Source organism: Taudactylus pleione, unplaced genomic scaffold (assembly GCF_031769625.1).
Source record: "Taudactylus pleione unplaced genomic scaffold, aTauple2 ptg000051l, whole genome shotgun sequence".
Lineage (NCBI taxonomy): Eukaryota > Metazoa > Chordata > Amphibia > Anura > Myobatrachidae > Taudactylus > Taudactylus pleione.
In genome coordinates, this window is record NW_028284453.1 from 2,894,545 (window position 1) to 3,013,952 (window position 119,408).

Genomic DNA, 119,408 nt, shown 5'->3' on the forward strand with positions numbered 1-119,408 from the left:
CTATTACTCATGCTGTATTAAAGAGGTTGGAAACCCCTGACTACATTGTAGTAGTAGGGACTCTTCAGCAGAGGGGTTTACTTGGTCTCAGGTGGGAAGTTTGACTGGGGAGATACACCTGTCCAACAGTAACAAAGGTGCCATAAGGCAAGCTCAGGGAGGACAGAAACCTCCCATGGAGCAGAAGAGCAGATAAATGGCATCTTGTCCTGTGTTGACCTCCTTGGACAAGTCCTCCAGCTAATTGTGATAAATATTGTGATGGGGCCTAGGAATTCCATTCTATATTCTCTTACTGAGTGGCTTAAAAAGGCAACCTGCTGCTTATTTCTATAGTGCTGTTAGTAGGCCTGCAGAAAATGTTGTCCACATTCTTATGGAAGGAAATGTACTCTCCAGCGCTGATAGGAACACTTATAAAATGTACAGTAGAAATCCACTACAGACAGTGTTTTTGAAACCGTAATTCTATTTGGGGTAATACCACTGGTTCCATCAATGGGAGCCATCTATGAGAATTGTTTCTGTGATACTATGATGGTCAAAAAGATAAATAAATTAAGCTGGATACACACTTGGTCGACCGGACGATCCGCCAACCTACTGCATCTGACGATTGGTAAGTGTATACACACTTACCAAGTTATCTGCCCGATGTCCTGGGCTTGACATCTCTAATGGACGGGCTTTTAATCACCCGCCCAGTTGAGCTGTCAGTCGCTGCCTTCCCCCGCAGCATATGTATGGGCGATCAATGTGTATATCAACATTATATTTTTCTGATAAATTAGCCACCTGCTGTGGTGCACAGATCGGATATGTCTGTGAAAGCCGTCATTGACAGACATATCTGCTGTACACCCCCGGCGATGCACTAAAGATATATTGCCCATTCAAAAGAATGGCCGATATATCTATTAGTGTGTACCCATCTTAACTCATATAAAGGGAGCTATATAAACAAAAAAATGTCCATACAGCGGGTAAAAGTTTAACCCACTATTTATATTTACAGACAAGCAATTATACCTGACAATTTTAAAATAGTTAGCAAATTGTCATGGAGATTGCAATATATATATTTCTCGATATTTCAGACAATACATCATATTTTAAGAGTTATAAAAGAAATATTGAACAATAAAATGGAAATGAGATTGCAGTATCAGATAGTAAAAAAAATAAAGCATAAAACAGTATCGCAAAAAAAGTCTCGCTAAAATTTGCTATGCGTTTCATGGGGTCAGTCCAATTCTTCTGACAGTCCAAGAACCCGACGCTTAGTAAATAAATCCCTTAAAAATCCATCAAGCTGGTTTGGGATGAACTGGACAGAAGGGCGAAAGACAATAGTAGGAAAAAGTTATGTCAAAAGAGGGTGAGCAACACCTGCAGCCTTCCTATGATGCAGAATCTGAGTGACACCCCACTCAAAATACAATATAAAACAAAAACAAACTGCACACGGGATGGCACTGGATATCAAACTAACAGCAGAGTAGTGCCTCAAAAATAAAAAAGGACTACATAATTATCTCTCTTTCTTCCTTTTCGGTTCAATGTTTGAAAATCGTCCTTGCCAATAATTAGAATATTCTTGACTCCTCCATATAGTTTGTACCGAAAAAACACAAGAAAGACAAATACAGAAAATCTTGTTTAGGTGTGGTTCTGATTCCAATAGTTTTCAATACACTTTAGGACCAACCCTGTATTTATATAAACACGTACCCCAACTCACGTACAGTATAAGCAAGTTGGGAGAATCCTATCAGGGTATCTTTATCTTCCTATCTTGTTATGTTCCCCAATGTGTGAGCCTCATCAACTGAGGATGGTAGACAGAAATAAATGAATAACGCATACCCTATTTACAGGCAGGGAACGTTCATGAAGCACATCAAGATATCTTTTTTTCACAAATCTTCATTTGTCTCTATACTTCACTTCAAACAGCTTAAATTTCCCCTCATAAGATGACAAATGAAACGGGAGGATCCAAATAGTTGTATCCATATAAAATCCAATTTAATAAAAAAATCATAAAAGATAAAAACTGGAGATTACAACCTGATTAGCAGATGTAAAAGATTGGAATCTGGAATTCCAAAGTTTTCTCCACAAGAATGTATGCAGGCTGATAAAAACCCAGAATAGCAATAGTAAAACTAAAAAAAACAGTCCCATAAACCGATGCATTTTGATCTAGCAAAGATCTTTGTCAAGGTGTGTGGGACATGGTCATGAAGGGTGCTTTATATCCCCTGAACAATCGTGTGAACATAAACATCCAATTACCAGACCTTCTATGTGGATGGGCCATTCATTTCCCATTGAGCTGTGTTGGCTAGGGATGAACCATACATGTTTCCGGTGAATACACTCACCTTATCCATGTGGCGCTGCATCACTTCCTGTGCATGCCACGTGTCTCCATTGTGTAACTTTCAGCGCATCCCACATCTCGTTTATGGATGCGTCTGCCCTCCTGCTCCACGTGTCTATAAGTAACGATAATATAGTCAGACATGCGGTGGACTTACCCGGAAATGACGCATGTGGTCTCTAGAATGGTGGCCATATTGAAAATCCACATACCAGATCTAGTGACTTTACAACTTCTGCCGATATATATTAATCAATGTTACAATTAAAAAGTATACATAATAGACAAAAAATATAAATATATAAAAATGTATATACCAGAAACCACAAGTATTGAACATTTCCTCATTGTTAAAACCACCTCAGAAAAACCACTTGACTTCGAAATCTTGGTTTAGACTACCAAGAATCAAAGTATTGTGTTAAAAATTAATTTAATTTCCTCTTTTGCAATAGTGGCTATATTATCTTTGCAAAGTAGTGATTCTTTAACAATTTTTATTCCATACAAATTCTTTGTTTCAATTGTTGAGCAATTATGGACCGCTTTAAAATGTGCTGATAGGACATGAGAGTCTAGACCATTTCTAATGTTCTGGAGATGCTCTCCGATGCGGGTCTTTAGACTCCTTGTAGTGCGGCCGATATAAAATTTGCCGCAACTACATTCTATTGTATAAATCAAATTCTTTGAGTTACATGTGATAAAGTCTGATATCACATGTGTTTTGCCAGTTTTTTTTACGTGTCTGCACCCTAAGCATAATCCACATCTGTAGAATCCTATGGAATTATTGGTTGTGGATTTCTTTACACCTAAATGGGCGCTCCTCACTAATTTAATTTTGAGTTTGGCGGCCCTCCTATATATATGTATCGGGTTATTTGGGACCTTACTCCCTAAAATTGGTTCCCTTTTTAATATGGACCAATGGTTTATAATAGTCTTCTCTATTTCTTTATATTGTGAATTAAAATCTGAGACAAATGCCCACTGGAACTTTCGTCTTTCATTATTTTTGGGTTACTCTTCAGTAATTTTTTCCTATCTAATGTTTCTGCTAATTTCAAATATCTTTCAACTTTATCTTCTCCATAGCCTCTAGTTAAAAATTCTTATTTCATCATATTAGCTTGATCTCCAGAATCCTCCACTTTTTTACTATTCTCCTGACTCTTTTGAACTGTCCGCCCGGTATGGAGGTCAGCCATTGGTTATGGTGACAACTATTGGCATGGATATAAGAAAGGAAATCTGTTTTTTTTATATGTTTTAGTGCATACTTCCCCCTCTTCCATATATATGGTCACATCCAAAAAATGTATACTTTCCTTTTGAATATCAAAACTCAGGATAATGTTTCTAGTGTTTTTTTTAATGCCTCACAGAACAACTTCAAATCCATTTCTTCTCCTTTCCAGGTAAAAAAGATATTGTCTATGTATCTGCACCAGAGAATTAGGTTAGCCCCACGGGGGTTGTTATGCCATATGGTCTCATTCTACCATGCCCCCCAAAAAATATTGGCATAATTCGGGGTAAACCTAGTGCCCATCGTGGTACCAACTAGTTGTACATAAAAATCATCCTTGAAAATGAAGTAGTTATGCCTCAAAATATATTTGATTCCTTATAATAGGAAACTTTGTAAGTTTGTAAGTTGACATCGATGTCTGATGTTTGTGAATAAAGATACCTTGATGTGCTTCATGAACATTCCCTGTCTGTAAGTAGGGTACGCATTATTCATTTATTTCTGTCTACCATCCTCAATTGATGTGGCTCACACATTGGGGAACATAACGAGATAGGAAAATAAATATACCCTGATAGGATTCTCCCAAGTTGCTTATACATGAGTTGGGGGTATGTGTTTATATAAATACAGGGTTGGTCCTAAAGTTTATTGAAAACTATTGGAATCAGAACCACACCAAAATATTTATTCACTTTAAGTGCTGCAGCTTCTGCTGCAGACTGTTGATTAATAATATCTGAGAGAGAGGATGCATAGCGCTCACCTTGCACAAAGCTCTAAAGCAGCAGTACACTGTTACTGTGTCCTCCTGCCACATCTGGCTCCACCTGCTGTGACATTGTAGTGAATCCATCCCAGCAGGCAGGGCCAGATTAAGGCCCACATGGGCCTAGAGCTGAAAAAGTTCAAAGGCCTATACTGAGAAGGGGAAGAGCTGTGATCGGTGCTGCGTGAGTGTGTTCACCCCCTACACTATTAACACTATAACTCTCTAACTACATAGAAATGGAAAATTGCATAATTTATTTTTTGGGCGGGGGACTAAAAAAACTATTTAAATACTTCAAATTTATGGCTAGCTAGGCAGCTGGTAATCATGCTGTCATGTTGATGGGCCTATTTTTATCTGGAGGCCTGGAGCTGTAACTCCATCTTCCCCATTGTTAATCTGGCCCTGCCAGCAGGGCGGAGAGCTAGGATCAATTTTGCAGTGTGACTAGGTGAGGGAAGGTGTTCAGATGAGGCCAGGTGCTGAGCAAGCTGGGGACACCTCTTGGCACTTTCCTGTCTGCAAACCTCCCCTGTCATACTCCCTGTCATGCTCCACAATTTTGATATAAAAACTGTGTTTTTATACATGTGTGCCTCCCCAGCCTTTGACCTCACCGCACATCACTGATGCAAGCCAGAGAGTGCCTTGAGGGAAGTACTGTAGGATGGTGGGCAGCAGAGGACACTGTGTGATTGGTTGCAGTGGGGGAGGCGTCCACAAAGCCATTGCCAGCCCCATAGCACCACACACCCTGGACCAATGGTAGCTACGCCCTTGAATAAGTCACTTCCTCACACTAACATGTGTTGTTGCTTGTCTGCTTATATTTACTTTCTCCTCGCAACTGGATACAAAAATAACATAAGAAGCCCAGTCGTATCAATAATCGGGATCGGTATGATTAACAGCCGGCAGTTCAAATCCAGACAGCGGGAGCCCGGCAGAGGTAAAGATCCTGACTGCGCTAAAAGTAAGTATAAACTAACCTAATTCCCCCTAACCTTAACCCTAACCTCTCCCACGAATTGCCTAAACCTAACCACCCCTTCCCTGCTGCCTAAATCTAACTTCCTCCCGGAGCTGCCTAACCCTAAGTCCCCCCGGGAGCCCCTAACCAAACCCTACCCCCCGCAGCTGTCTGCGCCTGACTTACCTTCGATCGGGATGCCAGGCTCCCGGCATAGGTAAAATGACAAGTGTCAGGATTTCGACGCCTGTCATTAGACCCTTGCCTGGATTAGACAGTCGGGATTTAGACCGTCGGTATCCCGACTGCATACCCTATAATGGGTACAGGATGTTTGATACATATGGATCCTGGGGACCATGCAATGCACACAGAGCATACTTAACTGGTGCTGACAAGTGGGGCCCCCTCCTACACGCTGCCACCTTACTAGTGATCACATTGGAAATATGATGACGTGCAGTAAAAGCAAAGCTTTAGGAACTGTGCCAGAGCTGTTACTCTCTTGTGTGCATGAGCCATCCTCCCAAATATCGGTATGCAGTCGGGAAGCCGAGTGCCTAAATACCGGCAGCCGGCTTCCCGACTGTCATATCCCGGTAAGGGTGAAATGCCGGGCGTCTAGATGTAGACGCCCGCATTTCCCCGATGCCGGGAGACCGGCGCCCGGCATCCCGATCGTAGTGATGCTGGGCGCCGCGAGCGGACAGCCGCGGGGGGGAGGGTTAGGTTTAGGGCTCCCGGGGGGGACTTAGGGTTAGGCACCCCCCCGGGAGGGTTAGGGTTAGGCTAGAGGGAGGGAGGGTTAGGGTTAGGCACCCCCGGGGGGGACTTAGGGTTAGGCACCCCCCCGGGGGACTTAGGTTTAGGCAGCAGGGAAGGGGGTGGTTAGGGTTAGGTACTTAGAGGGGGGATTAGGGTTAGGCACTTGGGGGGGAAGTTAGGGTTAGGCACCTCTAAGGAGGGTTAGGGTTAGGGGGGTTAGGTTAGATTAGTAAATACTCACCTATCCACGATCGGGATTTCCAGCGCTGTCGGGCTTCCGCTGCTCCGAACTCTGCTCTTGTCGGGCTGCCGCTGACGGGAATCGGCGGTATTTCATACCCAATCCCAAATATCACTGGGAATCTGGAGATGGTGAGGTGTGGGGGGTCTGCTGCACACAGGCCCCCTTGGGCATCGATAACCCCCTGACAGGCAATGCCGATTTTTCTACATATATACATTTTTGTTTTTGTCTACAAAGAAAAAATTATACCTCTTGTAAAGGGAAGATGCGATCATATGCATTCTGGTGCTGCTAACATCTAGCTGCCAATAACAAGCCCGAGCTTGCCTTGGATCCTATCCAAATAAAACTTGTGTCTATGAAGTCACACAGTGCTTCTGCATGTACTGCATACTTGCCGACATTCAGCTCCTGAGGGAGGGAGGGAACTGAATGTCTGCTTACAGCAGGGGGCGTGGCTAGGCAATGAGGAAGCATTGGGGGCATGGGCGTGACCGTGCAATCGTGTCATTATGATCCCACCCCTTTTCACAATGCTGAAAATAATGGCATTGTGAAGCGGGGTGGGGCCATGATGACGTGATTCAGCGTGAAATGCATCACAGGCCTCCTCGCTGCGGGGGTTCCTAGTTTATTCTGGGGGGGCGGTAGGGTCGCAAGCCGCCGGGAGGCTTACCTGCCTTTCTGGGGGGTTGGGAGTGGCACCTGATATTCGGGAGGCTCCAGGCCAAATCAGGAGGGTAGGCAAGCCTAATGTACTTTTATAATGAAACTTGTAAGTTAGTGACATCTTACTGTACAGTATATTAACACCTGTTATTTTGGCAATATCTTTACATAACAGTTCTGCAAATATTATTACAAAGAAGTATATAGTGAGACAACCCCCTTGCCTATGGAGTTGAGAGTAAATGGGGCAATCCCAATTGATCACGTATGTTACCCAGTAAGGGTGTGTTCCTCTGCACCTGTTGTTTTCCCCTTTTTCTTTCTGGTTCCAACAGAGAGGTAAGGAGTATGGTCCTTAGCACAATAATCAACACTTTTTTAAAGAAGGATTTTCTTTATTCAAGAATAAGTTAGTTCTCTGGTGGAGAAATAAATAAATTCAACATAGATTGTTTTTTTTTTTAACAATACAACAGTATTTTAAGGCAAACTTTTCACACTTACATATCACACAGTTGCAAATAGGAACAAAATTGTACTGGGACTGTCTTCGGGGCTTGTACTGCGGAAGCAAATAGGATTATCAATACACATTAAATGTAGACCATGCATTTATGACGTATATCATGCAGTCCCGATTTGTATCAATCTATTTGCACATTTACTACTAACATACTATAATAGTCTTATTATGAGTTTTACTCATTCTGGCCAGACACTGGGCCTGATTCAGAGCCGGACGCTCTGACCAGAGCGCTCGCTCTGAATCATGGCCCTCCTACCTAAACTTGGAGCTGCCTTTTGGACGCTCACATAGCTGTGAGTTACCACCCACAGCTTATGCGAGCGTCCATGATGATGGTCATGATGGTCAAGACCATCGCGACCATCGGGCTTGCGACGAGACCCTTGCGGTAGGGTCTCGCTGCCGCAAGCCCTGGAGTGATTTTGGCTCTATCAGGGCCAAAAGCACTCCTACTGACATCACTAGTGATGTCAGTGGGGCCGGACCCAGACGGTAGGCGTTCCCATGGGAACACCTCCGTCTGGCAGCCACGCCCCCATCACGCCCACCAAAGGGGGCGAGCTGTCAATCAACATCGACAGCACTCCCTCTTTGGTGCGAGACCCGAAGTGACGGCTACCCCGTCGCTAGCCGGGTCTCGCGCATGCGCACAACAGAGCAGCCTCTGTTGTGCGCATGCGCACTAGGGCACCATCGACCCGCTTGCGAGTGCTCAGCGTTTGCGAGCGGGTCAGAATCAGGCCCACTGTTTTATGTTGGTGCACATAAGTAGATGGAAGACGTAGTGCATTTAATATGCACGGAGTTAAATTAAACACCCGAATCTGGGAGTGACCTCTTTTTCTGATAGGAAAGGTTTAGTTGTGGTGAGCTGAGATTGTGGGTGGGGTTAGAGGGTAGCTTTAGTATATGGGGGTGGCGTTTAGGTGCCATTTTAGCGTGTGCTGGTGGAAGGCATTTTAGACAGCCTTCCTAGAGTTGTTGGTGCAGGGAAGTACTGTTTGGCTCTTTTTATCTGTAAGCTTTTTTCCTTGTTTCTCATTGCTATTCACTTTCTCTTTGTTTCACTAATTCTATCCTCTGTTTCATTCTCTTATCTGCTTTGGAGTTGATTCTCTCCTCTTCTTTTAGTTTTGTTTTTTTTCCTTCTTCCCTATATTCGGACTATGATATATTATCAAACAAAATATTACGTGGAATACCCTTGCAAGAACCTGGATATATATAACATAAATGTGATTCTTATGGATTGGTAACTACCTGTAATAAAATATAAAGTGAAACAATGAAAGTACACTTATGCCAGGGCCGTAACTAGGGTAGTGCGACCAGTGCCATGGCATAGGGCACCACAGGGCAATGGGCGCTGTTTGGGCCTGTCAATTTTCTTGTTTATTATCATTCTCACTTGTAGCTTCCTCTTATTTTATCCCCAGCATCTCCTGGCCTCCCCTAGCTCTTCCCTGCCCCTTCCCCATGAGGCCATGGCCCTTTTTCAGGTGCACTATCTTATATCCCTTTCTAAAAAATGGGGCAGGGGGCGCCAATGCTCTCTCTGGCACAGGGCACCAAAAAGTCTAGTTATGGCTTTTATGCATTACTTTCTATGAAATTTTGTGTCATTTAATAAACTTGGACTTCTTATGCGAGATAGTCCTACACATATTCTTGCTCTGTGTATGTACCTGGACATTTCCACCTCCCCGATTGTACAAATAAAACCTACAGCCATACCATACTGGATATGCCCAATCTCGTCTGATCCTGGAAGCTATACAGCATTGGGCCTGGTTAGTACTGGGATGGGAGACCACCTGAGAATATCAGGTACACAGCATTGCATTCATTAATAAATATTAAGGGTTACTAGGGTAATAATCCTCATGCTTAATCAGTATAACATCTGAATTATTGTGCAATTGTAGGAGGTATGTTACCCTAACTAAATATTTTCACCATACATTACATTACACGGTTGTTCTAAAAAATTCTGTACACCTGATATATTCAATAATTATACAATTGTATTCAGCTAGAATAACTTTTTGTTGAATAATGTGCAGTATGTGTGCCCTTTAATTTTAAAGGTATTAATAAAAGTTAGATTTTATGTGAATCTCTAATACGAATTCACACTTAAGAGTGCCCCAGCAACAAGCCCTCTCCTCCTCCCTTATTGGCACAATTACAGTAGACTTGTAGTTACCAGAATGTCCTCCTGCAGAATGACACACTCCTTGGTCCAGCACATATGTAATGGTGGTCATGTAACTTAGTGATGTAAATGTCGCTATGAATGAACGTGGCATTCACATGCATGGTGCTCCTGCACCAATAGCTATCTTCAGCACCTGATACAGAGTGAAAAGTGATAAGGTACCAGCCAATCAGCTCCCAACTGTCATCTCACAGGCTGTGTTTGAAAAATGACAGTTGGGAGCTGATTGACTGGCACCTTATCACTTTCTTATCATTTTTCACTCTGTCTCCTAACACTGCTTAGTAAATAGAGCCCTCAGAGTTGTACGGTATTGCGCAGAAGCATGGAAGTGCCTGTATAATACCATACAGCTAATATGCTAATAACGCAGGTGTCATTTCTTTCAGGAGACAATACTCAATCTGAGTAACCCTGAGCAGTGTTCATTCGCTCTCTGCTCTGGTGCTTCTAGCACACTCATGCAACAAACGTCTAAGATATAGACCAGAGTGTTCTATAAGTACCAGAGCAGAGAGCGACACCCCAAGCAGAAAAGAGGAACTGCACAGGTGGTGGAAGGTGCAGGATGCTAGAATGAACACTACCTGAGTTTACTCAGATTTTCCCTCGCAGCTCCGTAGCCGAGTAAGTCAGCATTGGAAGATGCAGACCCTGGCCTCAGCACTCCCAGAAAATGGGGGCATCCAGCGGCTGCAGTCTGTCAACCAGGCTACGGTTTGGAGGAACAGCAAGCAAAATTGCGAAGGGAGACCTGCACATGTGCGGCACAGATCTTCTAGCATCGGAGTAAAACGCAAAACATCGGGTTTACATACTACTCTGAATCAGGCCCTTAGGCAGCAATGTAGATTACACAGACGTATAAATAAAAGGTTCCAGTATGGGTAGTTTTTCACGAACACTACTCCAATTGCCCTTTAACCACTAGCCTGGCATTTGACCACACCAGGCAGTTCTTTATCTGCTCTTGTCGCAAAATTTCGACCAGTCAGATAAACATGAGGGTGGCTGCAGGAAGTGAATCTTCCCGCAGCAACTGCTCTCAGAGGGACCTTCCAGTCCCTGTGCTTGCCTGCACCCTCTCTCCCTGTGTCTGCTGTGCTGCCGATCACTGCTGATTGGTCAGCAAAGCAGGACACCCCCACCCAGCATCTGCAAAGATAAGCAGCCGCTGGGAAAAGGTAAAGTAAACTCCCCCCTCACCTCATTAGTGTACCTGGTGCCTGAAACTAGTCTCAAATCAAACATCGCGATGGTCGTGCTGTTTCCGAGGTTTGAAAAAACAATTTATTTATTTTTTACAAAACGTTAATTATATATATATATATATATATATATATATATATAATTTTTTATGAAATCATTTTGGATAAGTTATGGATAAATTTATGTGATACAAAAATAATGTGAAAAGAGAGTGTGAGTATTTCCAGACCAAAAAGGTGGAATGTTTGGTCTGGGCATGACCGTGATGGGCTTTTTCATCCCACAGACAACAACTGTCTCCCCCGGTGCCTGATTTAAACAAACCACCTCACCATCAGAATCCTCATCGTCAACTTGCTCCTCAGCACTAGTTACACCAGTATCCTCATCCTGTTGTACTTCAACAGTGACATCTTCAATTTGCATATCAGCAAGTGGACTGTAGGTGCTTCTTCCAGCACTTGCAGGGGGCGTGCAAATGGTGGAAAGAGCCACCTCTTCCCGTCCAGTGCTGGGAAGGTCAGGCATCGCAACCGTCGCCACACTTGGACTCTCCATGGGGATTTGTGATATCTTCCTAGGATTAGAATGCACAGTTCTTTGCTGTGCTTTTGCCATCTTAACTCAATTAATTTAACTAGCGGGAGCAGGGCTTCCATCGTCATGTGAAGATGAACCACTAGTAATGAACATAGGGAAAGACCTTAGCCGTTCCTTGCCACTCCGTGTCGTAAATGGCATATTAGCAAGTTTACGTTTCTCCTCAAATGATTTAAATTTATTTTTTAAGGTCATTTTCCTGAACTTCGTCATTTGGGATTTTATATGCCCTCTACTATGACATTGGGCATCAGCCTTGGCAGACGACGTTGATGGCATTTTATTGTCTATGTCATGACTAGTGGCAGCAGCTTCAGCACTAGGAGGAAGTGGTTCTTGATCTTTCTCTGTTTTATTTTTATCAGAATTTTTGTCCTCCATTTATGTGATATTGATATACGTGCAGCTAAGGCGCACACAAACACAGAAAAATATTTTTTTTACATTTTTTGGAGCACTTTGGGGGGTTACACCGCCCTTCAACAGATGAGCCAGCTGCCCCTTGACTTATGAAACAGGTTCACGCTTGGCGCTGCTACTTTATTGATGCACGTGCGGCTACAGCGCACACAAACAGAAAAAAAATAATTGATATTTTTGCATTTCTGGGGAGTATCCCTGATGGACAGAGCACCCCCTGGACAACACTACAGCACCCCTTTAGGACTACAGCCGTTATGGGACACTGCACAACACAGCCCAGCCAGCCCCTATGGACTTTGGAGTTTGGAGACAGTCTGTATGGACAACAGCAGCACCAGCACAGCAAACCCCCACCCTCCCTCTTCACTGTCCACAGCCAGAGTGAAAAATTGCGCCGACGTGGAGACCTTTTATAGAATCCAAAACCCACGAGAATCCGACAGCGGGATGATGACATTTTGCCTCGATTTCAGATCCGAGCCAGGCGGGAAAACTCGAACCTGGCTTGGATCGGGGAGCTTTGGATCTCAGAAAGCCAAACCCGCTCATCCCTAATATATATATATATATATATAAATAAATTCCTCATGTGTCCACACTCACTTAGGAATAGCAATCTTGCTGGGGTGCTACACAGACCATTGGTGTAGGAGATAATCCGTATTTTAAATAATGTATTATAAACGTAGGGGTGCACTCACCAGACTATTCAGAGAAGTAAAAACGTTCTTTATTCCATCATAACATAAGTATTCACCCTTTTCAACCTATTCGTATTCTGGTGAGTGCACCCTTACATTTACGATATATATATATATACACACACACACACACATTTTTAATAATGATGCACACATCGATGTATATAATAGGACTCTGATGGAGCAGGTAAACTGATTTCTAAATACTCATACAATTTGCTGTACACAAGAATAAATACAACAGTCCTAATGAACAACTAGAGACCATTTAGTCCAATATTCAGACACCAACAGCAGCTGTGCCTATAATACTCAGTTTTATCTCAAATAGTGTAACAGGAAAGATGGACAGCGCTAAAATAAAGTGTCTCTGTATTGGGCACACAATCCGTGTCAGTCAAATGAAAAGTTTAAAATTGTAAATACTCAAAATATTTTAATAGATCAATATGCAACATGTATACAAACATATAGAAAAAAATACACCTAAATGTTATAATAATCAAAGCCTTACAGTCAAAATATACTTGTAAATAAGTAGGAAACAATCTATATGCAGGAAGCTCAGTGGCCAGAGGAGTGAATGATAGGTCCCAGCATAAAAATAATCATAAAACAGCCACACTGCAAGTTTATGTATATCAGCTGCCCGGCCAGATTATAACAAGCAGCCACACAGCAGAGTCCAACATCATCTATATCAGACTGCTCACTGATTGCTGCTGGAAGGTTGGATTTATATCCTACGTCCATTCTACAGTCACTGCCACTCACTATTACTGCAGCTTCTTTCTGGGCAGCCTTTCAAGCATGGAGTTTTCCTCCTAAACCAAGACTGTTCATCATCCAGGTATAGTAATTTTATGCTGCTGCACTGAGTGGTTATCAGAGCTTGTGTTTTATATTTATGCTGGGAGGACCTGTCATTCACTCCTCTGGTCACTGAGCTTCCTGCATATAGACTGTTTCCTACTTATTTACGAGTATATTTTGACTGAAAAGTTTTGATTAGTGTAACACTTAGTTGTATTTTATCTATATATTTAAATACATTTTGCATATTGATCGATTAAAAAAAATTGTAATATTTACAATGTATTACTTTTCATTTGGCTGACTTGGATTGTGTGCACAATAGAAACACTTTTTTTAGCAATGTCCATCTCTACCCCCCTTGTCTAGTTTTGTAACTATACCCATTTGCCTCTTAGGGGTCAATCCTATTAGCCGTGATGATCTTGCGGGTGTGAGTCATAACGGCAGTGGCCGCACTTAATGGCCGCCCAGATCTGCTTAAAATTGCTCGCAGCCCCATAGGGCTCTGAGCAAGATTAAACGAATTCGGGCTCGGAGCGATACACAAAGGGTGCGAGGTGCCGGTCCGTTACCGACATTTTAACGCCATGGAATAGGATTGACCCCATAATATTGGGACTGTAGCAAATTAACAGTTCTGAGATCTTCCAAAAACCTTTCAATGCTGCCAGAACCCTCTTCCTGACATCTTATTTGCACCTCAGTTATTTTCATTCTTACTTTTACTAACACATGGTTCAACTATACACACATGTAATTCATCCTCCAATCTCTCCCTTGCAAACAAACGATCACCTAGTGCTGTTGATCTTCTCAGCAGATCACCATCATCTGATTCTATCCTACAATTACTGTACACATAAATGTGAAGTGGGATAAATGTGGTTTTACCATATGCATCCTGCCCTATTTACTGTACATCACCGAATCTAATTAATTTCATCCTATGAAGGATATTATCTCTGCCAGTTGGGCAGGCCTGTATTAATAATGGAGTGGGTGGAGCTGCAGTTCCAGGCCTCCCATGAAAATAGGCCTTTAGGATCTGGTGGAGATTGGCAGTGTGTACAGGAAAAAAGTTTATTTCCTGCCATCTGAGGGCCCACCAAATCCAACCCCGTCGGCACCCCTGCCCGGTTAGTAATTACTATTGTATGTGATTCTGACTTACAAGTTGGTTATCATAGTGATGGTCAGGGAAGGCCCCCTTTCTCAAGGAAGGCTATCCAGGGTGCAACCATGCCACCATGGCACATACATGGGAAGGGCATGGACGCTGGATTGATTGCCTCTAACATTTTTGGCTTCTCCCCTTCACACAGGCTTCAGCGAGTCCCGCTTGGGCTGTGGGGGCATTCTTCAAGCAGCTGCATGCTGTAGTACAGTACATAGCCAGAACAAGACCCTGATCAGCTACAGGTGAGAGGGAGAGCATTGAGGGTGGGGTTGGGACCCGAACTCAAAAAAACTATCCAATCTGGAAAATCTAAAATAAATTGGCTCTGTATACTCAATATAAAAAAGGTATTGCAAATACTACTACAACAAGGTATAGATGTGTGAATGGAACAGACTAGATTCAATTGTGAGCAATGTAACAAATTGCTTCCTATTTTATTGTTGGTGGTGCTCCCCTGAGTCAGAAATCAAAGGTTCAGAAAAGAGAGAAAGAAGACTCTTTGTTAGGGGCACTCTTATATGTATATGAATAAATTAAAATGTAACTCTTACTATATAAAGTTAGAATATATAGGGAAAATTATCAACATCAATATTTGACAATGTGTTCCTTTTTACGTGACACCTGATGGATCAACAGAATGGGATTGAAGTATTCCAGCTCAAATCCCGACAGTGGAAGGCAGACAGTAGGAGATCCCAATGCCCGGTGCTAAGTATCCTAACCCCCCTAACCCTTCCTTAGGGGTGCCTTACCATAACCTCCCACCCTAGTGCCTAACCATAACCTCCCACACTAGTGCCTAACCCTAACCTCCCCCAGGGGTTGTCAAAACATAAGCCCCCCTCCCAGCACCCTAAACCTAATCCTTCCTGGGGGGGTCTAAACCTAACCTCCCCCTTGTGGTGCCTGACCCTAACCCCCCTTCCCCTAGCCTAACCTTCCCCATGGGGGTGCCTAACCCAAAGTGCCCCTGGGGGTGCCTAAACCTAACTCCCCCCCCATCCCCAGGCTAAGTGTTAAACATGCCCAGCACATGACGATCGGGATGGCGGGGGGCGGTTTTCCGGCATCGGGATTAAGATAGGCGTTGGTATTTCAACACCTATTTTAAATCCTGTGTCGGACAGGTAGTGTCGGTATTTTGTCCGCCGGTCTGGTAACTACATCCCGGATCAACTTTATGTCTCGTATAACACTGGTCAATATTTAAAAAACTGACGTACAAAAAGAAGTAGAAAAATGCTGCGGGAATAAAAATTCACACCATGTTTGTCAAACAAGCAAAGGCGATTATTGTTAATAGCTTATAGTACATATATGTAACAATCCCTAACTGGGTTTACGTAAGAATGGGGTTTCTAGGTTCTCTCTCAGGTACAGAGAGGTAAAGAGGTAAGTATACAACAGTTTGAAGGAAAGGTATTATATATTTTATTGCAATAAAGAAATTGTATTTTGTTAGATTGCACTTTAGCAGTGAGAACGACCAGTACAATTATATCAACAATTCCAGTTACAATTTACACAAACAAATCAAGTTTTATTATTCTGGAACACCGCTGCCTTGCACTTGACAAGGATTTCACTCCTACTGTTGGTTCTAAAAGATTACTGCATGCAATACGTTCCCTACCACAGATTAACTTAAATGCTATAGCCATACTATAATGACAATGAATAAGTCTTTTAATTAGACTCTCAGTATGCTATTTCCTAAGCTTTTCTGGCCAGAAACTACTAGTTCGTGAATGAATTTAATATTAAGTCTACCTGAGTGTACACTGCGTTGCCCGTGTTATCAACTGAAAGGTTTGACTTTAGCCTGTCTTTGGTAGAAATAGCTCCACTGCGTGTAGATGTAAAAGCTGAATTGATCCTTTAATGCAATTGTCTCTCTCCTTAAGCCTGGCTGACAGACTCTGCAACTATGTTATTATATTCACAGTATAACAGCTATCCAGGGGGGGTTTTGTAATGTCAATTAAGTTGCAAGTTTGTTGCTATAACCGGTCTACTGTAACAGTTTATTAGTTGTCTCTGCTTCTACTACTACATACAGATTTGAGTTTTTTCCCTGGAGACTGACAAAGTGGGCTGCTTTTGCAGGGTTTATTATGCTCAGCTCCTGCAGCTCCCTAAGGGGACTCTCCTGCCCACTAGTCTAATAGAACAAGTCTAAGGCTCTGTGTGGCAGTTTGCGGTCAGTAAAGTCTCAGGCTATAGATGCTTAATAATTGCAACTCCCTTCCTGCACTGGTGACGGGGGAGGTTATGGCTGGACACTGTGCTGTGGGGCTGCTGCTGCCAACTAGCTGAGGGCCACTGTTAGTCGGTAGCCATGGAGAAGTGTGTGCAGCCAAGCCTCTTACCACCTCGATAACCACGACTCCTCTCCTTGCTTGCAGTGTCCGATACAGCCTCCAGAGGGCCCGGGCTAACCTCGCCTTCCCTCAGACGTCAAACACCAAGCTCCGCCTCAGCCGCGTATACTCCCGACAGTCTTCTGCTTCCTGCACCGCACACTCAGATGCCTCCCGGCCAAAGGAAGAGTCTCTCCATGACACCAATCGTCCACCCTGCTTTCCTTCTCCACAGGTAAGCAGCGCATCGGAGTCTCCTTCAGCCACCGTTACCTCAGGGAACTGCTGCGCAGTTAGCACACATACAGGGTCTTTTATCCCAATCTCTTTCTCCTTGTGAGCACTCCAAACGGCCTGCGCCTGAATTCACGCGCTGACCCTCACCACTCCACAACATCCAACGGGGGCATTTCTCCCCTATTAGTGGTCCTTGGTACAGTCTTACCCTCGAGAACCCAATATGTATCAGACTCATTATTCATTTTGCCTGAACAAAACCATATTGTCCCCACCGTGGGGGTAGTTCACAAGGACATTTTTAGATAAAATTATGTGGTACACAAATAGTCTTTCTACAATAAAACATATAGAAATGTGTCTACATATCAATATTTCTTAGGAACATTCAGTTAAATTATCAGCACAGCTTTTCCCCCAAAGTGGAATTCCCACATTTCTGGGGTACCACATATATCTACTGTTGAAAGTTTACACCTAGTTTATTGAGGGTAATTCAATTTGCGTGCAGAAAATTCTGTATCACTAATCAGTGATTATATCAAAAAGTTTGACACATATGCAGAATACTGGTAAGAGATATTGTCATATGGATGTCAAATTATTCATTTACAACATGTTAAGTTGGTAACAGCCAAATTTTTAAGAATCAGCAGAAAGTTAATCTTTGCTCTCCAATAGTAAACCCGGCATATTTTTGTTACAAATGTAACCAGAGTTTCCCAAACAGAATAGAACTTAAGATGCAGCTCAGATATATGGATGTTACATTTAGGCCCATATTCAATTAGTTTCGCACCAGCGATACTTTTTCTCATGACGGACTTTTCGCCAACATCACGTGTTTTGGGCGCGAAAATGTATCGTGCGCACCCCTGCTATTCGTCGTATTCAATTCCAAAGGACGCAAAAACGCAACCCGGCAAAACTCGAACAGTGATTTCAAAAACTGGGAAATCAGCCAGACACTCCCCAAAAGATGCACTAACACTGAGGAACAATGTACATGCCCCCGAATAGCCCTAATAAAGGTATTTGGGGTAGTGTCATTGTCTTGTAATTAGTGTCCTTGCACAAGTGGTGGTGAATATAATAAAGCAGTGTTTATTGGAGAAAAGATGTAGTCTGGTCAAATTTGGGATACTTGAAAATGGGGGCAAGCATGGTTTAAGTCGCTAAAGGAAAGTTTAAAAAAAAATTTAAAAAATGCACCTGAAGCATGCACCTGCAATCAAAAAAACACCTCCCCATACTTGCAGACCCCCAAAAGGCTATTTTGCTAATTCTTTAAGTTTGTACCCAGACTTTGCACTTTTTTGCCCCCATTTTCAAAGTAATTTTTTGGGATGTTCCTTTTTTTTAGGGCTTTTTTGATATAATTTGGGGGGTACATAATATGTTTACAGTATATTGCTCATGGCAGACCATAATTCTACTTGACATTTAGTAACAAATGAGGTTAGAGAGACAACTCATTTGTGTTCATTCATTTAGCTCTCTGATAGTAATAGTTTACAATAAATACGTCATAGATGTGGCTAGTTAAACCCAGACATAATTTGAATAAACATTCTTGCCCTTAATATATTGGCTGCAAAACATGCACTGAGGATCAATTGAGCTTTTCAATTGAGAAAAGTTATCAAACCTTTAGTAGGTTGAAAGAATCCAGGCAAGCATTACCCCTTTTACTTCTGCTTTCTTACCACCATACATAGGGTAGTGGGTGATAGATGAGAGAGTAAACTGGCACTGCCTGGGGTGAAAGATAGACGGAGATGCACTTCTACTGTTGTGACAGTGACCAGCCCGCATGTGCTACACTATCAGCTGATACCTGCACAAGACGGGGGAAGTCACGATGAGAGAGCACGAAAGTGTGATATCAAAGAGCATGTACAATATTCTGCACGTAGGTAATACAGCACTGTCCCAATTAACAAAGGTAAGGAGAAGCCGCTAGCACACAGGTTCTCAAACTGTGTCCTCAGGACCCCAAACAGTGCATGTTTTCCAGGTTTCTTCACAGAATCGTGAGTGAAATAATTAGCTCCACTTGTGTTAAAATGTGTCTGTAAGTAATTAATACACCTGTGCACCTGCTGGGTGACCTGGAAAACGTGAACTGTGTGGGGTCCTGAGGACAGAGTTTGAGAACCACTTCGCTAGCAGATTACATAACAGTCTACCTGCATATTGTTGCTCTGCGGTCAGATTCCTGAGCCGGCAGCGTCTGTTTGAGGATAAAGATGATTATAGTTTCGCCCGGCAGGCTTGTTCACATATTGAAAAGTGAGAGGGAGAGCATGTAAGTATGGGGTCTATTTACTAACCCTTGGATGAAGATAAAGTACCAGCCAATCAGCTCCTATCTGCCATGTCACAGGCTGTGTTTAAAAAATGACAATTAGGAGCTGATTGGCTGGGACTTTTTTTCCGTTCATTTTATCTCCATCCAAGGCTTAGTGTGATACCCGGAATTAGGGGGTCATAATTGTTAAACAGTCTGTGCCAAGTAAAGGGAAGTCATGAATGTTCCCCAAAAATGGAAATAAATGTATTTTATTAAAGAAGATTGTTCTCAGATAAAGTAGTCAATGGGTACGTGTGCCTGTGCTGCCCCTATAGAAGGAAGAAGATGGTGCCATCCATACAGTAAGGTCCTGCAGTATTAGGGGGAGCATGAGCACATGACTCTACCAAGGAGTCTGAGACAGGGGAGAGGTAACCCCGTTAGTCCCCCGGTGATAGGTTGATAAGTCAGTGCGCAAGGACAGGTGGAGCATTCGCATGGCCTCGTGGGAGAGAGCAGGGAAAAAGTCCAGGATGTGGGAAGACTGACAGTTGATCCCAGGAGCAACGGCCGCAAACTGTCCCCCCCCCCCTGTTGCGCTGTGGGGACTGGAGAGAGAAGAACGGTCGGCAGGTCCCTGAGGCAGTGGTAGCTGAAGAGAGCTCCGGTGCGCCGTTTACCTGATATAACCGGAGGACAGGAGCGGAAATCCAGAGACGAGGAAAGTCATGGCTGCGATCCAGAGACATTGCGGCGGCAGAAGGGACCTGATGGCAGGAAGCGGAAGCCTGTCGGGGAGAAGGCGCGGCTGAGGCGGAGTCAGTGGGATCAGCATATAGACGGAGGCGAGTCTATCCTGGGTCCTCTGGAGGCTGTGTCGGGCACTGCAGGGAACCAGGAGGTCACGGTGGTAAGAGACTTATTACACACCACCGCCCCAGCAGATAACCATTAGCAATGGCCCACTGTTAGGCAGCCACAATGGCCCCATCAGAGCAGTGCACAGCAGAGATCTTCCCCATCAGTAGCAAAGAGACACTCCTAACAAGCGACTATTAACAGCACCAAGTAATCTGTTGTCACATTGTCCCCCAAAGCAGCGGACTTATACTGATAAGTTGGATAAGCAGGGAAGTCAGTGTAAAGAAAAGGGCAGGACTCATACAGATTGAGCCATATAAAACCCGTTTAGACTCCAAGGAATGCCTCAGCAGTGTTCACACTTGTAATAAAGAGAACAGACAATCAGCCATTCATGTGGCTGGGTAAAAAGGAACAAGTTGCAACATCAGTAACAGTAATACAACACCCTGGATAGTTGCCAAATTGTTGATGCATTAATCTAGTTACAGAGACTGTTAGCCAGGATAAACAAGGAGGGACAATTGCAACAGGAATAAATTCAGCTTCAGCAATTTAACCTACTCAAAGTGGAGAGAGAGGGATTAGTGACAGTTTAAAGTCGGTGCTAGCATCTAATAACCCGAGCAACACAGTGTACACCAACAAGACTTTAGGGATATATGAGCTCATGAACTATTAGGTGTTCTGGCCAGAAAAATATTAGAAAAATAGTTAGCATACAGGCTACAAAGATAGAAACTGCTATTTTTGTCTTTACTGTTTGATAAATACACTGAGGTTATTGATAAGTATTTTTGTTAAAATGTTGCTTAAAGAGTATTGCATGCATTAATCCTTTGACATCAGTAGGAGGAGAGGTTTATTTGGTGATAGCAAGGAGGCAGTGTTCCTGAATAATAAACTTGATTTGATGTTTTGTTCGTGTGAATTGTAACTGTAATTGTTATTGGAATTCAACTTGTAATTCTTACTGCAAAAGTGCAATTTAACATGATATAATTTCTGTTACTGCAATAAAATACATAATACGTTTCCTTCAAACTATTGTATACTTACCTCTTTATCTCTCTGTACAAAAGAAAGAACCTAGAACCCCATTCTTACGTACACCCAGTGTCAGGTGGTGTTACATTAGTAAGACCCCTATATTTGAGGGAAGGTAATGTTGGGATAATTGGTATTGATTACGAGGATGAAGGAGTTAATGAGGGAGATAATTATGGATTTATGGATATAAATATAATACTGTGAGGGGGTAATTATTAATGGGGTCACTGATAGTGAATGGGGTTGTTACAATGATGCTTTGCTGACAGTCACAGTTTGATGACAGCACATTTCTGTGGGAGCACGCCCAGCATCTGAAGCACACAGTGTAGTAACATATTAAATAAGCAGTGGACATGTTGTTTTTCTCTTTCTCTTTCTCTCTCCACTCCCCCCCCCTCTCACCCCCCATGGCTGACTGAGGAAGCCCTGTCCCTTTGATTACATAATACTGCGATTTGTGGGTGAGTAGGGGCGTGGCCTAATGCCGTAATGTGCCTTCCCCCTTTAGAAAAGCTGGAACCTGAGGTAAGTGTGCTACTGTGAGAGCGTGCACACACTCCTTTCCTCCCTCTCAATCTCTCTCTCTCTTCCTGACTCCCTCTTTCCCTCCACTTTTCTCTGTCCCCCTCTCTTCCCCCTCCCTCTCTCTTCCTTTATCTCACTCTGTCTCTCTCCATCTCTCTCACTTTCTCCCCCCTCTCTCCCTCCCTGTCTCTCTCTCCCTCCCACCTTTCCCTCTCTATCCCTCTCTTAGGGGTCTATTTGATGTTAATTATCGGGGTCCGAATAATTTTATGCGAGAGCTGGAGCAATTCATCATTGCTCCAGCATGGAGCGAGCTGATCCGAAAAGCAGCTGTCACTGTTCCTTTCAGAGGAGACAAATGCGCATTTGTGATCTACGGGTCACACATGCACACAGGAGCGTATGGGGACAGCGGGCCTTTCCGTGAGAGGAAGGTAAGCAGGAAATATCTGTGATATCTCCTGCTTTACTCTCTTGATGAATGACCCGCAAACCTAATTTCTATAATTGCAGATGAAAATGTTCATTTTCCTCTGTTTTTGTAAAAATTAAGTGACAATGAATAGGCCGCTATATATTTCATTCCCTCCCTCCACTTCTCTCTCTACCTTTCCCCTTTCTTCCCCCTGGCAATTTTATTGATGCGGCCCCCACAACATAGTTGCCCTAGGGCCCTCACAAGTCTTAATCCAGCCCTGGGCCACGTCATTACTTAGTGACATGGCCGGGTATGAGATGCGCGGCGGGGGCCGGGCCCGGGAGTGATCTGGGAGGAATGGCTTGATGGTATTTTGATAGCTTCTGTGGGCTGCCTGCAGGACGGCCCAGTGGTACCATGCTGAGGACATGGTGGAGTCACTGGAGTGTCACGTGCGGTGCAGTGATGTCATGATGCGGCCGGCCCATGGATGAATAGCGCAGCAAGGGCGGACAAGAAGCTGACTGGATGCCATCCTCGGACACCTGGATGCCATCTTTGACACCATGATCTGCTGACAGATGCTATCTGCAGATGCCAGGGTATTACTGTGAGTGGCATAATGTATAAGGGGCATTACTCTGTAGCATATTGTATAAGGGGCACTACTATTTCATGGCATAATGTATAAGGTGCACTACTACTGCATGGCATAATGTATAAGGGGCACTATACTGTGTGGCATAATGTGATTGGGCTCTACTGTGTGGTGTAATATGAATAAGGGACACTACTGTGTGATGAAACATGAATAAGGGACACTACTGTGTAGTGTGACAAAAGGGACACTACCGTGAGGTGTAATGTGACTAAGTGATACTACTGTGTGACTTAACGTCACTATGGGGCACTACTATGTGAAGTAAAGTGAAAAAAGGACCCTACTGTGTGATGTAATGTGAATAAGGGACACTACTGTGCAGTGTAGTGTGACAAAGGGACACTACTGTGTGGTGTAATATGACGAAGGGACACTACTGTGTGATTTAACGTGACTATGGGACACTACTGTGTGACGTAACATGAAAAAGGGGCACTACTGTATGACCTAATGTGAATAAGGGTCACTACTGTGCAATCTAATTTCATTAGATTGTAAGCTCTCACAAGCAGGGCCCTCTTCCCTCATGTGCTTCTCCTTATACTTTCTTCTACTCCTTACTCGTCTTAAGGGCATCTAACAATTGCTTGATGACTCCCTGCTGCTTATTTTGAGCGTTATGATCGCTAATGCAGTATATTCTTGTACTGTATTGTATTGTACTGTAAGTCACTGGTTTCTTGTTAACTTATTTCTTTATTTGTAAGGTGCTGCGGAACACTTATGCGCCCTTATAAAGAGAGGATGATAATAATGTGACTAAGAGGCACCACTGTGTGGCATAATTTGAATTGGGGGTACTATGTGGCTACGCCCCTTCCCAGCGAGACCACACCTGGATTTTTCCCTACTTCACCTGTGGATGGCGGCACAAACGCTCTTTTGTCTAAATGTGTAGTTACAGCTCGGCTTTGGTGTGCACAGATGTGTCCTCTTCGTTCAGAACCCCCTGTTCTAAAAAAATCCTACAGTGAACACTATCTAATCTTCTACAACTGCTAAACTAGCGATTGGTCATTTGGGAAAATGCCTTCCCTTTTCTTTGTGTGTGTGACCTACACCAGTAATGTTTGGCTAAGGCACATGATTGAATCCCCCTGCAGGATGAGCTGTGATGTAGGTATTACTTTTTGTGTACTTGTATGTCGATATAATATTAATTATATTTGTAAGAGCATAAACTTAACCTGGGTATACACGTAAATATTTTCTGTCCAACCATCCAACTAGTTGATTGGTTGGAATGAAAATCTGGTAACGTATGGGAGTAAATGATGATCAGCAATTTGCTCCTAAATGCCAGAAAACACAGGAAAATGGTCGTCAGACAAGTTTGTTAAATGTTTGATGTAATCAATTTGTTCAAACAACAGTTTTTGTCCATTTTGGGAGCAAATTGCTGATTGTAATTTGCTTTCATACCTTACCAGATTTTCATTCCAACCAATCAACTAGTTGGATGGTTGGACAGAAAATCTTTACGTGTGGACCCAGCCTAAGTCAAAGTATACTTTGGAAAGCACTATATATAGTGCCCTCAGTGAATTAATACTAGAGATGAGCGGGTTCGGATTTCGGAGATCCAAACCCACCCGAATTTAGCAGATCTGAGTTGGATCCAAGCAGGCTCTGATGTTCCTGACTTACTCAGATCTCTCAAATCAAGGCAAAACCATAGAGACTTGGCTGTCTGTGCTGTCTGCTGTGTCCTGGCCTGGTGCTGCTTATCCATTCTGGGCTGGTGCTTTGCTGCCTGCTGTGTCCATTTGGGCTTGTGCAGAACTGCAGATACATCTGGGCTGGTGCTGTGTCCATCTGGGCCCAAGCTCTGGACTAAAATAAATAAATAAATAAAACAAAGTGTCTTTTATATGTTTTCTGTGTGCATGCGTGTTAGGCTGTACCGCACAAGATTCAGCCAGCAACGCAAGTTGCAACTTAGTGCTGCCCGACTCCAGTCGTGAGCAATCTGTGCTCTGGGCCCAAGTTCTGGAGCTGAAAAAAAATAAAAATCAATTTTTTTTTCTCATAATTGTCTGTGCGTGTTAAGGTGCATACACACGTAATGATTTTTTTTGAACGATTTAACTATAACAACGTCGTTATCGTTCAATCGTTGGAAAAAAACGTTCAGTTTCTGAGATATAACGATGAGCGTTCATGCGCGTTCCCGTTTGTAGTTTATTCTGACTGACCAACTGAACGATTTTCATTAAAGGAAGTTACAAAAATCGCAACCTAATGCTGCCCGACTCTAGTCGTCATCAGTCTGTGCTCTGGGCCCAAGTTCTGGACCCGAAAAAAAAAAAAAAAGTGTCTTTCGTATATATTTTTATCTATGTGCGCACGGCTGCACATGTGTGAATTTTGTAACCACACCTTAGCTAAACTATTGGTGCTTGTGACACTGCTTCAAGACCGCAGAAAATATGGAGGGCTTTCACATGACAGGAGAGCAAGGCAAAGAACCACATGTTGTAGCTGCCGCCAGCAGTCATCATGATAATGCAAGGCCGTCAACTTCCTTGTCCTCTGTTAAATTGTTTAAGTTTTATTTCTTAGGAAGCATAAAAATATAATTAGTATATATGTCACTACTGTGTATAACATATTCTGTATAATTTGATTTGCCTGTAAATAAAATATCAGGTAATCAGAGCTTGAACTTAATGTTTGAACTCACTTTTCGGAATTCTAATTCATACATAGGCATTTATTTGCAAAATTGTGTGTATATATATATATATATATATATATATATATATATAATTTCCAAAAATCCGGCACTCGGTAGTGCTAGTGCAGCTGAGTGTGCTCGTGTGATTGCTAACATATAGTTATAAGGGTCCTGAACAAAACAAGTCCCAACACGGCACTACTAGTACAAAGTTTTCTATTAATGGTAGTTAATACATGTCAATACTTGCATCAAATCTTCAACATGATAAATGGTACATCCACAGCATAATGTGCAACGTGACGTTTCGGGATCAAAAGACCCCGTCCTCAAGCTGCTGTGGTCTGTGAGTTGCAAATAGCTAATGAACAAGAAGAAAATGTGTCTACAACACTTACCTATATCCTCTTCTGGCTGCGTATGTGCCAAACCCGGAGACCGGCCACGCTGCTTCGTCCGTCGGGTGAGCGTGATGCGTCAAGTAGTTGCTAAGCAACCTGGACGCTGTCTCCGGCTCCGGGATATGGCTACTAAATAACAACAATGATGGAATGGCAGAGTGTATGGATACGCTAATGACCCCTAATGCCTTATTTTTTGGTACTATATATAAAGAGAATAACGGCTTAATGCCGGAAAAAGGGCAGAAGGAAAGGGAAATATATTTTGTAAATGCCGAATTAGAACCAGATAGAGGCTGCCACAATACATGGGTCATAGTAAATCAATGTGCTAATCGAGCAAGGATATGAAACTGGAAAAAGCGGCATGAATGAATGGTAATAATTCGTATGTGTCCTTCTGCTTCAGTTGTCTTTCTATTTCAGCCTTGTAGTCAGACATGTTTTGGATCACTATACTTCCCCCCTTGTCGGCGGGACGTATGGTGATGGTGTTGTCATTTTTTAATGTGGTTAATGCCGCAAATTCCTGTTTGTTGAGATTCGGATATACCTTAGCTGGTGTCGCTGTATATCTGCGAACAGTCATTAAGAAGACGCGTGTATGTTTTTATGGAGGAATTAGTGGACAAGGGGTCGAATTTAGATTTCAAATGTTTTCTGATGGCAGGATGGATTGTTTCCTGATTTGTCTGCATATTTTCTGAGTTCTGATAGTGTTCTCGTAATCTCAATTTTCTGGACATCTTATGTAAGTCGGTTTGCCATTCATAGGAGTTATGTTTGTTAGTAGGGACGAACGAGAGTCCTTTATTCAACAAATTTTCTTCAGTACTAGTTAATGGTCTGGTGGATAAATTAAACACTAATTTTTCTTTTTGGATTTTGGCTTTATGGATCCTCTCTGTTTGTCTCCCTCTTCGGGTAGGTTTGTACTTATTTCGGCTCACGCTCTTGTTCGTGCCCCTAAAGGGGGTCTCTGTGAAGTGTTCGGCTCGTCAGAGTCCGCAACCACAAAGTCGCTGTCGCTGTTGCTGGTGTTCTGTTCTTTATTAGATCTATCACGTCATTGGCGCCAAGTAGGTCGATGAGGAAATTTGCCAAAATTGCCTTGTGGTTCTGCTCCTATTATCCATCTGTACACGCGATGCTCCTCATAGTAGGCTTATACTGTCGTTAATTTGGATCTTTTGAATTTTAATAGATCTTTTCTATAATTTTCTATTTGCTGGTTCAACTTGAGCCACCATGAGGTGTTGTTAGGTTCCTGTAATGTGGTCTCATATTTAATTCTGAGGTCCTCTATTTTTGTTCGTACTGTTTTTAGCTCTTTCCCTGCTTCCTCAATGACGAGTAACATCAAGTCGAAACTGCATTTGTTAAATACTGAAATCCAGCGTCTGCAAAATTCTGGATTCATCCGTCCGATTGTGGGAATGTTCTTGACTCTAAATCCCCTTGGAATCAACTTTTGATGGAAATAATCTGATAGCGTGGATCCGTGTAATAAATAGTCGATTTCCCTCTTGCGCATCTTTAACAGTTGATGATATACTTCCTCCACTGTATCGTCTGCTTGTGATGTTATGTTTTCCTCAAAAAGGATTTTGTTAGCTTCTGCTTCTGTGAAGCTGAGTGTATCTCCTTGTTGCAATGAAAAACCCATGAAGTTGGATACTTATCTTGGTAATGATTCAGCCTGGTCCATACTGCCTGTATGTTACTGTAGAGCAGCTGATGTAGGATATCGGTAAAAATATTAATGCAGTTAAGTGCAATTGGTGCCTGGATACTGGGAGTATACTAAAAGGTGCTCCGATTACACAATTTCCAAAAATTCAGCACTCGGTAGTGCTAGTGCAGCTGAGTGTGCTCGTGTGATATCCACCAGACCATTAACTAGTACTGAAGAAAATTTGTTGAACAAAGGACTCTTGCTCGTCCCTACTAACAAACATAACTCCTTTGGATGGCAAACCGACTTACATAAGATGTCCAGAAAATTGAGATTACGAGAACACTATCAGAACTCAGAAAATATGCAGACAAATCAGGAAACAATCCATCCTGCCATCAGAAAACATTTGAAATCTAAATTCGACCCCTTGTCCACTAATTCCTCCATAAAAATATACACGCGTCTTCTTAATGACTCTGTTCGCAGATATACAGCGACACCAGCTAAGGTATATCCGAATCTCAACAAACAGGAATTTGCGGCATTAACCACATTAAAAAATGACAACACCATCACCATACGTCCCGCCGACAAGGGGGGAAGTATAGTGATCCAAAACATGTCTGACTACAAGGCTGAAATAGAAAGACAACTGAAGCAGAAGGACACATACGAATTATTACCATTCATTCATGCCGCTTTTTCCAGTTTCATATCCTTGCTCGATTAGCACATTGATTTACTATGACCCATGTATTGTGGCAGCCTCTATCTGGTTCTAATTCGGCATTTACAAAATATATTTCCCTTTCCTTCTGCCCTTTTTCCGGCATTAAGCCGTTATTCTCTTTATATATAGTACCAAAAAATAAGGCATTAGGGGTCATTAGCGTATCCATACACTCTGCCATTCCATCATTGTTGTTATTTAGTAGCCATATCCCGGAGCCGGAGACAGCGTCCAGGTTGCTTAGCAACTACTTGACACATCACGCTCACGTCATCGGTGTGAGACCCGACGGACGAAGCAGCGTGGCCGGTCTCCGGGTTTGGCACATACGCAGCCAGAAGAGGATACATTTTCTTCTTGTTCATTAGCTATTTGCAACTCACAGACCACAGCAGCTTGAGGACGGGGTCTTTTGATCCCGAAACGTCACGATGCACATTATGCTGTGGATGTACCATTTATCATGTTGAAGATTTGATGCAAGTATTGACATGTATTAACTACCATTAATAGAAAACTTTGTACTAGCAGTGCCGTGTTGGGACTAGTTTTGTTCGGGACCCTTATAACTATATATATATATAGTCTATTGTCCAGCACTCCTATTAGCAAAGTAGATCCAGGGTGCACTTTCTGACAGCCATAGGGCTGTATACATATCCCGTGTAATGTTTGAAAGGCACTCCGACGATAAAGAAATAAATTCACACCACCCGGTGTCTATAGTCAACGTTTCAGAGGACTTTAACCTCTTTTTATCAAGACATCATCAGTGCAAGGGGCCAAAAGTAATTATTGATCAGGTGCCTTTGCCAAGGAGAGGTGGAGATCGGGCAAAACTATTGCTGCTAAAAGAAGCAATGTGGACACACAAGCTGGATACGATCTATCCTCGTGGCCTTAATGAAGCCATGCATTTGGGTATGTTTCTGGATTAATAGATTGCGGATATATATTGGGGGTACACTACCTGGACTCAATATACCATTCAGCATACTTTTTTTTTTTTTGATGATGATGATGATATTATTTTTTCTGCGGCTGGCTTTTTCCTGTGGAGTCTGTGGCTTTGAATTCAAATGTTTATATGTGTTTATATTTTGTGTTGATCAGCTTGTGAGGCATTTAAGCTTTTGATGTTAGATCTGGATATGGCAATTGTATTTTGTCAACATAATGCCTATAAATATCTTGGGGGTTAAGGGGATGTCAATAGAGTCGAATTTGCTGGCAGTGAATAATGTATTATTATATATTGTACGGTGAGTCATTTAAGATTTTAATGTTAGATCTTAATATTATGTTTGTAAACATATTGGGGTTAATGAAATCTCAATAGAGTTAAATTTGCTGGCAGTGAATTTGAACACAGCTGATATAGCTAATGCATAACAGGAATTTGTATACTGGTTGCCATGACTACCTGACAGTGCAGCTGTGACCAAGACATTTACTGGGTCACATGGGCGCTGTGTATCAGTTCCTTATTTGTTTCATGTTAGTGCTGATTCTTTTGCAACACATGACTGAGATCAGACACTGTTGTAGTTGCTTATCATGATGTTAAGTTCCCTGGTAAGGATAGTGTCTCTGTCACTGATTCAGAGGGCTGGTGCAGGGGAAGTTGTGTTCTGGTTACCTTGACAACCAGATGCAGTGTGTTTCAAACCACAGGAAGTGGAAGGAATGTGAGATGCATGCCAGCATGGCTACACATTATTGTTGAAATGTATGAGGTAAGTAGATTTTTTACTTTATTGACCTCACATGATGCTTATTTATATTGACAACAGGTGAAATATTTCTAGTGATTGGGGGAGGAGTTCTTTGATTAGCTACATGGGTATATGGCCCTGATTCAGAGCTGAACGCTCTGAGCAGAACGCTCGCTCTGAATCAGGGCCATCCTATTTAAATGTGGAGCGGCCTTATGGCCGCTCGCATAGCTGTGGGTTACCACCCACAGCTTATGCGAGCGTCCATGATGATGGTCGCGATGGTCAAGACCATCGCGACCATCGGGCTTGCGACGAGACCCTTGCAGTAGGGTCTTGCTGCCGCAAGCCCAGGAGTGATTTTGGCTCTATCAGAGCCAAAGTCACTCCCACTGACATCATTACTGATGTCAGTGGGGCCGGACTCAGACGGTAGGCGTTCCCATGGCAACGCCTCCGTCTGGCAGCCACGCCCCCGGCACGCCCACCAAAGGGGGCGTGCTGTCAGTCACCATCGACAGCACACCCCCATTGGTGCGAGACCTCGAGCGACGAGAAATAGCTCGTCGCTCGCTGGGTCTCGTGCATGCGCACGACGGAGCTCCCTCCGTCGTGCACATTCTCACAACATCGACCCGCTTGCGAGCGAACTTTGCTCGCAAGCGGGTCTGAATGACCCCCTATATGTGCTGTACTTCACTTGATTTTTAACCTTGACAGAGGTCCAAGCACAGGACCGAAACGCCGGATTTTGAAATGGTGTAACATTTTTACTGAGATGCAATAAAGAGATGTTTTTAAGAAGACTGGCGAGTGCTACCCCCCCCCCTTTTTTTCTACTTTTTTATATATATATATATATTTATATATATATACACACACACACACAGTCAGGTCCATAAATATTGGGACATTGACAGAATTTTCATATTTTGTCCTCTATTCACCACCACAATGGCTTTGAAATGAAACAAACAAGATGTGATTTAACTGCAGACAGGGCTGCCATCAAAAATTGTGGGGCCCGGGACTGATAAAATAGGCAGGGCCCCCCTAGCCTCCCCCCTTGACGTCACGTTGTGCCGGCTCACAAGAAAAACTTTATTGCGGCGTATGTAGGAGGTGGAGCTGGAGGGCGGCCTTAGGGCCTGATTCAGACCCACTCGCAAGCGGCTGTCCGCTCGCAAGTGGGTCGATGTTGTGCACTGCGCATGCGCATGACGGCGGGAGCTCCGTCGTGCGCATGCGCCAGTCGCGATGAGCAAAGGACTTTCCTTCGCTCATTGTGTCTGATCAAAGGGGGGGTGCCGTCGATGTTGATTGACAGCCCGCCCCCTTTGGTGGGCGTGCCGGGGGCGTGCCTTCCTGACGGGGGCGTTCCCAAGGGAATGCCTACCGTCAGAAGCCGGCCCAGTGACATCACTAGTGATGTCAGTGGGAGTGATTTTGGCTCTGATAGAGCCAAAATCACTCCGGGCCTTGCGGTTGAGAAACTCAACCGCAGGCTCCGGCTCGCAGTGGCGATGGTCGCGATGGTCAAGACCATCGTGGCCATCAAACTGCACGCTCGTATAGGCTGTGGGTGGTGACCCACAGCTATATGAGCATCCATGAGGACGCTCCATATTTATGGAGGGCGGCCCTCATTCAGAGCGTGCGCTCTGCTCAGAGTGTACGGCTCTGAATGAGGGCCTTAGGCGGCTGGGTGAGAAGTGACTTAACTCCTTCTATGGTGCTGCATAAGGTGTGGGGGGGGGATAGTGAGGGACTAGCTGGCAACTTTCAGTTTGGGAGGCAAACACAAGCAAGTGTCCCTGGTTTTACTATGTGCCTCTGCATGCCCCAGGGAAAAAGGCCCGACACCCTGAAGGTCTAGGGTGGTAATGAGGAAGGGTTGTCCCACTGGGACCTTACCTGCTCTGATGACCTTGACGGGCACAGAGGGGTACCCTCAGCTTGCCAAGCGCTGCATCCTCACTTGCCTCTGGGCAGTAGCTTGACTTTGGCATCTACTTGACTCCCGGCAGTCTTAACTTGAACAGCAAAGAAGCCGTTATAAAATATATTGTCTTGTCCTTTCTTATACAGTATCTGTATGTACAGTATGTGCTTCCCCCTATATGTTCTGTCTCCCCTTCTCTGTATCTCACTGTGCTCCACATCCCGCATTGCGCTTCCATTTCCCAATCCTGCACTGTGCTCCCCCTTCCTTTATCTCACCCACACTGTGCCCCCTAATGTCACCCCCAACATGCTCCCCGTCCCTTATCTCACCCACACTGTGCCCCCTAATGTCACCCACACTGTGCTCCCCTTCCCTCATCTCACCCACACTGTGCCCCCTAATGTCACCCACACTGTGCTCCCCTTCCCTTATCTCACCCACACTGTGCCCCCTAATGTCACCCACACTGTACTCCCCGTCCCTTATCTCACCCACACTGTGCTCCCCTTCCCTCATCTCACCCACACTGTGGCCCCCTAATGTCACCCACACTGTGCTCCCCGTCCCTTATCTCACCCACACTGTGCCCGCTAAGGTCACCCACACTGTGCTCCCCGTCCCTTATCTCACCCACACTGTGCCCCCTAATATCACCCACACTGTGCTCCCCGTCCCTTATCTCACCCACACTGTGCCCCCTAATGTCACCCACACTGTGCTCCCCTTCCCTCATCTCACCCACACTGTGCCCCCTAATGTCACCCACACTGTGCTCCCCTTCCCTTATCTCACCCACACTGTGCCCCCTAATGTCACCCACACTGTGCTCCCCTTCCCTTATCTCACCCACACTGTGCTCCCCTTCCCTCATCTCACCCACACTGTGGCCCCCTAATGTCACCCACACTGTGCTCCCCGTCCCTTATCTCACCCACACTGTGCCCGCTAAGGTCACCCACACTGTGCTCCCCGTCCCTTATCTCACCCACACCGTGCTCCCCCTTCCCTCATCTCACCCACACTGTGCCCCCTCATGTCAACCACACTGTGCTCCCCTTCCCTTATCTCACCCACACCGTGCTCCCCCTTCCCTCATCTCACCCACACTGTGCCCCCTCATGTCAACCACACTGTGCTCCCCCTTCTCTCATATCACCCAGACTATGCCTCCTCATCTCGCCCACACTGTGCTCCCTCCTCTCACCCATACTGTGCCCCCTCCTCTCACCCACACTGTGCCCCACCTCCAACACTTACCTATTACAACACTGGACAGTCCTGCTCCCTGGCAGCTCCTCTGCTGTGCTGCTTTCATCATGCCTGAGTCCTGATGCTGGTCGGGGTCCCTGGAGAAGCTGAACACACTGCACTGACTGGGGAGGGGGCGGAGCTTCCTGATGACTCATCGGACCTCAGCCAGTGATCAGGGGAGACTGAAGCAGACAACTCAGCTCACTTCAGACTTTTCAGATCACTGGCTTAATTATCTGAGGAGTCAACAGGCAGCCGGGCCCCGCCCCCACCCCAGTGCTGCTCACAGTGCTCAGCCTCTGCTCTGACAGCTTCTCTGCTAATGCCGGCCCAAGGCCAGGTCCTGCGCATGTGTGCAGCATCTGGCTGCAGATTGCTGCCAGCACTTTGTCCTCCTGCCCAGCCAGACAGCCTCAGTGGTGGGCGGCCGCAGTGTGTTGTGAGGAGCAACTGCAGACAGGGCTGCCATCAAAAATTGTGGGGCCCGGGACTGATAAAATAGGCAGGGCCCCCCTAGCCTCCCCCCTTGACGTCACGTTGTGCCGGCTCACAAGAAAAACTTTATTGCGGCGTATGTAGGAGGTGGAGCTGGAGGGCGGCATTAGGCGGCCGGAACTGTGACACTTTTTTTCAAAGGGATGTGTGTGCCGGCCACAGCGTGAATAAGCGGAGCAGGAGGGCGGCCAGCACACACTTTTACAGTACAGTAGCAGGGAGGTAGGAGTGGGCCCCCTGTGTGTCCGGGCCCGGGACTCCAGTCCCAGCAGTCCCCCCCTGATGGCGGCCCTGACTGCAGACTTTCAGATTTAATTTGAGGGTAATTATATCCAAATCAGGTGAACAGTGTATGAAATTACAGTGGTTTCTATATGTGCCTCCCACTTTTTAAGGGGCCAAAAGTAATGGGACAAACTAAACAATCCTAAATCTAACTTTCACTTTTTAATACTTTATAGCAAATCCTTTGCAGGCAATTACAGCCTGAAGTCTGGAACGCATAGACATCACCAGACGCTGGGTTTCATCCCTGGTGATGCTCTGCCAGGCCTCTACTGCAAATGTCTTCAGTTCCTGCTTGTTCTTGGGGCATTTTCCCTTCAGTTTTGTCTTCATCCAGTGAAATGCATGCTCAATCGGATTCAGGTCAGGGGATTGACTTGGCCATTGCATAACATTCTACTTTTTAGCCTTAAAAAACTCTTTGGTTGCTTTTGCAGTATGCTTCGGGTCATTGTCCATCTCCACTGTGAAGCGCCGTCCAATGAGTTCTGAAGCATTTGACTGAATATGAGCATATAATATTGCCCGACACACTTCAGAATTCATTCTGCTGCTTTTGTCAGCAGTCACATCATCAATAAAAACAAGGGAACCAGTTCCATTGGCAGCCATACATGCCCACGCCATGACACTACCACCACCATGCTTCACTGATGAGGTGGTATGTTTTGGATCATGAGCAGTTCCTTTCCTTCTCCATACTCTTTTCTTCCCATCACTCTGGTACAAGTTGATCTTTGTCTCATCTGTCCATAGGATGTTGTTCCAGAACTGTAATGGCTTTTTTAGATGTTGTTTGGCAAACTCTAATCTGGTCTTCCAGTTTTGGTGGCTCACCAATGGTTTACATCTTGTGGTGAACCATCTATATTCACTCTTGTGAAGTCATCTCTTGATTGTTGACTCTGACACATATACACCTACCTCCTGGAGAGTGTTCTTGATTTGGCCAACTGTTGTAAAGGGGTTTTTCTTCATCATGGAAATAATTCTTCTGTCATCCACCACAGTTGTTTTCCGTGCTCTTCCAGGTCTTTTGGTATTGCTGAGCTCTCCGGTGCATTCTTTCTTTTTAAGAATGTTCCAAACAGTTGATTTGGCCACACCTAATGTTTTTGCTATCTCTCTGATGGGTTTGTTTTGATTTTTCAGCCTAATGATGGCTTGCTTCACTGATAATGACAGCTCTTTGGATCTCATATTGAGATTCGACAGTAACTGATTCCAAATGCAAATGTCACACCTAGAATCAACTCCAGACCTTTTACCTGCTTAATTGATAATGAAATAACGAGGGAATAGCCCACACCTGTCCATGAAATAGCTTTTGAGTTGATAGTCCCATTTCTTTTGGCCCCTTAAAAAGTGGGAGGCACATATAGAAACCATTGTAATTCCTACACTGTTCACCTGATTTGGATGTAATTACCCTCAAATTAAACCTGAAAGACTGCACTTAAAGCATATCTTGTTTGTTTAATTTCAAAGCCATTGTGGTGGTGAATAGAGGCCAAAATATGAAAATTCTGTCAATGTCCCAATATTTATGCACCTGACTGTATGTGTGTATATATATATATATATATATATATATATATATTTATTTATTTTAAAACTAGGGATGTGCGCAGACCCCCGTGTCTTGGTTTTGGATCTCCCCTGGTTTTGAATCTGGATTGGTTTTGCCAAAACCTCACCTCCGTGTTTTGGTTTCGGATCTGGAGTTTATTCTTAAAAAATAAAAAAAACAGCTAAAATCAGATAAAATGGGCCTTTCTTTGTTCCTACAGTATTAATAACCTCAATAACATTTATTTCCAGAGATTTCCAATCAATTTTGACTACCTCAAAATATTATTTTTTTCATCTCGTTAAGGCCAAAACGTTGCATCCAGCTAGCTGGCTAACTAAGCTAAGTGAAACAGTGGGTGACACTAACATGTGGCAGTTCAGCTTCCAATTTCCAACACAGACACAGTTTGTTATACAGTGTGGGTTGGATACACCAATAGTGCAATTACTGTGACAGCAGTGTCGGCAGAACGGGATTGCTGACTGTGTCCTCAGTACATGGAATGACGGTGCTGGCAGTGTCCTCAGTGCAGGTTATTGGTGGTGTCAGCAGAGCAGGGGGTGCCAGCGGTGTCTTCAGTGCAGGTTTGCTGGCTGTGTCGGCAGTGCAGGGGTTGGTGACGGGGTCCTCAGTACATGGAATGGCAGTGCTGCAGTGCTGGCAGTGTCCTCAGTGAAGGGTACCGGCGATGTCGACAGTGCCAGTGTTGGCAATGTGGGGGTCGCTGACTGTGTCCTCAGCATGTGGGGCAGCGGGGGATGCTGCCAGTGGGGGTGCAGGCGATGTTGGCAGCAGGGGGTGCCGGGTGCCCTCTTCTTTTGCTTCCTGACTGTGTGCATATTAAATAGGCTTAATGCTGATTGGCTGAGAGCCGTGACAGATGGCTCTCTCAGCCAATCAGCGTTAAGCCCGCTCAATACAAAACCTTGCGACCCAACAGCGGGATCGCAAAGTTTTGCCTCGGGTGAGGGATCCGGGGCAGGCAGGGAGATCCGAGCTTGGCTCGGATCGCCCCCGGATCCCCGAAATTCGGGTGGGTTTGCTTCTCTGAGAACCGAACCCGATCATCACTAGATAAAACGTATGTTAATTGAACTTTATCTAAAGAAAGTTTATAGTAAAGTTTTTGTATTTTAAAGAATTGAATTTGTGCTTTCTGTATGTTTTTTGTTTTACATGGTAAATGTGAGTTTCGTATCAATTTATAACTGTCCAGACACTATTCTATTATATGCGTATGACATTTCCTAGTATGAAATTGTTTGCAAGTTGGGTAATGTGAGCTTTCTACTGATACGGTCAGGCGGCATCTCTGTACATGTAATACAGTACTTCTGGCATAAACTAGGTGCATAGGCTACTGCTGAAAGATAACATATATTATATAGAGTTGTGTATTCTTTTGGAAGTATTTTACGCTTGCTTTATTTACGTAATATGCGTCCAAATCCCCATGAGCCAAAATGTTTGTTATATTTCATGCATTGAGGGACACTCATGACATTGTCACCACATTATTATTATTATTATTATTATTATTATTATAATTATTATTAATAAAGAAGCCTTCAGAAGAATTATATTCTTGTGTAAATTATGCAATTCACACCTGACCTCCATTTTGTCTCTAGGGCTTCCATTTGCAAGAAGTGATCTGGCTGGGAAATGAACACGCAATTCGCAAAAGCATTTTTCCTTTTCTTGACATTCTTCATTATCTTCATTGCTTTATACTGGTATGCCAAAGGGCCGAGAGGAGTTGTACCAATATTCTGCAAAAATAGCAATGCACAGGACATCCACAGTGACTATATTGTTATAAACAGGACAGCAACAAGCAAAGTCAGGCCAGATACAGTGATGTGGACAGCCCATCCTAGCTCACGTCTAGGAAACAAAATGGGGGAGTATGCAGCACTCTATGCTCTGGCAAAGCTTAATGGACAACAAGCCTATGTTTTACCCATCATGCACAGTGAGCTGGGAAAGATATTTAAGATCAAGTTGCCCGTACTTCACCAAGAAGCAGCAGATCGTATTTTATGGAAGGACTATAAGCTACGTGATTGGATGTCTCCAGAATATTTAAACATCTCTGGGCAATACGTGAAGCTTTTTGGTACACCCTGTTCATGGACCTTCTACCATCACATACGGGAAGAGATTCTACGAGAATTCACTTTCCATGATTATATTAAGGAAGAGGCAAATTCATTTCTTACAAGACTGAAAGGGGACCGGGAAAATGTGACCTACATTGGGGTTCATGTCCGCAGGGGAGATTATGTACAAATTATGCCCAAGCACAGAAAAGGTCTAGTAGCTGGCAAAGAGTACATGGACAAAGCCATGGGCTATTTCAGAAACAAATATAAGAACCCTCTCTTTGTGGTGACCAGTAATGGTATGAATTGGTGCAAGGAGAACATTAATAATTCACTGGGGGATGTTCACTTTGCTGGTGATGGCCAGGAAGGATCGCCTGCCCGGGACTTTGCCCTCCTGGCACATTGTAACCACACCATTATGACAATAGGGACATTTGGGTACTGGGCTGCATATTTGGTTGGAGGTGAGACCATCTACCTTACAAATTTTACTTTGCCAGATTCTCCTTATCTTCAAATTTTCAAGTATGAAGCTGCTTTTCTGCCAGAATGGATTGGGATTCCTGCAGATCTCTCCCCACTTTTGGAAAAGTAAATACTCCATAGTGAGTTTTCATGAGAGGTTTTAAATACGGTGTACTAGAGCAGCTTACAGGGCATATTGTGTGTCTGATGTTATGTGAAGACAATGTTTCCTCATTTAATTATTTGGGAAGAAAACTATTTTCAACACTATATTGTGCACATATGTTCAATAAATAAATGTAAAGATTCATTAGATTTAATTTACTCACCAAGCAACATACCTAAAACAGCTCCTTCTTTGGTGGGTGGGTTTGAACTATTGTTGGGCAAAATGAAGCAGGGTCAATGCAAATATTTTTTTGTTGCTGTTAATATGGTCAGAGGTTTTGATCAGGTGGAAATGAAACCTGCGTGGAATAGGTACAAGTCTTTTCTGAGTCTAAACCATAAATATGTCAAACTGGAAGATTAAATGAATCAAATGATCTTTATCTGACAATAAGGTTTATATTTGTTAATGCATACAGCCCCAACTTGATTCTGTCATCACTTTATCTAAAAATAAGATAATATAAAAACATATTCAATTACATCAACAACTCTTACTCAACTGAATTAAAGATACATTTGACACTATTGAAGAACTTTACAGCATCTCTCTCCAAAGTTTAGTATAGTACAAACCAATCCACTCCTAACTGTCATTTTTCAAACACAACCTGTAAAGTGGCAGTTAGGAGCTGATAGGTTGGTAATTTATCTCTCTCAGCTTGTCTTTTTCTGTATCTTGTGCACCAATATTTAAAATTCACCAACTCCATGGTACTATTGCTCATGCTGTATGAAAGAGGTTGGAAACCCCTGACTACATTGTAGTAGTAGGGACTCTTCAGCAGAGGGGTTTACCTGGTCTCAGGTGGGAAGTTTGACTGCGGAGATACACCTGTCCAACAGTAACAAAGGTGCCATAAAGGCAAGTTCAGGGAGGACAGAAACCTCCCATGGAGCAGAAGAGCAGATAAATGGCATCTTGTCCTGTGTGGACCTCCTTGGACAAGTCCTCCAGCTAGTTGTGATAAATATTGTGATGGGGCCTGGGAATTCCATTCTATCTAATTACTTACTGACTGGTTTCAAAATGCAACCTGCTGCTTATTTCTATAGTGCTGTTAGTAGGCCTGCAGAAAATGTTGTCCACATCCTTATAGAAGGAAATTTACTCTCCAGCACTGATAGGAACACTTATAAAATGTACAATAGAAATCCACTACAGATAGTGTCTTTGACACCGTAATTCTATTTGGGGTAATACCCCTGGTTGCCATCAATGGGAGTCATATATGAGAATTGTGTCTGTGATACAATGATGCTCAAAAAGATAAATACATTAAGCTGGGTACACACTTGGTCAACCGGACGACCCGCCAACCTACTGTATCTGATGATTGGTAAGTGTATACACACTTACCAATTTATCTGCCCGATGTCCTGGGCTTAACAGCTCTAATGGACGGGCTTTTAAAATTGCCCACCCAGTTGAGCTGTCAATAACCGCCGTGTCCCCGCAGCATGGCTATGGGTGATCAATGTGTATATCAACATTATATTTTTCTGATAAATTGGCCATCTGCTGTGGTGCACAGCAAATCGAATATCTCTGTGAAAGCCGTCATTGACAGACCTATCCGCTGTACACACCCGCTGATGCACCCATTCAAAGAACGGGTGATATATCTATAAGTGTGTACCCATCTTTACTCATATAAAGGGAGCAATATAAACAAAAAATGTCCAAACAGCGGGTAAAGGTTGGAACCACTATTTATAATTACAGACAAGCAATTATACCTGACAATTTTAAAATAGTTAGCATATTGTCATGGAGATTGCAATATATGCTTTCCTCTCTATTTCAGACAATACATCGCATTTAAAGAGTTCTAAAATAAATATTAAACAATAAAATGAAAATGAGATTGCAGTATCAGATAGTAAAAAAAATAAAGCATAAAATAGTATCGCAAAAATAAAAGTCTCACTAAAATTTGCTATGCGTTTCATGGGGCCAGTCCAATTCTTCAGGCAGTCCCAGAACCCGACGCTTAGTAAATAGACCCCTTAAAAATCCATCAAGCTGGTTGTGATGAACTAGACAGAAAGGTGAAATACAATAGTAGGAAAAAGTTATGTGAAAAGAGGGTGCGCAACACCTGCAGCCATCCTATGATGCAGAATCCGAGTGACAGCCCTCTCAAAATACAATATAAAACAAAAACAAACTGCATACGGGATGGCACTGGATATTACCCTAACAGCAGAGTAGTGCCTCAAAAATAAAAAAAAGTCTACATAATCCTCTCTCTTCCTTTTTGGTTCAATGTTGTAAAATCGTCCTTGCCAATAATTAGAATATTCTTGACTCCTCCATATAGTTTGTACCGAAAAAACACAAGAAAGACAAATACAGATTCTGATTCCAATAGTTTTCAATAAACTTTAGGACCAACCCTGTATTTATATAAACACGAACCCCAACTCACATACAGTATAAGGAAGTTGGGAGCATCCTATCATGGTATCTTTATCTTCCTATCTCGTTATGTTCCAAAATGTGTGAGCCTCAACAATTGAGGATGGTAGACAGAAATAAATGAATAATGCATACCCTACTTACAGGAAGGGAATGCTCATGAAGCACATCAAGATATCTTTTTTTCACAAATCTTCATTTGTCTCTTTCCTTCGCTTCAAACAGCTTAAATTTCCCCTCATAAGATGACAAATGAAATGGGGGGGTCCAAATAGTTGTATCCAAATAAAATCCAATTTAATAAAAAATTCATAAAATCTAAAAACTGGAGATTACAACCTGATTAGCAGATGTAAAAGATTGGAGTCTGGAATTCCAAAGTTTTCTCCACAAGAATGTATGCAGGCTGATAAAAATCCAGAATAGCAATAGTAAAACTAAGAAAACAGTCCCATAAACCGACGCGTTTCGATCTATCAAAGATCTTTGTCAAGGTGTATGGGACATGTTCATGAAGGGTGCTTTATATCCCCTGAACAATTGTGTGAGCATAAATATAAAAATACCAGACCTTCTATGTGGATGGGCCATTCATTTCCCATTGAGCTGTGTTTGCTAGGGATGAACCATACATGTTCCCAGTGAATACACTCACCTTATCCATGTGGTGCTGCGTAACTTCCGGTGCGTGCCATGTGTCTCCATTGCATAACTTTCGGCGCGTCCCACATCTTGTTTATGGACACGTCTGCCCTCCTGCTCCACGTGTCTGAAAGTAATGATAATATAGTCAGATATGCGGTGGGCTTCCCCAGAAATGACGCATGCGGTCTCTAGAATGGTGGCCATATTGAAAATCCACATACCAGGGCTAGTAACTTTACAACTTCTGACAATATATATTAATCAATGTTACAATTAAAAAGTATACATAAAACCAAAAATATGAATATATAAAAATATATATACCAGAAACCACAAGTATTGAACATTTCCTCATTGTAAAAACCACCTCAGAAAAACCACTTGACTTTGAAATCTTGGTTTAGACCACCAGGAATCAAAGTATTGTGTTTAAAAATTCATTTAATTTCCTCTTTTGCAATAGTGACTATATTGTCTTTGCAAAGTAGTGATTGTTTAACAATTTGTATTCCATAAAAATTCTTTATTTCATTTGTTGAGCAATTATGGACCGCTTTAAAATGTGCTGATATGGCATGAGAGTCTAGACCCTTTCTAATGTTCCAGAGATGCTCTCCGATGCGGGTTTTTAGACTCCTTGTAGTGCGGCCGATATAAAATTTGCTGCGACTACATTCTATTGTATAAATCAAATTATTTGATTTACATGTGATAAAGTCTGATATCACATGTGTTTTGCCATTCAAAAGAAGTTGAGTTATTTTTTTCTCATCGCCCAGTTTTTTTTACGTATCTGCACCCTAAACATAATCCACATCTGTAGAATCCTATGGAATTATTGGTTGTGGATTTCTTTACGCCTAAATGGGCGCTCCTCACTAATTTCATTTTGAGTTTGGCGGCCCTCCTATATATATGTATCGGTTTATTTGTGATCTTACTCCCTAAAATTGGTTCCCTTTTTAATATGGACCAATGTTTTATAAAAGTCTTCTCTCTTTATATCTCTTTATAATTTCAAATGTCTTTCAACTTTATCTTCTCCATAGCCACTAGTTAAAAATGCTTATTTCATCATATTAGCTTGATCTCTAAAATCCTCCACTTTTTTTACTTATTCTCCTGACTCTTTTGAACTGTCCGCCCGGTATGGAGGTCAGCCATTGGTTATGGTGACAACTATTGGCATGGATATAAGAAAGGGAATCTGTTTTATTTTTTTTATGTTTTAGTTCATACTTCCCCCTCTTCCATATATACGGTCACATCCAAAAAATTTATACTTTCCTTTTGAATATCAAAACTCTCGATGATGTTTCTAGTGTTCTTATTTAATGCCTCACAGAACAACTTCAAATCCACTTCTTCTCCTTTCCAGATAAAAAATTATATTGTCTATGTATCTGCACCAGAACACTAGGTTTGCGCCGTGGAGGTTGTTATGCCATATGGTCTCATTCTCCCTTGCCCCCCAAAATATATTGGCATAACTCGGGATAAACCTAGTGCCCATCCTGGTACCAACTTGCTGTACATAGAAATCATCCTTGAAAATGAAGTAGCTATGCCTCAAAATATATTCGATTCCTTGTAATAGGAAACTTTGTAAGTTTGTAAGTTGACATCGATGTCTGATGTTTGTGAAAAAAGATACCTTGATGTGCTTCATGAACGTTCCCTACCAGTAAGTAGGGTACGTATTATTGATTTATATCTGTCTACCATCCTCAATTGATGTGGCTCACGCATTGGGGAACATAACGAGATAGGAAGATAAAGATACCCTAATAGGATTCTCCCAACTTGCTTATACATGAGTTGGGGTATGTGTTTATATAAATACAGGATTGGTCCTAAAGTGTATTGAAAACTATTGGAATCAGAACCACTATTTTAATTATTGGCAAGGACAATTTTCCAACATTGAATCCAAAAGTAAGAAAAACAGAAGATTAAGTAGTCCTGTTTTATTTTTGAGGCACTACTCTGCTGTTAGTCTGATATGCAGTGCCATCCTGTGTGCAGAAGGGTAAAGGACAATCCACCTACTGTAGAAGTGCAACACACATGTGGGAACTTAACCAAGTGTAGGGTAAAATTTTCTTGAACAATATTTGATTTCAATTGTGGCAAGAATGCCACGCGTGAGTTCGGTGGATCTACAAAAAGTGACTACTTTGACTCAATGTTAAAATTTTGCTTAACAAAGTGATTCTACGATTTCTATTTTAATCTCCAATCATTTATTTGATATATGCTTTAATGTCAGAGTACATTGAGACAACTGTACAAATGTCTATAAGAAACAAATTGAAAAGTTGGGGTGTTCTAAAACTTTTGACCAGTAGCCTATATAAGCAAACAAGTACAGTAACAATGGCCCTCTGGAAGAAATAGCAATAAACGATTTATTTGAAACAAATGTAGCATTTTGGATTAATGTGACGAGGGGCATAGCTAAAAGTTATATGGCCCCACAGCAAGATTGTCAAAGCCCCCCCTCATGTCTATATTCATAGCACTTCTCTCCAATCCTGGGCTCACCTACCATATTTATTCACTTTAAGTGCTGCAGCTTCTGCTGGAGACTGTTGAAAAATAATATCTGAGAGAGAGCGCGCACCTTGCACAAATATCCAAAGCAGCAGTACACTGTTACTGTGTCCTCCTGCCACATCTGGCTCCACCTGCCGTGACATTGTAGTCAGTCCATCCCAGCAGGGTAGAGAGCTGGGATGGATTCTGCAGCGTGACTGGGTGAGGGGAAGTGTTCAGATGAGGCCAGGTGCTGAGCATGCTGGGAACGCCTCTTGGCACTTTCCTGTCTGCAAGCCTCCCCCATCATACTCCCTGTCATGCTCCAGAATTTTTATATAAAAACTGTGTTTTTATACATATGTGCCTCCCCAGCCATTGACCTCACTGCACGTCACTGATGCAAGCCAGAGAGTTTCTTGGTTGAAGCACTGTAGGATGGTGGGCAGCAGAGGACACTGTGTGATTGGTTGCAGTGGGGGAGGTGTCCACGAAGCCATTTCCAGCCTCGTAGCAACAGCACACCCTGCACCAATGGTAGCTATGCCCTTGAATAAGTCCCTTGCTCACACTAACATGTGTTGTTGCTTGTCTGCTTATATTTCTTTTCTCCTCACAACTGGATACAAAAATAACATAAGAAGCGCAGTCGTATCAATAATGGGGATCGGTATGATTAACCGCTGGCAGTTCAAATCCAGACAGCGGAAGCTCGGCAGAGGTAAAGATTCCGACTGTGCTAAAGGTAAGTATAAACTGCTGGAGGCTGAAGTGGTATGTGAGTGCCGTCCACAACCCCTATGATGTGTGGGAAGTCTGCAATTTCGAAAAATTTCTGCTTCACCACATTAAGGGAACCCATATCCAATGGCATATTAATAAAATGATGGAGGTGCTTAAACAGTGTATCCATTACCGCCCTCAGGATCCTTGAAAAGGAGGATTGGGAAATGCCTGCAACGATCCCAACTGTGGTCTGGAAGGATCCTGAGGCGCAAAAATGTAACACCGACATTAACTGCGTAAGTGGTGGTATTGCTGTTGGATTGGTAATTTGCCTTTCAAGATCACTCTCTATTAATGAAAGAGTGTCTAGGATGATTTGGGGTGGTAGGCGATACCGCCGTAAAACCACATCATCAGGCATTCCAAAAAGGGTGACATGTGTTCTAAATATCTGGGGCCTTGCACGCCTACAATGCCTACGCCTAGGAGGATGTTCAGGTTGGTCGGGGTCGTGGACCATCGCCACTATAATTCGCCCAACATCAATCTGAAGTGTTAGACAATGTAGTTATTTTTCCAACATTTAAAAATAAAAAAATACTTATCTTTTTGACACATTAAGAAGAATCTTACAGGGTTAGGCAGTGACACCTTGAAGTAAACCTACGAATGAGATTTAACTTAAATAAAAACTTTAAAAAATTCCCATAAAATAAATACAGCCTAAGGCAAAAATATAAAGAATGCATGCACTACACAGATGTTGTTAGTGTCTGATTTATTCTAATAATCCATTGTACGCTAATGCCACAGACAGGAGATGTGCAAAATATACGCAATAGAGGATACAAAATACCGCTAAATGGTACGCTAACGCCACATACAGGAGATGTGCAAAATATATGCAATAGAGGATACAAAATACCGCTAAATGGTATGCTAGTGCCACAGACAGGAGATGTGCAATATATACGCAATAGAGGAAATATATACAAAATATGTGCAAAATATACACCAGACATTTCGCATTTTTGATGGCCAAATAATCATTTGGGAAAAAAAAAAAAAATGCATAATGAGATCCCTTGAAAAAACATGATAAATGTTAACAATAAACATGGTCTAATGTATCTCAATAAACACTTACCATACAAAGACGATCCGGAAACTCGAAATGCAGTCCACAAGACGAAAGGAGAAAACTAAAAAAAAAAAAAAACATTTTAAAAATAAATAAAAAAAAAAACTAACAACCAAAAAAGCGAACCACCAAACTTACCTAAAAAAAAAAAAAAAAAAGGCTTATTACAAAAACGCAAAAAAAAAAAACAATCGACAACTCGCACCAAATCCAAGCAACTTCACAAACCACAACTCCGCACCTCTAACAACATCCAACAACTTCTATCAACCCACCCCGAAACAAGGCCACAAAAAAGCCTTAAATAGACCTAACTTTCCCGCTCAAATCAATGACGCTCAATAGATGCGCCTGTATAATTCACACGCATCTATAAAAACGTCACGAGAGGCCACAATGGGTCTGCTGAATTCAAGGGTTTAATCATGTCCACTGAACAGTAGCAAATCTAAATTCCAGGACCAAACAGTAAGTAGCTCCAAATGTAAAGTTAACACACCAAAAAAAAATAAAAAAAAATAATGTTTTATTTTTTGTAAGGTGTTGAGACTGACAATAAGGAGGCTGCAGGGCCTAGTACCCAGGCCAGGGCCAAACGAAAAAGGCAGCCACAATTCACAAGAAAGGAGATGGAGGATTTGGTGCAACAGTGCATGGATAACCTGGCACAGGCACCCCAAAATATGGGTGCAAGCCAGAGATGGAAACTGTGGGAAGAAATAGCCAGTGCTGTCAATGGTGTTGGTGATTTTGTCCGTTCAACCAAAGAAGTCAAACGCCAGTAAGTAAATGATATAACCTATTTCCACAATTCTAAAAACTTAGTTAAAAAACTAAACATACATTTTTAAACAACAGATGGAGCGACTTCAAATATCGGCTCAAACAAAAACTGGCTGATAGGGCTAGGCATGCAGGGGGGACAGGTGGTGGGCCAACCCCTGTGTCATTGGAGTTAACCGATTTGGAGGAAATGGCACAGGGGTGTGTGCAGGAAGAGGAGGTGTTTGGCGTGTCCAACATGGACACAGACATGCCAGACTTTGCGGCTCCACATGTTGCTGCAGGTAATTTATTTAAAAATGTTTGAACAACTTGTTTAAATACAAAGACTAATGTACTAATATTTTTATGATCTCTCTTTTTCATACAGGCACAGAAGAGGACGAGTCTGCTCCAGAACTGAGTTTTGGTCGCAGTAGATCTGCTGGCTCCGCAGGGGAGGAAGCAGTATTTCCGGCTGGGGACCCTGTGGCGGACAGTCCAGGGCCTTCCCCCTCGCAGGCAGTGGCCCTTCTCACAGATCTCAATGAGAAAACGGATAAAAACACAGAGATTCTGCTGAGGATGGACGCCAATCTGCTATGGGTGGCGGACGCCCTGGAGGCAAACGCCGCGGCCAATGTCAGAATAGCTAATGCCCTGGAGCTGCTCATCCACCTGCGCATGTTGGAGCCGGCCTCTTTTCCTGCCGGAACATCAGGGCCCTCCACCTCTGGCGCAACATCGGCCATCCCTCCAAATGTGCCTAGCCCTATGCCTAGCCCTGAGGAAACACCAGCTACCTCTGCCCAGGCATACCGTACAACCAGACAGACAAAATCATGCTCCCTCCAACATCAAGCCAAGCGGTGGAGAAGGCGTTGACAGCACTGGCTAATTTCCCCAAATTCCATCTCTGTGTTTGCCCCATATTTTGCCTACAACAAACCTCCCTCTCCTTTCTTGTGAATTGTTTTTTTTTTACATTCATTTATTTTTTTGCTGTCAAATAAAATAACAAATTGGCTGTAAAAAAAGCCACATTTGTAAAAAAATGTCAACATTTAATTTTTGAAAAATAAAAATCCATCCTTAAAAAAAATGTGTGTCCAATTCATTAGCAAATGGCTAAAAGGGACTGGAACCAACATACTTAAATACATAACAAAGGTCATATACTTTAAAAAAATTTAAAACCAAAAAACATAAGGTAACAGGTAGGAAAAAATAACACAAGCAAAGCAATTAGTAGCTGATTGTTTTTCTGTATTGTAACCAAAATGTACAAAAAAATTATACATAAAAAAAAAATGTGTTGGGCTTTTTAAAAACAAAATAAATCTGACAACAACATGCGTACGGAATATAGCAAAAAAATCAAGCATTTTAAAGTTTATTTAAACATTTATTTTGTGATTGCTGTGATTACAAAACACAAACAAATAGGAACACAACATGCGTTCCAAATTTAGCTAATAAATCATGGCCATTGAAAATCACCTTCTCGCAAGTGATCCAATTATTAGGTGATTGATCTTGTGCCTTGTAAAGGAGAATAGCAAAACATCGATTCGCTAAGGGAGCTACGAAGAGACCATCATCTTTGCGAGATCCAATACCCTACCACAAGCTGAACGAGCAGTCATAATGGAAACTGGATCACACAGTGATGTCTCCAAAATAGCGTCCAAATTGGACGTTCACACAAGATAATACATGTACACCCAAAAAACGCCTTGCCACGCCTGCGTTTTCTCATCTCCACCCCCGTTACCACCCATAAACGGAACATTCTGTCAATCAAATGACATAGGTCATTTCCTGTTCGCTGTGTATACGAGCGAACAAAAAATGACCGCAATGATCCGGCTGCACATGCGCAATGAGAATCGGATGCATGCGTGGTTTAAAACAATCGAATGCGTACGAGCGAACGGCTGATTCTGTCCGGCTCTGAATCAGGCCCACTGTCTTATGTTGGTGCACATAAGTAGAAGGGAGACGTAGTACATTTAATGTGCGCTGAGGTAAACACCCGAATCTGGGGGTGACCTCTTTTTCTGATAGGAAAGGTTTAGTTGTGGTGAGCTGAGATTGTTGGTGGGGTTAGAGGGTAGCTTTAGTATATGGGGGTGGAGTTTAGGTGCCATTTTAGCGTGTTCTGGTGGAAGGCATTTTAGACAGCCTTCCTAGAGTTGTTGGTGCAGGGAAGTACTGTTTGGCTCTTTTTATTTGTAAGCTTTTTTCCTTGTTTCTCATTGCTTTTCACTTTCTCTTTGTTTCACTAAATCTATCCTCTGTTTCATTCTCTCATCTGCTTTGGAGTTGATTCTCTCCTCTTTTAGTTTTGTTTTTTTTCCTTCTTCCCCATATTCGGACTATGGCCATGATTCAGAGCCGGACGCTCTGATCAGAGCGCTCGCTCTGAATCAGGGCCCACCTCCATTAAAATGGAGCATCCTCCTGGACGCTCGTATAGCTGTGGGTCACACCAACAGCATATACGAGTGTCCAACAAGATGGTCGCGATGGTCTTGACCATCGCGACCACCGGACTTGCGAGTGAAAACCTGTGGTCGGGTTTCTCAACCGCAAACCCTGGAGTGATTTTGGCTCCCTCCGTCGTGCGCATGTGCAGTGCACACCATCGACCCACTTGCGAGCGGACAGCCGCTCGCGAGTGGGTCTGAATCAGGCCCAGAGTGTTCTACAAGTACCAGAGCAGAGAGCGACACCCCAGGCAGAAAAGAGGAACTGCACAGGTGGTGGCAGGTGCAGGATGCTAGAATGAACACTACCTGAGGTTACTCAGATTTCCCCTCACAGCTCCGTAGCGGAGGCCAGGAAGTCTGCATTGGCAGATGCAGGCCCTGGCCTCCGCATTCCAAGAAAATGGGGGCGACACACCCCAGTTTTCCAGAAAGGATACCGGATCCGCCCACTCCCCACCCCCACCCCACGGCTGCAGCCTGTCAACCAGGCTACGGTTTGGGGGAACAGCGAGCAAAATTGCGAAAAGAGACCTGCACATGTGCAGCACAGATCTACTAACATTGGAGTAAAACGCAAAACATCAGGTTTACATACTACTCTCAATCAGGCCCTCAGGCAGCAATGTAGATTACACACAGGTATAAATAAGAGACTCCAGTATGGGTAGTTTTTCACGAACACTACTCCAATTGCCCTTTAACCACTTGTCTGGCATGGTCGTAATTTGACCACACCAGGCAGTTCTTTATCTGCTGTGGTCGCAAAATTTAGACCAGTCAGATAAACATGAGGGTGGCTACAGGAAGAGAATCTTCCCGCAGCAGCTGCTCTCAGAGGGACCTTCCGGTCCCTGTGCTTGCCTGCACCCTCTCTCCTTGTGTCTGCTGTGCTGCCGATCACTGCTGATCGGTCAGCAAAGCATGACCCCCCCCCACCCAGCATCTGCAAAGATCAGCAGCCGCTGGAAAAAGGTAAAGTAATCTCCCCCCTCACCCCCTTAGTGTACCTGGTGCCTGAAACTAGTCTCAAATCGAGCATCGCGATGGTCGTGCTGTTTCCGATGTATGAAAAAACAATTTATTTTTTACAAAACGTTAAATATATTATACATAATTTTTTATGAAATCATTTTGGATAAGTTAAAATTGATGTTCCTCACCTAATTCACTCATAATAAATTTATGTGATGCAAAAATAATGTGAAAAGAGAGTGTGAAAACACCCATTTTCATATTATTTTAGTAAAAATAATGTTAATAATTATGCCCCATTATTACTCCTGCACTGTCTCCTTCCCCTCTGCAATACACTCCGGGCAGTAAGACCCATAGTTAGCCAGAGGTCCTACCGCACACAGGGCCGGCAACAGAAATCTCAGGGCCCGGTACACTGATGTCTCTGGGGGCCACACCTTCTCACCACCACCCCCGATCCTGCACATTCCATCCCTGCATGTGTGATATGTGAAGCATGATATTGTTAACTCCCTCAGCCCCATTACCTTCCTCTGCCCCTTCATCTTCCTCCATCCCCAGCCCACATTACCTTCCTCTGCCCCAAGCCAGGGTCACCTTCTGCCCCCCAGCCCCCCATCACCTTCCTCTGTCCCCAGCCCTTATCACCTTCTGTCCCCAGCCCCCATCAGCTTCCTCTGCCCCAGCCCCCATCAGCAGCCACTATTCCTCTAAAATCTCCCATCCCCAGTAGCAACCATCCCCTCTACAGCACAGCACAGCTTACCTGATGCTTGGTGCATGAATGACATGCGGCGACGTGACCTATGACATCGCATTGCGCACTTAAAGGTCAGGCCCGGCAGCCGCGGTGCAGCAGGAACAAGGCGGCCTTGTGTTGTACCCATCCGGTTCTCCGGGTCTGGTACGGTTGTACCCGTAGTCTCCCCCTGTCACCGGGCCTGACTGCACATGCTCGGCCCGGTACATGCCACTGTGTAAGAGTGTCACAGTGATGTACACATGTGCAGTTCTTAGCTCCTCAGGTCATACTTGTCGACTCTCCCTGATGGTCAGGGAGTCTCCCTTAAATAGTAGCAAACTCCCTGTCTCCCTTTTTTTTCCCCCTACATTTGGATGCAAGTCAATTTTATGGCACGCCTCTCAGATATAGCAGCAAGCACACCAAGAGCCACGCCTGGCTCGGGTAAAAGGGGGTGTGGCCTATTTTTTTAATAGCCATGGCCACGCCCCTTCAGGTAAAAAAAAAATACATCGTTGATCAGCGCCGCAAAGTGGCAAGGGGGTCGCAGTGATCCCCCTCAACCCGGTGCAGAACCAGTGGGGGGGCGCGATCAGCTTGATTGCTCCCTTCACTGGCATAGAAGACTGCTGTGGCTGCTTCTTGGCAGCCGCGAGCAGTCTCCCAGTTCAGCTCAGCACACAGCACAGTGTGTGCTGGGCTGCTGTGATGGAAGAGGGGTGGGTGCGGTGCCAGACCCGGGCCCCCGCCGGGTCACTCCAGCAAGCCCGGGCAATTAGTACCCGCCCCCCCCTCATGGTGCCCCTGTGTAGCCATACACGCCCACTGTAATGTGCACTCATATGTGTTGCTTTCACAATCTCCCTGAAATGCTTTTTCAAAAGTAGGCAGGTACGCCTCAGGTGAGAGCACTATAACCTGCATTACCACTGCTGTGACTACCACCAGAGACCATACTTTCCTACTCTCCCAGAATGGATGGGAGGCTCCCAAAAATAGGGTGGTGCTCCCGGCCACCCAGAAAAGTGGGCAAGTCTCCCGCGCCCCCTCTAGCCATCTGCATACACCCTTTACATGTTCACAGCCCACCCCCACATGCATCCACCCACTTACAGAGCACAAATGGGTGTCGAGGGGCGGGGGGGTTACAATGATACAATTCCAACAGAATCGTGTCATCATAGTCCTGCCCCCGTAATACCATGCCTGGTTTCTCTGCACTGTATAGAGGGGGCGGGACCATGATGACGCAATCATGAAACCATGCCCCCTGCAAAGCTCACCTTTCTTGCCCCCATACCGACCCCTGTGCTAACCTAGCTGCCCTCTCCCAGAGAAGGGGGCAGCAAAGTTGGCAAGTATGCCAGAGACCACTGCTGGGTACTGCTGTTATCACTGCTGTTACCAATAAACCTGCAAGCCTGGTTCAAGTCTCCTTGAGGGAAATATATTAAGCCTTGAAATGTGATACAGTGGAGACTGATAAAGTACCAACCAAACAGCTCCTGTTACTTTACAGGCTGTGTTTGAAAATTGGCAATTAGGAGCCCTTTGGTTGGTACTTTATCACTCTCCATTTTATCACTTTTCAAGGCTTAGTACATCTCCCCCTTTGTGTAGGCTAATCACCATTTCACATTCCGCTGGTAACTATTGAAACCACCCAGGTTCCACCAATAGGTCAGATCAATAGATTTACTAAATCTTCTAAAACAGGCAAGTGGTGATGTTACTCATAGCAACCAATCAGATTATATCTATCATTTCTCTATGGCATTATAGAAACTGATAGACATAATCTGGATTGATATGAGCAACATTACCACTGGTCTGTTTTAGAAGCTTTACGGGCCCATTTATCAAAGTGCATTTGAGGTAAATTCCCCGAAAACACCTGTTTTCGGGGGTTTACCTCAAATACTTAGTATCCCCCGGATGTATGAAGGAGGGATACATCCGGGAGATACTATGCTGCGATACCTGCTGCGATCCCTCCATTGCCGCCGGCTGCCACCTCCCCCATAGATTTCTATGGGGAATGCAATGCTGCCATATGTATCAATATCGGGAATGCTTCGCATTCCCGATATTGACCCCAGCAGCTAACCTCATCTGAAGATAGCGTTAGCAGCTGTGTCCTATGGGCACTTACCCGCATTTCAGCCGGCGGAGGGATCTCCCAGATCCCTCCACCGGCAATGGGCGCCGCTCATGTGCAGTCCGCGGGACTGCGCATGCACAGCAGCCCGGAATGCACTCTGGCCACATCGCAGGGACGGGCTCTTTTCGGAGCCCGTCTCCCTGCATATGCAGGGTCATACATTCAGCCGGTATGATCGCATTGTGTAATGCGATCATGGGCGGTACTGCATGCCCTGATCGCATTGCAAAATGCGATCCTTAATTAATGGGCCCCCAAGTCAATCTATCCCTTGAACCAGGCCTGGCCAATCTGTGGCTCTCCAGCTGTTGTGAAACTACAATTTCCAGCACGCTTTATCAGCTGATCGCTGGGAGGGGATGCTGGGACTTGTAGTTTCACAACAGCTGAACAGGTTGGCCAGGCCTGCCTTGGACTTTTATACCAGCAATGCCAAGCTCTTATACAGTATATTCCCTTGATCATTTTGAACAAGTAAACTATTCATTGAGTATATCTGTTTTTTGTTATGTCTATCAAGTTATATCAATCCACAAATACCAGAGAATCTGAAAAATCAGTGTCATTTTGTAACTAGAAACAGAGGAAGGAAAAAAAATTAAAAATGCGTCTAATTTCAAATAAGTATAAGCGTACCGTTTATCCCAATTATATATGCATTGGTTTTAGGTATCTTTTCCTGATGATTCGATAGCGATCCCTTGCTCACTCCACTATAGGGTGTTAGACTCCAATTGTGCAGCCACAAAAAAAAAAAAGAGAGGAGAGAAGCACTCTCATAGTGTAGTAATTCAACGTATTTAATTGCAATACAACAAATAACAAACACACATCAAGATGGAAAATTACATTACAGATAATTTCAATAGGCTTATCTGCTCAAACATATAGAGGGTTGAGTTCCACCGCGTCACAACCTCTTGCTTCATGTGATGGTGGGGCAGGTTCAAGAGTGTTTGCTGGCACTCCAGTCTTCGGCACGCAGTCGCTGAATGGCGAAAGTGGCCAGAAATTTTTCGGGCCCTCCAAAGAGTCTCCTGCACACCCTTGTTGTTCAGAAAATTCTGCACTACCAAATTTATTGTGTGAGCAAAACATGGGATGTGCTGGAATTTGCCCAGATGTAATGCCTGCACAATATTGGTGGAGTTGTCAGATATCACAAATCCCCAGGAGAGTCTAAGTGGTGTAAGCCATTGGGTGATGATTTCCCTCAGTTTCTCTAAGAGGTTGTCGGCGGTGTGCCTCTTACTGAAACTTGTGATACTTATCGTAGCCTGCCTTGGAACGAGCTGGCATTTCTGAGATGCTGCTACTGGTGACGCTGCTGTTGTTGCTGCGTAAGGTGATACATTTACCCAGTGGGCTATCACAGTCATATAGTCCTTAGTCTGCCCTGTTCCACTTGTCCACATGTCCATGGTTAAGTGGACCTTGGGTACAACTGCATTTTTTAGGACACTGAGGACACTTTTTCTGATGTCACTGTACAGTCTCAGTATCGCCTGCCTAGTGAAGTGAAATCTAGACAGGATTTGGTACCGGGGACACACTACCTACCATCAATTGTCTAAAACCCTCTGCACCAATGGCGGATACCGGACACACGTCTAACACCAACATAGCTGTCAAGGCCTCAGTTATCCGCTTTGCAAGAGGATGACTGCTGTCGTACTTCATCCTCCTCATTAAGGACTGTTGGAGGTCAATTGCTTAGTAAAAGAAGTAGTGGTGTTCCTACTTCCTCTCTGGGATGATGAACGACTCCCAGCATCGACAGCAGCAGCGGCAGCAGTAGGCGTAGTAATGCAGGATCCTCCGTAGGAATCCCGGATAGGAGAGTCAGTCATGCCAGTGACATGGCCTGCAGGACTACTTCCGATCCTGACGGAGGAGGAAATTGACGGTGTGGTTTGCAGGCTCTTGGATACAACAGGATAAAGGGATTTAGGTGTCCCTGCACTGCATATGGTCATAGCTACAGTTTCTGAACTTAACAGTAACTTTTTATGAACGCACTGCAAGGTGACGTATAAGGGAGGATGTGCCGAGGTGGTTAACATCCCTACCCCTACTTATTCCACCTTTACATACAGTACATATGGCAAGACAGTTGTTGTCCGGATTTGGATAGAAATATTACCAGACCAAAGAGGTGGAATGTTTGGTCTTCTGCCCAGGCATGACCGTTATGGGATTTTTAATCCCACGGGCAACAACTGTCTCCCCTGGTGCCTGATTTAAACAAACCACCTCACCATCAGAATCCTCCTCGTCAACTTCCTCCTCAGCGCCAGTTACGCCAATATCCTCATCCTGTTGTACTTCAATAGTGACATCTTCAATTTGAATATCAGCAAGTGAACTGTGGGTGCTCCTTCCAGCACTTGCAGAGGGCATGCAAATGGTGGAAGGAGCCACCTCTTCCCGTCCAATGTTGGGAAGGTCAGGCATCGCAACCGTCGCCACACTTGGACTCTCCATGGGGACTTGTGATATCTTCTTAGGATAAGAATGCACGGTTCTTTGCTGTGCTTTTGCCAGCTTAACTTATTTCATTTACAGTCAGGTGCTTAAATATTGGGACATTGTCAGAATTTTCATATTTTGGCCTCTATTCACCACCACAATGGCTTTGAAATGAAACAAACAAGATGTGCTTTAACTGCTGACTTTCAGATTTAATTTGAGGGTAATTACATCCAAATCAGGTGAACTGTGTAGGAATTACAACGGTTTCTATATGTGCCTCCCCCTTTTTAAAGGGCCAAAAGTAATGGGACTATCAACTTAAAAGCTATTTCATGGACAGGTGTGGGCTATTCCCTCGTTATTTCATTATCAATTAAGCAGGTAAAAGGTCTGGAGTTGATTCTAGGTGTGACATTTGCATTTGGAATCAGTTGCTGTTGACTCTCAATATGAGATCCAAAGAGCTGTCACTATCAGTGAAGCAAGCCATCATTAGGCTGAGAAATCAAAACAAACCCAAACAGAGATAACAAAAACATTAGGTGTGGCCAAATCAACTGTTTGGAACATTCTTATAAAGAAAGAAGGCACCGGAGAGCTCAGCAACACCAAAAGATCCGGAAGACCACGGAAAACAACTGTGGTGGATGACAGAAGAATTATTTCCCTGGTGAAGGAAAACCCCTTCACAACAGTTGGCCAAATCAAGAACACTCTCCAGGAGGTAGGTGTATATGTGTGAAAGTCAACAGTCAAGAGAAGACTTCACAAGAGTGAATATAGAGGGTTCACCACAAGATGTAAACCATTGGTGAGCCTCAAAAACAGGGAGACCAGATTAGAGTTTGCCGAACAACATCTAAAAAAGCCATTAAAGGTCTGGAACAACATCCTATAGACAGATGAGACAAAGATCAACTTGTACCAGAGTGATGGGAAGAGAAGAGTATGGAGAAGGAAAGGAACTGCTCATGCCCAAAACATACCACCTCATCAGTGAAGCATGATGGTGGTAGTGTCATGGCATGGGCATGTATGGCTGCCAATGGAATTGGTTCCCTTGTATTTATTGATGACGTGACTGCAGACGAAAGCAGCAGAATGAATTCTGAAGTGTGTCGGGCAATATTATATGCTCATATTCAGTCATATGCTTCAGAACTCATTGGACGGCGCTTCACAGTGCAGATGGACAATGGCCCTCATTCAGAGCCACTCGCAAGCGGGCGCACGTACGTTAGGCGTACGTACAAAAATATTTAAATTCAAGGGCTCGCTCGTATTTTCGATCGCATCTAAAAATCCTCTCCAAACTCAGACGACCCCTCCTCTAACTAACGAGCGTGCGAAATAGCGAGCGTACATCCCCGAAATGGCTTGAAGGGAACGCACGCACAAGTATAAACCGGAAGAGGCCATGTCAGATGTCGATTACCTGCTCCTTTATTCTGCCTACCTCCATCAATCGTATCATGCCAATCAATGTATCAATTAGCTTAATGTTTTTTTTTTTTCAACACAATGCAAGAAACTTTACTCTTGTCCGTGTTTGTGTTTACCCGCAGAATACGTACGGCTTAAACATTCGCTTTTATTGCTCAAAAAACATGTTAGCCACAATGAGACAATTGTTCTATTGCTGTGGATCCCCGCATATTTTCCGGGGTTCATTTCTTTATTTAAATTTGCTTACGCATGTCACTGCATCAAGCCTATCATAACTCTCCAGAGATTTCTGGCCCTGTCGAACACATGACTCATACACTAACCAATCAAATTGCTCCTGTTAATTTCCAAGCTACATTAGCCAATCAGAAATTTTTGCCACACTTTATCAAAAATGAATTTTAAGAAAAACACCATTGCCATCATGAGAGCCTCCGCATTCACCAGGCGCGAGCTGCTGGTGCTAACGGAGGTGCTGGATCGGCGAATCACCAGCCAGCCTCCACCCATCACCAACCGGCAGAAGCGTTCCGCGTATGCGGAGGCACGGGCCCGCCTGCGCTCCTTCGGCTCACGCCGCAACATCGGCCAGCTGGAGCGCAGGTGGTCTGACCTGCAACGGCGAACGCCCCGCTTGCTGGCATGCTTTCGCATGCAGATATTGGAAAGTACGTGTTATGTATTGTGGTTTTCACGTTTGTCTTTGTGGGGCAAACTGCGTGTGCATGTTTTCATGTCTGTCCTATTTTTTCATTCTCATCATATCTGCGTGTGCATGTTTTTATGTCTGTCCTATTTATTCATTCTCCTCATATCTGCATGACCATGTTTTCCCTCTATTTCTGATATATTCATTCTACTCATATTTGCATGTTTTTTGTTGGTGGTGGGTGATTTTAAAATGTTATTTGGGCAGGATTTGGCCATAAACTAACCACAATTTGTTTGACATCTTTTAGGGGGACAGGCAAGACTACGCCGTCACCGTCCGGCCAGACGGCGGTCCCGCCCACTCTCACCCACCCCCAGCCAACACTCCACCCCAAATAATTCCCCTATTCCCCCCTCCTCCCAAGCCTTCCAAGAGCCTCTCCTGGAATTGTCGGGCCTCCTTCCCCTCCGTCCCCCTTCCCCCTCTCCTCCAACCACCCCTCTTCCAATTACCCCCTCCCCGGAGTCCGTGATAACCCCGCCCCGTTCTTTGGGGAATGAAGGCTCCTCCGAGGATGAAGATGGAGGGACTTCGGGATCTGCCGTTTTGGCTACCGGTATGTTGTTATTTTGCGTATTTTTTAACCACAAACTGTTTGTATGTAATCATGTGTCGTTCCTTTATTCGTGATTTTTGGGTTCTTTTTTGGTGATTTAGCAGTTTGCCTTTACCTATTCCTGCTGATTTCAACATACACATATCACACCTGTGGGTATTTCTACATAGGCCTTGTAATTTTTGCAGCACCCCTTTTTTTTTAATTTTGGTTTTGGAGTGATTTCGTTGTGTTTTTGTTTTTTTAATGTGGATTCCCTATTGTTTGATTAATCCACACACTTTTCTCACCCACAGAGGAACAGAGGCGTCGGCAAGAGGTCGAACATTGTGTGGCACACATGCGCTAAAATGTAATTGGGGTGCTTGTGGCCCTTGACCGGCTGTCTGGCATCCTTCGCCAGTAGTTTTTTTTTGTTTTTATATTTTTCAAAATAAATTGTTTATTTCTAATATACGTTCTGCCTCATTCGTTTTTTCAAAACCAAAGATAGTTAACCCTGACATAAGTAGACTGTTCCTGCAAGGTTTTGCATTTTTTAAAAATTAGAGTGGGTTTTGTATTTGTATGTAAAACACCCTCAAGAAACACATAACAGTAACAATGTCATTTCCCTTTTTGTGTGTAGTGGCAATTAGATATTTCTACATTTTACAGGTTCCTAGTTGGTGGGCAAGCTGCTTAGGCGAATCTTACAAAGCCAAATGATTGGACAGGCTTCCTTTTGGTGTGGGTTGGGAACCTGAAACCATATTTCATTTTTGCTCAACTGGCGTCAGTACTGGATTACCCCTTAGTCAAATGTAAGGTGTGTTAACCTGGTTAAACTTGCTGGTAACGTCCAAAAAAAGGAAGAACATTTAACTCTCCAAACATTTATTCACAACATAACTGAGAAATCAAAGTGGTCACTCACAAAAAAAACACACAGTGAGAATCTCAAATACAACACATACCCAATAAAAAAAAAAAAAAAATCAAGAACTGGTTGAGGAAGGACCATGCCAAAATGATTCCACAAACATGGTGTTGCGATATGGGTTCCAGAATATATTCCCAAAATGAGCAGATCCAGGTTTGGTAAGGGTAGCATGAAGTAGTGAGCGTTGTAGGGCCAAAGATTATGTGAACAAACCGAAGATGTTGAAAAAAAGAAAACAAAATTAGATGTTCGCAAACAAACACATACACATTAGGTTAAAACACTGTTTTGTTCAAACTTACCTAAAAAATCTGCCCACCACATCATCGCGTATGGCCCCCCCACATACTGACCTCCGACCAACCTCGGGGGGGCCATCCTCAGGTAAGGCATCCTCTGGCTGCATTGGGACACCACTCCTTATGGCGATGTTGTGAAATATCCCACACAGGACCACAATTTTCGACACCATATCCGGCAAATACATGAGCTCGCCACCAGAGCGGTGGAGGCATCTGAATCGGCCTTTTAAAAGGCCAATACAGCACTGCACCACTTGCCTGGTGGTTGTAAGTGCGGAATTATACTCACTTTGTGGCCCTGGTGTGGGAGCCAAATAAGGAGTGAGCAGCCAGGACATGCAAGGATATCCACTGTCTCCTATGGAAAAGAATTGACAACATCAGGAACACTGTGTATCAAGCTTAACATTGTTATGTACTAAAGGTCTCCACTTACCCAGAAGCCATGCATCACCAGCTTGTAGGTTGGTTAATTTGTGCCATATCCCTGATTGCCGGATGACGAAGGAGTCATGTGCACTTCCGGGTAATTTAGCATTCAGGGACAGGATCTGGAGGGAGGCATCACATACCACCATTACATTCAGGGAGTGATAGTGTTTCCTGTTTCTAAATATGGCCTCCAGCCAGGCTGGAGGCTGAAGTGGTATGTGAGTACCATCCACAACCCCTATGATGTGTGGGAAGGCAGCTATTTGGTAAAAATTGGCCTTGGCCACACTAAGGGCACCCATATCCAAAGGCATTTGAATAAAATGATGGAGGTGCTTGAAAAGTGCCTCCATCACTGCCCTCAGGATCCGGGAAAAGGAGGATTGTGAGATGCCCGCCACTATTCCCACCGTTGTTTGAAACGATCCTGAGGCACAGAAATGTAACACCGCCATAAATTGCGTAAGTGGTGGTATTGCTGTTGGACTGTCAATTTGCCGCTCAAGATCACTTTCTATTAATGAGAGAGTGTCTATGATGATTTTGGGAGGTAGACGGTAGCGTCTTAAAACCTCATCATCGGGCATTCCAAAAAGGGTGACACGTGTTCGAAATATCTGGGGCCTTGCATGCCTACGATGCCTACGCCTGGGACGAGATTGAGGTTGGTCGGCTTCCGGGAGCATGGCCAGAACAATCCGCCCCAGATCAACCTGAAATTCAAAGATTTTAAAGTAAGGCTTTTGACCCACCCCAAAACTATATAAAAACAACTTAGCTTGATGATACCATCCATTGCTGCTTACATGCCGGGGTATTGTCATGATACGTCCAAACTGAAATTAAACACCAAAATTACTTGACACATTTCACTCTGTGCATTTTTGTTTACAAATTTTGTGCTAGACCAAAGTTAAAATATGCCAAACACCCATTTAGCAAAACAGCAAAGCGACATTTAACACAGTACATCAAAATGGGTCGAAATGTTGGCCCAAAAAGCGAAAGAGAAACCACCAAAAAGTTAGAATGATTATTAAGCTGTTAAAAATGCGCTAATTAGTTCGCTAATACAAGTCACAAGAGTAACTACTAAAAATGCGCTAATTAGTTCGCTAATACAAGTCACAAGAGTAACTACTAAAAATGCGCTAATTAGTTTGCAAATACAAGATAAAAAATGGACTTACCAAGAGCAAATATATAAGAGTCAAAATCAAAAGGTCTTTTGGGTCGAAAATAAACAAAATCTAAAATAGAAGAAATTAGGGATCCAAAATTTACAAAAAATAAGAAACACAATGAAACAACAATTGAACAAAAGTTAGACTTCACAAAACTTACCAAATCAAGAAACGAGGTCCCAAAAATATAAACCAACAAAGATAACGGAAAAAAAAAACGCAAATCTAACCAACAAACGAATCTCCAACCGCCAACTCCTTTCTACGCAATCAATAAACTCCAGCCAAGATAACCTCCAACAATCCAAAAACGCCACCTCGACTTGAGACACACCAAGCCATAAATAGTGTTTCGTTTCCCGCACAAATTAAGGAGGGATCATAGGGCCGCACAATCAATGATGCGGCCGCAAAATAAGGACGCATGTATAAATACGTCACGAAAACACATTCAAATTCTGGTGTATTTCTTGTTTGGACCTCAGACATGGCGACAGACCAGGGAAAAAATGCCCAAGAGTCAGGCGGTAAATCTTTCATGCATTTTGTATCAATGATTAATTTGAAACATAAGATTAGGCAAGTTGTGATTTTGTGAATTCTGTAAATTTACACAAATAGGTGAGGAGAATGACATGGAAGAGGCTGCTGGGCCCAGTATTCTGGCCAAAGTGGCCAAAAAAAAAAGGCAGCCACATTTCACAAGAAAGGAGATGGAGGTTTTGATCCAGAAGTGTGTGGACATCCTGCCACAGGCAGACAGGAATATGAGTCTAAGCCAGAAGTGGAGAATGTGGGAAGAGGTAGCCGTTGCTGTCAATAGGGTGGGTGATTATGTCCGTCTAGCCCGGGATGTCAAACGGCGGTAAGTAAACCCTTGCCCCCCCTAAAAACAAACCCCATTTTAAACCAAAGGATAATGGCTTCCATTTTTTCCCACAGATGGGGCGACTTCAAATATCGCTTAAAACAAAAACTCGCGGACAGGGCTAGGCATGCAAGGGGGACAGGAGGGGGTCCCACCCCTGTGTCATTGGAGTTGACGGATTTAGAAGAGCTGGCACAGGGGTGTGTGCAGCCTGTGGAGGTGTTTGGCGTGTCCAACATGGATACGGACATGCCAGACTTTGCGGCTCCTCATGTTGTCCCAGGTAAATCTTTGGATGTCATCAACTCTGAAATGTTATTGTGGCAATATGTAGATTGTAATGTGAGGCTTTTCTCTTTTTTCCTAACAGAGACACAGGCGGATGAGTCTGCTCCAGAGGGGAGCCTTGGCCGCCGAATTTCTGCTGGCTCTGCAGGGGAGGAACCAGTACATCCGGCTGAGGACCCTGCAGAAGCCAGTCCAGGACAATCCCCCTCGCAGGCAGTGGCCCTCCTCACAGAACTCAATTTCAAATCGGATTCCCATACGGAGATTCTGCAGAGGATGGACGCCAGTCTGCTACGGGTGGCTGAGGCCCTGGAGCAAAATGCTGCGGCCAACGAGACCATTGGTCAGGCCCTGGCGGAAAATACCAGGGCCAACATCCGCATCGCCAATGCCCTGGAGCAGCTCATTCGCCAGCACATGGTGGAGCCGACCTCCCTTCCTGCCGGAACATCAGGATCCTCCACCTCTGGCACAACATCAACCAATCCTCCAAATGTGCCTAGCCCTGTGCCTAGTCCAGAGGCCACAACATCTGCCTCTGGACAGGCCAGCCCGATGACATCCCGGACCCGGTCTGGCGCCCTCCCTCCCCCATCCAAACGGGTGAAAAAACGGTGACAGCAATGGTGACTTTTCCCACAATCCTTCTGTGCTTGGCTCATATTCCTTTTGGGTCAAAACTTCCCTCTCCTTTCTTGTGAAATGTTTTTATTTTTTTGATGTATGTTTATGTCAACAGTTATGTTGGGCCAATTTGTTTGATTTGGGAACATATCTTTGGGCAAAAAAGATGTCCCCAAAATTTTAAAAATAACTTTTTTTGTTTGAGCAATAAATTGGAAATTAAACAATGACATTGGATTGTGAAATTATTGTACAAATGGGTTACATTTAATCCTGGGCCAAAAGGCAAAAACTCGGCCAAAAAAAAAAAAAAAAAAAAAAAAGGCCTCTTTAAGGAACGTTTAAAAATTCATATAATTCGGCAAATTCAAGAGGCACAAATAAAATGGTGCGAAACTGAAAACATGATGAAATTATTGTTACAATAGGCCCTAACCACCATATTGCTGCCCAAATAAACCCCCCCAAATGTACGCAAATTGACTGTGTCATCCTGACATTAGCAGCTCTGAGTTCCACCTGCGTACGTTTTGTGCTATCCCAAAAAACTGATTTCAAAACACATACCAAGCCGGTTCTCAATCTAACACTAATTGCTTTTCTGCCCGCCCGCGATTAATCGCAACAACATCGTGGAGTCCAGGGACGGAGGAGAAGGCCATCGCCAATGTGGTCGAGTAATCCAGACCCTAAGCTGTGCGAGCATTTGGAAGGGAAAGAGGATCATCCAGTGACGTAGGAGTTGGTCCGTACACATTATACGCTCGCATCTGCTAATGTATGTACGCCCCAAAAACGCCTCGCCACGCCTGCGTTTTTCCATCTCCACCCTCGTCAACACCCTAAAACGCCCTGTTCTGTCAATCACATTTGACATGTCACTTCCTGTACGCTATTTTAGGAACGAGTCCCAAAAAACTCGCAATCTGCAGTACGCACATGCGCAGTGTTACTCCGACGCATGCGCGGTTATTGAACATCGGAACGCAACGAGCGTACTGCTGTTAACGAGTGGCTCTGAATGAGGGCCAATGTCCCGAAGCATACTGCAAAAGCAACCAAGGAGTTTTTTAAGCCTAAAAAGTGGAATGTTATGCAATGGCCAAGTCAATCCCCTGACCTGAATCCGATTGAGCATGCATTTCACTTGATGAAGACAAAACTGAAGGGAAAATGCCCCAAGAACAAGCAGGAACTGAAGACATTTGCAGTAGAGGCCTGGCAGAGCATCACCAGGGATGAAACCCAGCGTCTGGTGATGTCTATGCGTCCGAGACTTCAGGCCGTAATTGCCTGCAAAGGATTTCAACAAAGTATTAAAAAGTGAAAGTTAGATTTAGGATTGTTTAGTGTATCGCATTACTTTTGGCCCCTTAAAAAGTGGGAGGTAATTCCTACACCGTTCACCTGAATTGGATGTAATTACCCTCAAATTAAATCTTAAAGTCTGCAGTTAAAGCACATCTTGTTTGTTTAATTTCAAAGCCATTGTTATGGTGAATAGTGGCCAAAATATGAAAATTCTGACAATGTCCCAATATTTATGGACCTAACTAGCGGGAGCAGGGCTTTCATAGTCATGTGAAGATCAATCACTAGTAATGAACATAGGGAAGGACCTTAGCCGTTCCTTGCCACTTCGTGTCGTAAATTGCATATTGGCAAGTTTACGTTTCTCCTCAGACGATTTAAATTTATTTTTTAAGGTCATTTTCCTGAACTTTGTCATTTGGAATTTTATATGGCCTCTACTATGACATTGGGCATCGGCCTTGGCAGACGATGTTGATAGCATTTTAACGTCTATGTCATGACTAGTGGCTGCAGCTTCAGCACTAGGAGGAAGTTCTTGATCTTTCTCTATTTTATTTTTGTCCTCCATTTATGTGATATTGATATATGTGCAGCTAAGGCGCACACAAACACAGAAAAAGGTTATTTATTTATTTTTTGGAGCACTTTGGGGGTTACACCACCCTTCAACAGATGAGCCAGCCGGCCCTTGACTTATGACACAGGCGCACACTTGGTGCTGTTACTTTGTTAATGTCACAAACACAGAAAAAAACAACAGCAGCACCAGCACAGCAAACTCCCACCCTCCCTCTTCACTGCCCACAGCCGGATTGAAAAATTGTACCGACGTGGAGACCTTTTATAGAATCCAAACCCGCAAGAATCCGACAGTGGGATGATGACGTTTTGCCTCGATTCCACATCTGAGCCAGTTGGGAAAACTCGAACTTGACTTGGATCGAGGAGTTTCGGATCTCAGAAATCCAAACCCGCTCATCCATCCATATATATATATATATATATATATATATATATATATATAAAAATTCCTCATGTATCCACACTCACTTAGGAATAGCAATCTTGCTGGGGTGCTACACAGACCATTGGTGTAGGAGATAATCCATATTCCAAATAATGTATAATAAACGTAGTGGTGCACTCAGACTATTCAGAGAAGTAAAAAAGTTCTTTATTCAATCATAACAAAAGTTTTCACCCTTTTTAACCTAGTCTGGTGAGTGCACCCCTACGTTTATGAGAATATATATATATTTATATATATACACACACACAACTTTTAAAAATGAGGCACTCAGCGATGTAGACTCTGATGGAGCAGGTAAACCGATTTCTTCTAAATACTCATACAACATGCTGTACACAAGAATAAATACAACAGTCCTAATGAACAACTAGAGACCAATTAGTCCTATATTCAGACACCAACAGCAGCTGTGCCTATAATACTCAGTTTTATCTGAAATAGTGTAAAAGGAAAGATGGACAGCGCTAAAGTAAAGTGTCTCTGTATTGGGCACACAATCCATGTCAGCCAAATAAAAAAGTTTAAAATTGTAAATACTCAAAATGTTTTAATAGATCAATATGCAACATGTATACAAACATATAGAAAAAAATACACCTAAGTGTTATAATAATCAAAGCCTAAAGGTGCATACACACACGATTTTTTGAACGATTATCGGTAAACAATATCGTTTAACGATAATCGTTTAAGAAAATAGTTCACTTTCTGAGTCAAATGATGAACGATTATTGTTCATGCGCATTCATATTTGTAGTTCAGTCAGACTTGTCAACTGAACGATTTTCATTAAGTTAATATGCAAAAATCATTTGTAATTCATAAAAATCATTCATTACATTTAAATGAACAACTTTAATAAAAGATTTTAGTTCATTTTTTCAAGGTAGAAAATAGTTTACTAAAATCATTCATTAACTAAATTGTTGTGTGTGTATGCACCTTTACAGTCAAAATATACTCGTAAATAAGTAGGAAACAATCTATATGCAGGAACCTCAGTGGCCAGAGGAGTGAATGATAGGTCCCAGCGTAAATATAAAAAAACAATCAATCATTGATATCAACCACCAGTGCAGCAGCATAGAATTACATTTGTGGGCTACATGCAAAAGATGCCAGTATTTACCCTGCATGCAACAAAATTTATGTATTTGCACTCCTTACATTGCAGCATGGATTGTCTAGGTTCACAGTTATACCCCTTTTCCACCTAAATTCCGGGTCTGACCCGGAGTTGGAACAAAGTTCCTATGCGGATCAGACCCGGAATTTTGCTGGCGCCGACTCGGGATATTCCCGAGTCAGCGCCGCTCACACCGCAGTCGGGTCTGCATAGACCCGGCTTTTGCGGAGTGAAAGTGGTCGCTTGGAGATGACGTCATCTCCAAGCGCCACTGAAGCCGGACCAATCGGCCGGCTAGCAGCTCACTCCAGGTCATCGTGACCCGGAGTGCGCTGTTCTCACAGCAGGGTTTCACGGGCTACGCCCGTGTTAAAACTTACTAGTTGCCTGGCTTGGTTTGCCGGGTCACTCGACCCAGCGATCCAACTCTCTGCCCTTTTACACCAGGGAGCTGCCCGGGTTAACTCTTCAAAAACCTGTGTTTTAGCTGCGGTGTAAAAGGGGTATTACTTGCTCTTGTGACAGGGGTATGACTCATTCACTAGGCTTCATGTAGCCACTAATCATCCAGGGGATACATCAGCAATCTGAACACCACAATTGAACAATTTGAAGATTTGTTTCTCTATCTTTGCATTTCCCAATCTAGCAATCTGCGCCCATACATTACAGATCTTTTTCAGTGATTTGCAGATCATTTTCAGCAAACACAGATCAGCCAATCTTGAAAGGCCCATTACTTTACTAGTAATGGTCTGCAAATCTGCTGATCATCTCCATACACTAGCAATCCATCTGTGACATCCAACATGTTGGACAATATGATTGAACAATTCCAATCACTTTTTGGTTGCAATCTGATCTGTGAAGCCCATACAATCCAATTTTTTTATACAATCATCTGCAAATTGCCACAATCGATTGCTGATGTATGGGGGCCTTTCCCAAATCTGAATCAGGCCATCTTCAGTGAGCTCACTACCTGGTGTTCATATTGTTTACAAGAACTGCTGAGCCCGTTTAGACCCCACCAGGTGTGTACAGCAGATCATCCATTTAATTTTGGAGCTTGGTTGCTTTTACCACCTACTCAGTCACTAGGCTTCATGTAGCCACTGATCCAACAGCTGCATTGCCTGACCAGTCTATAACAAGCAGCCACACAGCAGAGTCCAACATCATCTATATCAGACTGCTCACTGATTGCTGCTGGAAGGTTGGATTTAATCCTACGACTATTCTACAGTCACTGCCGCTCACTATTACTGCAGCTTCTTTCTGGGCAGCCTTTCAAGCATGGAGTTTTCCTCCTAAACCAAGACTGTTCATCATCCAGGTATAGTAATTTTATTCTGCTGCACTGAGTGGTTATCAGAGCTTTTTTTATATATTTATGCTGGGAGGACCTGTAATTCACTCCTCTGGTCACTGAGCTTCCTGCATATAGATTGTTTCCTACTTATTTACGAGTATATTTTGACTGAAAAGTTTTGATTAGTATAATACTGAGGTGTATTTTCATCTATATATTTAAATACATTTTGCATATTTACTTTTCATTTGGCTGACTTGGATTGTGTGTGCAATAGACACTTTCTTTTAGCACAGTCTATCTCCCCCCCCTGTCTAGTTTTGTAACTAAACCAATTTGCCTCTGAGGGGTCAATCCTATTAACCGTGATGATCTCGTTGGTGCAAGTCATAACGGCAGTGGCCGCACTTTACGGCCGCCCAGATCTGCTTAAAATTGCTAGCAGCCCCATAGAGCTCAGAGCAAAATTAAACGAATTCGGGCTCGGAGCGATACACAAAGGGTGCGAGGTGCCGGTCCGTTGCCGGCATTTTAACGCCATTGCAACGGCAACTCGCACCCTTCGCCTGGAATATGATTGACCCCATAATATTGGGACAGTAGCAAATTAACAGTTCTGAGATCTTCCAAAAACCTTTTAATGCTGCCAGAACCATCTTCCTGACATCTTGTTTGCACCTCAGTTATTTTCATTCTTCTTTTTACTAACACATGGTTCAACTATACACACAAGTAATTCATCCTCCAATCTCTCCCTTGCAAACAAACGATCACCTAGTGCTGTTGATCTTCTCAGCAGATCGCCATGGTCTGATTCTATCCTACAATTACTTTACACATAAATGTGAAGTGGGATAAATGTGGTTTTACCATATAATTTGCACCCTGCCCTATTTACCGTACATCACTGAATCTAATTTCATCCTATGAAGGATATTATCTCTGCCAGTTGGGCAGGCCTGTATTAACAATGGAGTGGGTGGAGCTGCAGTTCCAGGCCTCCCATGAAAATAGGCCCTCAGGATCTGGTAGAGATTGGCAGTGTGTACAGTGAAAAAAGTTTATTTCCTGCCATCTGAGGGCCCACCAAATCCAACCCTGCCGGCACCCCTGCCCGGTTAGTAATTACTATTGTTGTGTGCGATTCTGACTTACAAGTTGGTTATCACAGTGATGGGCAGGGAAGCCCCCCCCTTTCTCAAGGAAGCCTATCCAGTGTGAAACCATGGCACATAGTACATGGGAAGGGCATGGACGCTGAAGTGATTGCCTCTAACACTGTTGGCTTCCCCCCTTCACACAGGCTCAGCGAGTCTCGCTTGGGCTGTAGGGGCATGCTCAACGCAGCTGCATGCTGTAGTATAGTACAAAGCCAGAACAAGACCCTGATCAGCTACAGGTGAGAGGGAGAGCATTGAGGGTGGGGTTGGGACCCGCCCTCAAAAAAACTATCCAATCTGGAAAATCTAAAATGAATTGGCTCCGTATACCCAATATACAAAGTATTGCAAATACTACTACAACAAGGTATAGATGTGTGAATGGAACCAACTAGAGTAGACTGTGAGCAATGTAACAGATTGCTTTCTATTTTATTGTTGGTGGTGCTCCCCTGAGTCAGAAATCAAGGGTTCAGAAAAGAGAGAAAGAAAACTCTTTGTTAGGGGCACTCTTATATGTATATGAATAAATTAAAACATAACTTTTACTATATAAAGTTAGAATATATAGGGCAAATGATCAACATAAATTTTTGACAATGTGTTCCTTTGTACGTGACACCTGATGGATCAGCTGAATGGGATTGAAATACTGACAGCTGAAATCCTGTCAGTGGAAGGCCAAAAGTAGGAGATCCCAATGCCCGGTGGTAAGTATCCTAACCCCCCCCCCCCACTAACCCTTCCTTAGGGGTGCCTTACCATAACCTCCACCCTAGTCAGTGGCATCACTAGGTGGGGTGTGGCCCGCACCCGGGTGTCACCCTTTAAGGGGTGACACCAAAAAGAGCTGCACTTACACCCGCACCCCCACCCATAGATGCATCTGTACCCCCTTCACAATCCCCGGCCCAGTACCAAACGCCGCGATCAATCACAACCGCACCCCAGATGACTCCATGAGCTGAAGGTCACGCTGGACAAACTCACTGACAAGCCCACAGTGACACTGGTGGTCAACTTTGCACTCCATCGCCAGATCGGAAATACTGTGTCCCTGGACGCCGGGCACGGTGACTTCACACCACGATTACGTCATCTCACAAGCGGCACGCTGGCTCCGCACTGGTCATTCTGGAAGGGAGAAGTAGGGGCAGAGGAGACTGAGCCCTGCGGCTGTGCCAGGAGGAGGAGGACCTGACCTGCATTCAAGTGTGCACCAACCCAGTGCAGGTTCAGCCACAACTTCCCTGGCTGGCTCAGCTGTCTCAGTCCATTGAAATTATTAATAGTATGTATTTTACAGACTTGGTTATTTGCCAATCGCTATAATATAATATATATATATATTATTAAGAGATGTACTGTCTCAAATAGAGGCAGAACACAGAGCGTCACTCCAGTATTTTAAATGTGAATACATTTTACTTCAGTTCAACGTTTGAGGGCCCTTACAGCCCAGTCGTCAGGAAATTTATACATGATATGTATATATTTCCAGACGACTGGGCCATAGGGGCCTTGAAATGTTGAACTGAAGTAAAATTTATTCACATTTAAAATCCTGGAGTGACGCTCTGTGTTCTGCCTCGATTTGAGACAGTACATCTCTTGAGCTTTATACAATTGTATGTGTGAGCACCCAGTTATTTCACTATTGTGAGAGGAGTATTGAGTTCTGGACCAAGTGATTGTGTATGTATATATATATATATATATATATACACACACACACACAGTCAGGTCCATAAATATTGGGACATTGACAGAATTTTCATATTTTGGCCTCTATTCACCACCACAATGACTTTGAAATGAAACAAACGAGATGTGATTTAACTGCAGACTTTCAGATTTAATTTGAGAGTAATTACATCCAAATCAGGTGAACGGTGTAGAAATTACAATGGTTTCTATATGTGCCTCCCACTTTTTAAGGGGTCAAAACTAATGGGACAAACTAAACAATCCTAAATCTAACTTTCACCTTTTAATACTTTGTTGCAAATTACAGCCTGAAGCCTGGAACGCATAGACATCACCAGACGCTGGGTTTCATCCCTGGTGATGCTCTGCCAGGCCTCTACTGCAAATGTCTTCAGTTCCTGCTTGTTCCTGGGGCATTTTCCTTTCAGTTTTGTCTTCATCAAGTGAAATGCATGCTCAATCAGATTCAGGTAAGGGGATTGACTTGGCCATTGCATAACATTCCACTTTTTAGCCTTAAAAAACTCCTTGGTTGCTTATGCAGTATGCTTCGGGTCATTGTCCACCTGCACTGTGAAGCGCTGTCCAATGAGTTCTGAAGTATTTGACTGAATATGAGCATATAATATTGGCCGAAACACTTCAGAATTCATTCTGCTGCTTTTGTCAGCAGTCACATCATCAATAAATACAAGGTAACCAGTTCCATTGGCAGCTATACATGCCCATGCCATGACACTACCACCAGCATGCTTCACTGATGAGGTGGTATGTTTTGGATCATGAGCAGTTCCTTTCCTTCTCTTTTCCCATCACTCTGGTACAAGTTGATCTTTGTCTCATCTGTCCATAGGATGTTGTTCCAGAACTGAAATGGCTTTTTTAGATGTTGTTTGGCAAACTCTAATCTGGTCTTCCTGTTTTTGAGGCTCACCAATGGTTTGCATCTTGTGGTGAACCCTCTATATTCACTCTTGTGAAGTCTTCTCTTGATTGTTGACTTTGACACATATACATCTACCTCCTGGAGAGTGTTCTTGATTTGGCCAACTGTTGTGAAGGGGTTTTTCTTCACCAGGGAAATAATTCTTTTGTCATCCACCACAGTTGTTTTCCATGGTCTTCCGGGTCTTTTGGTGTTGCTGAGCTCTCCGGTGCGTTCTTTCTTTTTAAGAATGTTCCAAACAGTTGATTTGGCCACACCTAATGTTTTTGCGATCTCTCTGATGGGTCTGTTTTGATTTTTCAGCGTAATGATGGCTTGCTTCACTGATAGTGACAGCTCTTTGGATCTCATATTGAGAGTTGATAGCAACTGATTCCAAATGCAAATGTCACACCTAGAATCAACTCCAGACCTTTTACCTGCTTAATTGATAATGAAATAACGAGGGAATAGCTCACACCTGTCCATGAAATAGCTTTTGAGTTGATAGTCCCATTACTTTTGGTCCCTTAAAAAGTGGGAGGAACATATTGAAACTGTTGTAATTCCTACACCGTTCACCCGATTTGGATGTAATTACCCTCAAATTAAATCTTAAAGTCTGCAGTTAAAGCACATCTTGTTTGTTTCATTTCAAAACAATTGTGGTGGTGAATAGAGGCCAAAATTAGAAAATTCTGTCAATGTCCCAATATTTATGGACCTGACTGTATATATATATTTGTTTTCCCTGAAAAGTGGATTGTATTGAAATTACCATTTGTTTGTAACAAACAGTTAATTTCAATGTTTACCAATATTATTTCAGAAAAAATATATATTTGACAAAAGCTATATAATTGACCCAAGCTGTGTACACAGAATCAGTATGTAATACAGACAGTATGGATCCAGGCAGTCAGGATCCCGACAGGGTTAAAATACAGACACGACATGCTAATCCTCCCCCTGTACCTGCCCTAACCCTCACTCTGTGGTGCCTGACCCTAACCTCCCCCCTAGTGCCTAAACCTATCCCTCCCCCCTTAGTGCCTAACCCAAACCCTCCCCCTAGTGCCTAACCCTAAACCTATCCCTTCCCCAAACCCTGCTACTTACCTTTGGCAACCTGGCGGTCGGGATGCTGGTGCTGATTTTCTGCCCAGTGTCTGTATTATTATGCCTGATTCAGCACGGATCGCTAATGCGGTAACAATCGCTCACGCAGTTCTGCTGCAAAATTATGCAAATGTAAGCGATCGCAATGCCGCCGCAGCACAATATAAAGACGCTCACTATCCTTTACTCACATCCATAATACCGTGCAAGGGTGCAAAAATAATTTAGGTGTTTAATTTGCATAACTCTAATGGAAATGTTTTTTCATTTTACCTGTGCATATGATATTGTAATTTAAAGGTATAATGGTAATTCTGTTAGCTGTTTACCTAACTACTATTTCCAACACATTTAGTGATCTACAGGAATTATGATTTACATGTGAAACTAGTACAACACATTACTAAGGATTCCGTGTGTTTAGGAATTCCATGGGGGGAGGGGGTGGGTTGACACCATGAACTACCACACCAGGTGACACCAACCCTAGTGCCATCTCTGCCCCTAGTGCCTAACCGTAACCTCCCACACTAGTGCCTAACTCTCACCTGCCCCCGCAGAGGTGTCTAAACCTAGCCCCCCCCCCAGCACCCTAAACCTAATCCTCCCGGGGGGGTCTAACCCTAACCTCCCCCTTGTGGTGCCTGACCCTAACCCTTCTTCCCCTAGCCTATCCCTAACCCTCCCCGGGGGGTGCCTAACCCCCCCAAAAGATACACTAACACTGGCGAAGAATGTATATGCCCCCGAATAGCTCTAATAAAGGTATTTGGGGTAGCTAAGGTGTGTAATTGTCTTGTAATTAACGTCTTTGCACAAGTGGTGGTCAATAGCATAAAGCAGTGTTTATTGGAGAAAATAAGTAGTCCGGTCAAATTTGGGATACTTGAAAATGGGGACAAGCATGGTTTTAAGTCGCTAAAGTAAAGTTTAAAAATAAAATGCAAAAAATGCACCTGAAGCATGCACCTGCAATCAAAAAGACACCTCCCCCCCATACCTGCAGACCCCCAAAAATTTGCACTTTTTTGCCCCCATTTTCAAAGTCATTTTTTGGGGTGTTCCTTTTTTTAGGGCTTTTTTGATGCAGATATCCTTTGGGGGGCACATTATTATAACATGTTTTACAGTATATTGCTCATGGCAGAGCATAATTCAACTTGACATTTAGTAACAAATGAGATTAGAGAGACGACTCATTTGTGTTCATTCATTTAGCTCTCTGATAGTAATAGTCTCCAATAAATATGTCATAGATGTAGTTAGTTAAACCCAGACATAATTTGAATAAACATTCTTGCCCTTAATATATTGGCTGTAAAAAATGAACTGAGGATCAATTGAGCTTTTCAATTGAGAAAACTTACCTTGCAGTGATTAAAGTTATCAAACCTTTAGTAGGTTGAAAGAATCCAGGCAAGCATTACCCCTTTTACTTCTGCTTTCTTACCACCATACACAGGGTAGAGGGTGATAGATGAGAGTAAACAGGCACTGCCTGGGGTGAAAGATAGATGGAGATGCACTTCTGCTGTCGTGGCAGTGACCAGCCCACATGTGCTACACTATCAGCTGATACCAGCACAAGACGGGGGAAGTCACGACGAGAGAGCACGAAAGTGTGATATCAAAGAGCATGTACAATATTCTGCACGCAGGTAATACAGCACTGTCCCAATTAATGCAGGTAAGGCAAAGCCTCTAGCACACAGGTTCTCAAACTGTGTCCTCAGGACCCCAAACAGTGCATTTTTTTCCAGGTCTCTTAACAGAATCACTAGTGAAATAATTAGCTCCACCTGTGGATCTTTTGAAATGTGTCTGAGTAATTAATATACATGTGCACCTGCTGGGTGACCTGGAAACTGTGAACTGTGTGGGGTCTTGAGGACACAGTTTGAGAACCACTTCACTAGCAGATTACATCACCATCTACCTGCATATTGTTGCTCTGCGGTCAGATTCCTGAGCCGGCAGCGTCTGTTTGAGGATAGCGATGATGATAGTTTCGCCCGGCAGGCTTGTTCACATATTGAAAAGTGAGAGGGAGAGCATGTAAGTATGGGGTCTATTTACTAAGCCTTGGATGAAGATAAAGTACCAGCCAATTAGCTCCTACCTGCCATGTCACAGGCGGTGTTTAAAAAATGACAATTAAGAGCTGATTGGCTGGTACTTTATTTCCGTTCATTTTATCTCCATCCAAGGCATAGTAAGACCCCTATATTTGAGGCAAGGTAATGTTTAACATGGTGGGATAATTTGGATTGATTACGAGGATGAAGGGGTTAATGAGGGAGATAATTAGGGATTTGTGGATAAAACTATAATTGATACTGTGGGGGGTAATTATTAATGGGGTCACTTATATTGAATGGGGTTGTTACGATGAAACTTTGCTGACAGTCACAGTTTGATTTCTGTGGGAGCACGCTCAGCATCTGAAGCACACAGGGTAGAAACATATTAAGCAGGCATTGGGGAGATATATATATCTAACAAAAGAACCAATAAAGGGTCTGAAAATTAGTTTTATGATTTGTCTCTTATCTTGTTTTTCAAGTTTCACCATCTGCCCTCCGTTTGTTACTAAGGGGCCTATTCTTCATCACTTAATTTTCACCTGCTTTTGTAAAAAATAACATTTGCACATGCTTTGTAAAAAATAAGTGTCATGGCCATTCATCAAGTTCCGAAAAAGCATTTATTTCTGAACTTGATGGTGTTACACTCCATTTCTCTCACTTTCTCCCCCCCTCTCCCTCCCTGTCTCTTCCTCCCTGTCTCTCTCTCTCTCTTCCCCCCCCCCCTTTCACTTTCTATCCCTCTCTTAGGGGTCTATTTGATGTTAATTATCGGGGTCCGAACGGACCCCGATAATTAACATTCTAACTTTATATGAGCGCCGGAGCAATTCATCATTGATCCAGCACGGAGCCAGCTGATCCGAAAATCAGCTGTCTCCCCAATCACTGTTCCTTTCAGAGGAGACAAATGCGCATTTGTGACCAACGTGTCACACATGCGCACAAGAGCGTATGGGGACAGCGGGCCTTTCCACAAGAGGAAGGTAAGCAGGAGATATCTTTACTCTCTTGATGAATGGCCCGCAAACCTATTTTCTACCATTGCAGGTGAAAATGTTCAATTTCCTCTGCTTTTGTAAAACTTAATTGACGATGAATAGGCCGATATATCTCTATCTCTATCTCTCTCTCTCCCATGGGAACGCCTACCGTCTGGGGTAGGCCCCACTGACATCACAAGTGATGTCAGTGGGAGTGCTTTCGGCTCTGTTAGAGCCAAAAGCACTCCAGGGCTTGCGGCAACGAGACCGTACCACAAGGGTCTCATCACAAGCCCGATGGCCGTGATGGTCTTGACCATCGCGACCATCATCATGGCCGCTCGCTATAGCTGTGGGTGGTCACCCACAGCTATACGAGCGGCCAGGAGGCCGCTCTAAAAAAACAGAGGGATGGCCCTGATTCAGAGGGGGGCTCTGTCAGAGTGTCCGGCTCTGAATCAGGGCCTCTGTCCAACCATCCTACTAGGTGATTGGTGAGAATGAAAATCTGGTAATGTATGGGAGTAAATGATGATCAGCAATTTGCTCCTAAATGCCAGAAAACAGATTAAAATGGTCGTTAGACAAGTTTGTTAAATGTTGCTCTAATCAATTTGTTCAAACAGTTTTGTCCGTTTTCTGGCGTTTGGGAGCAAATTGCTGATTGTCATTTGCTTTCATACCTTACCAGATTTTCATTCCAACCAATCAACTAGTTGGATGGTTGGACTGAAAATCTTTACGTGTGTATGCGCCGTAAGTGGGAGGGGCCTGGAATAGTAAGGGGAGGTGTCTATGCCAGGAGCCATATGCTGACACGAGGTGGGCCTGTGTGTTCTTGTGTAAATGCCAGGGCCTATTTTTAGTCTCAGTCCAGCCCTGGCCTGATGCCTTAGGATGAGGAGGTGAGACACAGCGGGGAATACTTTTCCCCATACAGGTGAGGTATAAATATCACTTTTCCAAAAAGCTGACTGCAAGAAGAGCAGTGATACTTTTGTTAGTGAGGTATGATGATGAATGCCTCAAAACATTTTTTAAACTCTCAGGGGTCTATTTACAAAGTAGTGTTAGGAGACAGAGTGAAAAGTGATAAGGTGCCAGCCAAACAGCTCCCAACTGTCATCTCACAGGCTGTGTTTGAAAAATGACAGTTGGGAGCTGATTGGCTGGCGCCTTATCACTTTCTTATAGAGATGAGCGGGTTTGGTTTCCCGAGATCCGAACCCACCCGAATTTAGCAGAACCGAGTCGGATCCAAGCAGGCTCGGAGGTTCCCGCCTGACCCGGATCTCGAAACTGAGGCAAAACGATAGTCTGAAATCTCGCAGTTCGCGAGCCTACATCTCTCTGATCAATGTAGTATATAAGGGACCATGCAACGGATGCCATTTCACTCCAGCTGTGGAGACTGAACAGGGAGGATGGGTAGTGTAGGGCTGGGAGAGGTGCTGGTGCTGTCTGCTGTGTCCTGGGCTGGTGACTGTTGATCCATTCTGGGGTGGTGCTGTCTGCGGGGTCCATTTGGGCTGTTGCTGATCCATTTAGGCTGTCTGCTGTGTCCTGGGCTGGTGTTTTTCATGTCTGCTGTGTTCATCTGGGCTGGTGCAGAACTGCACATACATCTTCGCTGATGCTGTGTCCATCTGGGCCCAAGTTCTGGACTCAAAATAAATAAATATATAGTGAAATAAAAAAATCAAAGTGTTTTTTATAGTTTTGTGTGTGTGCGCGTTAGGCTTAGCCGCAGTACCGCACAAGATCCAGCCAGCAACGCAAGTTGCAACATAGTGCTGCCTGACTCCAGTCATGATCAATCTGTGCTATGGGCCCAAGTTCTGGAGCATAAAAAAAATAAAAATCAATTGTCTTTTTTTTTTGTCTAATAATTTTGTGTGTGTGCACAACTGCACGTGTGTGACTTTTGGAACCGTACCTTGGCTACACTATTGGTGCTTGTGACACTGCTTCAAGACCGCAGAAAATATGGAGGGCTGTCACATGACAGGAGAGCAAGGCCAAGAACCACATGTTGTAGCTGCCGCCAGCAGTGCAAGGCCGTCAACTTCCTCGTCCTCTATGAAGGCCCATGCCCCAGGGTTTGTCACGCCATCGATATGGTAAAGCTACTTTTACCGAAGTAAAGAAAAAAAAAATTGGAAGGAAATTTGCCTTTAGATAAACAAAAAATTGCCAATATGCCATTCACTACACAAAGTGGCAAGGAAAGGATAAGGCATTGGCCTTTCTTTAGGAATACTGCTGGTTCTGATTCTGATAGCCCTTCGGAAAAAAGAACTGTGTACCCTGAGAAATCGAAATCACAAATCCCTGAGGAGAGTGCAAGTGTGTCCGCGGTTGCTATGTGTGAGCCAGACCTAAATACTAGTGTACTGGAGGATCCTCCAAGTTCCAAAATTTGTGTTCCCTCTGTAAATGTGGGGAAGGGCAGTCAACATCTTGCAGACGTAGTTATCGAGAATGCTTCTGTGGAATTGCACATGGAGGAGGATATTTTGGTAGTTGAAGGTGCTAAGGATGATGATGATGTTGATGATGATGATGATGTTGGTGATGAGGATGTTTATGCCGAGGATGTCCTTTGTGTAAGTAAGGCAACAGCTGTTGCCCATGGATTGAAAAAGACAAGGCCCATTGTTGTCATGTCGGGACAAAAGTCAAAAAGATCCACCTCTCACGTGTGGAATTATTTCCACCCCGATCCGGACAACAGTTGTCAAGCCATATGAGCCCATTGCCATGCAAGAGTAGAGGGAGGGACCTAAACCACTTAGGAACCTCCTCCTTGTTACGTCACTGGAGCGCATTCATCAAATATCAAAGTGTTTGGCACCAAGTTCCAAAACTCAAAAAGTAACAAGTCCTGTATTACCTACCTGCTTGCTCTCTAGGAGATCCAAACCCCTTTGATCTCCAACACCTGCATCATCAACATCCTCATTCGTCATGGAGAGTAGCCCTGCTGCATCCAATGTTGGTATTCAAAGTATGATTGACTCCTCTCCTATCCGTGATTCCTCAGAAGGATCCTTATTGACTACGCATGTTGCTGCTGCTGTTGCTGTGACTGGATCTTCATCCCAGAAGGGGACCAGGAGGAAGACTACTTGTAGCGTTTCCTCCATAAAACAATTAACTGTCAAACAATCGTTTGCAAGGTCAAATAAGTTTGACAGCAACCACTTAGTTGCACAGCAGATTACTGACTCCATAACAACTATGCTGGTATTAGATGTGTTTCCAGTATCCGCCATTACTGCAGTGGGTTTTCACCAGTTAATTCAGGTCCTGTGTCCTCGCTACCAGATCCCTTCTAGATTCCACTTCGCTAGAACAGCAATTCCAAGTCTGTACAAGGACATTAAAAAGAACCTTACTAATGTCCTCAGAAATGCCGTTGTACCCACTGTCCAATTGACCACTGATATGTGGACAAGTGGGACAAGGATAACTATGGATTACATGACTGTGACAGCCCACTGGGTAGGTGTATTGCCTACAACAGCAGCAGCAACATCTACCAAAAGACAGCTGATACAGAGACAGGCTACTCTGTGCATCACCGGTTTCACTACGAGGCATACCACTGAGAACCTCTAAGAAAAACTCAGGGAAATCATTGCTAAATGGCCTACCCCACTTGGACTCTCCCCGGGATTTATGACTTTGGACAATGCCAGCAATATTGTGAGAGCATTACATGTGGGCCAATTCGAACACGTCCCATGTTTTGCTCACACAATTAATTTGGTGGTGCAACGTTTTTTAAAATCTGACACGCTCGTGCTGAAGATGATCTCGGTGGCCCGTAAAATATCCGGACATTTTAGACTTTCGGTAAACGCTTGTCAAAGATTGCATGACCAGTAGGTACTGTTAAATTTGCCCTGCCATCAGCTAAAGCAAGATGTAGTAACTCGGTGGAATTCTACCCTCTATATGCTTCAGCGGATGGAGGAACAGCAAAAGGCCATCCTGGGCTATACAACGGACTATGACATAGGCCGTGGAGGGGGAATGCACCTTACTCAAGTGCAGTGGAGAATAATTTCTGTGTTGTACAAGGTTCTCAAACCCTTTGAACTTGCCACACGTGAAGTTAGTTCAGACACTGCCAGCTTGAGTCAGGTCATTCCCCTCATCAAACTTTTGCAAAAACAGCTGGAGAAACTGAAGGAGGAGGTGAAACAGAGCAATTGCACAAAGTATGTCGGACTGGTGGATCAAGCCCTTGATTCACTTAACCAGGATCCATGGGTCGCCAATCTATTGAAATCTGAAACCTATATTTTGGCGACCATTCTGGATCCTAGGTTTAACTCCTACCTTGTTAGTTTTTTTCCAACAGACCGAAATCTAAAACGGCAAAGAGCTGTTGGTAAAAAAATTGGTATCTGCAGCCGCATGTGAAACGCCATCAACTCCTCCTTCAGTTTCTGCAGCTGCCAGGAAAAAACAAAATTTTCTTCACAGCATGCCTGCTGGTCATGCAGATCGTTCACCAAAAAATGACATCTGGTCCAGCCTGAGAGAATGGCCTACTAGTGACAAGTCTTCTACCATGACTATGTGTGATACGGTCTCCATTCACAGAATGGTGGAGGACTATTTCAGAGATAACATCTTAATAGGCATGTCAGACAGTCCCCTTTCAGTAGTGGCAGGAAAAAGAGGCAATTTGGAGTCCCATACACAAACTGGCTTTGCTTTACTTAAGTTGCCCACTCTCCAGTGTGTATTCCAAAAGAGTTTTCAGTGCAGCTGGCAACCTTGTCAGTGATCTGCGTAGGAGTTGACTTCCTCAAAATGTGGAAAAGATGATGTTCATTAAAATGAATTACAAATTCCACGAGGAAGACCGCTACCAACAATTACATCCAAAAATTACAGAGACGCCTATGGTGGATTCCAGCGGGGACAAATTTATATTGTGTGAAGAGGATGTACACACTGATGGGGATGACGAGGACGACAATGACATCTGATGTTGTAATGTAAAGCCAGTTTGTGTATGGGATCATTTCCATATTCAATGCACATTGGCAGCTTGTTTTAAAGGGGTCCCAACAATACAATAATTTCAGCCATAATTGTCCGTCCCTGTCGCTGAAATGATTGGTTTGTTAAACTGTGAATGTCCTGTTTCATATACAACATGTGGATGGGAGGGCCCAAGGACTATTCCATCTTGCACCTTTTTCCTTTCCGTTATTAATGTTATGGTTGTTTTAGGAACCGATGATTTGTTTAATTAATTTATTGTCAATTTTACAGCCAGGGGCTGCACCAGCTATCAACTATCAATTCTTCAATCCTCAAGGGTATCCCAAACATCATCTTTGCACAGTCCTTAACTCTATAATAATTATATCAATAAGTTTTGAGCCAGCAAGCTGGATGCAACCTTTTGGCCCTTTAACTAGATGAAAAAAAATCAATATTGTGAGCTGGTCAAAATTGACTGGAGACAAGTGGAAATAAATGTTATTGAGGTTATTAATACTGTAGGAACAAAAAAAGGCCAATTTTATGTGATTTTAGCTGTTTATTTTATTTTTTTTTCTTTAAGAAAAAATCCAGAACCAAAACCAAAACACGAAAACAAAACACGGAGGTGAGGTTTTGGCAAAACCAATCCAGATCCAAAACCAGGGGAGATCCAGATCCAAAATCAAAACACGGGGGTCGGCGCACATTTCTACTGTCTTATCACTTTTCACTCTGTCTCCTAATACTGCTTAGTAAATAGACCCCTCCAGTGAGTTTAAAACAAAATTATCACTAATGATTATTTTGTCATGGTGAATAGGCCCCCCCAAGTATACTTTGGAAAGCACTATATATAGTGCCCTCAGTGAATTCATCAATCCTGACGTCTGCGGTCATCAAATGGGTATGACTGAGATCTAGCCCCAAAAGCACAAGCCTATATACCTTCCAGAGTGTTGCATCAACAATAGAGACAAGCATACATGATTTTATTGGTTCTTGATTATTGTCATTCTGGTACGATGCAGGCCATATGACAGTTAATATGGTGACAACAGGGATATGGTCCATCCCTCCAAACGAGTTAAGACACTACATACAGAGTACACATTCTAACCAATAATTCCCCATAATCCATAACCACCGAACATGAGATAGATTCAGATATCTGGAATTAAACAGGGTGTCAGTATGATACCAAACGCGACATGTCTACTAAGTTCTATACCTCAAATATCATATATATATATACATTTTATACCATAATGACTTGCTAACAAAACCTCTACTATTACGCTCAACGCTAGGGAACCTTTTATATATGTGCCCTGCATAAGTGAATGTGAGATATTTACAGGAATTCATCAGTATGTGTTGTGCGTCTGTATATTGAAATAGCAACTAAGTATATGATTATGTATATGAATATGCATGTAAGTGTCTATGCGTATGCATACATATGTGTGTGCAAATGTGCATCATTGTATGGTCATGGATTAAAAAAAAATAATATATATATATATATATATATATATATATTATACACAGTCAGGTCCATAAATATTGGGACATTGACAGAATTTTCATATTTTGTCCTCTGTTCACCACCACAATGGCTTTGAAATGAAACAAACAAGATGTGATTTAACTGCAGACTTTCAGATTTAATTTGAGGGTAATTACATGCAAATCAGGTGAACGGTGTAGGAATTACAACGGTTTCTATATGTGCCTCCCACTTTTTAAGGGGCCTAAAGTAATGGAACAAACTAAACAATCCTAAATCTAACTTTCACTTTTTAATACTTTGTTGCAAATACTTTGCAGGCAATTACAGCCTGAAGTCTGGAACGCATAGACATCACCAGACGCTGGGTTTCATCCCTGGTGATGCTCTGCCAGGCCTCTACTGCAAATGTCTTCAGTTCCTGCTTGTTCTTGGGGAATTTTCTCTTCAGTTTTGTCTTCATCAAGTGAAATGCATGCTCAATCGGATTCAGGTCAGGGGATTGACTTGGCCATTGCATAACATTCCACTTTTTAACCTTAAAAAACTCTTTGGTTGCTTTTGCAGTATGCTTCGGGTCATTGTCCATCTGCACTGTGAAGCACTGTCCAATGAGTTCTGAAGCATTTGACTGAATATGAGCATATAATATTGCCCGAAACACTTCAGAATTCATTCTGCTGCTTTTGTCAGCAGTCACATAATCAATAAATACAAGGGAACCAGTTCCATTGGCAGCCATACATGCCCACGCCATGACACTACCACCACCATGCTTCACTGATGAGGCGGTTTGTTTTGGATCATGAGCAGTTCCTTTCCTTCTCTTCTCATCACTCTGGTACAAGTTTATCTTTGTCTCATCTGTCAATAGGATGTTGTTCCAGAACAGTAATCGCTTTTTTAGATGTTGTTTGGCAAACTCTAATCTGGTCTTCCTGTTTTTGTGGCTCACCAATGGTTTGCATCTTGTGGTGAACTCTCTATATTCACTCTTGTGAAGTCTTCTCTTGATTGTTGACTTTGACACATATACATCTACCTCCTGGAGAGTGTTCTTGATTTTGCCAACTGTTGTGAAGGGGTTTTTCTTCAACAGGGAAATAATTCTTTTGTCATCCACCACAGTTGTTTTCCGTGGTCTTCCAGGTCTTTTGGTGTTGCTGAGCTCTCCGGTGCGTTCTTTCTTTTTAAGAGTGTTCCAAACAGTTGATTTGGCCACACCTAATGTTTTTGCGATCTCTCTGATGGGTTTGTTTTGATTTTTCAGCCTAATGATGGCTTGCTTCACTGATAGTGATAGCTCTTTGGATCTCATATTGAGAGTTGATAGCAACTGATTCCAAATGCAAATGTCACACCTAGAATCAACTCCAGACCTTTTACCTGCTTAATTGATAATGAAATAACGAGGGAATAGCTCACACCTGTCCATGAAATGGCTTTTGAGTTGATAGTCCCATTACTTTTGGTCCCTTAAGAAGTGGGAGGCACATATTGAAACTGTTGTAATTCCTACACCGTTCACCTGATTTGGATGTAATTACCCTAAATTAAATCTGAAAGTCTGCAGTTAAATCACATCTTGTTTGTTTCATTTCAAAACCATTGTGGTGGTGAATAGAGGCCAAAATCTGAAAATTCTGACAATGTCCTAATATTTATGGACCTGACATATATATATATATATATATATATCACATCTGCTCTGCACTCACCATAATAACTAACAATAATAATAAACAATGGGGTTTTGGTACATGAATTGATCAATGCAGTTAAGCTTGCAGCCCCCGTCACGGGACCCCACTTTACTGCAAGTCCCTACTCTATTGCTCAGAACCACAACATGGACATAGCCATCACATTAGTGATTACATTAGTGATCACATTTTCTCATGCATCCCTTTTAACTAGTTTAAACTAACTTGTGTCTGCTGTTTTCCTAGGTGCTTTGCAACAGGTGTGCTTGGTAACTGTCTCACGTTTAAAAGCAAAGTTGCTGTGAGCTTTAAACCTTGATAGCCATCACATTAGTGTTAAACTCAGGGTATGCTTTGTCCATGTTGTGGTTCTGAGCAATAGAGTAGGGACTTGTAGTAAAGTGGGGTCCCGTGGCAGGGGCTGCAAGCTTAAATGCATTGATCAATTCATGTACCAAAATCCCACTGTTTATTATGTTTATTATTATTGTTAGTTATTATGGTGAGTGCAGAGCCCCTGTGATTTCTATTTAAACAATGTGGTCAAATACCATATTGCACCCCAAGTCTAGGGATGGTGAGTGCCGTGGATTAGTGTGTGTGTGTGTGTGTATATATATATATATATATATATATATATATATCCATTAACTGGCATTTTTTATATTTTATCTGTCTGAATCTAATTCCAAGGTGTCATATACAATGAAGTTGTTCTGCTCATAGGTGACATAGCAAGCCTTTGTAGGAGTCAATAAGTCTGATTACTCAACAAAGGCTTTTCTATGCTTATTTAGCATGTAAATGTCAGTCCCTCTTAACTACAATAGCATTGAACACAAGGCATACAATTGCTAACGATAGGCAAACTTCTGACAATTGCCTCTAACTTTGCAAATATTCCTAAACACCTCATAGTATCTTTGTGTATTTTAATTACTAGTCACAGACATGTACCCAGAACCTGTTTCTCATCACTGACTAAACCTTGCATAAATATAAATATACATAAATGCATTTGTGCGAATCGGATTTTGCCGATGCAGAGTAGCGTCCGATCTACTCTTTATCAGCCCACAGAGACGACTAGATCATCAGATAATAATTACGAATGATCATAACCAATTATTTGACTTCGACAGTCCTCCCTTTGGTAGCAAACATTACCCTATCACACTCTGATCTTAACCTTAGTTAGTCATACATAATAATGTATTATTCAAGGTTATAAATGGTGCAACACAAGTAGGTAACTGAACCATTAATAATGCATTTCAAGAGGGAAGAACAACCCTTATACGCTTTCTACGGATCTATAGGGATCATTGGTGGGATGTGGGATCTCATCGAACCTATGAAGGAAGGTTGGAGACTTGACTACATTATCTAGGATGTTTGAAAATAACTGTAACAATATATTCATGCATGACCACATGGTTCCATATTCCATCATCTGATGGTACACTCTAATTCAGGATTCTAATGCAGCTCTTCCTTGACCTTGGTATCCATACTGTAATTGCTTACCACCAGCATAATCTCGGTTTCTCTGTTTGGCCTTGTACATTTTCCACACTTCAAGACATTAGGAACACACCTGACACATAAGCCAATTACTAGGATGACAATAAGTATGAGGATCAGGAGCTTACCCACAATAGCAACCAGTTCCTGGACCCACTCTCCTAGACCGGAGAACCATTTCATAGGGTTCAACCAAGAGAACCACTCTTCTACCTTTTCCTCTACTTCAGCCAGTGAAGCATTATGGTTCTTTTGAAATTCCCATTTCAGCTGCAGAATTTCATCCATCTACCGGTCTATCACCTCCTTGGGGTCACTAGTGTTATTTGTGATGTACCTGCAACACTTGACACCAAATTGGGTGGCTAAAGCCACACAGTACCCTCCAGTAACAGCCGTTAAATAATTTAACACTAGCCTATGTTGCACAAGTTCTTTCTTATAAGCCTGTAACTCCTTACCTGTATACCTGAACGTGTCATCATACATCTCGGTGATATTATCTATTAATTTAACAAGATCTTGGATGTATCTAAAATTTAAAGTACCCGAGCGATCCTGATGGGATCTAGTGCTACCAATATTTGGAAACCAGTTGTTTCATTAATCAACTGTGTAGCTGTATGTATTTCACCAGGTATCATGTTTCTTTTGTCACAGTGTTCATACCACGTATGGAGATATGGTGATGGTGTGTTTTTATGGATACCAAGCTTTTCAACATGTGTAAGGGTCATAACCTCTGGAAGTACCCTTCCCACATAACATAAACCTTCGGAACTCAGAGAGAGCCACTTATACGCTTTCCTTCCACATATAAAATACACATCGTCTGAGAGTACATAAGGAATAGAATGCATCATTATCATCAGACACATTTCTCTGACAAAGAATCCTACCCCAGACATTCCCATCTAACTGACTGATACACGTTTTAGGCTGTACAATAACTGCACAGTACCCTACTTGTACTCTGCCAACCATTACCTTGCTGGAACTAAGTGTATAACTATACCGGAAGTATCTCCCACTGGTAGTAATGTTGCATATAAGATCACCATCTACTGGTTCATTATCAGCTGTTTGAAAAGGTCATTGTCTGATTGTTCCGGGACACCTCCCAATTTCCTGGTTTATTGGAATTGGTGATGTTTAAACATAGCAGGGATCTATCCACCTGGTACTGATGGAGCTTGAACTTTGGAGGCTTGGACATAATAAATTTCCCATCCAGCGTCTTCCCCTTATGTAATCCAAGGACCTCAGAGACTTCGAACGGGAATGGTACTAGTCCTACATTATGTGTCCCTGAGGCACGTGAGAGCACACCCAACATTCAGTCTGATTTAAGACTTTGCCCAACAAGGCATGATAATCCTCTAGAGGATGCCCACCCCAATACTGTTTATACTTGGGCTGGCACCGTTGGAGGCATCTCTCATTGATTAGGGACCCACAATACTCACAAATACAGTATTCCTCAGACAATAACCTCTCACACTATCTCCGAGTTTATAGGATAACAGATCTCTTAGCAATTACTGTACTGAGTTTGGTCAGATACCGCCCTGGTGAATGTATTGCTCCTCTTCCCGACTCCACTCAATCGATATCACCATCAACCTCTCCCTCCATCATCTGTCCTCCGTTACAGAAACAGGACATCCCGAAACAAACAAGAATGATGAGAACTGTGGAAGGAAACAGAAACGCAACCCCAGCCCGCCACTCCATTGCTGGAATAGAGGACTTCAAATTTCCCTAGTTCAGGTAAATCACTGCAGTCTTTAACTCTCCCGGAACAAGCTTGCAATTGACAGGTCTATGTTATCTGCCTGTCAGCAACACTTTATATGGACCTTCCCACCGATCTGTCAGAGAACTTGAAAAGGTCCGTCTCTCGGAGGGATGTGGGATGGCTCGGTTGGTATTGTTTTTCCAATGTTTTTCCTCAAGCAAGTCAAGCAGGACATTGCCCTCTTTTCAGCTTGGGAAGAGAAGCCCGGTGCACACCAATACGCTTTGACCAACTTGCACATACCTTGCTTTCCCAAGTGAGTCAGACCATATGCTGCCTCAGCCAAGCTTGGGTAGTATACCTTGGGTGCCACCGGCTTACCTTGTCCATCTTTGCAGAGTCCAGAGGACTCCTGTCCACATCCCTTTGATCTCCGGACTGCCTTTTCCTGAATTGAACACAAATTTTGCATCTCAATTAACTTCTGCGTATCAATTGCCTGAAAAAACATAATTTTATTAACTGGCATGTTAACTCTTAACCCTGCTGCCCATTTGGCAGCTTCATCTGCCCTGCTATTGCCCAGTGACACGGGGTTTACTTCACATGTGTGGGCTTTACATTTGATGACGGTTACTTCTTTTGGTAGCTGACTTGCTGTCAACTGTCCTTTTATGCGGTGTGAGTGTGCGACTGGTGTACCTGCTGCTGTCATAAAATTTCTAAGACATAGCCATAGAGCCCCAAAATCATGGACTACCCCGAAGGCGTACCTGGAGTCAATGTAGATGTTGGCTGACTTACCTTCCGCCAGTTCACACGCTCTCTTTAGTGCCACCAGTTCAGCCACTTGTGTTGAGTGAGGTGGACCAGGTGGTTCGGCTTCTACAACATCATCAACAACAGCATAACCTGTGCATAATTCTCCTGTTTCAGTTTTTTTTATGACAACTCCCATCCGTGTAAAACATCAAATCTGCATTTTCTAGTAGTGTATCACGTATATCTGGTCTAGCAGTAAAGGTCTGATTTAAATACTCCATACAATCATGTGTGTCAGTATACCTGCAAAACTCACCTTCAATTAGCAGCTCACTTCTCTCCACCCTTTGTGCATCTCTAGGCACATATGGCAAGTACGTTACTGGGTTTAACGTATTACACCATTTAATGGTAATATTGGCAGGTGCCATTAGAGCTAGTTCCCATTTTGTGAACCTAGCTGAGGAAACATGTCGAGTGTGGGCAGAATTCAGCAGTGCAGACACAGCATGTGGTGTATAAACAATCATATCATGACCTAAAACTACATCCTCATTTTTATCGACCAAAAGAGCAGTTGCTGCTACACTTCTTAAACATGTTGGGAGTGATCTTGCCACAGTGTCCAATTGGGCACTGGTATGCTACAGGTCTGCTAGCATCACCATGTTTTTGTGTGAGGACACCTGCTGCGCAGCCATCAGCTTCCGTACAATATTACTCAAAAGGTTTTTCATAATCTGGTATTCCCAGGGCAGGTGCTCTTGTCAGACTATCCTTAAGGTTAAGGAAAGCCTGCTCCATATCCTCAGTATGTGTGACACGGTCGGGTTTTGAGGATGACACCAATTCCTGCAAAGGTTATGCCAAAACAGAAAAACCTTGGTTCCATGATCTGCAGTATCCACACATGCCCAAGAAGGTACAGATTTGCTGCTGGTTTTGCAGCAGTGTCATGGTCTGTATGGCCTGTATTCTGTCAGTGGTCAAGTGTCGTAGCACCTGGGTTAGACAGTGTCTCAAGTATTTAACCTTAGTCTGAAATAGCTGTAATTTGTCCTTTGCAACCTTGTGTCCTGTTTGTGAGAGATGAAGCAACAATAGTTTAGTATCATTCAAACATGACATAAATGAATTACAGTACAAAACATTCAGCAAACCCTCAAATTATACACTGCAATATTATATGTGGTTTACATGCGATCTAATACATAGATAATACAGTATAACACATCACATGTTACCTTACTAAGAAGTGAATTCCTTAACTGCTGTATTGCAAGGATTTTTTTTCAGAAGTACATACACATGCGCACATACAAAACTCCAGACAGAAAATTCTCATATGCAGCATGTACAAACTTGTACATAGAGAACCTTCATATTTGAGTTTAATGTGATTTAATTATGAATGCATAAGTTTCACTGCAGATTGCCTAGACTTTCAAGGAGATCAAGGAAAAATTAACACATATAGTAGCTATTCTGGCCTCAGTTCTCAATTTCAATATTTACCTTAAACAAAGACACCTGATCTTTTCCTAGAGGTGCAATGACTAAAGGCTTGTACACACTTAAATTCCTAGGGGTGATTTAAAATACATTATTTTTTTTTCAGTTACATTTTACTTTATAGTTCCTTGTTACAATTTTTATCATTTTCGGTATTGGCTGTACCATCACCTTCAACTGCATAGGGCAGTGTAGGTGTGCATGCGCTATTACTTGTACCTTCGGCAATGCTACTTTTCCATGCATATGCGCTCCCTTGCAGTGTGCACCCGACGCTAACTAGCGTCTCGGGTGCGCTCCCCTGTGGTGCATGTGCAACGCTGTGTCGCGTGCATGCTCTTGAGTAGTGCTCATGATCCTACTTAGCGGCGCAAGCATGCCACTCAACCACGTGTTCCCCTCTTGCTGCCACAATGTTAAACAGTCATTATACTTTACCCGTTTCTTTAGAGATTTCACCATACAGATGCCATCCCTAACATTATTCAACACCTCCACATCAAAACTGTCTATTTTAGGAAAAGGTTTCACACATTCCTTGGTCATCTTAACCTATACATCACAGTACGCAGTTGCATATGCACCATACTTTGTATACATTATATGCCTTGCCGAACCTGGCGGACCTTCCAAAAGCAGCACATCGTCGACCATTCCCAGCGTCTGCTTGGCACCCATCTGGGAAAACACTGAGCAGCTTATTGCTAGTGAATGTGGACCGGTGAACGATTCCAATGGAGCTACGTTCATGCACTCATATCCTGTTGTGCACAACCGGCCCGCTAACCGTTATGGATGGCGCACACAACGAGGTACAGAATAACATCTTATACAAATATACTGTCTTTCCGGACACCTTTCATCCCTTGTCCGGTAGCTCACCCTTGTTGAGTACTCTCCCCTGTTAGAAATTAAGTGTTCCAATAACACTTACCCTTTCCAGTGATTTCCTCCACTACAACCCAAGTCACAATCATGGTCTGCCCAACCATGCGGTCTAGTCGCAGTGTCCAGAGAACCTAACTGATCAATGGGCTCTGCGACTACTATTAGGAGTTGAATTTCGAAAACCCCTTGTTTTCTTCAAGGTACAAAATCCCTGTCCTTGCTGCAATACACCTGCTATGTGTACACACTTAGTAGCTTTCTGACTCGTCAAACACCTACCGAGTCTTTAGGACCAACACATGGTACCTAGCCTAGGCCCCACACACAGTAGTAGCCTCTATCACGTTACAATCACACGTCTGCTCACACACACTTTTAGTTTTATGCGCAGAAAATAAACTTTTCGCTAGTATGGCATTATGATTCAGAGGTTTTAAACAATGTAATAATGCTATCAATACAACAATACTATCAGAATGATTGTTTGAACACGTGGCAGCAATACAGGAAACACGCATACACTATTGTGCGACTCGCACTCTAGCGCCAAGACAGACAATGAAAGAAACAAACTTTTATCTCCTGCCTCAGGTCCTAGTCAGCACTTCTTGAAATCACATAACAACGGATATCGGTTTCACAACACCAGATGGTGCAGGTTTTGAACACAGTGCATTCTTTCCTGCATATGGCGCCTTATTCCACCCTTTGTTGTGAAATCGAGATCCGTACATTATCGTGCGACCTCTTGGTAGTGTGACCTCCAAAACTATGAGCCCCCAACTATGAATACCCCAATATTGCTAAACAGAAATAATTGCTTTCCAGACTTTCATTGTGGTTCTAAAGCACAAAAAGTTGTAATTGCAACAAAAAGTAAGTTACAATTAGCGCAAAGACAATTAAATACAAAAGGTACAGCCTATAAACCTTCCAGAGAGTTACACCAACAATAGAGACAAGCATACGTGATTTCATTGGTTCTTGATTCTTGTCATTCTGGTACGATGCAGGCCATAGGACAGTTCATATGGTGACAACAGGGATATGGTCCATCCCTCCAAATGAGTTAAGACTCGTTAAAACACTACATACAGAGTACACATTCTAACCAATAATTCCCCATAATCCATAACCACCGAACGCAAGATGCTACTCCTTCGCCGATAGATTTGGATATCTGGAACTAAACAGGGTGTCAGTTTGATACCAAACACGACATGTCTACTAAGTTCTATACCTTAAATATCATATATATACATTTTACACCATAATGATTTGCTAACGAAACCTCTAATATTACGCTCAACGCTAGGGAATCTTTTATATATGTGCCCTGCATAAGTGAATGTGAGATATTTACAGGAATTCATCAGTATGTGTTGTGCATCTGTATATTGAAATAGCAACTAAGTATATGATTATGTATCTGAGTATGCATGTAAGCGTCTATGTGTACGCATGTGGATACACGAGATCATCTATGTGTATGCATGTATATATGTGTGTACAAATGTGCATCATTGTATGTGTCATGGATTAAAATATATATATATATATATATATATATATATATTTATCCATTAACTGGCATTTCTGATATTATATCTGTCTGAATCTAATTCCAAGGTGTCATATACAATGAAGTTGTTCTGCTCGTAAGTGACATAGCAAGCCTTTGCAGGAGTCAAGAAGTCTGTTTACTCAACAAAGGCTTTTCTATGCTTATTTAGAATGTAAATGTCAGTCCCTCTTAACTACAATAGCATTGAACACAAGGTATACAATTGCTAACGATAGGCAAACTTCTGACAATTGTCTCTAACTTTGCAAATATTTTTAAACACCTCATAGTATCTTTGTCTATTTTAATTACTAGTCACAGACATGTACCCAGAACCTGTTTCTCATCACTGACTAAACCTTGCATAGATATAAATATACATATACGCATTTGTGCGAATCCGATTTCGCCGATGCAGAGTAGCGTCCGATCTACTCTTTATCAGCCCACAGACGACTAGATTGTCAGATAATAATTACAAACGATCATAACCAATTATTTGACTTCGACAGTACCAACCAATCTGCTCCTAACTGTCATTTTTCAAACACAACCTGTAGAGTGACAGGAGCTGATAGGTTGGTACTTTATCTCTCTTCACTTTATCTTTATCCAAGGTTTGATACATCTCCCCCTTTTTCTTTTTCTGGAGAGTGGACAAATATTTAAAATTCACCAACTGCAGGGTACTATTGCTCATGCTGTATTAAAGAGGATGGAAACCCCTGACTACATTGTACTATTAGGTACTCTTCAGCAGAGGGGTTTACCTGGTCTCAGGTGGGGAGATACACCTCTCCAACAGTAACAAAGGTGCCATAAAGCAAGCTCAGGAAGGACAGAAACCTCCCATGGAGCAGAAGAGCAGATAAATGGCATCTTGTCCTGTGTTGACCTCCTTGGACAAGTCCTCCAGCTAATTGTGATAACTATTGTGATGGGGCCTGGGAATTCCATTCTATGTAATCACTTACTGACTGGCTTAAAAAGGCAACCTGCTGCTTATTTCTGTAGTGCTGTTAGTAGGCCTGCAGAAAATTTTGTCCACATTCTTATAGAAGGAAATGTACTCTCCAGCGCTGATAGGAACACTTATAAAATGTACAGTAGAAATCCACTAGAGATAGTGGGCCTGATTCAGAGCCGGACGCTCTGACAGAGCGCTCGCTCTGAATCAGGGCCGTCCTTCGGGTTTTTTACAGCGGCCTCCTGGCTGCTCGCATAGCTATAGTAACCACCCACAGCTATAGCGAGCGGCCGGGAAGATGGTCGCGATGGTCAAGACCATCACAACCATCGGACTTGTGACGAGACCCTTGTGGTAGGGTCTCATTGCCGCAAGCCAAAGAGTGCATTCGGCTCTAATAGAGATAAGTGATGTCAGTGGGGCCGACCCCAGATGGTAGGTGTTCCCATGGGAACACCTCCGTCTGGCAGCCACGCCCCCGGCCCGCCCACCGAAGGGGGCGTGCTGTCACTCAACATCGACATCACGCCCCCTTTGGTACAAGATCCGGAGCGACGGTTTGCCCGTCACTATCCAGGTCTCGCGCATGAGCACGGTGGAGCCTGCTCCATCATGTGCATGTGCACTGGGCCACCATCGACCTGCATAGCGCTCGTGAGCAGGTCTGAATCAGGCCCAGTGTCTTTGACACTATAATTCAATTTGGGGTAACACCCCTGGTTCCCATCAATGGGAGTCATCTATGAGAATTGTGTCTGTGATACATTGATGCTCAAAAAGATAAATACATTAAGCTGGGTAAACACTTGGTTGACCGGATGACCTGCCAACTTACTGTGTCTGATGATTGGTAACTGCATACACACTTACCAAGTTATCTGCCCGATGTCCTGGGCTTGACACATCTAATGGACGGGCTTTTATTCACCCTCCCAGTTGAGCTGCCACTCGCCGCCGTACCCCGCAGCATATGTATGGACGATCAATGTGAATATCAACATTATATTTTTCTGATAAATTAGCCATCTGCTGTGGTGCACAGATCGGATATGTCTGTGAAAGCTGTCGTTGACAGACATATCCGCTGTACACACCAGCGATGCGCTAAAGATATATTGCCCATTCAATGGAACGGGCGATATATCTATTAGTGTGTACCCTTCTTTACTCATATAAAGGGAGCAATATAAACAAATAATGTCCAAACAGCGGATAAAAGTTGAAACCACTATTTATAATTAGAGACAAGCAATTATACCTGACAATTTTAAAATAGTTAGCAAATTGTCATGGATATTGCAATATACGCTTTTCTCGCTATTTCAGACAATACATCACATTTAAAGAGTTCTAAAATAAATATTAGACAATATAATGGAAATGAGATTGCAGTATCAGATAGTAAAAAAATATAGCATAAAATAGTATCGCAAAATAAAAGTCTCACTAAAATTTGCTATGAGTTTCATGGGGCCAGTCCAATTCTTCCGGCAGTCACAGAACCTGATGCTTAGTAAATAAACCCCTTAAAAATCCATAAAGCTGGTTTGGGATAAACTAGACTGTAGGGTGAAAGACAATCCACCTACTGTAGAAGCGCAACACACTTGTGGGAACTTCACCAACAGTGTTGGTAAAACATTCTTGAACAATATTTGGTTTCCATTGTAGCAAGAATGCCACGCGTGAGTTCAGTGCATCTACTAAAAGTGACTACTTTGACTCAAAATTTACATTTTGCTAAAGAAAGTGATTCTATGATTTCTATTTTTATCTCCAATCTTTTATTTGATTTATGCTTTAATGTCAGAGTACATTGAGGCATTAAACTGTACAAATGTCAATAAAAAACAAATTGAAAAGTTGGAGTGTTCTAAATCTCTTGACCAGTAGTCTATATGTAACATCCTGTGTTAACTAATTTAAATCTTTTACAAAACACAGAAGACCCACACATATATATATATATATATATATATATATATATATATATATATCAGGGGTGAGTGGGTTCGGATATCTGGAAACCGAACCCCCCCGAGCTCCCCCGATCCGAGCCCGATCCGAGTCAGGCTCGACTTTTCCTGCCTGAGTCGGATCTGAAATTGAGGCAAAACATCATCACTCCCGCCTTCCGGGTCTCGCGGGTTTTGGATTCTATATAGGTACCCGCGTCTGCGCCATTTTCTCACTCGGCTGTGGACAGTGAAGAGGGAGGGTGGGAGTTAGGGCTGGCTGGGCTGTGTAGTGTAGTGTTTTGCTGTGCTGTGCTGCGCTGCGCTGTGCTGCTGTTGTCCATAGGGGCTGTGTCCACTCCTCCAAAGTCTATAGGGGCTGGCTGTGTTGTGCTGTGCTGCTGTTGTCCATAGGGGCTGTGTCCACTCCTCCAAAGTCCATAGGGGCTGGCTGTGTTGTGCTGTGCTACTGTTGTTCTTAGGGGCTGTGTCCACTCCTCCAAAGTCCATAGGGGCTGGCTGGACTGTGTTGTGCAGTCAGTTGTCCATAGGGGCTGTGTCCACTCCAAAGTCCTGTGCAGTGCCCCAGTCCTAAAGGGGTGTTGTAGTGTTGTCCAGGGGGTGCTCAACCCAAATGCAAAAAAAATGTATATTTTTTCTGTGTTTGTGAATTGTGTGCGCAGTAGCCGCATGTGCATCAACAGAGTAGTGCCAAACTTTCTCCGATAAAAATAAAATAGGGAAAGATCAAGAACCACTTCCTCCTAGTGCTGTTGCTGCTGCTGGGAGTTGTTCATCATCCCAGAGAGGAAGTAGGAACACCACTACTTTTACTAAACAAATGACCCTCCAACAGTCCCTAGCGAGGAGGATGAAGTACGACAGCAGTCATCCTGAAGCAAAACATATAACTGAGGCCTAGACTGCTATGTTGGTGTAAGATGTGCATCCGGTATCCACCATAAGTGCAGTGGGATTTAGACAATTGATGGAGGTAGTGTGTCCCCGGTTCCAAATCCTGTCTAGACTCCACCTGCATCCTCAAAGCAGCAGCGACAAGCGTGCGTCTGTCTGTTAAAGGGTGGTGTACCCCTCAAAGTGCGCTACACAAACAATAAAAAAATTATTCTTTTTTTTTCTGTCTTTGTGAAATGTGTGGGCTGTAGCTGCACCTGCATCCTCAAAGCAGCAGCGACAAGCGTGCGTCTGTCTGTTAAAGGATTACATCGGTGACAGCATCCAAGTAGTCATGTCAGACAGTCCGTACCTGTACTGGCAGGAAAAAGAGACAATTTGGAGGCTCTGTACAAACTGGCTTTATTTTACCTGAGTTGCCCCCCTCCAGTGTGTACTCTGAAGGAGTGTTCAGTGCAGCCGGGAACCTTGTCAGCAAAAGGCGTAGGAGGTTGCTTCCACAAAATGTGGAGAAGATGATGTTCATAAAAATGAATTATCAATTCTTCCAGGGAGACCAGCCTCCAGAACGTACAGAGAGACCTTTGGTGGTGGATTCCAGCGGGGACGAATTAATACTCTGTGAGGATGAGGACGTACACAACACTGAAGAGGGTGAGGAATCGGTGGATGAGGAGGATGAAGACGACATCTTGCCTCCGTAGAGCCAGTTTGTGCAGGGACAGTTTAATTGCCAGCTTGTTTTGTGGGGGCCGAAACGAACCAATCATTTCAGCCACAGTCGTGTGGCAGACCCTGGCACTGAAATGATTGGTTTGTTAAAGTGTGCATGTCCTGTTTATAAAACATAAGGGTGGGTGGGAGGGCCCAAGGACAATTCCATTCTTGCACCTCTTTCTTTTCTTTGCATTATGTACTGTTTGGGGCCTAGTTTTTCAAACTGCCATCCTGTCTGCCACTGCAGTGTCACTCCTAGATGGGCCACGTGTTTGTGCCGGCCACTCGTGTCGCTTAGCATAGTCATCCAGCTACCTCGGTGCAACCTTTTGGACATAAAAACACTATTGTGAGGTGTTCAGAATAGACTGGAAATGAGTGGAAATTAAGGTTATTGAGGTTAATAATAGCATAGGAGCAGAAAAACCCACAAATTCTGTGATTTTAGCTGTTTTTATGCTTTTTTAAAAAAAAAATACAGATCCAAAACACAAAACCCAGAACCAAAACACAGAAGGGTGGTTTTGGCAACACCAATCCAGATCCAAAACACGAAGAAAGATCCAGATCTGAAACCAAAACACAAAACACGAAAATGTGGCCGGTGCACACCCCTAATATATATACTATAAAGTTTAAGTAATAATAACCTATGTGTGTTGAAATGTAATATATGATTGTGATTACGACAGGTTTATGAATACACCGTTATAGAAGGCAATAGTGATCCTGGACACCCTTGATATAATGAAAATGTATATGGGGTTGTTAAATCTATGAGTGAAGGCAATTCTCCTATATGGTTACTCATGACACCAGACGGCTATATAGGTAATTATGGTGCCAAAGTTAGTAAGGATCCTGGAAGGTTCCAGAAATGGCATGCGCTAGGTACAGGGGGGAGGGGCTTGTGGCAGGCTGAGGGGAAGGCTATAAATAGGAGAGAGCTAGTGTCAGTTGGCAGACTATAGTTCCCCCTCGTGAGACCTCCTGATCTAAGGCCGCAGCGCTGCGCTGAGGTAACCTAATGAGCACGGCAGTAGCAGCTGTGAGGCTGGATTAGAGGAGCTAGTGAGGGCTGGGTGGAGCAGGGAGACCCCGGTGAGGAGGGTACCTGCGGAGGAGTGGAGCTGCTGTGTGCGGTCTCGGCAACGGTCTGGACGGCTATCGGGGAAGCGTGGCTGTGCTTGGTGAGCAGTGAAAGCCCTCAGTCAGCTGAGGAGGGCGGGCTGTCATGACACATCCCAGAGACTGAGTGGACCAGCTGGGGAGGAGGCAGGTTTGAGGCAGGTTATGCAACTGCATCGTATTACAGCAGTCAGTGAGATCCCAGCCTACAAGAGGTGGTGAGCCTGTCAAAAGTACTGTATCTCTGTTACACTCTGCCAACACAAATCACACTCAGCACCCAGTGTTATACAAGTTATCACCTGTATTTAGAGTAGCCTAAACAACCAGGCAGCGACATCTAATATAATCCCTATATTGAAGACTCCTTCAGTAGTGCCCCCCTGCATAGATATATAAATACTGCACATCATTCAGATCTCCTCTTGGGATTAATTTGCAGGGAAACAAGGTTGATAGACTAAAGTGAGCAAACACAGAGCAGCTGATATATGGGAGGTTTGCCTACACTTTTAAGAGGTTATTGATGAACGCTTTGTTTAAACATCATTGGAGGGACTATCCTGCAAATTGAGAAGTATGTCACCTTGTTAGTCTATCTACTGTGATGGATCTTCACATAATTCAAGGTTTATAATACTACAGGAACAGGAATACCAAACAACCAGCCAAGTTACAAACTCTGCAAGTGTTAAACTTTCTATCGTCCGATAATAGATGTGACCCATAAACTTAAACTAACTAAAATAAACACACGAGACCAAGTTATGCCGTTTAAATTAACTGGTCAGCTTTATTTAGTTACAATGGTAGGTATGGTGGCAGGAGAAAGAACGGCAAACAACCAGCATCCACTTGTCTTAGGCCAAAAGTATATCTCAACTTGTGAGGGCCAACTATCCCAGACAAGGGTAGGGGTGATCTTAAACTTGCAAGGGCCAACTATCCCTTTCAGAGCAAGTGATGCGGCCCCACCACCCATGCCAAAGCACAATTCATCCTGCTCGGTCGGGAGGTGCCGCTGACCCCAATAGGGTGAAATCAGCCTATCAGTGCATTGAAGGGGTGCGCACCGCTGTTACTGCCGCAAGATAAACGTTTCAATATTGCCGGTCCTTCCCTGCTATGAAATAAAGTCGACACAAGACACAATAGGGGAGGGAGGGTGGGAGATCAAATTCAAAGAGGCAGATTTTACCACAGCAGATTCCCCACACCCTATCACATAACACGCCCCCTAACCTATCGCCCTGTCACATCTGCCTACCTTCTGTCAAACAAATAAACAAACAAACATCTGTAACTTTATTAACCCCCTCTATCCCTGACTAGAAGTTTATGTGCCGTCGGTTCTAGCCGAAACCTCCGTTATATTACTGATCTTTGAAAGGAAAAAAAACATCTCTCAGCTGTAGTTATCCAGGGAATATACTAAGTCCTCTAATACGATTTTCTGTTCAGAATTATAAAACAGGAAAAGGAAGGGATTTCAATTCCTAAATACCATCTGTTAGTTGAGTATCCACATACCACTGTCAGTCCACCCACAAGGACTTTTAACTTTGTGAAACTATTTCAAGCATCGTCATATCAGGACACTAGACAAACTACTCTGAGAAACAGTACATATCTTCTATGGAGTATATTTAGTTATGGAACAGTAAACTGTATTGTGTCAAGATATATAATTACTTTGAAGTAGTAGAGTTAACATCATATTCTCTGTGATATTTTTACCTTTGTATATTACTGTATAGTGTAAGTGTATACTGTTACATTTAAAAGGGAAAAGTATACTGCTTGTGTATTGTTAATTACATGCCTCCGTGTCTGTGTCCGAAACTGGTCCTGGAGAGAGAAAGAAATCGAGAAGAACGTGAGTTGTTGATGGGACATATATATATATATATATATATATATAATATATTATTATTTTTTATATTAAATTCAGGATATGGAATAGAGCACCTTATGTGCTTACATAACCTTATATACATATATGAATTTAAAAATTATATAATTTAAGGTGCTAGGTGAACTGCGTACCTAAAGTGCTAAGCGCGATTAATATTGCTTTAATAAAAAAACCCAAATAGATGATACAATTAAATGGCAATACAATTTCATAAACATGTGCAAAAAGTGCATAAATAATTTAAAGTGCAAATTAATGATAGTGCAAACAATTCATTTAGAAAGTATAACTTAATTTTAATCAAAAACAACAATTATATCCTTCCACATGAAGGATAAAATACATAAAAAACACGAACAATGTATATATATAAAATTGCTATAAAATTATCAGAATAAAAAAGGGATAAAAAATCGTAGCTTATCTGATAAAAAATGGCAAGTTCATGAGTGGGAAGAGAGTAGGAGCCTCCAACGCATTTCGTCCATATCCTGGACTTCTTCAAGGGATAACCTAGCTCCTATGGGGTATCCAGTATTTATACCCCTTCAAATAGGGACAAACAAGGAATGATTGGACTTGTTTGTGACATCACTTCCGGTTTCCTAATTAGCATATAGCCATTAGAAAGCAATAATTGCTCAATTTTATATTAAGCTGTTCTCTTTATTACTGCATTATTGATTTGTATATCCGCTTCTTTAATACATGTTACTTAAGGGTCTTAGTTGTTTTAGTGAATCCCACCATGCACCGTCTGTATAGCATCACGTCACTTCCGCCCTTAAGATCTAGGCATGGCGGTGCTTCCCACTTATCCATGTGTAGTGTGATCTGTTCCTATTGTGGGACTGTCTCTATCGCACTTCACTTCCGCCTGCGTCATCTCCATCCTCATACAGCGCAATACCACCTCATTGGCTGTCCAGGATAGGCTGTCTGATCACTCGATCCCCCAGTCATGTGTGTTGCACATCAATATGTCACCGCTGTCCTAGGCATCTCCAGTCCATTCTCCATAGCTGGCGGCATCCATCTTGGTACTCCTAGTGGTGTCTCCACCCGCGGCCATCTTACAACACCCATAGATTCCTTTTTCCACTGCCATCTTGTTACTCCTATCTGCCTGATAATTTCTTATATCCTGGAAGTAGCAATTTTTAGTTATTGTTTCCTATGACATATTGGAAATAGTATTAGTATTAGTATCAGCATAGATTACCAGCCATATATTGGGCATATATAGGATTAATTAAAAAACACAATTCATAATTATTCTCAGCACCCGATCCAGACTTGTTTAAAATTAAAATAAAATTAAAAACATCTACACACAAGTGTGTTATTAATATAAATCACATCTATGTTGTATATGATGTGTGTGTACCGTATGTGTGTATATATATATATATATATATATATATATATATATATATATATATATCATCCTAAAAAGACACTTTAATGCAGCTTGTTCAGTGTATTCCTTAAATTATGAATAAAACTGAATGAAACAAATTCTCCTTTGGTCTTTTTCTGTGCATTAATGGACTTTTCAAATGTGTATAGTCATTTCAATTGTAACGTCATGAGCCTTCAAGTGTAGCCTTCTAAAGTAGATCAGGGATTACTTAATTCCAACAATTCTTGCTTAATCCTTCAGAAAGTAGATCAGGGATTGCTTCGTAGATCGCATGTCCTGAGGGATTTATACCTGTATGTCCCATGAGGAACTACCATACCTATCTTCCCTAGAGGTCTCCCATCCAAGTACTAACCAGGCCCAATGGTCCTTAGCTTCCAAGATCAGACGAGATTGGGCGCTCTAACCCAGGTATGACAGTAGGTATTATTAGGACATATCATGTACCCTTCTGACATGTTTTCTCCATTTCCATCTTCTTAAAGGAAGGGAGCTATTTCGCAGTTATCATTGAAACCTTTAGGGATCATGGTGTCAAGTTCAAAGATCCAGTACATCTCCTGTCTGGATAATTTATTTGCAAGATCTCCTCCTCTGTCTCCCAATTCCACATGTTCTATCGCTTTAAACGTTAATTCATCTGGGTCCGATCTGTGGTGTGAAATATAGTGTCTTGACACCATATGCGTCTCCACCTTGTTTTTAATGTTCCTTATGTGCTCTTGTATGCGAAGTTTCAAAGGTCGTTTGGTCTTACCAACGTACTTTGTTCCACATGAGCATTCCAAGAGGTAGATGACTGAGGTTGAGTTACAGTTGAGATGTTGTTTAATTTAGTATTCCTTACTGTTTGCAGAATTACTGAAACTCTTTCTCTGTCAGTGTAGAAATTTGCACATTTGTAGCTCCCAGGACATATTACTGTATAGTGTAAGTGTATACTGTTACATTTAAAAGGGAAAAATATACTGCTTGTGTATTGTTACTTACCTGCCTCTCCTAAAAGCGTATCTGTGTCCGAAACTGGTCCTGGAGAGAGAAAGAAATCGAGAAGAATGTGAGTTGTTGATATTTCTGGGACATATATATCAGAAATTTGAGGCGGCACTGAAGGTCTTATTCTGCTTTAATTCAACACACCAACGTTTCAGGGCACCAGCCCTTTTGTCAAGGTTATATAAAAGTTTAAAAACAATCTCTTACCTTAAATAGTCACCCAGGTGTGCTCAGTGAAGTCCGGGAAGCGAGCTCTCCTGCACGTTGCAGGCGGTGTCCCATTCTGATGACGCGGTTGCTCTGTGCCACTCCTGGTTACCTACGCAACCACACATCATCAGTATACACAAAACTGCTCATCTGTGCTACTATGTGTCCATACACCTCCACCAGAACTAAATACACTTACTCCACAACACATCTGGGTTACATAAGGAACTCTGCAAGATATACTATATGTATATAAGTACAAAAACCTTATACTCCTAATAATCTGCGTATGACAACTGAAATACTGACACCTAAAAGTACATCTCAATTTTAGTATTACTACCCAAATATTAGCATAACCAAATGCCATATATTGAAGGGTTTATCAAAATGTCATCACACAAAGGGTATTCAACATTATAGTAAGCTCTATGTTTAACTACAAGGAAATTCATATCATTTATAATAAATTCCAACAGATTTTGTCATTAAGGCCTTTGGGTACTATCAAGTTCCAAAATCCATTTGGCTTCCATCCTTAATAATCGACTCCCTCTGTCACCACCACGTATTGAAGGAGGCACATGATCAATAATAATATGTCTTAATTGTGACAGACTATGTCCTCTATCCGCAAAATACCTCGCAACCAGCTGATCATTTGTTTTTCCAGTCAGGGCTGATCTAATAGCCCCACGATGTAAAGCCATTGTTCTGATGGTTTTACCCACATAGGCGAGTCCACACGGGCAGGTTATCATGTATCCTATGCGAGTAGTAGTACACATTAGTACATGATTGATTTAATATACAATATTTTTTTGTGGATGTTTAAATTCTTTATCCACTATCTTGTTGCGACAGGTCGTGCAGTGAAGACATTTATAGCATCCGTTTCTCCTTCTCAAAAATTCTGTATCTTCCACAGGGTGTACATTATATACAGTTATATCAGTTATATCAGTATGTACAATACTGTCTTTGATGTTACGACCTCTTAAAAAGCATGTCATGGGTCTATATTTTCTTAAGCCAGGTAGACTCACATCTGTGGCTATGATTGGCCAACAGGCCTTACTTGCATGTTGAATAACTGGACTTACAGTAGAAAAATTATGTTTCCATGGAATAATCATCTTATCTTTTTTCACTGCAGGTTTTAATAAATGAGTACGGTCTATCTTCATGACTTGGACTTTTTGCTGTTTTAATTGCTGTATATTATATCCTCTATTTGCAAATTTATTGATAATTGCATCTACCGCTACCTCTGCCTCTATGGGATCACTTGTAATGCGTAGCGCTCTAAACATTTGTGAACGCGGGAGCCCCCTCTTTAATGCAGCAGTATGGTGGCTGGCAGCATGTAACAAATTGTTTCTGTCAGTAGGTTTACTGTATATATTAGTTTTGATTTCACCTTTATTGATACATACTTCAACATCCAAATAGTTAATAGTGGTATAACTAAATTCTTGAGTAAGCTTGATTGTGGATGTTCTACCGTTAATGTCTTGTATCAATTGGGTCAGTAGTTGTTCACCCCCAGTCCAGAACATAAAGAAGTCATCTATAAATCAGCAGTAAAATAATGTGTTTTGAAATATCTGGATTATTAAACAACATATTTTGTTCTTCTACCACCATGAACATATTGGCATATGTGGGGGCCACACTACTGCCCATGGCACATCCAGCACACTGGAGGAAAAATTTACCATTATATAGAAAATAGTTTCTAGTCAATGTTAACTCCAATAATTGAAGTAACAACATCATGTCAAGATCACACTTCTCCAGAGTTCCTAATATGTTCTTAATTGCTTCTAGTCCCAAATGATGTGGAATGGAAGTGTATAAGTAACACACAGCAACGTTTGCTCAGGGACTTTTTTGATCCCAATTAGATGGTTGAGAAACATTGTTGTATCTTTAAGTACTGTAGGAAATTTGCTCAAGACACGTTGTAAAACATGATCCAATAGTTGTGCTATAGGTTGATATAATGAGTTGCGAGCTGATATAATTGGACGACCCGGCGGCTAATAGCATCCTTATGTATTTTGGGTGTTAAGTACAAGACAGGAACAACAGGAAAATCTTGCATTAAGGCAAGTTTCAATTTGTTAGTAATTAACCCTTGAGTCTCTGCTGTGTTTAGAATTGTATCCAATTCCATCTTATATTGCACCGTAGGATCATTTGGCAGTAGGCGATATGTCCCTTCATCACTCAAATGCCGATCTACCTCACACATATAATCGTGAAATTTCCAGATCACAGTGGCTCCACCTTTATCCGCAGAATATGTACCAGACTGTAAAATCTGACTATGAAGAAAACAAAGTATATAGGTGGATATTGGGTAATGAACAAAGGAGACAACCATTATTTAGATCATCTCAGCGTAATAGAAGAGATAATATTAACAACGAGCCGGCAACTTCAAACAGCGACAGTGACTTTGCAGCACCAGACTCAGATACCCCTAGGGCTGAAGCATCTCTCCCTTTAGGGGAAAAACCAACAGACGAAGAAAGACCCAAAGGGCAGCCACCCGTCAGGGTGGGCAGACCCAGATGGCCCAAAGGCAGAGGAGGCAGAAAGAAGATTTAGTAGTAAATTTATCATCTAGAATGTTCAGTGATGTGGAATTGAGAGTGCTTAATAAAGGACTGTCGTTTGTACCTACTGTTAAATTTAATGAGTTTGCATGACAGATGGATCTTCATAAATATTCATGTAAGTTACGCCTATGTGAACATTTTCAACATACTTCTGAAGTAACTATGAATGAACCTTTTGTCAGATTTTTTACAATATAGATCTAAATCCAAATTTGATCCACAAACGCATAATCCATCAATTAAGACGTATACGAGGTTGCTTGACGATTCGGTTCAGAGATACAATATGGCTTCTAACCAAGTACATACCAATCTGTCTAAAGAGGAATCTATTGCATTGAAAAAACTTAGTGAATATAGGGATGTCATCTTTCGACCGGCGGATAAAGGTGGACCCACTGTGATCTGGAATTTGCAAGATTATATGTGTGAGGTAGATCGGCATTTGAGTGATGAAGGGACATATATCGCCTACTGCCAAATGATCCTACGGTGCAATATAAGATGGAATTGGATACAATTCTAAACACAGTGTAACCCTTTTTTATTTTTTCTTTGTCTCCTCTAAGAGGTTACTATGTTCAAGATGCCCTATATCTGATAGTACTCTTAGTATAATCAGTGCCTCCACCCAAGTATGAATAATGTAGGGGATAAGGCCTACTTGGGAAAACATGTATAATAGTATTTACATATGTTTATACAATGGGGTGCAGATATAGACTTAAGATATAATACTCAGATACATTTTACATTTATATTACCACTCTTCTTTCTGGTCCTTTGTACCTGGAACGGCAGAGCAATACCACTTTGTTCAACCCAGACAGGTAAAGGTTTGACAGCGTGATGACATTAAATAGTTTTTATGTCTTAGAATGATAACAGCATTCAGAAGCAATACATATTACATTTTCCGATCATGACAGCAATATAGGAACCACATCAAATACTCTGGAAGAGTTATACATTCATATTACTTTACACAGTACAGTAGGTTATTTGTGGGATCTGTCTTTGTTCAGAAGTCCATAGAAGTCCTCTTATTCTGATGACAGTAAATATATATTCTAAATGTATATATGGTTTCCTTGCATGAATGGAAGGGACCCCAGCTGGTGTTATAATTAGTCCCAGGGCTGCCATCAGAAATTATGGGGCCCGGGACTGACAAAATAGACAGGGCCCCCCTTCTGTGTCTCCCAGCCAGCCCCCCTTTTATGTCTCTCCTGTCACCCCCCTCCTCTCAGCATAGTGGCGCGGCGTGAAGTCATACAAGCCGGGCTGAGTCTCGGAGGTGGATTAAGACCCATTGGAGACCTAGATAAAGTACTGGCATGGCCTCCCTCCTCTGTGTGTGTATATGTAAATAAAAGCTATGTGTGTGTGTGTGTGTGTGTATATGTATATATAAGCTATGTGTGTGTGTGTATATGTATATATAAGCTATGTGTGTGTATATGTATATATAAGCTATGTGTGTGTGTGTATATGTATATATAAGCTATGTGTGTGTGTGTATATGTATATATAAGCTATGTGTGTGTATATGTATATATAAGCTATGTGTGTGTGTATATGTATATATAAGCTATGTGTGTGTGTGTGTATATGTATATATAAGCTATGTGTGTGTATATGTATATATAAGCTATGTGTGTGTGTATATGTATATATAAGCTATGTGTGTGTGTATATGTATATATAAGCTATGTGTGTGTGTATATGTATATATAAGCTATGTGTGTGTGTATATGTATATATAAGCTATGTGTGTGTGTATATGTATATATAAGCTATGTGTGTATATGTATATGTATATATAAGCTATATGTGTGTGTATATGTATATATAAGCTATGTATGTGTGTGTATATGTATATATAAGCTATGTATGTGTGTATATGTATATATAAGCTATGTATGTGTGTGTATATGTATATATAAGCTATGTATGTGTGTATATGTATATATAAGCTATGTATGTGTGTATATGTATATATAAGCTATGTATGTGTGTATATGTATATATAAGCTATGTATGTGTGTATATGTATATATAAGCTATGTATGTGTGTGTATATGTATATATAAGCTATGTATGTGTGTGTATATGTATATATAAGCTATGTATGTGTGTGTATATGTATATATAAGCTATGTATGTGTGTGTATATGTATATATAAGCTATGTATGTGTGTATATGTATATATAAGCTATGTATGTGTGTATATGTATATATAAGCTATGTATGTGTGTATATGTATATATAAGCTATGTATGTGTGTATATGTATATATAAGCTATGTATGTGTGTATATGTATATATAAGCTATGTATGTGTGTGTATATGTATATATAAGCTATGTATGTGTGTATATGTATATATAAGCTATGTATGTGTGTATATGTATATATAAGCTATGTATGTGTGTATATGTATATATAAGCTATGTATGTGTGGGCCTATACTACAACCACTTACTGCTTGCCTTTAAAAACACTGATCTCCTCTTTTTCTTGACAACTACTTCATTCACCTCACAACCCCCTGATACATTGCAATACCCCACCCAACCCACCTCACTCCTCAGGATAATGCTTACACTTCTCTTACACATCCCTCCCCCCTCCCATTAATACAAGTATAGACCCCCACCTCACCCACATAGCATGAATAAGTATGGTGCTCCATAATTATAGGGTCACCTCTGTCTTGGTTATGGGCACCCCCTTTGCCTAGTGGCTTAGTCCTGTCCCCAGGGATATTGTAAATGATATGCTGCTCTTGTATAAATATAGAAGACACCCCACAGTTTTCTAGGTGTTCCCTTGATCCCCTAATCGTCACCACTGTTTTTTTTTTATCAGGGAGCTAACATACAGTATAGGAGTGCCTTATGGACATGTTTAAAAGCCCCTGTATTTTTGTAATGTGGTGCCCCACCCCCTCAGTTAGGGACAATTCCTTTGAGTAATGGCTCCACCCTGTCCACAGGGATATTGAAAATGATATGCTGTATAAGTACAAGGGGACACCTGGAAAAAATTATATTTATACAAGGGCAGCACTTTACAATATCCCTGGGGACAGGGCTGAGCCACTAGGCAAAGGTGGTTTCCCTAACTAACAGAGGTTAGTCAGGGACACCATAACTATGGGGCACCACATAAAGTACAGAGCCCCCTTAAGGTACTTACCTCTGCTAGCAGCATTGCAGCAGGCTCTGTGTCCCTCACACAACGGCTGCAGATGCAGAGACATCATCAAGCAGGCCTGGAAGAGCATGAGGGGGCGGGGACTCGGGGAGGGGGCGGGGACTCTGGAAAGGGGCAGGGAGGGACCTCACACTCTATCTGAAGGAGAGGACATGTAATAAAGAGCAGGAGAAAAAGAGGGGCTGGGACTCGGGTAGGGGGCGGGGAAAGTAGGCTTTACACATCCGTCGGCATGGGGGATAACTCGTGCAGAGGGAGAGACACATAATTTAAGTGAGGCAGTGCTAAAAGCAAAGCCTCTGTCCTGCCCTCCTATGAGAAGGGGCCTTGCAGCTGCTGGTAGTCACATAGTGACTGACACTGACAGGGGACCCCGCAGAGCACCGGTCCTGCAGTAAACTGCTTTGTACTCACAGGAAGTCATCTGCCTGTGACTAAGACTGAATCATCTGCACTCTGCGGGCCCCCTCTGAGCCCAGGCTGTACCCCCCTGATGGCGGCCCTGATTAGTCCTTCCTCTTTCAAGTTTGTATTAACCAGCTATTGGGTCCATGTATTTTACTCTGTCTCAGTAAGAATTCCTGGGGAGTTGTGTAAAGAGTAATTGGCAAAGGCTGTGCACTGTTACTATTGTTATAGTTGAATAGTATTTATGTCCCTTCACAGCTGTTAATATCCTTCTTTAACTCAGTCTTACTAACTCTGGCTACCTTTGTTTCAGTAATAGCTTTAGAACCTTAGGTGCTTTAGAATAAGGACTATTTAGCACAGGCTGCTCTACCTGTTCAGTTTTTAGAGGAAGAATGAGAGAGCTTAAATTGCTGTGCTGGCTGGCATGTTAAATGCCAATTAACCCTTTATAGGTTTTGGTAGTAGGAACTGCTTCAGTGACTGGCCGCTTGCCCAGCTATATTATTAAAGGAGTGAGTAAATGTGACTGGGGGGATAACAATACAAGCGCTACTCACAATTCCTTATGAGAGCAGCGCTGCTGCTGCATCTCACTTTAGGGATCCCCAATCTCCGCAGAAGTCACCGCCTCCTCCCTTGGTTGAGTCAGCTGGGCTTCCCTATACTCCGGTATAGGGAGCCGCCGAGTTCCTCCCCCAGCGTCTTGTCACAGATTACGCCGGCGCCTTGTCACTGCTGCCGGGCCCTCCTGAACAGACACCGGCACTGGACCCGCTGATGCCGCCGGCTCCGCCTTCTTAGATGACGCCGGCTTCCGGTCACATGCAGCCGGCGCCTCCCCCAGCGGTGATGCCGGACGCTGGTCACAGTTGACCCGACCTCTTCCTATAAGCGCCGGAAGCAGCCGCCCTGCCCTCGGACCTGATAGCCCCACACAGGCCTCCGCTGAGACTACTCCGCGCTCTCGCTTCCTAGTGCTCTGTGAGTAGCCCAGCAGGCACAGGAGGGGGGAACCGCATTCTGCCTTAACAGCGCTAGCGCAGCCCTTAAATAGTATTTTTTAGCGCCGTGCGACCCTACGTTTCCCGCTCACTGCGCGAGCCATTGGTCAGCTGACCACTCGTGCCATTCTCAAATTTTCTGTCCCTATCATAGAATTGTAAAGGAAAAAAATTATATAGCACTGCCTTTGCTCTCCTCACATACTCCCCTCACAATCTTTCAATATCAATACATTGTAATAATAACTTATTTGTGCAAATAAACATCACTTTGCTTCACAATATATATTTAACCCTCTACTATAAATAAGTATTCATATACATATATATATATATATATATATATATATACTCCCCTACTGAGGTGCCAGACAGCACTCTCAGCCCTGAAAGTATACAAACACATACCAATAGACCTCTAAGCAACCTATTATTAACCATTGGTTACAACAGCAGAGGCACAAGGATTAATTACTAACAAATTGAAACTTGCCTTAATGCAAGATTTTCCTGTTGTTCCTGTCTTGTACGTAACACCCAAAATACATAAGGATGCTATTAGGCCGCCGGGTCTATCAATTATATCAGCACGCAACTCATTATATCAACCTGTAGCACAACTATTGGATCATGTTTTACAACCTGTCTTGAGCAAATTTCCTACAGTACTTAAAGATACAACGATGTTTCTCAACCATCTAATTGGGATCAAAAAAGTCCCTAAGCAAACATTGATGTGTGTTATGGATGTGTGTAACTTCTACACTTCCATTCCACATCATTTGGGACTAGAAGCAATTAAGAACATATTAGAAACTCAGGAGAAGTGTGATCTTGACATGACATTGTTTCTTCAATTATTGGAGTTAACATTGACTAGAAACTATTTTCTATATAATGGTAAATTTTTCCTCCAGTGTGCTGGATGTGCCATGGGCAGTAGTGTGGCCCCCACATATGCCAATATGTTCATGGTGGTAGAAGAACAAAATATGTTGTTTAATAATCCAGATATTTCAAAACACATTATTTTACTGCTGATTTATAGATGACTTCTTTATGTTCTGGACTGGGGGTGAACAACTACTGACCCAATTGATACAAGACATTAACGGTAGAACATCCACAATCAAGCTTACTCAAGAATTTAGTTATACCACTATTAACTATTTGGATGTTGAAGTATGTATCAATAAAGGTGAAATCAAAACTATTATATACAGTAAACCTACCGACAGAAACAATTTGTTACATGCTGCCAGCCACCATCCTGCTGCATTAAAGAGGGGGCTCCCGGGTTCACAAATGCTTCGAGTGCTACGCATTACAAGTGATCCCATAGAGGCAGAGGTAGCGGTAGATGCAATTATCAATAAATTTGCAAATAGAGGATATAATATACAGCAATTAAAACAGCAAAAAGCCCAAGTCATGAAGATAGACCATACTCATTTATTAAAACCTGCAGTGAAAAAAGATAAGATGATTATTCCATGGAAACATCATTTTCTACTGTAAGTCCAGTTATTCAACATGCAAATAAGGCCTGTTGGCCAATCATAGCCACAGATGTGAGTCTACCTGGCTTAAGAAAATATAGACCCATGACATGCTTTTTAAGAGGTCGTAACATCAAAGACAGTATTGTACATACTGATATAACTGTATATAATGAACACCCTGTGGAAGATACAGCATTTTTGAGAAGGAGAAACTGTGTTTTTTTCATTATATTTAAGTATGTGTGGTGATGGGTATCCACTTAATGACGTCATTCAACTTCCTGACCGGAAGCTTTGCCGTCTTGTTCACGTGGTAATATGCATAAAGGTATGTTTGTTTCATAACTTCTGTATCCTGACGAAAGAACCCAAGTAAAGTGTTCGGAAACGTTGACCTGATTTACGGGGTCTAGTGTATTTTTTAAAGTCGCCTGAGTGCCGTCTATTTTGTTTATATATATATATAATTATGTAGATATTCATTATTGTAACACACTACATCAACCACTGGGTTTTCCCAAGTAGACCCACAATGATCATAAATACTTGGGTGGAAGCACTGAGCAGAAAGACAGTCATATCATTTAATACACTAGATTGGTATTAGTAGTGTCCCTTTAGAGAGGTAAAAGGGGGGTTACATATATAAGCAAACAAGTACAGTAACAATGGCCCTCTGGAAGAAATTGCAATAAACGTAGTTTTATTTGAAACAAATGTAGCATTTTGGGTCAATGTGACGAGGGGCATAGCTAAAAGTTATATGGCCCCACAGCAAGATTGTCAAAGCCCCCCCCTCCATGTCTATATTCATTATTCATAGCACTTTCTCCAATCCTGGGCTCACCTACCACATTTATTCATTTTAAGTGCTGCAGCTTCTGCTGCAGACTGTTGATTAATAATATCTGAGAGAGAGGATGCATAGCGCTCACCTTCCACAAAGCTCCAAAGCTGCAGTACACTGTTACTGTGTCCTCCTGCCACATCTGGCTCCACCTGCTGTGACATTGTAGTCAGTCCATCCCAGCAGGGCAGACAGCTGGGATGGATTCTGCAGCGTGACTGGGTGAGGGGAGGTGTTCAGACGAGGCCAGGTGCTGAGCAAGCTGGGGACGCCTCTTGGCACTTTCCTGTCTGCAAGCCTCCCCTATCATACTCCCTGTCATGCTCCAGAATTTTTATATAAAAACTGTGTTTTTATTAGGGGTGAGCGGGTTCGGATTTCTGAAACCCGAGCCCCCCCGATCCGAGGCAGATCCGAGTCAGGCTCGACTTTTCCCGCCTGACTCGGATCTGAAATCGAGGCAAAACGTCATCATCCCGCCTTCCGGGTCTTGCGGGTTTTGGATCCTATATAAGGTACCCGCGTCGGCGCCATTTTCTCACTCGGCTGTGGACAGTGAAGAGGGAGGGTGGGAGTTAGGGCTGGCTGGGCTGTGTAGTGTAGTGTAGTGCAGAGTAGTGCTGTGCTGTGCTGCTGTTGTCCATAGGGGCTGTGTCCACTACTTCAAAGTCCATAGGGGCTGGCTGTGTTGTGCTGTGCTGCTGTTGTTAATAGGGGCTGTGTCCACTACTTCAAAGTCCATAGGGGCTGGCTGGACTGTGTTGTGCAGTCAGTTCTCCATAGGGGCTGTGTCCACTCCAAAGTCCTGTGCAGTGTCCCAGTCTTAAAGGGGTGCTGTAGTGTTGTCCAGGGGGTGCTCTGTCCATCAGGGGTGCTTCCCCCAAGTGCTAAAAAAATAATATTTTTTCTGTGTTTGTGAATTGTGTGCGCAGTAGCCGCACGTGCATCAACAAAGTAGTGCCAAGCGTGCGCCTGTGTCATAAGTAAAGGGCCGGCTGGCTTGACCGTTAAAGGGTGCTGTAACCCCCAAAGTACACTCCAAACCAAATAAAAAAATATTTTCTGTGTTTGGGAATTGTGTGCGATGTAGCCGCACGTGCATCAACACAGTAGCAGCGCCAAGCGTGCGCCTGTGTCATAAGTCAAGGGCCGGTTTGGACATCTGGTCCGGACTGAAGGACGTGAGAACAATTTCTGACAAGTCTACTGTCACTGCATATGATACTGTCCTCAAAGCAGCAGCGACAAGCGTGCGTCTGTCTGTTAAAGGGTGGTGTAACCCTCAAAGTGCGCTCCACAAACAATAAAAAAATTCTTCTTTTTTTTTCTGTCTTTGTGAAATGTGTGGGCTGTAGCCGCACCTGCATCTTTAAAGCAGCAGCGACAAGCGTGCATCTGTCTGTTAAAGGATTACATCGGCGACAGCATCCAAGTAGGCATGTCTGACAGTCCGTACCTGTACTGGCAGGAAAAAGAAGCAATTTGGAGGTCCCTGTACAAACTGGCTCTATTTTACCTGAGTTGCCCCCCCTCCAGTGTGTACTCCGAAAGAGTGTTTAGTGCAGCCGGGAACCTTGTCAGCGAAAGGCGTAGGAGGTTGCTTCCACAAAATGTGGAGAAGATGATGTTCATAAAATGAATTATCAACTCTTCCAAGGAGACCAGCCTCCAGAACGTACAGAGGGAACTGTGGTTGTGGATTCCAGCGGGGATGAATTAATACTCTGTGAGGATGAGGATGTACACAACACTGAAGAGGGTGAGGAATCGGTGGATGAGGACGACATCTTGCCTCCGTAGAGCCAGTTTGTGCAGGGACAATTTAATTGCCAGCTTTTTTTGTGGGGGCCCAAACAAACCAGTCATTTCAGCCACAGTCGTGTGGCAGACCCTGGCGCTGAAATGTTTCATTTGTTAAAGTGTGCATGTCCTGTTTATACAACATAAGGGTGGGTGGGAGGGCCCAAGGACAATTCCATCTTGCACCTCTTTTTTTTCTTTGAATTATGTACTGTTTGGGGCCTAGTTTTTCAAACTGCCATCCTGTCTGCCACTGCAGTGTCACTCCTAGATGGGCCACGTGTTTGTGCCGCCCACTCGTGTCTCTTAGCATAGTCATCCAGCTACCTCGGTGCAACCTTTTGGATATAAAAACACTATTGTGAGGTGTTCAGAATAGACTAGAAATGAGTGGAAATTAAGGTTATTGAGGTTAATAATAGCATAGGAGCAGAAAAACCCACAAATTCTGTGATTTTAGCTGTTTTTATGCTTTTTTTAAAAAAAATACAGATCCAAAACCCAGAACCCAAAACACGGAAGGGTGGTTTTGGCAAAACCAATCCAGATCCAAAACACGAAGAAAGATCCAGATCCAAAACCAAAACACAAAACACGAAAAGTGGCCGGTGCACACCCCTAGTTTTTATATAGTACATGTGTGCCTCCCCAGCCATTGACCTCACCGCACATCACTGATGCAAGCCAGAGAGTGCATTGGTGGAAGTACTGTAGGATGGGGGGCAGCAGAGGACACTGTGAGTGGTTGCAGTGGGGAAGGTGGCCCCCGAAGCCAGTGCCGGCCCCGTAGCAACCGCACACCCTGCACCAATGGTAGCTTTGCCCTTGAATAAGGCCCTTGCTCACACTAACATGTGTTGTTGCTTGTCTGCTTATATTTCTTTTCTCCTCGCAACTGGATACAAAAATAACATAAGAAGCCTAGTCGTGTCTATAATGGGGATCGGTATGCTTTACCGCCGGCCGCATGGTGGTTCAAATCCTGACAGCGGAAGCCCGGTAGAGTTGAAGATCCCGACTGTGCTAAAGATAAGTATAAACTAACCTAACCCCCCTCCTAACCCTAACCCTCCCTTAGGGGTGCCTAACCCTAACCTCCACCCCAAGTTCCTAACACCCCTCTAAGTGCCTAAACCTAAATCCCCCTTTCCCACTGACTAAACCTAAGTCTCCCGGGGGCCTAACCCTAACCTCCTCCCGGTGGTGCCTAACCCCCCTAAACTAACCCTAACCCTCCTGGGGGGGGGGCTGCCTAACCCTAAGTCCCCCCTGGAGCCCCTAACCTAACCCTCCCACCCCCCACGTCTGTCCGCACCTGGCTTATTTTCGATCGGCATGCCCGGTGCCGGGCTCCGGGCGTAGGTAAAATGACAGGCATCGGGATATTGACGCCTGTCATTAGACCCATGCCGGGATTAGACAGTCGGGATGCCAATGATTGGGATTTAGACCGTCGGCATCCCGACTGCATGCCCTATGATGGGTACAGGATGTTTCATGCATATGGGTCCTGGGGACCCTGCAATGCACACAGAGCATACTTAACTGGTGCTGACAAGTGGGGCCCCCTCCTGCACGCTGCCACCTTACTAGTGATCACATTGGAAATATGATGCCGTGCAGTAAAAGCAAAGCCTTTGGAACTGTGCCAGAGCTTTTACTTACTCTCGTGTGCATGAGCCAATCTCCCGAATATCACTGGGAAGATTGAGACAGTGAGGTGCACACAGGCCCCCTCGGGCATTGGTCCCCCCCAACAGGGAATGCCCATTTTTCTACATATATACATTTTTTTTATTTGTTTTGTCTACAAAGTAAACATGTTACCTCTTGTAAAGGGAAGATGCGATCGTATGCATTCTGGTGCTGCTAACCTCTAGCTGCCAATAACAAGCCTGAGCTTGCCTTGGCTCCTATCCAAATATGTCTATGTGTCTATGGAAACACACACAGTGCTTCTGCATGTACTGCATATTTGCTGACTGTGACCGGACGCCTTTCGCCTAGGCCATCACTGGTCACGGGATAGCGCTTTTGGAGTCCCACTCACCGTCAGTGACCGCCTGTCACTGACTCCGCCCACTGCGCCGTGGGTGTTTAACGATGCTGCCAACACCAAACTCTACCATCGGCGTTTGGAACCGCTTTTTACGTACATTCAGGGTCCTACGTCGGCACCTGGAACCGCCTCTGCTGCGTATGCGTTTGACTAACTGCGGACACACCTCCTGTTTGGTGTCGGCTGTTCCCACCTGATGCCTCACAATGGACCAGGTCTGCACGGTAGCTGGCAGAGGGCTTGAACTTGGAGACACGGAGCTCTTACCCAGAACAGCAGGAGAACAGAATAGCATTTTGTGCAATTCTGTTGGTCGCAGGATTGAGGTACAATTGAAGTCAGGCAAGATGTTTATTGCTCTCAGTCTTAAAAAAGATTGAAGGGGAATATCAGCATACAAGATGTTACAGGAATCATACAGCAAGTCTCCTCCACATAGGATTTTCAAAGATGTACACATACAGGGCTCACAGGCCCTCTTTTTATGTCATTCTAACACACACTTCCACAGGGGGTGAGCCCGCCCTGTGGTTTCCAACCAATCATCATAAATGCATGACCTGTGCATGTGCTAGCCACATGCACATTTAACATTGTCCCTTATGGCAAGGGGGAGTGGTGACTCCCCTGTGCCTGGGCTCATCCTCGGAGCTGAGCAACTCCCACGGCTCCGCTCCATCTGGACATAGGCTGGGAAGATAAGGATCTCCCTCCAAAAATGGACTTCCAGGAAACTTCTAAGGGACCAAGCTTGCTAGCCTGAATCTGAGCTCCAGAGGTGGGCAAGCAGGGTCCCTGGGCGCTGTTTCCTGGCCACGGAAGGGAAGCTCATTTGGAGCTCCCTACCACAGTTAGCTGGCTGCCTTAGCCAGCTTCCTATGCACCCCCTCATACCACTTCCAGGCATGAGGCTGCATAGGAGAACATTTTATTCCCCTTGGGAAGAGGCTGGGGGACCCAGCAGCCCACAGAGAGCTCCGGATCCCCCTGGACCTTCACAGACCACAGGTAGGTGCACTTTTCCTTAAATTATACATTTAACATACATGCATTTCATATTATACATTTAATTTAACCATATGTACCTAGGGGTGTGCTTTTAACCATTGTGTCCAGTGCTCAGCGCTGGGCTTTACTAAATCAGCCCTGCAGTGCTGGGATACTGGGAGCTGAGCTCTCAGTCCCCAGTACCGGGCTCTTAGCTCTGCAGCCTGGGACCATGCCCTGGCTGCAGCAGCTGTACCTATTTCAGCAGCGCTCAGCTGCTGCTCCCTTCTTGCTGCCCTGGGGCACCAGGAGCCAGCACTACCTCAGTCTCCCCCTTGGTGCAGTGCACCGAGGGTTAAACCTGCTGGCCACGCTGCCCGTTGTGCTGGAGAGCCGGGAGCTATGCGCACTGCCTCCAGGGGTCAGCGCACGCTGCATCCATCTGGGAGGCTGGATCGCTGGAGCACCAGGAGCCTCCGCTCCTGGTCTCCAGCTTGGAGCCGCAGAGCATCTCCCTTGCCCCGTCCATCCCCGGTGTGGCACACCAGGGGTTAAGGCCCTGTGCCGCCACATCGGCTTGTGCTTTTGCAGTCCGGGACAAGCTTGTCCCGGCTGCAGAGGCGTCCTGCCGCTCTGGAGTGCTGGCGGGCTGGGAGCCCTGCTCCCATCCCCAGCAGTCAGCGGCCAGTGTACAGTCGGAGCGCCGGGAGCGGAGCTCCCCGCCTCCGACTGGAGGCGCTGAGCGGCTCCCTTGTTCTCCCCCCTGTGTGGCACACCGGGGGTTAACGCTAAGCGCCATGGCCGCCGGAGCCAGTTTCCGGCAGCAGCGGCGCTAAGAGCCGGCCCCCAGCGGGCACACACTAGGCTGCCATGGTCCCTCCGTGGACCGCGGCAGCTACACAGATCTTCCCGGCGGTAGCGCCAGCAACATTTTAAAAAAACGCGCCGCAGCACTGGGGTTAACCCCTTCAGTGCCGCAGCCGCCATTATACACGTGGGGCCGGCCTCCGGCCACACCGATATTCAGCTACTTCTGGGAGGGAGGTAGGGAGCTGAATGCCTGCTTACAGCAGGGGGCGTGGCCAGGGAATGAGGAAGAATTGGGGGCAGGGCCATGGGCGTGAGCGCGCAATCGCCTCATCGTGACCCTGTCCCCTTTTCACCATGCCAAAAATAACGGCATTGTGAAGCCTTGATGATGTGATTCAGCACAAAACGCATCACCGGCCTCCCCACTGCTGGGGTTTCTAGTTTATTCTGGGGGGGGAGGGTTGGTAGAGGCTTGCCTGCCTTTCCGGGGGGCCGGAAGCGGCACCCGATATTTGGAGGCTCTCAGCCAAATCAGGAGGGTAGGCGAGCCTGATGTACTGTTTATAGAGAAACTTGTAAGTTAGTGAACTATTAAGACATCTTACTGTATTAGCACTTCTGTTATTTTAGCAATATCTTTGCACAGGACATAACAGTTCTGCAAATATTATTACAGAGAAGTATATAGTGACACAAACCCCTTGCCTGTGCAGTTGAGAGTAAATGGTGCAATCCCAATTGATCACGTATGTTACCCTGTAAGGGCATGTTCCTTTGCACCTGTTATGTTCCCATTTTTCTTTCTGGTTCCAAAGAGAGTTAAGGAGTATGGTCCTTCTCACAATAATCATCACTTTTTTAAAGAAGGATTTTCTTTATTCAAGAATAAGTTAGTTCTCCGGTGGAGAAATAAATTAAATTCAACATAGATTGTTTTTTTTTTACAATACAACAGTATTTTGAGGCAAACTTTTCGCACTTTCATATCACAAAGTTGCAAAAAGGAACAAAATTGTACTGGGATTCTCTTCGGGGCTTGTACTGTGGAAGCATATAGGATTAGCAATACACAATAAATATAGACCATTTTGCATTTATGACTGAAATCATGCAGTCCCGATTTGTATCAATCTATTTGCACATTTACTACTAACATACTGTAATAGTCTTATTATGAGTTTTACTCATTCTGGCCAGACACTGTTTTATGTTTGTGCACATAAGTAGAAGGGAGACGTAGTGCATTTAATATACATGGAGGTAAATCATACATGCCTACCCTCCCGGTTTTCGCGCTAGGCTCCCGATTTTTCGGGTAACCCCCCGCACCCCCGGAAGGGTAGGCATTTCTCCCGCATTCTGCCCACTTCCTAGTGAAGTGGGCAGAATTAGGAGAATACCCGCTGCAATCGCGGGTCTCCGTGAAGGGGGCGGGGCTTAAGCTGTGATTCTGCATGAATCACAACATTTGGCCCCGCCCCCTATGTAAATTGTGTCCAATCGCGGCAATTTTACCGCAAGGGGGCGGGGCTTAATGCCGTGAATCGTCAAGCCCCACCCCCGTCGGCCCCCTGCTGCTTCTCTTACCCGGGCTTCTCCCGGGAAGAGAATATTAAAGGTAGGCAACCCTGAGGTAAATTAAACACCCGAACCTGGGGGTGACCTCTTTTTCTGATAGGAAAGGTTTAGTTGTGGTGAGCTGAGATTGTGGGTGGGGTTAGAGGATAGCTTTCGTATATGGGGGTGGAGTTTAGGTGCCATTTTAGTGTGTGTTGGTGGAAGTCATTTTAGACAGCCTACCTAGAGTTGTTGGTGCAGGGAAGTACTGTATGGCTCTTTTTATCTGTAAGCTTTTTTCCTCGTTTCTCATTGTTTTTCACTTTCTCTTTGTTTCACTAATTCTCTCCT

At 43.3% G+C, this 119,408-nt stretch overlaps 1 protein-coding gene, 1 long non-coding RNA gene and 1 pseudogene across 4 annotated transcripts; 1 reads left to right on the plus strand and 2 right to left on the minus strand.

Moving 5' to 3' along the window:
* Positions 1–13,385: 13,385 nt before the first annotated feature.
* Positions 13,386–38,778, plus strand: LOC148535452 (galactoside alpha-(1,2)-fucosyltransferase 2-like). 2 transcript variants are annotated; one of them, XM_088462566.1, is made up of 4 exons: positions 13,386–13,588; positions 14,877–14,973; positions 17,143–17,332; positions 37,527–38,778. In XM_088462566.1, exon 4 carries the CDS (start codon positions 37,561–37,563, stop codon positions 38,596–38,598), a length of 1,038 nt encoding a protein of 345 aa, XP_088318692.1. In that variant the 5' UTR covers positions 13,386–13,588; positions 14,877–14,973; positions 17,143–17,332; positions 37,527–37,560; the 3' UTR covers positions 38,599–38,778. The 2 variants fall into 2 exon arrangements, with proteins under 2 accessions (XP_088318692.1, XP_088318693.1); XM_088462567.1 differs by lacking the exons at positions 13,386–13,588; positions 14,877–14,973; positions 17,143–17,332 and adding an exon at positions 30,231–30,367.
* LOC148535453 (uncharacterized) lies at positions 37,468–74,448 on the minus strand. Of its 2 annotated transcripts, none has more exons than XR_015875382.1 (5): positions 74,104–74,448; positions 46,112–46,166; positions 41,714–41,827; positions 38,810–38,935; positions 37,468–37,667 (listed from the first exon to the last, which is right to left on the minus strand). It is a non-coding gene; the product is annotated as an uncharacterized LOC148535453 (long non-coding RNA). The 2 variants fall into 2 exon arrangements; XR_015875381.1 differs by having other exon boundaries at positions 38,798–38,935.
* Positions 74,449–101,338: 26,890 nt separating this feature from the next.
* Positions 101,339–101,456, minus strand: LOC148535454 (5S ribosomal RNA; annotated as a pseudogene).
* Positions 101,457–119,408: the final 17,952 nt, after the last annotated feature.

What these genes read in the sequence shown, in the direction of transcription:
- LOC148535452 (XM_088462566.1), top strand. Translation starts at nt 37,561, where the DNA reads ATGAACACGCAATTCGCAAAAGCATTTTTCCTTTTCTTGACATTCTTC.